Raw genomic sequence first — 144,179 nt, 5'->3', positions numbered from 1 at the left:
TTGGATGTCCTAATGTAATTCTTGCCTAATGCAAGAGGTGGCATATTACACCATTCCCCTGAAGAATATGACAAATATTGACCTAACGTTCTCTGAAATACAAAAACAACAGGAATAAGGAAGGGTGGAAACTTGGTGTGCATCAAAGGAATAGTTACGTGTCCTACGCGGGGGGGATCCCAACCTTGGTTCCTCCTAGGAGACTTCATTGCTTTCCTAATTACATCAGTTTGCCTTCTTCCTTTTTATCATTCCAGACTGCCATATAAAGTGGAAAATATTGGACAGAAAATTAGGAGATATCTGAGAAGATTCCACCAACCAAAACTGAATGATAGATTGAACGATCATACAAATTGGAAGTCATCCATCTTTCTTACATTGGAAGGTTTGTAGTTGTGGTAAATAATTAAAAGCCATGCAGTCTATTGGTTAAGCCAAACTAGAAGGTCGAGTAATGGAAACTGCTCAGACTGTTTCCCATCCGCAATCTTTACTACAAAAGCAGAAGTAGATTCTGATCTCTCCTGTCCAAATTAGGCAATAGAACTCAATGATGGCTTAGAAGTTTCTAGGAAAACAAGTCCAATATAAATTCCATTATGTGGGCCACACCCTTTTTTCCATTTGGATACCAGATGCCAAAAAAAATCATGTTCTGGTGTCTCCTTGATCCAGGAGATACAGATGGATAGACCTTTATATGTTATGTCAGTATGGGAGATTCCTTCAAGAGAACTTCCACTAGATGTTCAATGCCCAACACTAAGCAGAGCATGAATGCCCCCATCTCCTGCATGAGGCTTGACCAATAATCATCACTGGTGCTTGGTGAGACAGATACTGACGTCAGTAGTCACAGCCTTGGCCCTGTGCAGACACAGGCTGGCTTAGCTCTGGGAATATCATGTCTCCTTGACAGAAACAGTTCATGGATTTATGGACAGTAGCTGGCTGTATGCACTCACAGAAGCAGCCATTCATGAATGTGTGAGATCTCGGAGCCTGGCCAAAGACTAATAGAGAAAGTCCCCTGTATTAAGCAGGTCAGATTCCCAACTGGTGGTAAATGGCCGAGCGCCCTCTGGACTGCCAGAGTGTTTGCTCCATTTGCTTGGCTTCTTCTTTCCTCCCCCTCATCAAAGTGGAGGGGAAGAAGAATATAAAACCTCTCACTGTACAGGATGATACGTGGAGTTGAAAGATCCCAACCTAGAGAATAGCAAGCTTGCATAGAGAAGGGTCAAGGCATGTTGAGGTTCTTTTTCCTTGGTCTTTTTGTTTTGGTCCTCTGGGCTCCCACTTACTGGGCTGTCAGACACAAGCCCAAACATCCAGTCGAGGATCTGAGTTCTTCGTTGTCTCCTGATCTAAAGGTGTCAGCCCATCCAGTGAAAAGCAGCCCATCCAGTGAAAAGCAGCTGACGGAGAATGAGCTAACCCTGGGAAAGGATGTAGAGGAAGGTGAGTCATGGAAAAGGTTGGGCTGGATGGTAGGATCTTTATAAGGGAGTGGCTTCAGGCAAAAAAAAAAAAGTTGTGTAAAAAATAATGGGGAGGTGAGATAGGTGGCCATGAAACTACCTTAGTGTACCACATCAAACCACCATTTCTAGATAAAAATAACTTTGAAAGCTACTCTGTTTACTACTCTGTCCATCCTTCCCACTCCTCCCCTTTACTATTCTGCTTGTGACAATCCACACTATTCTTTGCCTACTCATCTGTTAAATCTAACAATTAAGACAGTTATATGGTATCAAATGGGAGCGTGATTCCAACTTGTAATGTAGAGTTAGTTCTACATGTTACAGCCGGAGGCTTCACAGTATTCCCATGACTTTAATTAAAATGTTCATATTTTCTAGTTTAACTTTAATGGCAGGTGAAAATTAGTGAAAAACTGCCTGCTAATTGCCCTGTGAATAGCATGAATAGCATTATTAGGCTGACATTTTAAACATTTATTTATTTATTAAACACATTTATATTGCTAACCAACTCACACACAGTGACTCCATTTACGATGGTGTAAAATACATAAAACAATATGGCAATTACTCCCGAGCAAATGTATATAGACTCACACTGTTACTTTCTATTAGTCACATAGGTTTTATTTCTCTAATTATTAGGGTTTTTTCATTGTATTTTTTCTAAGTAACAAGGTACGGCTTTGTTATACAAAATGAAATGCAAGAAAATTGGTAACCACAAGGAAAAAGAAACTGATGTTGAAGCAATTAAGGAAAGCTATTCATGGTAAAACACACCATCAGTTAAGTCCCCAGCCCTGGGCAAAGAAAGTAGAAAATATTTTTAAAGAACTTAATTGTTGGCAAGAAATTTTGCTGAGTTTTGCTTGTTACTAAATAATATGCAAAGTTATTCGTCAGTTCAGCGTGCAGGGCACCGTTGGTTCATAGCTCTATATTATGTGGTATATGAGTGTTTCTATTTTAATTTTACATCCAGTAAATTATAGGCAAACAATCAGCATTAAGCAACATCTGAGCACAGAATCAAAGAATAGTACAATTCCGGATTTGCTAATCTGATTTTTTTTGTTCGTTTTAGAAAAAAATTCTGGCCTTCTTTCTACATCCCCTTTCAATCAGTGCCTGGCTTGGGTTGTTTCTGGATCACTTCCATCATGTCCAGGACTAATTTAGTAAATAAAGTCCAGAAACTTCTTGGGATCGAGGTTCCTGGAAAGGTTACGATCTTTGGCCATCAAGTCCAACCTCCGCTCAATTCAGGAATCAAATTCAAAACTTCCCAGGCAAACGGCTTTCTAGTTTCTACTTGATTCTATTCAACAAAGAGGATAATTGTGTATAATAGATTCTATTGTCAACTTCGATAAAAGTCCAGGAGTAAGTTACAAGACTTCAATCCAAAGTATATTTTTTTCTAGAGCATCCATCCGCTTCTAGATCATCCATTCCCGTAGCCCTAACTGGGTAGTGGAAGATCATAAAAGGCTCTTCTGGATATTCTTTACAATGGCCATGTTCTTCCAAATAAGGACTCTTCAAGTTTATAGGCAGATTCCTTGTGGAAAAAGGAATTATGGGTTGGATGGCATTTTTGAAAGATTCGGGGTTTTTTTTCATTCAGAGAATTGAAGAATAACAAGTTTCTCTAGCAATCAGCATCACTGTCTCTCCACTCTGAAAAGCAGCACAGCCCCTGATCCAACTCCCAATTTTTGTATCCATTTTTATTGATGTCAAAACAGTTATTTCCTCTTTATTCATCCATTACATGAGACCAAAACATGTTTTGATTGGTTTCGATTTGATATGTCTGAATCAAAGCAATTGTGTCTTTTAAACCATTATTAACTGTTACTTTATTTTATTCATTTGATTTCTATAGCTGCCCACCTCAACAAGTGATTCTGGGTGGCATACATCATAAAATATAAAAACAATTACTATATTAAAACAGTACAAAATAAATATACTGTATGTGATGCCAAGTAAAGCTATTATAAGGCTGTTAAAACAGCCAGGAAACGGGGTCCTTAACATACTCAGGGCCCCAAGCCAAGGCATACAAGTCTTCGTGGCCTTACAAAATGCCAACAGGGTTGGGATTATTCTGATATCTGAAGGGTGAATAATCCAGAGGGCAGTGGCTATGGCAGAGGAGGCCTGGTTCCCACCAGCCGACATTCCTTGACTGACCCTGCATCATGTCCAACCTCACTGAAATGGACAAGTTGAAACAATTGGAAGAAGAGTTTCCCTTAGGTAACCTGGCCTCAAGCCATTCATGCTTTAGAGGTGATAACCAGCTGACTGTGAATTGAATTGTACCTAGAAACACACTGTCAACCACCACAATTCATGAAGTAGTGGAGTTACACATACCCAACACTCTTGATTACCTGCGCAGACACAATTCTCCATCAGTTGAAGTTTCCCAATGCTCTTCAAGATCAGACCCATGTAGATCACATTACAGTTATCCAGACAAGAAATCACAAGGGGAAGAAGGATTGTGAGCAAAGTTATGGCTTAGTGTGACACATGAACCCAGTGTCAATGTCATATGGACAAGATTCACATGTTGGGATTCCCACCACCACAAACAAACAATGAACAAATCATGTTTTACCAGATTATATTTTATTGCAATACTTGAATTAGCATAGATATATCATCCTGAGGGCAAGAGGTTAGACTTCTCTCTCAGCAAACTGAATGTATGTGTAGCATCCAGTGGCTAACAGCATGACAAACTTGTTTTGCTTTCCCCACAGAAATGGAAAAGGAAAAAGTGTTTTCAAGACCAGCCATGTTTTTAAAAGTAAAATCGGCTTCCTGCTTCTACCAGTAATTTTTTTTAGGGGAAAAAAAACTGTTCCTCTCCGTATAGGGATGGTGGGACTTGTAGTCCAACACACACTGAAGGGTGTTGAGGAAGGCATTATAAAAAACAACAGGACTTTATAAAACTGAGTGCAGAGGGTATATTGAAAGAAAAAGAAAGAAAAAACCCTTAAATAAATAACTTTTTCTTGCTTCTTTTTCTAGAGCTCTCCAAATCTGTTGCCACTAAAGTGAAACTTCCTGATGGAGGAAAGGAGCAGCCTCAGAGAAGAAGGAAGTTTTCCATCCTGAAGAACAGGGCCTTGAAGAGAAAGGTACCAATTCACCTCCGTCAAGATGATCAAACATGGAAAAAAGGAAATAGAGCTAAGAAGGTAAAGGAGTCTGTCAGATTTGGGAAGAAAGTGCTGGGTATTAAGAAAACAGAGAGCAAGAGCTTGCATGGGATACCAGAAACTACTGGCCTGGAGACCAACAGCAGCCTCACCCAAGCAAGAAACAGATATGAGCCAGAAGGTATGAGTGAAATACAAGTTTTTAAGGGGTGTGGGGGAATCAGCCTCTCAGTTAATCTGCAGAACTTCTATTTTCAGCTTGACCTTTTAAATATAAGATACAAGTAGGCTTATTAGAGGAATAAATCCAACAAAATTTAGTGGGATTCACTTCTGAGTAGTTATTGCTAAAGATGATCCCCCATGATGCCCCCATTATCTATAAAGGGGTTCATTTATTATTCAGGGCCATGAATTTAGAGAGCCAGTTTGAGCCACCAGGCTAGAAACTAGGAGACCATGGGTTCTAGTCCTTTTTTAGACACAAAGCTAGCTGGGTGACTTTGGGCCAGTAACTCTCTCAGCTCTAAGGAAACAGGCAAATCACTTCTGAAATCTTGCCAAGGAAACTGCAGGGACTCATCCAGGCAGTTAGTTGCCAGGAGTCTCACACGCGCGCGCGCGCACACACACACACACACACACACACACACACACTCACATCCTGACATATGATTCCTTATGTTCTCACACATTTGGAACATCAAAAGATTGCATTTTGTGGTCACCCACTCTCTGAATGCCTCTTAATGTTTACAATTAAGACGCTGCCGGATTTCTAATCTGCTTTAATTATTGTACTTGAATAAAAAATCAAAGACTGTTGGTTCTTTGGGATCAATCAGTTAGAAAAGGGGAAATGATTTCATATATCTAGCGTTGCCAGTTGCCTGGCCAGTGGGCAGCTATGTAAATGAAACAAACTAACAAATAAATTAATGAGAGAGACTTGTTTGTACATGAATCAGAAATAAATTCAACATAGAACAATCACAGCAATGTGATGGGTGATTCTTACTGTCTACTTTCTAATGAGAATTTTGCAAGTATGTTTTCTATGAAGAAAAAAAACCACCCAGCCAGCAGATTCTTTTCGTTGGAAGAGCAATTTCCTTGTGGCTGATAATAAATTGGCAAAGATCCAACACATTTATTTATTTATATATCTGTTTTTCTCCAAGGAATTTAAGGAGGCATACATAGCTTGCCTCCTGCCATTCTTTTTCCATTCTTTTTCCCCTGTGGGGTTAACTAGCTCAATTGGGTGGGGCATGGAACCTAATTTTCCCTCCGTAGCCCCTCTGAGTCCACCAGGTCAGTGTTATTAACATCAGCAACTTTAAGAGGCATGAATTTCATCTCCCAGAATGTTCCCACAACGGTGGCTGGAAAATTCTGGGGATTGAAATCCACACATCTTAAATGTGCTGAGATTGAGAAACGCTGCTCTAAGTGCTCATGGCCAATTATTCATCCTTAAACATGACTTGATTTTAATAGATGGCTCAGCCCTGCATCTTCCAGAAATAATCACTTGTGTGAATAACCCTTGTTTAGAATTCATATCAATTAGCCTGTACCATTTTGGTAATGGTTAAAACAGCCCAATTAAGTCCAAGCCCTTTGGACAACAAGCTGGAAATAATCTCTGCAGATCACAGAAATTTAACAATGCATGAAGCAGATCTAAGACTTCAGGGGCCATTTTGTGTGGCTGAGTGGAAGAGTGAACTCCGGAAGTTCATCTGAGTAGGTTTCACTGGAATTCTTCAAGAGCTATGCTGGGGTCCTAGAGGAGAATATCTGTTTAATTACACTCTATGTCCAGGTTGAATAAGGGTGACAGTACTTAATTAGCTCTGAGGTCAGGTCATTCATTAAGTGCTACGCTCTATGTCAGCCAGGAAGGGGTTCCAGCTATTAGGTTCCAAAATATTGCAATCTGTCTCTGCCTTTCAACGTGCCTTTCCTTTTCTGCAGGTTTGATTTTGAATCATGCCACAACAGCACCAGTTCAGGGGGACATTGCCACCCAGAAGAAAAAGGCAAGAAAAGGAAATGCCTGCAAATATAAGACTGTGGCTCAGATGAAAAAGGGACAAGCTCTAGACCCTAGGCATAGAAATGAAAGTTGGACATCCTCTTTTTCTGTCCACAAATGTGTCATTCAGACAAAAGAAAGAAGCGGTCCTGGATTTCTCCACAGAAATGCCAGCTGGGTATCGTTGCAAAAGCAGAACTGCACCACACCAAGAAATACCGGTAGGTCGCCAACAGGAAAAGCCCAAGGCACTTTCAAGGAAAATGACAACCGCACAGTGACCTGGAAGGAACGTGGCCTTCGCGCTAGGAACAGCACTCATGCACCCAGGGAGAAAGAGGTTAGGCTTCTCCACAAGCATGCCAGCCCATCCCCAAAAAGGAAGTTGCAGGGAATGCCCTCTGCAAATATCACTGTGAGGCTTCCTGGAGAAAAGCAGGGAAACTTCCAGAAGGTTGTCAAAAAGAGGACTGGCGTTCAAGTAGAGCTGGCAAAAGGACCGGTTACTCTGCATTGCCAAGCTGAAGGCAGAAAGGACTCCACAACTTCCTTACGAAATGCTAGTCAGTCCCTTCTGCAGAAAAAGCTCACTTCATCTCTTAGGGAGGCCAGTGAAGCATCACCAGGGCAAAGACTCAGCAGCAAGGCAAGGGATGCCAGCTCGGCAGCAGAAGACAAGGCCCAGAGCCCTTGCCACAGGAATGCAAGCAGGTCATCGCCCAGCCAGGAGCCAGGGTCTCCCCATAGAAATGTCAGCCGGGCCCTGATCAGAATTGAACACGGCCTTCAAAGCAAGAATACAGGCCAGGCTCAGTTGGGGAATATCACCCAATCAAAAACGAGGAGAGGACAAAGTTTACCTCATTCAAATATCTCCCAAGGAAGGGTAGGCTCACCAAATCAGCAGCCTGCAACGCCCAAAGAAAGGAAGAAGTCTATCATGCCTTCCCTGCCTCCCACTTGCTTGCTGTCTGAACACACCATCTCCTGTGGGAATGTCCAATTGAAATATGTGCCCAAACTGACTTATTCTGCTCTGAAAACCCTCTACCTGGCAGGTGAATCACTGAATCATCCGTGCATCTAATTTCAAATGTTGGGTTTTTTCCCCCCAAGTGCTCTGCTGGATGGAGTCACATATTTAAGCCTGGTTGTGCTAAATTATAAAGTTTGATGCAAAGTGGGTTCAGCATATTGTGGGTACCTAGCCGCTGTGTTTTAGGAAGCCATTAGGCCATCATTTCAGATATATTTTGTTACCTAATCAGGATGCCATTGTGGCGAGAATCACAGAGTGATGTAATAGGCTAAAAGAGCCTAAGGGTGAAATTCCATTGGAATGCCCCAAAAGTTAGTCTCAAACAATAAAATTCTACACATGATTGTAAAGAAAAAGAAAACAATCCTGAATAAAACAATTTTCTCCTCAGGAGATGTTGGCAGGAAATCAATTTTCTTACTATTATGATTTTTTGGGGGAGGAGGGGGAAATGTCACAATTGATTGAACTTGTGAGAAAATGGAGTTTAAGGAATGGGCCAGGCCAAGCATCAGGCAGTTGGTATCAGGCACAACCTGTTCCCAGGTGCAGTGCTGTGGTTGGCAGATGTTTTTCCTGCTGGCTGGTGACAGGTAAGGCAGCAAAGCAGGAAGATCCAACCAATCACTTTGCCAGTCATGCACTGCATGAATCTAATCTGGGTAGAAGCCGAAAAGAGATCAGCTGTAGAGGCAACTCATTTAGTGCCAGTAGAGGTCAAGGATGAGTGAATAGCGCCTTCTGCTCGGCTGTAGGAAGAAGCTGAAGGTTGTTCTTGTGAGTTGCTGCATATGAGTTTTGATGGTTAAATTAAACCAACCCTCTCCTGTGAAACTCCTACAGAGTCACCCTCCTTTGGAATCAAATACTGCCTGACTGTGTAACATGTAGTTCAAGAACTCAGTCTCTAATTAAGACAGTAATCTTTCACATTTCCCTCTTTCCCCCCCAGAGAATGAAATCAACAATATCCCAGCTGGAGTTTTCTTGGGATTACCTAATCTGGAATGGTTGGATCTCAGCAAGAACAAGCTGAAATCAACCGGCCTACACCCAGAGGCCTTCAAGGTAATTGGAAAGGAAGGGCTATTTGAAATGGAAGGGCAAAATGCCAGGGAGGATTGAATTTAAGGATTCTTGTACCAGGCATGGAAAACCCATATGAAGAAATGCTGTGGGGAAAGTGAAGCAGAAGCTATAGTCAATAGGAAGGTAACAGTTGTAGATTAATAAAATTTGGTAATTTTGCCAGACTATTTCTCTCTGCTATCCTGTTTCTCTCTCATTCTCCACTATCTCATATCTCTCTGTCTCACTTGCTATCTCTTCAATCTGTGTGAAATTAGCTCTGCATGAAATGAGGCTGAAGCAGAGGTGGGATTCTACCAGTTCGCACCTATTCGCTAGAACCGGTTGTTAACATTCTAAGCAGTTCAGAGAACCGGTTGTTAAAAGAAATTACTGGCCTAATCCTGTAAGGAAGGCAGGAAGGAAACATTCTGGTGTTGCTTACAGAAACTGTCTCTCTGTTAACCTTTATTACATTCTTGGCAGGACTAGACTTCCTGTCTCTGGAACTTCTCTGGAGTTTTTTTTCCCCTCCTTTGCTGGTACTTTGCTGCTTGTGTGGAGTGACCATTCAAACTTACAATGGCACCGAAAAAAGTGACTTACGACCATTTTTCACACTTACGACTGTTGCAGCATTCCCCACAGTCATGAGAGGCCAGGCGAGGAGATGCGTGCCTCATTGTGAGTGATATTGAGTTGGCCACGCCCTGCCAGTCACATGACCATCAAGCCACGCCCAACAACTAAGCCATGCCCACAGAACCGGTTGTTAAAAATTTTGAATCCCACCCCTGGGCTGAAGGCGCAGGCAATGCAGCAGTTAGACCAGAGATTTATTTATATATTCAATTTATATGGCTACCCATCTCAAACATGTAACTCTGCATGGCTAACAGAGAATCAAAACAAGACAAACATGGAAAAACAATAAATAACAAATATAGGAGCTGACAGAAAACCAAGAACATAGTCAACATAACCAAGCGATGGACTCAGCCACATACCTTGGGTCCTGGACTCAGCAACAAAACCAGGTTTTTAGGGTGTGTTACATTACAAAAGGCCAATAGGGTTGGGGCAAGTCTAATCTCTGGGGCAGTGATATTCCAGAGGGCAAGTACCACAACAAAAAAGGCTCTTATCTGGGGATGCACCAAGTGACACTCCCTAACAATCTGGATCTGGAAGATGCCTTTCCTACTGGATCTCATGAGAGGTGAATACAACAGGTAGATAGAGGAAAGATGTCCCACAAGTAATCCGGTTCCATAGCCCAGTTTTCCTGCTCCATGTTTATATTCAGAGCACGTCCACTGTTGCTGAATTTTATCTTGCCTATTTGCAACATAGCAATATTTGAATGTTTATTAGTGACTTCTCGGCTGCTATCGTTATTGATTCTCTTTCTTCCTACTACAGAACCTCACCAAACTGAAGCGTCTAAATCTGGATGGGAACCACTTCACTTCAATCCCCGCCTTGCCAAGTTCATTATATGAGCTTAAAATGAATGACAATAATTTAGCAGGACTTCAGAGACAGAGCTTCAGGGGTATGAGACCTCTCACAAACTGCCTTTTCCTAGGATAGCAAAAACAGCAAAAAGTCTTGGAACATGGGACAAACTCTGCATGTCACCAGGGGCTTTCATTTCAAAATACTAGAACTTTTGTTAGCCAGAGGGGTTAGTGTGTACAAGTCCACTTCTCTGAGAGATTTGTGTAATGCTGCCATGTCCTACCTAGACATAATAATTCATTCTTTTCTCCAGAAGAATGCACTGCACTAAAAAGGGGGGGTTTACAATGGTGTTTCATACATTTTGCTAAAAGTATGTCCCTTAAAATTGCTCAGTTCCTTCACCCCCAGATTATAAAAAGGAGTGCTGGGACACATAAGATGCCATGGAACATGTACCCACTTTTAAACCATGTTGATGATTGATTTAATTAACGCAAGACATTAATTCATACACCATCATTTAAAGCCATAAGTGCAGCAGTGTAAGTAGCGTAACCATAAGTACTAGTGTAAGTAAGCCACATTAAGGTAATTAGATTATGAATTGGCTTCATGCGGGGATTCAGCCAGCATCTAGCTGCAAACTCTGGTTGTTGTTGATTTTGAGTTTTGAAGTATAAAGAAATAGAGAAGCAGTGATCCATCCTTGCATCCATCTATCTATTCTCTAGATGTAGTTGAACTACAACTGCTGGAAGTCCTAGTTACATAAGAGATGTGGTAGGGGACAAATGACAACATAGGTATGACAGTATCACTACACAGTTGCTACAAATTGCACCAGGCATTGGGAACAAGCAAATAATAGTGACCTTCATAATTTTTTTTGTAGATGCTGCTATCTGATGATAGGTTGTATAGTTCAATGCATCTGGAGGGTAGGACGTTAGGGAAAATCACTGTTCTGCAGTTTTACACATTACACAACACATGTGCTACCAAGATGTAGACAGTAGAACAATTATATAATAGGACTTGCCATTATTATACATGAACTCATTTTGCTAACAGCATCCATGTGTCTAAATACCTGAAACCGCTGAACAGTTAAATAGACAAAAGCACTGAAAAGAATGCCATTGACTTGGGCAGGCACGCAAAAGGTATTTCCTCAACTGAAAATTGAAAGCCAGAATAAGGACATATCTTGTATATATATATTTATTTATGACATTTCTTTGTTATTGTGTTCCACATCTTGCCTTTCCTGCAGGATTTTAGTGTATTCACAGGGATCCTCCTCACACCTCACATTATCTTCACAATTCTCAAGCTGGGAGATACAGTGTGTTAGGCTCAGAGACAATGACTTGAAGTTGGGTCCTTGTGGCCTTAGTCCAATGCCTTAATCACAACATCACATTGTCTGTCTTTTTAATATAGCAGACACATTACAGTTTACTCTTTCACCCAAGCAGTGTTAAGTAGAGGTTTCCAGTCAATCCAGAATTAAGACAGTATTTGTTGTTCTACTTTTTTTCTCTCTTATGACCTCCCATGTTGAAGTGCAGCTTGCTTTCCGAGAAGTTTGTTACCAGTTGATAAATAGTATGTAAACAGGAAGCTGACACACACATTGGACCTTCTGTAAGCAAATTCTGTTATGTTTGCACTTAACAGAGGCCCCTTGTTTCTATCTTCTCTCTGAGGATAAAATATGGTCTAATAGTTCCTATTTCATATTTCCTTCTGGAAATGGGGCTTATGTACATAACAAGATTGCCATTTGTATGGCTTAGATTCCCCCCTCCCACATTTCTTGCTTAAAACTGCCAGGTCCTTTGTTACAAAATTGGAATTACCAAGACCAGGAATGTTAGCTTTTCCTTTTTAACCTTCTTTTAAAAGGTTTTCCAGTGGTAGATTAAGTAACAGTTGAGTAGTTTTTCCCCTCTCTTGGCCAAATTTTTGTAGGTTACCTAGAAGATGATGTACACAAAAGCAGGGCTCATGAAGAGCTATTGACCATCAAGTCCCAGCCTTGGATTAGTTCAGGAAACTTAAAATTAAAGTATCACTAATAAATGGCTTCTAGTTGCCACTTAAACACATCAGGTGGAGGAGTATTTATACATTATGTCTGAGCATTTTGTCCCAGTGCTGAATTGTTATTGTTTTCCTTTCGAAATCTGCCTCCCTACAACTTAAATCTATTATCCCATGTCTGGAAAGATAGAGAATAAGACTTGATCTTCTTCAGTTTGAAGTCTTCTAAGGCATTTACAGACCTATCATCTCCTCTCTCAGTCCTTCTAAATTAAGGGAAAAGATGCCAATTCTTTTGTAAAATCTACTTCAAGTTGAGTGTCTCAAGAGTATTTTCTTCAAAAGGCTACTGGACTATGTTTTTTCCTTGAGGAACAAGATTTTCACTTCTCATCCAAAGAGCTTCATCAGTTGGAACTGATGAAGCTTCTTGGATGAGAAGCGAAATGTCTTCTTCCTGGATGACTGAGAAACTCCATAGACCTTCAAGTTGAGTGCATCTCTTTGAGACTTCATGAGCACATCCAATCCATTTTCTTGGCAGCAATACTGAAGTGATTTGTTACAGCCTGCTTCCAACAAGCTGTAGGTTAAATTGAAAGGTGCTTTTTGCACTTTCCAATTTAACCTACAGCTCAAAACTTTTTGGGCTGTTTCTTACACTTAATTTGGTCTGACTCCACTAAGCTTTTCAAAATCAGCCCAAGCTGCCTAGTAATGGTAAATGTTACCATTTTAGCTGGACCGACTTTTTATAATCAGTGTATAGCGATGCAGTGCTTGAATTACAATGCCTTTACCTTTTGTGTAAGCCTTCTTAGTTATTCATTTCAGGAGGCTGCGGGAGCATGGACATTGATTTGGCTTAATGTGGAGGTAGGGAATCAGCAATGTGTTCTATACCACGTTGTATTTATCACTGCCATTCTAGCACTGAGTCAACTTGAGCCGCATTTTGTAAAATATATATTACAACTTGTTTTCCGCCTGCTCTGTGCATTTTCAAAAAAAAGTGGTTCTATCTCTGTCCCCTTTTTCCACAGGCCTCTTCAAGCTACTCACCTTGGAGCTAGAAGGAAACCAGCTGCATGATGGCAATGTCCCCCCGACTGCTTTCAGGGCGCTGAGCAGGCTTAGTTACCTGAGATTAGACCGGAACCATTTTCGGAATATCCCATCAGGTTTGCCTGCATCTCTGCAGGTGAGCAGAATACTTTTAGTTTTGATCAGAATGTAACTCCTGACTCTGACCTCCCCAAGCTGGAATGCTTCTAGACAGGGGTGGGATTCAAAATTTTTAACAACCAGATCTGTGGGTGTGGCTTAGGTGGTGGGCATGGCTTGGTAGTCATGTGACTAGGTGAACATGGCTTGGTGGTCATGTTATCGGCTGGGTGTGGCCAACTCAATATCACTCACATCGAGGCATGCATCTCCTCACCCGGCCTCTCATGACTGGGGATGCTGCAACAGTCGTAAGTGTGAAAAATGGTCATAAGTCACTTTTTTCAGTGCCATTGTAACTTTGAATGGTCACTCTACACAAGCAAAGTACCGACAAAGGAGGGGAAAAAACTCCAGAGACGTTCCAGAGACAGGAAGTCTAGTCCTGCCAAGAATGTAATAAAGGTTAACGGAGAGGCAGTTTCTGTAAGCAACACCAGAATGTTTCCTTCCTGCCTTCCTTACAGGATTAGGCCAGTAATTTATTCTAACAACCGGTTCTGTGAACTGCTTAGAATGTTAACAACCGGTTCTAGCGAATAGGTGCGAACTGGTAGAATCCCACCCCTGCTTCCAGATAGGCAGAACTGTGATCTCCATTGTGCAAATTGGAGGTGATGGGAGTTGTAGCCCAACAGCTTTAATTGGTGTACTTTCAACTCTTGGTTTGGAAAATATTGACCACCTAGCCCAGGCTAATAGCAGAGTCTGGAAGATCAGTGGTTCATCATATTGGCTCTGAAAAGCTGCAGGTGATTGTTCAGGAAATTTTTGGTAATTATTAAGGCTGTCCTTCTCACTGGGAAATTGCCAGGGCACAACTTCCTACTCGTCTGTTTGAAAAACTACCCAAATCTGATTTAAAGAAAGTGATAAGCAGAGAGGTGACTTTGTGTTACCATCTGTGTTCCTATCTATATATCACTTTGATCTCCCTTTAGAAATGGATCGATGGTTAGCCTCATATAACCTGTCTCCCTCTGTGGTTGATAGCTTGCAAGGTGGGGAGGTGCTCTCTATGGATTCAACCTCAACAACATATCCATGTCAGCTAATGAGACAGAGCAGAATGAGAAGCAGGATAGGAGAGGCAGAGGGAAGGTGGTGGCCGAGATGCTTCTGGTTGTGTCTGGACCAGGGGTCTCCAACTTTGACAACTTTAAGACTTGTGGACTTCAACTCCCAGAATTCCTCAGCCAGCTGGCTGAGGATTTCTGGGGGTTGAAGTCCACAAGTCTTAAAGTTGCCAAGGTTGGAGACTCCTGGTCTGGACCATCTCATCTACTTCCAGGAGCTGCATCTAGATTCCAATCGCATTGAGGAGGTGACTGAGGGTGTCCTCAACAAAACCCCGAATATCACTGTGCTGGTTCTGAGCAACAATAAGCTGGAAGAGGATCGTATTGCTCCCCGTGCCTGGATTGACCTGCTGTGAGTAACACAGTATTTCCATCCCTAGGAAACAGATAAAACTTACTTACCTTTCGGCTAGGATTGCTAGTCATCCCCACTTGCAAATGTGATGATAACCAGAAATTCAAGACTGCCTGTTCTTTTTCTTTGAACCTCGATGCACTAGTAGGCGAAAGTAACTACTATGAATTTCTGACTGTTCTACAGCTATTAAAGACCTAGGTGTCCTGCCAGGAAAAGAACAGCTAATACAAACCCTTCTTGTGTTAACAATTGTCAAAATGTTAAGGAGGGGGATGACAAAAGCAGTGTTACATTGCTCCTTTTCTATACGTGTTGTGACACTGCACGCACGTATACAAGTGGCAGAGCTTCTGTGGCGCAGATTTCATCATTTTGACAAAAGCTTATCTGGATTCTGCAGAGGTAGAACAAAAACCATGGGGCTTGCCAGCAATCCCCTTCTTGTTTGTGCAAAGATAGTGAGAGGAGTTCATTACTCCAAGAGTAAGAACACTCCAGGATAGAACCCAAACTGAGTGATATTGTTGGTACTCTATTCTGGGTCAACTGGAGGAAACGTGGCTTGGCTCCTAAAGCTTGATGAAAGGCACAAACATCTCCACTTTGGAAGATAGGTAGAAGTAGAGATGTTTGTGTATTGGATGGCAGGATGGCTTCTGAAGGATGAAGCGGTGATGGAAATGGTAGAAGTCTGCAAATGCCCCAGTTTAAACTCCCTGCCTTTTTTTCCAACAGAGAATCACAGAAAAAAGCCCTGCATTTTCTGATTTGACAAGTAGAATGAAAAATTACACCAGATTTAATAACATAATGTAACATGAAACCTAGCATAACATAACTTTGCACCATAACACATTACAACAAGAGCACTCCCATCGTGTTATGCTACGTTACGTCATCTTACATTATGTTATGTTTAAACTAAGATCAAAGAGGCGAGCCCTGTTACCATATAGGTAGGTAATTACCCTTCTTGCTTGTTACACTGAGTAAAATGGGGGGGGGTTCTTTGACTTGATAGCTCTGTACAATTAAGTCTGACCTTAGACAGCAATGTTTTTTGCGGCACATATGTTTTAATTTAATTTTAATTTAAAATTTAATTTAATATGTAATAATTTTAATTTAATATGTCTAAATTTGAGTGGCATACAGTACTCAAAATTTGAAATAAAACATTCCATAGAATACAGAAATAATGTCTGGCAAACACACACATTCCTCATTATGCAAACTAGGCACCCCAGAGAGATCTGCCACCCACCGTGGTCAAAGCCTGGGAAAAGAGGACTTCTCTAAATAAGACAGTGGTGGGATTCATTTTTTTTTTTACTACTAGTTCTGTGGGTGTGGCTTGGTGGGCATGGCAGGGGAGGGATACTGTAAAATCTCCATTCCCACCCCACTCCAGGGGGAAAGTTACTGCAAAATCCTGTTTCCTCCCCACCCCACTAACCTGCTTTCTAGCTCCATTCTCCTGTGCAGGGCAACAAAAGAAGACCCAGCCAATGATCAGCTGGGACTCAGGAGGCAGAGAATAGATGGGGGCGGGGCCAGTCAGAGGTGGGATTTGCCGGTTCTCCGAACTACTCAAAATTCCACTACTGGTTCTCCAGAACTGGTCAGAACCTGCTGAATACCACCTCTAAAATAAGTTTAGGGCAGGCCATATGAGTCTCTGGAGGGATATCATTCTACAATGTAGAAGGCCTGCTTTATGGATCCCATCAATTGCTTAGTTGATAGGCCCCAGAGCATGCAGAATCTGCCAGATCATATAGGATGGCCAGCAGCTGTGGAAGACAGAGAGGCTCTGAAGAAACCAGACCTTCTGCCATGAAGGGCTATATAGGTGATGACCAACATCTTAAATTTCTCCCTGAGGCCTACCAGGAGCCAGTGCAGTTCTTTGACAGAGATGTTGTTACATGGGCATACTGAGGCATAACTACCCTTGCTCCCTATTCTGGACCAGCTGCAGTTTCTGAGAGGTCTTCAGGGCAATCCCATGTAAAACATCACAACAATCCAAAAGTGAGTTGATTAAAACATGTTGTTCTACAAAAACAAATTAAAACTCATATTGTAGCACACATCACCGAGATTTGTGTGTTTTGGCAATGCTTGGGGGTGTGCGTGTGTTCTCTGATACAGTTTTTGTGCTAGCAGCTTCTCTTAGCTCATTTGACCACATGGTCCTCCTGTCAGAAAGCATAATTAAAGCTATTTCCCTCTGCCTGGTTTCACTCTTCCTTGATTTGGTAAAGCATCATCACCACATTGCCAGATTTGATTGCCTGCATGATGATGTCACATCATCAGCCCAGTGCAGGCCAGGATTGCTAATGGAAGAAAGCTTACTTTTGTAAATAAATAAATATATATATTATTGATTTCCCTTACACAGAAAGCTGTACACTGCATATTGCAACCCAGCTGCAGATCAGCTACAAAGAGACAATAAACAGCATTCAAGAAAAGCAAGTTTATTTAGCTTAGCGGTTTACATAAATACCCCTATCCACTTTTTAAAAACCACTAAAATGTTTGTAGACATCAAATCAGCATAGCCCTGCTTTGTCTCAACTGAGTGTAGAACTGTTCCTTGGCTAGGATTCTATTGATAGTTCATTTTAAAGTAGCAAAAAGTCCATTGTTGTGATGCAGCAGTCTGCCTTTAGAAAGGATGGTATGTTGCAATGGCTGTGGAAAAGACCTTTTGCAATGCATCTCCATAAACTCTAGAAATGCCTTTACCAGATGTGGCTCCGAATCCACTTGGGAAGCTGACTGACCCCCCCATTGATTAGTGAAAGGAAACGTTGGGAGTTTTCCATAGCCTCAGGTCCTGGCCAGGATGCAGGGACAGAGTTTGGTTTCTGTTCCTTCCTTTTTATTTTGCCCTTTTGAGGATGAGTAAAATGTCATACATACAGGATAGAAGAAAAAGCAATCCCATCCCTAAGACAGATGTAAAATGATCTTGCTCTCTGCATCTAACAGCACCAATGTCCCTTCAGTCTTGCTTCTGGTTGCGCAGATCCATCTTGAGCTCTTCTTCTCGGTCTTAGAGAGGGACTAAATATGTGGGTATGGTTTTAAACATCCCCAGTGAAAATTGATAACTGCGGTCTGCAATCCCAATGGAGACGTGTTTGTTTCACTTCCAGGAAACTGGAGGCACTAGATTTGTCTCACAACCACTTAGTACACGTGCCCTCATTTCTGCCTCGACGTTTGAAACGGCTGACTTTGCATCACAACCGCATTGAACGTATCCCTGGCTACGTATTCGCCCATATGAAGCCTGGCCTGGAATTCCTGCATCTCTCCCACAATGCCCTGCGGGATGATGGCGTCCATGCCGTCTCCTTCTTAGGGCTCTACCATTCGCTTGCTGAACTGCTCTTGGACAACAATCAATTCCAGGCCATCCCCCGTGGCATCGTCAACTTAAAGGGCTTGCAGGTTCTACGGCTGAGCCACAACCGCATCCGGTAAAGGGATTCTGTTCTGCTCTTGGTTGCCGTTGAGGAAGGGTAATTGGAATACTGACGGAAGAGCATGGGTCTTGCATGTCTATCCTTCTGGTAGAAGGAGCTCTCTGTCAGAGGCAGTTGGGTTTGATCCCATGTTCCGGGACCATATGCCCCAATACTCATTATTAGTCAAGGGCTTAGGTCCCAAGCTCTCTTCAATCATAATGCACATGTTGCTTGGCTGAGGGAGGTCGAGACCCTTAAAGCAGTGCTTCTTAAATTGGAGGTTAATTAAACCAGGGCTAATTACAAGAATCTTAAGCAAGGGAATAAGTAATTTGGGCATATTCTGGGGGGTATGTCATTGTTTGTAATCTGGTTTGGGGCTGGAGCTGCCAAGATGTTTCTGTAAAACAAGAATCCTTTTGTGGGAGAAATCATATTATTGGAGATGGGGAAAAGAGGCAGCTGAGAGAAACAGTGGAAGAATTATTGCCCTAGAGAGAAAAATAAACAGCAAGTGCTCATCTCAATATTAGATGCCCTCAAAAGATTGTATCCATTCTTATCTTGCACAAGGAAGGGCATCAGCTATGTTTGCAAGCATGTTTGGCCAACTGTTTCCCTGAATGCAAAAAGAAATAGGTGGGGAAAAATGAAAATGAAAAAGTGAAGGAGGCTATGCAACTCTCCACTGGCCATCCGTGTTTTATGCTTTTTCCCATATTCTGAAATGCTGAGGAATCCCAGGTTGACCCTTACCAAGGTCACTTTTCTGTAGGAAAGAATGCTGGTGATTGGTCATTTCTGCTTCATATCGATTTATTTATGAATGCATCCAGTACGGAAGTACTATATAAGTTACTTTTCAAGCAGCATCAGTCTCCTCAAAATCTTAAGTGGTACTGAAGCAGTTCCAAACCTGTATTATACCTACAAGGCATAAACAAAACAGCTCTTGTTAAATTCTTCCAAAGTTTATTGCTGCAGCAAACTCAATTTAGAGGCAGGAAATGTGCTCATACTTTCTTACTTAGCAAGAGGTCCCAAGGAAAAGAGACGAAGTTATTATGCTGGACTTCCTAATTCTTTGTTTCAATATAATCTTACTTGCCTCTCTGTTGGTAACTGGGTGGCCACAGTGGAAATAAAAGTTTGAACATTCTTACTTTGGCCTAATCCAGGAAGGGGAGCCTTATACAGTAAAACTCTCAAAAGTAGCATCTTATGAAAGGGTAGATTCCCAGCAGCTGTCCCTTGTTTTAAGATGAGTCAGGAAGTGTCAGCCAGTCCAGTCTCACTAACTTGTGATTTAAGGGGCCTTAGCTAATTCAATCCTCCAATTTTTGAAAGGGCTTTAATCTTGTTCCACATTAAAGGACTACGGAGATAAGTTACAGAAAGCACTGCAAAACTCTCAACGAGTCCTTTTTATATACTTTATGTGTTCTTATTCTTTCTTTCTGGTAGGCATGTGCCCCTGAACTCTGTCTGTGACACAAGAGTGTCAGAAGATTCGAACATTGTGTCTGTGCACTTGGAGAACAATTTGATTGATCGCCGCCGAGTCCCTCCCACAGCTTTCTCCTGTATCAAAGCCTATCACAGTGTGATACTGAGACCACAACAGAATGAAGATGATTACTAAGCTAGTAGGGAATTAGACCAACTGCATTGAAATAGCCGCAAATTTAGTTTGAGAAGAACAGGCCCTACCCTGAAGATGGGTGATGACTAGAGAAGAACAGTCTCTCCTGTTCAGGATTATTATGTTATTAAAATAATAAGAGGAGATGCATCTACCTATATCTCCTCTTCTCTACAGTCAATTTTACATGCCTCCTACCCCCTGCATTCTATTTTTTTTTTTTTTTAGATCCAAGTTACAGGCAGCTTTTTCTTGTGGCTACTGGGCATGTAGATTTTTTTTTTAAAGAAATACATATTTGCAAACATATATAAAAAACCAGACAAGCATCCAGGCATTGCAGATCTTTTTCTTTATGTTTATAATGAAACAGACACACTTCAGTAATAAAATAATAAACAATAATAAAGGACACCAGGAAAATAACATGTGAGATCCGCAAAAGGGATGGATAGACAAAAAGTTATCTATTATAAAATTAATTGATAATAATCACATTAAAATGTGGAGATAAGATGTTAATAAAACAATCTATAATTGATAGATGTACCCTTTAATGCTGATTTCTTAGAGAATGCAATTTGCCACTTTTTGAAATACCTTTGATCCAAAGAAAAATGTATTTACAGTTTAACAAGAATCAATTTGACAGGTAAAGATAAGAAATTGAATTGATTTCTTGTTATAGCAATTGCTTATGTGTCCTGAGACTTATGGAAGAGAAACCTAAAATGGGAATAATTGTCCAAGATGGTTTAATTGTTTTCCCACGTTACTTTTAAAACAATATATATAGCTAAAATTATTACCATTCCTAATAGCTATTTGATCACACTACTCTCCAGCACAGTCTAAAAAAGGTTTAGCTTAACATTAGACCAGCAATTTAACAGACTTTGGTTTAGCAATCTTCAGATGAATTTATCAAAATGTGTTGGAACCAGAGAGCTGCTGCTGTTGGCACTGCCTAGTGCCCAATACGCTGCTCACTCTGCCATCTCTTAGTTGGCATTGATAACTCCTCTGGTCCATGGAACAGCTAAATTGTGCACTCATTCTGGCTCTGGTGCTTCTAGGTACTGATCCTCACTCACCATGTGGCCTCTTGGCTCTAGTTCATTTTTGGCATGCTTTCTTGCCACATGTGTGATCACCCATTGTCTCTTGCTCTCCAGCTGCAACTCAAATTCCCCCCTTTCTTCTTTTTTTATAAACACATGTCCTTTGGGGGCCCCCCAATTAACATTTAATTGACATTTGGTTTCAGTGGACATCTCTCACCCCACCCCATTAGTCCATTACATCAAGGGCTTAGTATAATGTAATTTGAATGGGAGTAATATAATCTGTGAATTGCTTTTTATGGCCAATTCTTGATGAATCATCAAAACAGATTAGAAGATTTCATGCTCTAAGGAGTTCCAAGCTGATTCATCAAGTTCAGTTCCCAAATCTTCTTTTCGTACTTTTTGCAGACTTTCAAGGCAGCCTGTCATATTTGATATAAGATTTCTGCATGACGCCAAATGTTCCCTTTCATTCGACATGGTGGCTATAGGCCACTCACACCAAGTCTATTTTGCTGACTGCATTCCAATAGCAGTTTTAACAAGAATTTGTTTTGATTTGTCATTTGTATTCTGCTGAATTTTTTTAAAGGATTAAATATCTGTTGTTTATTCATTTTCACTTCACCCCAAACTTTTTTGTCAGAAACTCTAGATGTTATCCACTCAAATCTCTATATATACATATAAATCCTGATGTGCCAGGTGATTTAATTCACTTTTTAGTTTCTCTATGCAAAAACATTTTATAATTAAATGCTTGATGTCTACTTTACTAGCCTAGTAATATAGGTGTTTAATTGAAATAACATGTACAAGTGTTGTCTATGGAGATTCTCAGTCATCCAAGTCATAGTTGTTCCAAACATGCTTTTTCAAGAAGCAACTTGACTTTCTGGTTTTTCTTTGAAGACGTTTTGCTTCTCATCCAAGAAGCTTCTTCAGCTCTGAAGAAAAACCAAAAAGACCAGCTGCCTCTTGAAAAAGCACTTTTGGGATGTACAACTGTTGTACATCTGTTCAAATAGATTGGCCATTGCAACTAAATGCCTTTCAAAGTTATTGGACAATTTTGCTCATCCACAGATAACAGGATGCAAATCATTATCATAACATCCTCAGTTTGCAAATCTTAAATTAATTTGAAATTCTGTTTGGGAAAAGCTGAGATAGATCATATTAGACGCTATCAAATGTTATATGAGAGTGAACGAAGTATGTATGTGTGTGTGTGTGTGTGTGCACGCGCATGTGTGCGTGTGTATTCAAATTTCCAGGTATGACTTCTTTTGAAAGATCAAAGCTTCTTGGAAGTCAATTGTTTAGTTCAATTTAATTTCTCATGTTAGCAACATTCCCACAAGGCATTTTTGCTCAAAACAGCAATCATTCTGAATAATTGTTCATGTCATATTATGTTCATCCACAGTGTAATTGATGCTACATTTTTTCTGTATTTCTTCACTGAAATGGCAAACTGTTCCTCTAGTTTTCTCTCTCTCATTCTCTCTCTCTCTCTCTCTTCCCCTCCCTCCCTCCCTCCCCCCCCCTCTCTCTCTGTTTCAACTTGTAAAATGAAAAACACCCCAATAAAAGTTTAGCTAAAATAAATGCCTAACTGGGTTTATTTTATCTAGGTATTTTACAGGTAGTTGTATGCCACCCTAAAACCAGTTTGGTGGGGTGTTTAAGGCATCAAGCTAGAATCCAGGAGACTGAGAGTTCTAGTTCTGCCTTAGGCACAAAGCCGGCTGGGTGGACTTTGTGCCAGTCCCTCTCAGCCTCAGCTTTAGGAAGCAGTCAATGGCAAACTACTTCTTGGCAAAGACCTTGCCAAGAAAGCTGCAATTGACCAAGCTGTTGCCAGGGTCAAAAACCAACTCCAAGGCAGAATGTCAATAATTTAAAAAACCATCTTAGTTACTGGCTAAGGGTTTCTACACACTGCATTTTTTTATTCTTACAGGTAGTCCTTGACAGTTGAGCCCAAAATTTCTGCTGCTAACCGAGACAGTTTTGCTCCATTCTCCGACCTTTCTTGCTGAGCTTGTTAAGGCAACCACTGCAATGATTAAGTTAGTGACACAGCTGTTAAGTCAATCTGGCTTTCCCATTGACGTGGCTTGTCAGAATCACATGACTCCAGGACACCGGAACTCATAAATATGAGCCATTTTCCAAAGGTCTGAATTTTAATCACATGACCGTGGAAATGGTTGCAATGGTTGCAAGTGGGGACAAACAGTCATAAGTCACTTTTTTCAGCGCCATTGTTTAGCAGGGTCACTTAACAGATGTTTGTATGCAGAGGACTACTCTGTTTTTGCATATTGCAAGGGCTGTTTCAAGGGTGGCTGCTCATTGACAGTTTCTGCTTCTCCTGCCATTCTCTTGCAAGAGTTACAGAGGTGGGGGCTGACTTGTTATCCTGACCTCCTGCTTTCAACCATACCTCTCTCCATCCTTGTAGCATCCCAACCAGGCTTAAGGTATGGTCACTGGTTTAGGAGGAGCATCACATACACTTGTTAAGAAATAACTCAAGGAATGGGTTGCAGGGACAGAGAAGATAACAAGTAGCTAAACCAGCCAGGCCAAGCACTTGCTTTTACACACACACACACACACACACGCACACACACCAGTGGTGGGATTCAATTTTTTTTGCTACCGGTTCTGTGGGTGTGGCTTGGCTTGGTGGGTGTGGCAGGGAAAGAATACTGTAAAATCCCCATTCTCTCCCCACCCCCACTAACCTGCTTTCCAGCTCCATTCTCCTGTGCAAGGCAACAAAAGAAGATCCAACCAATCAGCTGGGACTCTGGAGGCAGAGAATAGATGAGGGTGGGGGCCAGTCAGGAGTGGTATTCCGAACTACTCAAAATTTCCGCAACCGGTTCTCCAGAACTGGTCAGAACCTGAATATCACCTCTGATACACAGACACACACACACACACACACCCCGCCCCTTCTACCAGAACAGCTCATTATTATTCCTCCCAGAAAGGGATGATTGGTTGGAGAGGAAACGAAGGCAGAGAAACGCACTAGCCACTTTCCTCATTTTGCGTTAGAACTTTCGGGGCAGCAGCATCGCCCAGCATGATCAGCGAGGTGGGCTTAGCAGACGGCAGTGCAACCTATTGCCAGCCTTCTTTTCTTCTGACTGGGGGGCCCTCTGGCTGTGTCTTTTTTCTTTCCTTTTCTTCTTGAGTTCTGGGTTTCCAAAAAAACATTTCTCAATGCTTCCATTTTTATCCCTCACACAAAGAAACACATCTAAAACGTCACTTTATAAGGATTGTTGTTTTTGAGCTTAACCATTTGATTACTTGGCAATCTTACCAACGGTGGAACTAATACGTGAGACCAACATCTGGTTCTTTTACACAAAGGAATAACCTTCATTGGTTTTGAATGACCCCCCCTCCCCCAAATAGCTTAAAATGTGTATTTCCTCTCTGAAAGATTGCAACCAGAATTCCTAGAGCTGAAAATCTAATCCAATCTAATCTCTTGACTAGATTTGGGTTCCTCCCTCCCTCGTTACAGAAAATAATAATTCTTATAGCCATAAAGATTTCTACTATCTAAAAAACACAAGGGAAACCAATCATGTATTTCATCTCACATGACAAGAGGTGGGTACTCTTTGTCCTGGGGCTACGTGTGTCTCCCAGATCCCTTGGATTTATGTTGCAGACATTTAACAGTATATTTTCCCATCATGGAAATCTGGGAAGGTTGCAGTCTAAGCCCCATAGCATAACCCAAACAAACCCCAAAGTTCACAATTTCCTTCCTCAAACCTGACCTTGCACCGCAATACGACTTCCCCACTTTCAGCCCCCCCCCCAGCAGACGTATCAAGCTCGCGGCATCACGTGACGTATCACGACTTTCCCCCCTTCGCTAAACTGGGCGTGGGCGTGGCCAGCACGTGACGCATCCGGTCTGTGGGCCACAAGTTTGACAGCCCTGCCCTAAAATATTAAGTATATCCCCTCACCCTCAACATGTTGCCCCACTACTGCAATATGGAGCACAAGATGTGTGGGTGACTTTAGATGGAAGGAGAGCAAACCTAGTTCCACAGGGTTGAAAGGCGTCTGCATTGATTTGTACAGCCAAGCAAGAAATCCTTATACAAGGTCTCCTGCTTAAGCAGGGGGTTGGACTAGAAGACCTCTAAGGTCCCTTCCAACTCTTGTTATTTTGCTGTTCTCAGGAAGCAGGCAAAGGACATGTTTTAGGCTATTTCAGCTTTTTTTCTGCTGGTGAGTAGGATTGTCTGCTTTGTGACGTAGCCTCCAAAGCTGGTTCCAATTTACACAGCTCAGGGTTAGGTCAATCCAGCACAAGGACTGGAGAGAATAGCAAAACCCCAGCCAAGGCCAACATTTACTGCTGGCCCCCTGACCTTCCCAAAACAGGAAGTGCCTTTGTTATGATCCAGATCAGAAGAAGATTGCAGCAACAAGCTGGGCTTGATGGAGCCCTCTGGGGAACGCGCGATGGGGAAGGGATACAACATAGGCAGCTTGGAGAATGTATCACATTAAGAGAGTGAATAAGGGATGAAGGAAAAAGACAATCCATTTCCATCACTCCCAGTAGTGACTCATTGGATGAATGCAAGCACTTTTTTCACACTGACATATTCTTGCATGATGTGGAAAACGAGAGAGAGGAAGGGAGGAGGGGGGAGGGAGGGAGAGAGCGAGCTTTACATTCTCTCCATACCCTTGTAGATAAGTAGACATGTTTCAAAGAGCTGATAAAATGAACATTATTTTTTAAATCCAAATACTTTTAAAAACATCTAATACAGTGGTATCTAACCTTTTTGGGCTCCTGTGCCAATAATTGTGTGCGCGTTGGCATGCCAGCACCCAGAAGGCAATGAGTGCCCCCACACACCCTGTGCATGCACACGCAATCCCGCCACCGCCCCCCCTTACCTGCACTGCACCTCACAGCTGATTTTCAGCTGGTTTGAGGCCTTTTGTGGCCTCCCAGAGGCTTGAAAAAAGCCTCTGCAGGCTGAATAGGCCCATTTAGTCACTTCCGGTATTACAGGAAGTGATGAAATGGGCCTATTCGGCCTTTTTTCAAGCCTCTGGGAGGCCAAAAAAAGCCTCAAACCAGCCGAAAATCAGCTGTGAGGCACACGCATGTGCAATGAGGTAAGTTTGCCTGTGGCTCACGTGCTGGCACCAATGGTTCTGCGTGCCACCTGTGGCACGCGTGCCATAGGTTCACCATCACAGATCTAATACGTTGCTGTGATCAGGTAGGGAAGGAACAATAAATTTAGATGTTTCTCAAAGGAGACTTAACACAGTCTTAGGGGAGAGACACAATCCTGGTCTTTAGAATTCCATATGGTCTCCAACAATGGAAGTAAGTATGTTCTGAAGACTTAATTTATAGGAGACAATACCAATGAGGTCTTAGCCTTCAGACCTATTCATGAGTTTCCTGGGTTAATCTGGTTGATTAATTTTGGGATATGGAGAGGGGAAACTATGTATGTATGATATACATTATATATCTGACCTGTGGGACACAATTCACTGCCTGGTTCCCTTCCACAAACCCTCTTGAAGGAATAAGGGCTGACAGCTAAGAGACTGAATACAACCTTGAAATGCAGAAGAGTTCGGTATCTTAATTTTAAAAGAGCTCAGACAAGAGTGTTGGGTAAGACTACTATCAATCGGCTATCAGTGACAACTGTGGGCAATTTCAGGACTATTATTTAAGAAAATGATAACCAAAGCTGTACACCATACATAAGAAACATATTTACACAATATATTGAACCCAATCATTGAATTAGTCCATTTTTTCCTGAGCTAGTTCAGTAGTTAAAAGCCACAAACTGTCCAAGAACCTTAAACTAACTGAATGGCTGGACCGCAATGAATACAAAATAATTGTGAACTGTTCTCTTTCATTTCTGTTGGACTTACACAGGAGATAGCAGGTTGTTTGGGGTGTCATTAATCTGAGGGGCATATTGTTGAGCCTTTCCTCTTCAGCCAGATCAGCTGAGGTCAAAACAATTCTGACAAATATCTTAGTTAATAGAGGCTGAAGTTTCTTCCTCATGGCTGAGCTAAAGTGCTATTCACCAGTCCTTGAACCAGCATAAAACTGTACATTAGTATAAAATTTGTTGCCCCCATGGATATAATCCCTAGCTTGCTGCAGGCATAATGCCAGCAGTTGGTCTGTCCTTCTTTACAGTTCTCCATAATGTAGGATGGGGCTATGGAGCAAACAAATTGTGGCAGATTGGCAGTTCAGCCAACTGTGAAAACCTACTTTGTTGGGGGGGGCGTGTTTTGTATGGATATGTTCAAAAAGAGCCCAACTTGAGCTAATACCATTTGATAGTTGAATTCCTTTTAGGCATGAGATTCTGGAAAAGCGCTGTTCAGAAAAAGCACTAAGTCTATGTTCAAAAGCAGCCTAAACAATAGTTGACAAGCATGGGGAAAGTTTTACTATGAACTAACAGAAAGTTAGCTATCCTTCTCCTCCTTCACTTTGTAAATGCCCCTGTTTCTTCCAGTGGTCAGTTGCTCTTTAGTTTGACCCAGAGATTGGCTTGGAGACCCAATGGACACGGGTGAATTGCTGAAGAGCTCAGTTTGAGCCTCTCTTCTAGCAAAACAGATCTGAAAGACACCAACCTAAAGAGGGCCAGGGTTGATTCAGTGACCATTTGATTGCAGGACTGACCAAATGGTCAATGAAACATGTGGCAAATGTCTATGACTTCTGGCTTATTTAAAGAAAAAGTGTATTTATTTGAAAGATCTGTATAGCTGTCCATTTAATGCAGCAGCATCCTGGATAGGTCACAAGCAACAATACAATTATAGAAACAGTTTTTTAAAAATCCATAAAAGCAATCAAAGCAAAACCCATCAACTCCTGGCTTTATGACTTTAACAGAAAAACAGGGTTGTGGAAGGGACCTCGGTGATCTTCTAGTCTAACCCCTTACTCATGCAAGGTACCCTATACATTTCAGACAAATGTTTGTCCAATCTCTTCTTAAAATCCTCCTGTGAAGGAGCAGCCATAACTTTTGAAGGCAAGCAGTTCCAGTTAATTGATCTCACTGTTAGGAAATTCCTCCTTAGTTCTAGGTTGCTTCTCTCCTTGATTAAGTTTCCATCCATTGTTTATTGCTTGCTTTCTGGTGCTCTGGAAAATAGTTTGATCCCTTCTTTTCAGTCCCTCAAATATTTGAAACACTGCTATCATGTCACCCCTAGTCCTTCTTTTCACTAGACTAGACAAACCCAATTTAAGCTGTGTCAGGCATGGTCTGCTGAGTTGAAGGGTTAGGCTTAGAATAAATAGCAAATATAGACATTATAAGCAAACATCAGTCATTATGACAGGTGACCAGAAATAACAGATAACAGATAATCAGAGTTGGAAGGGACCTTATAGGTCATCTAGTCCAACCCCCCGCTCAAGCGGGAGACCCTACACCATTTCTGACAAATGGCAGTCCAATCTGTTCTTGAAAGTCTCAAGTGATGGCGCTCCCACAACCAAGCTGTTCCATTGGTTGATTGTTCTCACTGTCAGAAAGTTTCTCCTTATTTCCAGGTTGTTCATAGAATTTATATTTGACAGGAATCCAGGGTACTGCAGCAGGATGACCCCTAATACTTCTCAAAGGGTCTCTCAGATAAAGGTGTGGTGATCAGGTAGCAGCATCTTTGCCCACATCCCAAGTAAACAGCAGCTATCGAGTTTCACTAAAGAACTTGAGGCTGATCTTCTTGCTCTCTTGTTTCTGTACAGGCTACTTACTATTCTTGTGGGGGTGGGGGGAGGTACATACATCCTCCTCCTGGACCTAGGTAGAATCCACCAGAAAAGTAATCTTTGCCCATACTTTTCTGCTGTGTGTCAGTAATAGTTGTTGCGACAGGTAGTGTTGTCTGGTGTTTTTTGTTTTTTGTTTACTACCCATCAGAGGTGGCATTCAGCAGGTTCTGACCAGTTCTAGAGAACCAGTAGCGGAAGTTTTGAATAGTTCAGAGAACCGGCAAATACCACCTCTGACTGGCTCCGCCCCCATCTATTCTCTGCCTTCCGAGTTCCAGCTGATTGGCTGTCTTCTTTTGTTGCCCTGCACAGGAGAACAGAGCTGGAAAGCAGGTTAGTGGGGTGGGGAAGGAATGGGGATTTTGCAGTAACCTTCCCCCTGGAGTGGGGTGGGAATGGAGATTTTACAGTATCTTTCCTCTGCCATGCTCACCAAGCCATGCCCACAGAACCGGTAGTAAAAAAAAAAAAATTGAATCGCACCACTGCTACCCATCATTTCATTGAATGCAAATCCAACCTCTCCAGCTGTGTACTATAGCAGGAAAACTTCCATCTCTCTGGTCACTGGGTGTTGCTCTTCACAGTCATTTTATGTTCACTGGTGGAACAATGGAAAACCAGAAATACAGAAGTAGACGTCTCTGTGTTTATGTTTATAAGTTCAGTGATGGAACAATGTTGCCTTTATCTTCTTTTCCTCCAAATGACACAAAAATTGAGAAGAGATCTGTCACTTTCCCCTCCTGATCCACATCCGTGGAAAATAGTATTCAAACTGCAATATTTTTAAACCAGTACTGACGGGGTAAAGTTGTAGAGCCAACAGTCTGGCTCAAGTGAAGGAAGGGCTGAAATCTGGAAAGTTGTATTTTAATTTAGCTTCATTGCATCAGCTTTCTGGGCAAGGGAATGGCAGGGTAGAACAGCCCTTTAAACTCTCTTTTGGATAAGAATGGGAGTTGATCCCAGTCCATCAAGTGGAGCTGCTTTTCCATCCCTGTAATAGTCTTATCACATGCATCCAATTAACTCAATCCCACAGAATCCTTTGGGAAGAAGCCTGGCCTTATCTGCACAGCCACAACTCTTCTCTGTGCACTTCCACCCTTGTTGGGCATGAAGCTAGATTGCAGTAGGACTGTGGAAAATGACACTTATGCTACTTGATTTATATTTCACAGGTTTTTTTTTGCCCAGAAACAGAAAGAAGCATATATAGTGCCCCTTCCCTTCATCCTTTCTCTGCCACCACAACCCTGTGAAATAGATTGTGCTGAGAGAATAGCTAATAACAGCGTCTATGGCTAATGTTTGGACTAGAACCTGGGACTCAGCAGTGGTTGGAAAACAACTTAACCACTATACCATGCTGCTTTTGATGTGCAGTATACTTTAGCTCATGCTGGCAGGGGGATTCTGGGAGTTGAGGTTCAAGGTTTCAAAAAGGTTTGAAAAACACTGGTTAAACTGCATGCATTGTTGTTGTGTTAGGAAATTGTGTTGCATCTGCCCTAGATACAATTTGTGCCATTCAAGAGTGGTTTTGAGAAAACAGTCTATACAGATCTGGAAAGGAAAATGGAAAACGGAAAAAGGCAGTGCATACTGACACTCTCATCATAGGCTATTAGTATGATTTTATGTGCCTGGATGGGAGGTAGGATTGGTTTTTATCTTGTCCTGATAGGTGAACCACTCATTATAGCTTAGTGTTAAGTGTTAACCAAGTTATCAAGGCTTGTTTGAAATGATTTAAATATATACCTTTAATCTTATGTGTGAATGCAGCCAATGAATGGACAAGCCATATAATCATTACAATTTGAGCTTGACTGGAGACAGGCTTCCTCCACCACATCTTTCTTTTCTGAACCTGTGTTCAGTGAGTGTTTTTCCAAACTATATATTGCTTGAGAACTGGTACACCTACCTTTTTTCAGTTAATTTAAAGTTTTACTATTTTTCCCAGGTAGTTCAAAGTGATTCTGAACCTGAGAAAGAAAAGAAATAAGGTATACATTTGAAAACAAGAACAAATATATCAAAAATAGCCCTACAGAAATAGCCTAGGGGAGATTTTGATGCTCCAGTTAGCTTTTCTGTAGATCTGGTTTTAATGAGAATGCAAAATTACAATGAAAAGGTTGTATGTTGGACTATTCTATTTGGGTTCTAAAATTCCAGGAGACCTTTAACTCTTTGCTGCCATCCAGTAGTTCCCTGGATTGCTGCAAGTTTATTTGTAGGCCCAGTTTATTGGCTGGTATACATTATGTAAACATAGCAATTGTGTTTTGTTAACAAGTTTAACCAAAGCATACAAGTTGGGCTGAGAGTGCACCTTCTTATATTTGCCTAAGATGCAGGTGAATCTTTTCCCCCAAAATATCTGCTCCTTTCCTTTTCCAAGCATTTATCCCACAAGATAATTGCAATTTTTTTAAAAAGAAAGAGTGAGTGAATGGGTGGAAAAAAATAAATCAGTTATTAAGAGTTTCCTCCTGGATTAACTTCTGAGAGTTTTAAAATTATTATTATTCGTCATTCATTTGGCTTATATTACCTTGTCTGTCTCATTTCTCCAGGACCTTAACTTCCTCCTGTGTCTTGTGCGTTTACATAGTATGCACAAGACACAATGCTGTATGCACAAGACCCAATTCATCTATTTAGTGTGTGGTGCACGTCACCTTTTTCCAGTTCATTTAGTTCTTCAGGAGAGTGCTGGAGCAACAGGGAGAAGTTTACTCTGCCACTTGCAGCCTTTCCGTTTCTGTCAGGCATCTCTCTGGCGACCTGGAATGGAAGGGATGAACAGGCACAGCAAGAATGCAAAAAACATCTGATTTACTGAAGAAAAACTCAGAAGCCATCATCAAAGAATTCCACTCACGGCAGTCTAGTAAATATAAGTTCTACTTATCCTTAAAACAATGTTCAATTCTTGTACCTTTTCCCCATCTGTAGAGTAGAAAGGGTTAAAAGAGACCCCATTACTGTGGAGGATAAAGAGCCATTGGTTCATCTGCTAGCCAACCTAACCAGGAGCCATCTAGTGAAAATGTTCATGCTTAAAATGGAAAGGAGGCCAGGAGCTCCTGAGGTGAGGATTTAAACTGGGAGTTGACAGACAGAAAATAATTGTGCAGGGCTAGAAAAGAGATAACAACTATGCTGAGTTCCCCCCAAAAATGGGGCTTTTCCATTGTGTACAACAAACGAAAGAACATATATGTGGCAGAATGTGAATGGTAGAATGATCTGATCCTAGGCCCCATTGCCGCTTTTCCCAATCCAGTATTATCCAGATTCATTGGATTGCAATTCTTAGGAGGTTCACTAGACATTCAGGGATTTAGAATCCAACGGATCTGAAGATCTTAGTTGGGAACTTGGGTTACTAAAACAAAGGCATACAGCTAAGTGCAAAAATGCCTTGTTGGCTGGCAAATGCTCCTGCTTCCACTGCCTGCTACTTTCCAGTTAAGACCAGAACTCCAGTGACATGTCACACTTATCTAAAAGGGAACATATTTGAAAGCCAAGAATCTGTTGCGGGAGGAGGGGAAAACTCAACTCATTGCAGCTGTAAGCAAAGGAGCATATTACCCAACGTTGCCCAAGGAATGCTTCTGTTCCTTATCAGGAAAGAGGGACTGTTATGCAACCGTATCCTTTTAGAATATTTTAATATTTTAGAAGAATAACATTTGATCTGAGTTTCCAAAATATTTCCTTGGGACAAGTCAGGATAAAACAGATGTTGTGTCTTAAGGTGGAGCTTTCACGCACGTACAAAAGTCCACACGTGTAGCTGCAATTTTCTCCAACCTCCAAATGTAGTAGATTTTATCTCCCATATAGTCTTAGCCAGCTAAGTGGAGATCATGGAACCCAAAAGAAGTTTGAAAAGGCGAGGAAGGCTAAGTAGTAATATTTGTGCAAGGCTTTCACCAGGGGTGGGATTCAACCGGTGTTACTACCAGTTTGGAGATTATGTTTTGCGTGCACGTGTAAAAAAACCTTAAGCTGTGCCGCCCGGACAGCGCGCAGGTGCGCAGCATTTGAAAAGCCTTTTCCCCCCTGCTTTTTCAACCTCAGCTGTGCTGCGCAAAGTAGCTGAGGTTGAAAAAGCAGGAAATAAAGGACAGGTAAGAGCCCAGGTGAGTGGGTGGGCCAAACAGCAGCAAACACATAACCGGTTCGGTGTCTGCTGCTCTTCAGAGTTACTGGTTCTTTAGAACCAGGCAGAACTGGTAGCATCTCACCTCTGGCTTTCACAAAACCAAACTTCCCCTTTTAGACTGGAGAAATGGTTAAAATTCTGATTCCCACCCCAGTTTTCTAGAATGTTGGCAACTATCAATGATAAAATTATTGTTGTGTTAAAGCAGGGTTGTCAAACTCTTGGCCCGGATGTGTCACGCACTGGCCATGCCCGGTTTAGCGAAGCGGGGAAAAGGTCACGATATGTCACATTGTTAAGTTTGGGTAATGAGAGGCTGAACCAGAGCATGAGTGCAACAATACTTTATTAGAATAATAAAGGACTGAACGTGCTAGCCAAGCCTGGAACTGGCTCGCAGCGATCAGCAACTGGTTGGACCCCGCAGCCTGCTTTTATAGCTGGCTGCTGGGGAGAACCAACCAATGAGCGAGGGGCAGCCGCCCCCACAACGCGAACGGACCTGAGTGGGAACTCCTTAGAGTTCCAGGGACATAACACCCCTTCCCCCCAGATGCGAACACGCATAGTCTTTGAGGTAGGCAGGAGGTTTATGCTGGCGCCCAGAACAGCGCAACTCGGGTGGGTTGTCTGTCAGTTCCGAGTCTGAAGGGGAAGGCAGGATCGGTGGGGAGTCACGAACGCGCCCCTCGGTTCGGGTTGGTTCGGGACTCGTAGGGCTGGTCACTGGGGACGTGCTTCCGTCGACTGGTTCGGACTGGTCAGCCATCTGGACATCGCTGTCCGTGTTCGGATTCCCTGGATCGGTTGCTGGTGTAATCAGGTCACCGGAGTTGGTGCTGATGTGGGGTTGATGCTGTGGCCATGCCCCGGTCTGTGATTCTGGGTCACTGCTGACGAGGGTGCTGTGACGCCTTCGCAGCTGGTCTAGGTGTCTTCTCCAGACTCGACCATCCTCCAGTCTAACCCGATATGACCTGGGTCCGGTGATAGCCACAATCTCGCCCGGGATCCACAGTGGGTCTCCAGCGAGGTTCCTCGCGAATACGGGTTCCTGTAAGACAAAATGCCTAACCCCCGATGTGGAAGCGAGGGGAGAGTCAGGGCAGTAATGTGGGTGAAGCCTGTCTAATACAGTCCGCAGGCGTCTGCCCATCAGGAGCTCAGCTGGGGACTTATTAGTGACTGTGCACGGAGTTGAGTGCTGGCTCATCAGGAAACGGGAGAGTTTATGGTGCCAGTCATCCTTGCTGAACCTAGCCAGAGCTTCTTTAGTGGTCCTAACGGCTCTTTCAGCCAATCCGTTACTGGCAGGATGAAATGGTGCCGTGAAGATGTGGCGGATGCCTAGGTTGGCAGCGAAACGACTGAACTCGGCTGATGCGAATTGGGGGCCATTGTCGGAAACAATGGAGTCAGGAAGCCCGTGTGTTACAAACAGGCGAGTTAATACCTTGGTAATTGCTAGGGTGGTGGTTGTGGATAGTTGTGCCACGTCAATCCACTTAGAATAGGAGTCCACGACCACTAGGAACATTTTTCCGTGCAATGGGCCGGCTAGGTCGATGTGAATTCTGGACCACGGAGCGCTGGTGCTTTCCCACTTAGTAGGGGTGGCAATTGGAGGAGCTGGACGGGATTCTTGGCAGGGATTGCAGGAGCTTACCCATCTGATGATGTCCTCGTCGAGGCCTGGCCACCATACGTAGCTGCGTGCTAATGCCTTCATTCTGACGATGCCAGGGTGCCCCTCGTGCAACGCCTCCAGAACTCGGGTACGCAGTGAGGTCGGGATGACCACTCGAGTGCCCCACAGCAAACAGCCCTGCAAACTGGATAATTCCTGCAGGCGGGTCTTGAAAGGTGTAAATTTGTTTTCAACATCACCGCCCGGCCACCCCCTCCTCACCCAGTCCAGTACCTGGGCGATCGTTGTGTCAGTCTTGGATTTGGCCGCAATGTCAAGGGCAGTGATGGGGAGGTCCAATTGGGTGACCTCAAAGATAGCGTGGACCGGAGCAGGGTCTTCAGCTGGAGCCGGCAGGGGGCAGCGGCTGAGGGCGTCTGCGTGGGACAATATTTTACCTGGGCGGTGTATGAGTCTATACGAGTATGCCGCTAGGAAAAGGGTCCATCTCGTCATTCTAGGAGAGAGGACTTGAGGGGTCTGTTTGTCCCCAGCTAGTAGACCCAGGAGAGGCTTATGATCCGTGACCAGCTCAAAAAAGTGGCCAAAGAGAAATTCGTGAAATTTCTTCACTGCTGCGATGGCTGCTAGGGCTTCCTTATCGATCTGGCTATAATTGCGCTCTGTTGCAGAGAGTGTCCTGGAGAAAAAAGCGATGGGAGCCTCGGAGCCATTGGGGAGCCTGTGGCTTAACACTGCCCCAATTCCAAAAGGGGATGCGTCTGCTGCTAGCACTAATGGAAGGTTGGGGTCGAACTGGATAAGGACCGCCTCTGATGTGAGTAGTGATTTGACGGCGCGGAAGGCGGAGTCTTCTTTGTGACCCCAGTGCCAAGGCGATTTTTTATCCAACAGTCTGTGCAGGGGTTCTGCCACTGATGCTTTATGGGGCAGGAAAGACGTGTAAAAGTTCAATAGCCCCAAGAAGGCCTGCAGCTCAGTTTTGGAGGTTGGAGTGGGTGCCTCGTGAATTGCCTTAACCTTGGACTCCAGGGGGTGAATGCCAGAGGCGTCAATTTTATAACCCAGAAAGTCCACCTGTCTAGTGGCAATGGCACATTTTTCTTTTTTTAATTTGAGGCCATGCTGTCTGAACCTCTCTAACACAGCTCGAACTCTCTGGAAGAGTTGGGGTCTGTCCCTGGCCGAGACTAAGATGTCGTCGAAGTAGGGTACTACACCAGGGAGGCCTTGCAAAATCCGCTCCATGAGGGATTGAAAAATGCCTGGGGCAACACTTACGCCAAATTGGAGACGCTTGCACCGGAAAGCACCCCTGTGTGTGACAATGGTCTGGAGTTCCGCTGTTTGGTTGAACTGTTGATACGCTTGAGACATATCCAATTTGGCAAAGATGCTGCCAGGTTCAAAAGTGTGTAATAAATGCTGAATGACGGGCACTGGGTAAGCGCTAACTTGTAAAAATTTATTAATTGTGGTCTTGTAGTCCGAGCAAATTCTCAGGCTACCGTCTTTTTTGAGGGGTGTGACAATGGGCGTCTCCCATTTGGCGAAATCTGTTGGCTCAATGACCCCTTGTTTTAGTAATTTATCCAATTCCGCATCTAATTTAGGCCGAATAGCGAATGGGACTCTACGCGGTTTTAGCCTGATTGGGACTGCTTGGGGGTCGACTGAGAATGAGATAGGGGTACCGTTATAACACCCCAGTTCATCGCTGAATACATCTGAGTAGTCAGCGAATAAGGAGTCAGTGTCAGAGGTTGAGACAGCATGGACTCCTGTTAGCCCTAGGCCGAGATGGGGAAACCAATCAAGCCCCAAGAGTGTGGGGAGGCTGCCGTTAACTACCACTAGAGGTAGGTGGCCTTTGAAAGTTTTAAAATTGACAAGGAACTTGCCTCTGCCGATTACAGGAATGTCCTTCCCCTGGTAGTCCTTCAGGCTAAACTGGCACTTCTGGAGCCGGCTTCTTGATAGACTGGGCTGTAGCCTCTTGAGGGTGCTCCACGAGATAATTGAGAGCGCTGACCCCGTGTCAACCTCCATGCGACAAGGTTTACCTTCTAACAAAACGGAGAGAGAGATTTTACTAACGGTATGGCAAGTGTGCTTGGTATGGTGGTGAGTGCGACAGTTCAATACTTGCCTCTGGGGTCCAGAATGTGAGAAGAGAGGATGCCTTTGTGCCGAGTTGCGAGAGGCTTGGCAGACTTTAGCGATGTGCCCCTTTTTGTGGCAGATGTTGCAGGTGGCTCCTTTGAATTTGCAGGTGGCCCTCGGGTGAGATCCACCACAGGATAGGCACAGGGTGATGTGCTTGGGTGGACTGATGCTTTCCTGCTTGGCTCCTACCTGTGGTTGTCTTGCGTTGGCGAGGCGGTGGATGTCGGTTGTCTCACTGGAGTCTTCTTCTATGACTACCTCTTCGGAGTGGACTGGTACTGCCCTTAGCTTGGAAGTAGGACCTTGGATTTCGGTGGCTGAGTGTGCTGCCAGTTCTGCTGCCAGGGCCTCCTCGACGGCTTGTGCGAGGTTGAGGTCCTTCTTAGCGAGTAGGCGCCTTTGAAGGTGAAGATCCTTGACTCCGCAGACTAGCTGATCCAGGAGCATGTCCTCCAGATAGGTTCCAAACCCGCAATGGAGTGCTGCGGTCCTGAGGGCGGCCATGTACTGGTTGATGGACTCTTTGTCTGATTGCTTCCTCATACGGAAGGTGAATCGCCTGGCAATCTGTGAGGGTCTGGGAGAATAGTGGTTAGTAAGGATTTCTAACAGTTCTGACCATGGAACGTTTTTTAACTCACGTGGAGCCACGAGTGCTGTGGCAGTGTCAAAGACGATGGCTCCACAGTAGATCAGGAAATACGATTTCTCCCGGTGCTCCCCTGCATCAGCCAGCCCAATTGCGTCGATGTAATGGTTAAAACGGTTCTTGTATGACTCCCACTTTTCCTCATCCGGTTTGAACGCTGGGAAGACTGGGTTGGAATTCATAGTGATGAATTCAGGCTGTATAATCTGTAGGAAAAAAATCTCTCTGGGGCAGCAGCAGGAAGGTTTCTTGTGCCTGTGGCAGGCAAGTGACTTTCAGCTCAGGAGAGGCTTTTCGCAGCTCTCTCTCTCTCTCTGGGCAAACACGAGGTTAGGCTGCCGGCCGTTGGCAGCGTTTTGAAATTCGCGCCTGCGTGGGCGTCAGTGACTTTGAATTACAGCACCGCGCTGTACTTTTAAGGCAGAAATTCAAATGACAGCCGTTTGAATTTCGCGCCTAAAGAAACGAGCGGCTGCGGCTCGCAGCGCTTCACTTTCCCTGTAGCTGGGCTAACAAGCGGCTACAGACGCTTCTCACTTTCGTTGCTTGCTGACTGCTTTCTCTGGCTGCGGATCAGCGTTCGCTCTTGTTGCTTGCTGACCGCTCTCTCTGGCTGCGGATCAGCGTTTGCCTTATCGCCCACCGATCGTTCTCTCTGGCTACGGATCGGCGGCTAGTGCTTCAGCGGTTGCATTGTGCTTCTGGTAGCCATCCCATCCTCGTCGCCAGTGTTAAGTTTGGGTAATGAGAGGCTGAACCAGAGCATGAGTGCAACAATACTTTATTAGAATAATAAAGGACTGAACGTGCTAGCCAAGCCTGGAACTGGCTCGCAGCGATCAGCAACTGGTTGGACCTCGCAGCCTGCTTTTATAGCTGGCTGCTGGGGAGAACCAACCAATGAGCGAGGGGCAGCCGCCCCCGCAACGCGAACGGACCTGAGTGGGAACTCCTTAGAGTTCCAGGGACATAACACACATGACACCGCGAGTTTGACACTCCTGTGTTAAAGCATTTTATATTGGATAATTTCCTATCTCTTTCAGTCGTCTTTCCCTCCATTTTGCCTATGAGATTCCCAGAAGGTCACTGTGGAAAACTGAAGTAGTGGAGTAGATGGGTTTTTAGGCTGATTTAATCAAGTTTACTTTTAATTCTCTATGCATAGGATATCATGCTTTATTCCCTATAGGAGTCAAAATACTATGAAGCCCTGTAATAAAGGGGACACAGAGACTAGAACTGTATAATGCTATCTGCATATTTTGCTGTGTCTTCTTTCTTCCTGGCCATTGAGCATTATTTCATGAGTGAATTAGGCTTCTTATGAACCTTTTCCCTCAAAAGTGAGTGTATGAAACTCAACTTCCTGTTCTGGTTCCAAGCGAGGGGATGACAATCTTCTCTTTCAGAGATTGTTGACCCACAGCTCTCCTTCCCTTCCTCCTAGGACAAGAAGACTTCAATTCCTCCCCTTCAGCATCGTTTGGGTAACATAAATCATACAGTCATGCCCCAGCTGTTTTCTGCCTCACAACAGCCAACAACAACCCACATACAGTATGTGTGTTCAGGTTCATAGAGCACACTAAGCCTTCTTTGCTTTAACTAGGACCAACTGGATAGTTTCCTGAATCATGGTAAGCCATAAATGATGAATCTTTCCAAATTGGTTGCTCAAATGGATGGATTTCAATTCCTCAAAATCCTCCACTAGCATAGCCATTGCAGAAAGGCAGGAATTGACACTCATATATCCGAAGAGTGCTGAGAATGGAGAAGGCTGTCAAAAACCATGGATTGTAATCCACAATTGCTTATGTTCATTCCCTGGGCTAAGACCAAACTATATAAACCATGGTCTGTCTTAGAACAATGTGTGAACTCAAATGTTGAGTTACAGAGTAATATGTGAATTCTGCTGTTGTGTGAAAGGCATCGAAATGATACATGACTGGAGCAATCAACCTCCTGAGGAAGGAGGGATCTATTTGATGGAACCACCCCAAGCATCTAATAGATCTGCTTGGATTCAAGAAGGTGCTTGAGGAGGTGTTGGTGCACAGTGTTGTCAAAGCTTTCAGACTTACATCAGCCTTATGAAGTAGAGACTGGAAATACAACCAGATGAGCTAATTTTACTTTATTGTAAAGCTACATTAGCAGAATTTGGCGAGTCTGAAAGTGCATCTCTTACCCCACCCATCTCCTTTACAGTCCAAGAAACTAAGAAAACTCTCTTCTGAACCTCTTCCTCCACCCATTTCCTACTGTGGGCTGAACTGCCTTTTATTTTACAGTTCCTCGGTTGCATCTCTTTACCCTGTCTCCCAAAGTTATTTCTGTATACAACATCTCAATACTTAAGGGGACAGGAGAAGTTATCAGATGCTATTTTGACACCTGGCGATTGTGAGAGCCTGGATATGGAAGAACAGACTCAGCCCTTCCTAGATAGAGTGGCTATGGATCCGGAAGCCATTTGAAGTCCATGACATTCCATCGTTGGTTCTGTACAGGATTAAATCCTGCTGAACTGGTTTATATTGTTATGTCTCTTGGGACTCTTGAGATGAGAAGGGCCTTTTTCACCTGTGTGATATCACAATGACAAGCACTGAGCTGGTAGGGTTCCAAATACAATGCAAGATGCCCACTATCATTTTTTAAAGCCCTTTAGTACTGCCTACTTCTAGCAGTATCTGTCATCTAAAAAGATCTGGAAGGGAGGGTTCCCTTGGATCATTTCTCCAAAGGCATGATACCAGTACCAATGGACCAAGAAGACAGGCCTTTCCAGTTGCTACTATCCTTTCTTTTTGAACAGCCGTCCTGCCAAGATCAAATCAGCACCCATCCATATAATAAGGTTTAGGAATTCCATCAAAACCTGGGTGTTCCAGAAAATCTTTAGAATTGGTATGACTGGTTTTTCACCACAGTAAGATGGGGATTTTTAATATGACACGAAGTGAGAAATTATTACTGTTCCCATATTTACAGTTTTAAGCCTTTTACTGTAAATTAGGAACACAACCTGTAGAGTTGTAATTGCAGGAATGTTCCAATCTCGGATGCCAAACCTCAGATAAAGAATGTTTCCAAGCAAATACAACTCAGGCAAACAAAGTCACTAATCTATGGATAAAGGAGGATTAGAGAGGGGAAGTAAACATATGTTAGACTTTAACTAGAGATAATTAATTGTATGGATTACTGTACCAAACAGTAACGAAAGTTAAGCAGTAACCAAAGTTAACCAATGATGGAGGATAACTAAAAATGTATATAAATGCAAGACTATACTCCAATAAAGATCATCATGATTCAGTTGATCATGATCAAACAACTCGACTGCCTCGTCATTACAACAACCCATTTAAGAGACGTCCAAGATGGAAGTAGCTCATTAAATCTCCCTGCCTAAAGAAATTAATACATGCAGGAAGGGACATGTAGATCTGTGTACCAGGGGAGAATGGTTGTGTAAGTGTCCTGAGCACCTTTATCTGTGCTGTCAATCCACATCACCTGAAAACCTTTGGGACAAGAGGGGATTGGCAAAAGAGTGAATCAATATTCAATGGGGAATAGGATCTCCTTTGTAAAGACCCTTGATACTTTTAAAAAAATTGTCCAGGCAGGTTTCTCGTACAATAATGGATCCTGTTTAGTTTTCCTGCCAGAGGGCAGAACCAGAAATTACAAGAAAGCCACAGCTGTTGATCTATGTCCTCTTCCCTCTTGGGAGGAGGGATATTTTGAATGGAAAATCTCAGGCGGAGGCAAAAGACAATTGCATCTGCAATTTCTTCACTCTTTGCTGCTGCTACAGCTGATGGAGGGGGGAGTTACATTTAATTTTGTTTTTGAAAAGGCTAAAGAATTGTTGCATGCATGTTGTAAAATGTAATTTGCCTTGGAAACTCATAATTCAATTATATTTTATTGGTCTTTTAGTTTTTTATGTTTAGAGTTTTGGACTGGGAAGGGAAAATAACTATGCAAACTCCTAAAAGCTTTCCTTCTCAACAGCTGGAGGTACTGGCCACATATTTTCAGATATATTTGTCTCTGTAAGAACTCTGAAAGCAGCCACTTTAGGGCTGGGGGAAGCAAGAGTTTACAGTTTTTATAGTGTGCCTTTATTGGAATGTACACACACACTTCTATTCAGTTATCAAATGAACTTCCAACCATGAAAAATGAGAGAAAATAGGACCTGTCTGAGGTGGATACAATGGAAGGACCCAAAATATTGTTTTTTTTTCAGTGGGTTAAAAATCAGAGTGAAACTGCAGTCTACTTGTGTACCTGAATGATAACATTTGATGAAGCTGAAGGGATATCTTATCTTTTGAATTTCAGAAAGTTACATTATTCTAAAAAGCAGCTTCTGACCTGGTTATTCTACACATTGGCTGGGTTTGCACAAATACACTAGGTTAGACTAAAACAAAGTTGGAAAACTTGTGGTTCATCACTTTGTGGGAATCAAGCCATCATGTTATGGCACTGTGGTTTGTTTTAGGGCTACAAAACAAATAAAATAAAATAGAGGCCACTCCATTCAGCATACTGCTGTCAGGGATACCCACAGAGAGTGAGCTTAAAAAAAAGACAAGATGGCTGCTGTGACAGTGCGACCAATGTTTCCCCTTTTTCCCATGCATAATGTGCTTTAATTATGGAATCACGGATACCAGAGTGACATTTCTGACCCTACTTGTGGACATTCTTTTTTTTTATATATACATAAATTTTTATTGGTTTCTAAAACAAACATAAACAAACAAAACATGAAAACATCAAATCTTCCATATACGTACATACAGTGTGCCGGTTGGTTTACAACTTGTTTTGTGCTTCCATTTCATAGTCTTCAATTATAATTACATTGTATATCATTATTAATCAATCATTTGACTATACTTTTATTCATTCATGTTTTCCAAAATGATCATATTTTACTTAATTTGTTTTATGACAATTCAGATTATCATCCCAGATCTATCCTAGAATCATTTTGTAGATATAATAAGAAAAGAACACATCTTTATATATTTATTATTTTCTAAAAGTCTACATATTTCATTACTATATTTTATTGTCTAACCATTGATAGAATAGATCCCAAATTTTATAAAATTGTTTATCATCTTGTTCTCTAATTTCAAATGTCAATCTACTCATTTCAGCACATTCCAATATTTTCTTAATAATTTCCTCCTGTGGTGGTATTTTCTCATTTTTCCAGTTTTTAGCAAATACAATCCTAGCTGTTGTTAATACATTTACAATCAGGTATTTCAAGTCTTTACTATATATTTCAGGTAAAATTCCCAATAAAAATATCTCTGTTTTCAAGTCTATATGTTTTTTTGTCATTTTTTCCAACCACGTGTGGATTTTAGTCCAGTATTTTTTAGCATCCACACAAGTCCACCACATAAGGTAATATGAGGTGTCTGATGACATTTCCAACATTTTTCGGATTTATTCTTGAACATTCTTGCTATTCTTGTTGGGGAAATGCCACCTGTAAAACATCTTATACAAATTTTCTTTATATGCTGTTGACATTGTCATTTTATAATTTTGAGACCACAATTTTTGCCATTTCTCTAAATCAATCCCATATCCAAAATTCTTCCCCCAAGCAATCATAGTTTCTTTAACTTGTTCTTCTTCTAGTTTAATTTCTAATAAATATTCATACAATTTTTTAATCACCTTTTCATCAGTACCTGTCAAAATCTTATCTAAATCAGTCAATTTATCATAGAAACCTTCTGTTTTAGAATATTTATCATACCTTGAATGTATTTGTGCATATGAAAACCAATTCATCTTTATACCTTGTTCCTCTAGTTTTTGTATAGATTTAAGTTCACCCTTTTCATTCAATATTTCACCATTTCTAACTGTTTGTTCCTTTTTGTATAGTATAGGATAAGAAAATGCTTCAATAGTCGATAGCCAGACTGGAATTTTCAAATAACATTGTCTTTTAATCTTCTCCCAATTTAACCACAGAGACCCCCGTATATAATGTCTTCTAAAGTACTCCTGTGTTTTAGTTCCTTTATACCATAAAAAAGCATGCCACCCCAACAACAGGTCATGTCCTTCTAATGTCAACAATCTAGTATTTCTTAATGTTATCCATTCCTTAACCCACATCAGATTTGTAGCTTGGTAATACAACTCCCAATTAGGCAAACCAAATCCTCCTCTTATTCTAGCATCTTGCAAAAGTTTTAACTTTATTCTCGCTTTCTTACCTTGCCATATATATTTCAACACAATTTTATTTAAATCTTTGAAGTAGTCTTTTCCAAGCCTAATTGGAATTGTTTGAAACAAATATAAAATTCTGGGTAATATATTCATCTTGATTGTTGATATTCTCCCTATTAATGACAGTTGTAAATTTTCCCATTTCGCCAAATCTAGCGCTATCTGCTGTTTAAGTTTGATATAATTATTCTCTTTTAGTGTACTGCATCTTGCTGTCAAGTATATCCCCAAGTACTTGATCTTATTCGTGACCTGAATTTTCAATAGGTCTGCCAATTCTTCCTTTTCTCTTGATAGCATATTCTTTGTCAAGATCTTTGTCTTATCTTTATTTATTTTCAAACCAGCCACCTTTCCAAATGTCTCTATCTTTTCTATCAATTTTGATGCTGTTTCTAGTGGGTCTTCTAAGATAAAAACCAGATCATCTGCAAATGCTTGCAACTTAAATTCTTCCTTTTTAATTTTCATCCCTTTTATATTCTTTTCATCTCTAATATTTCTGTTCAGCACTTCCAAAGTTAACACAAACAACAAAGGTGATAGTGGACACCTTTGTCTTGTTCCTTTTCTTATATCGATAGATTCTGTCAGTTCTCCCTCTATCATTACCTTTGCCGTCTGCTTATGATATATAGCTTCTATTGCTTGAATAAATTTTCTAGCAAAGCCCATCTGTTCCAGCAGTAATAACATGGATCGCCAATTCACATTATCAAATGCCTTCTGTGCATCTAGAAATATCAAAGCCATTTGTTTTTCAGGATGTGCCTCGTAGTATTCCCAAGTGTCCAAGATTACTCTCATATTGTCTTTGATTTGTCTCTTTGGCAGAAATTCATTTTGGTCAGGATGGATAAAATTATTTAAATATTTTTTAAGTCTTTCTGCCAATATTGAAGAAAAGATTTTATAATTTGCGTTTCGTAGGGAGAATAGGTCTATAATTCTTGATTTGTAATGGATCGGTCTCCTCTTTTGGAGCAAGTGTGATATAAGCTTCTGACCATGATTTAGGTATCCTCTTCTTTAACATAACTTCATTCATAACTTCTAGCAGTGGAAAATTCAATGATTCTTGTAATGTTTTGTAAAATTCTGCCGGAAGTCCATCTGGGCCTGGTGCCTTTCCATTATTTTGTTTCTTAAGTGCTTCAGTTAACTCCATCATCGTTATATTGCTTTCTAACATTGTTTCAATCTCTTTAGGTATCTGGGGTAAATTAGTATTCTGTAAATACTGTTTAACTCTTTCCTCATCAATATTCTCTTGTGTGTATAGTTTCCCATAATAATCTCGAATAATTTCCTTCTTCTCTTTACTACCATAGCAAACTTGGCCTTGGTCATCTATTAATTGCAATATTTTCCTTGATTCTTTCTCCTTTCTCAATTTATATGCTAACCATCTACCTGGTTTATTTACATCTTCAAAATAGTTCTGTTTGGCACCTCTAATTTTTTGTACTAATTCTTCTTTTTCTATTAGACCCATTTTATGTTTGGTTATATCCATTTTTAGCTTAATGTCCTTTCTCTGTGGCATTTTCTGTAACTCTTTTTCGAGTCCTTTATACTCATCTTCTAATGCCTTAGAGGCTAATCTTTTCATGGTATTTCTTTTCCTTGTATAGTCTATTATCAAGCCTCTGGCATACGCCTTCATTGTATCCCATACATTCTGGATTGATGTATCTTCTTTTTTGTTTTCTCCAAAGAAAAAGGCCAATTCTTTCTCCATCCACTGTGTGAAGCCTTTTCCCTTTAAAATAGTATTATTTAATGTCCATCTAGATCTTCTTCTTTGTCCTTTCCATTTAATTGTCATTGGATTGTGATCTGCCCAAGTACTTGTTTCAATATTTATTTCTTGAATATTAGTTAATAATCCTGTTGACATCCATATCATATCTTGAAGCTAGTGATAGTGTGAATTGCAGTCCAGATCTGTTGGGCTATACTTTATAATGTAAACAAAGTGTTTTCAAAGTTTTACATACTGCTTGAACTTGGTCATTAAATATGCAACTATTTAAAGCACTGCTATGTATCACCATTTCTTACTGAGAATTTTTAAAAAAAATGTTTCTCCAGGTGAGTACATAGATTCTGTAGTTCTTCTAAATATGAGAAATCTTGCTTCTGAACAAATATCCCCACAGTTAGGGGATATCCCCTCTCATAGACCTACGCATGTGAAATAATGAGATCAATTTAATCTGGATGATATTCTATCAGCAAGATTTTAACCGTCCCTTTTCTTTCACTTAAATTTCACATAGAACTCTTGTTCTGTGGATGGCAGATACAATGCAAGAGCATCAGGGAATACATGCAGAGTGTTCAGTATTGCTGAGTAAATTTAACAATCTTCTACCTGGAAAGGAAAAGAACAACGAGGCAAACTTCAATGCCATCGTTAAGGTTTTTTTTTTTAAGTGGATGTAATTAACTCAGTACTTTTCATGTCAAATGGTTGTTATTTGTCCCAGATACAAAAACAGTTCAGTCATAGAAGTAAGGACATTTAAGTAGGAAAGAAAACTGATCCTAAGACAAAATTGCAAAAGCTGTTGTTGTTTTTTCTTGTTCAATGTGAGTAGGCCACAAGGCTCCTACCCACCTTGTGTGCAAAATTGGACTCCTTGCCTTGAGTCTGCTCTAGGTAATGTGAGAGATGGAGAAAAGTGGGAAGGGGGGAGGATTGGAAAGATAAATATTCTAATTAATTCAGACTTCCACCCAAAAGCACAGTGCTATGAGAGCACGATGCCAAAGATCATTCAATCATTCATTGGCTACTCCACCGGCCAAGACCTCCAAATGAAACATGAAAGATATTGCTGGACTTGTCACTTATGGAGTCCTATGTTCCCTGAGCCTGTGCACTTTTATGCATCCTCTAGAGCAGGGGTCTCCAACCTTGGCAACTTTAAGACTCGTGGACTTCAACTCCCAGAGTTCCTCAGCCAATGTTTCTGTCCTTTTATGACTTGTGTACTATGCTGGCTCAGGAATTCTGGGAGTTGAAGTTCATAAGTCATAAAGGGGCCATAGTTCCCCACCTCTGCTCTAGAGAGAAAACTGTATAGTGTGTGTCACAAAGATATAAACCACAAGCTCATCAGTCTCCCTTGGATAGCTTGATAAGCTAGGAAATGTGAGGAGCTTGATTAGAAATAATGATGGGATATAAACAAGACTTTTACTAAAAGCTACAGTTTGCTGAAATACGGTTAGGCGGCTTCATATACCCCATTTTACCATAAACTGGAGTTTATAAACCACAATTTCTGAGTCAAGTAATGTTTCCACCAAAACCTATCATATTGCAAGATGGGTTAGAATAAGAGTTCTCAAACCAAGACTTAGGAGTCCTGAGGAGGCCATGATAACTCAAGACAGAGCTCACTTTTATTTTTTTAAAAAGCAGGCTTCTACAGGCAAAGGGAGAGGCCTGTGAAAATCTGCATTCGTTTTGGTCCTCATTTTACCCAACAAAGCCTCACTGGGCAGTTGTAGTAGTGGTTAGAGACACTTTGCAATACAGAAATTAAATTTTACACTTATTTCCTGCTCAACCTTCACACCAATTAAATTGTTCAATGATTCCTAGCTGGGGTGGAGGTTGCCATATAAATTCCTCTATCATTATAGGAGGTCATCTGTTACTCTCCAGAGTTGGAAAATCACTGGCTCAGGGTATTGTGTTGTCCCAGTCTTTGTGAAAGGGTTACATTATTATTTCTTACACAATTAATCAGCCCTTCTTGATCCACTGCACTTCAGATGCATCAGTTCTGGCTGGGAAGCTGCAGTCTAGAGATATATGAATGATAGCAGGTTGGGGAAAACAGGAATAAGTTGTTCATGGCAGCCATCTAAGGAAGAACAGAAGATTTTCTAGAGAAGGAAATAGACCTACCTGGAGAGCAATGATCTCTCAATTCACTAAGGTGGCTTGCAGGAACCAAGCTTGTCTGGATCTTTCTGGTCTCAGGTTGCCTCTCAAAGCAGCCTTAGCTTTGCAGCTTGCATGTTAGCACCCTGGGGGGGATGGCGGTGGAGAGGAAGTCAGCTAATGCCATTTCAAAAGCATGTGAGAACTGCAGCTGTGAAAACAGTGATGCTGCATGCAAGCTGGCCTGGGAGAAGAGGTGCTGGAAGGCAGGCCTCGGACCCTTTCAGAGACCTGGGGCCTCTGCCTAGTCATATTCCCCAGAAGACCAAAACTCAGAGTGTTCCCAGGTTTTGTCTTGCACCCTCCTGGCCTATTTGCAGGAGTGGCACTGCCCCCTCTCCCCTTCCTGTTGTTCTACAGAAGGCTGAGAGTGTAGCATGCCATTATTGCTGGTTTCTCCTACCTTGGAGGGAGAGCGTCATACGTTATGACCCAACCCCATCAGCCTCTGCTGCTAGAAAAGGCAAGCGGTGGTTAAGAAGTTAGCCTAAGAGCAGGGAGTCCCAGATTCTGGTCAAGACACAAATGCCAGCTTGGTGGTTTTGGTCAGTGACTGTCTCTCTCAGCCTAGCCACACTAAAGGGTTGTTATCAGGACAAATGGGAAGAAGCAGGGCCTTGAGCTCCTTTAATTTATGGGATCTAGATAAATAAATCAATAGATAAGGCCAGGAAGGGAAGCTGAGTGTGATACATTCACCCTGGCCAGGTTGACCTCAGAAGCAGCCCATGCAAAGGGAACAGCCATTGTCTGGACTGTAGCAAATGAGGTGGGACTCATGAAAGATGGTGCCTTACATAATTTGAAATAACCTAACCCATTAATAAACACTGCCTAGATCCCCATTTTGAGGGAGAAATATGAAATATAAATAAAACGCATCTAGACACTACATTACATATGGAATAAGAGGCCAAGGCAAAATATCCAGGTAAAGGAAATGTCTAAGACAACCTTTTGGTGTAGAGAAGTCCTTGCCTGTAATCCAAAGACACCTAATCTGCAATCTTGCTTATGTCATCTCATCTGCCATTTGGCTGACATTTTATTCCGTTTCATTTTACTTTTTAAAATCCCACCTTCCTTTACAAAATGAGCTTAAAGCAACCTAGAAAGCAGATTTTGAACAAGAGCAAAGCACTTGGGGAATCCAGGGTGAGCATGAGCAAACTATGGGCACATAGCCTGTTTCATGGTTAAGGACAGAGCTTTTTTCTACAGCTGATCCCCAGGACAATCCCTGGCAGTAAACTTGCTCTCCCTGCCATCGATCCTTACCCCGTCTAGGCCATCTCTGTTTCATGCTAAAGTCACCAGCTTTCCCTCCAACATACTGCTGTCATATCTGGGCTGCAAAGATTCAGATGACCATTTGCTGACATAAAGAGGCAGAGGTTTTCTATCTCTTGGTTGGCACCTAGCTTAGATATGGTAGCCTTGCCCTTCAAGATGAAGAGATTTAATATACCTTGAGGCTGTCCTTGGACAGTGACAAAATATTCAGAAGTGGGGGAGTGTGAGAGAGTAAAATACAAGTTCAGCCAAGGAGCTGTGTCACTTATGGGCTTAAGACAGGGGTCCCCAAACTTGGCAACTTTAAGACTTGTGGATTTCCACAAGTCTTAAAGTTGCCAAGTTTGGAGACCTGTGGCTTAAGGCATGAGATTAAATCAATGTCACCAGGTGTCATGAATGAGTGCCAGTGGGTACCCTGGAAGGAACTATTTTCTCATGTCTCATAAACCAGGATCATTAATCAAGTCACGTTTCATTGGGTAGCAACAACAAATAAAGATCCTTAATTTGAACATTACAGTATGTTTTCTGTCTCTGTTTAATTTAGTTACTCCAATTGGACAAGAGAAACCAAGGAAGTTGTTGAGCCAAAATTCATTAGTATCCTGGTCCTGCCTGGCTATGGCCACTACTACCTCTTCTGGTGAGGTTATAAAATCGGAAACAAGACCAGGGTCCCAAATAGTGTAGATGCAGAAAGTAAATGCAAACCTACATCCCCAAGCTTCAGATATTCTCCTCATAGAGACTAAGTTCAGCTGAACCTCTTCACCATTTAGCAACATCACAGGCACCTATGAAGGCTTCCAACACTGTTGCTCCTGGCTGTTTTATGAGCAAGAAGGGATCTGTTTACATCCCTCACAGAGACCCTGGCAGCTGAACGAAGCGATGGAATCTAGAGACAGTGGAAAATAATGCAATATTATTCCTGAGGGAATAGGAAAGTGTGTAATAGCACTAAGTCCCCTTTAAGTAGCAGCCAACGACAAATAGAGGTAGGGAAATGATTCCAAATGATGTCACAGCACACCTTTTCTTTTCAGCTATATTTTACCCAGTCTGCAGTTCCCAGTTTTTTTTCTGGCGCCCAATGGTTTTGATTAAGTCTGTTCTTCATGCTAAGGCTTGTCTGGATTTGCTTAGCCTGCTTGATTGTTTATTTATTTACTCATTTATTTTGCTGCAATCACAAGACTCGGCAGTATACCACATAATTCAATTCAAAACCATACAAAACAACCAGAGTAAAATGATAAAAGGTCCATGGAGCATCAATAAATAGGAAGCACAATGATAATTTATATTCATAGTAAAACAACTGGAGCAATATACAAAAAACAATTATGTAATGACACCATCACATTAAACTGGAAGAGCTCTGTCTTTAATTTCCTTTCTTCTGGAAGGCAGGAATTTTGGGGGCAACACTCACCTCTAAGAGAAATCATGGGGACCATGTTGGAGAAATCCCTATTCCTGTTGTCCTGGAAGTGAGGGACTGCTAGCCATTCTTCCCAGGATGTGCATGTCAGACAGGCTTGTTCAGACTGTAATAGATGAGCTAACAGGCTCTTTGATGCCAAGCCAGAAAGAGATTTACAAGGGATCCATCCCTATGTTAGATGAATTTCTTGGTCTGATTCAAGTTGAGTGTTCCAAAGAACACAGGACAATTTTTTGAAGCCGAAGTGAAAGCAAAACCGTCACAGGAATTGAAAGTGGCCATGAGTTATAGTTTAAAAGCAGTTACTTTTACAGAGGAGTCTTTCTATTATTCTTACAAAGCTCAGGAACTTGGTTGGGATTACTGGAAAGCATACCAGGTCTGGTAGAAAGGAAATGCTGCTTGGCTCATTGTGTGGTTTTGCAATCTTTTACCTTTTGTGAATCAAGTTGGTGACCTTGGGGTGAAAGGTTTGCACAATGAAATCTATTATTTCTCATTTATCATGAGGAATTTGTAATACCTAGAGTGGATTTTCTTAATATTAAGTTAATTTCGCCAATTTCATCCATGTGAAACCATGCTTTGCCAGTTTCACCCTAGGTATCAAAAGTCCTTTGTTTTATTGTCCTAGAGTTCATTGGAAGGTCAGGTCAGAAACAGACTTTAGATGACAGAGGAAGTGTGGTTTTTTCTACACCTGTGACTTATATCACTTGTGTTTGAACCCAGGCATTTGTTCTTAGTGCAATATGTAAATCCCAACCAATATTGGCCACTGGTGAAACAAATAATGGTTTAGCAAAGCTGGCCAATATGCGTACACATGGAAGAAGAGAGTCTATCCTAGAATCATTGAACTATATTGTCTCAATTGCTATTTAAACAGATCAAACAGATAGTCAGAGTTGGAAGGGACCTTGTAGGTCATCTAGTCCAACCCCCCACCCAAGCGGGAGACCCTACACCATTTCTGACAAATGGCTGTCCAATCTCTTCTTGAAAGTCTCAAGTGATGGTGCTCCCACAACCAAGCTGTTCCATTGGTTGATTGTTCTCACTGTCAGAAAGTTTCTCCTTATTTCCAGGTTAAATCTCTCCTTGTTCAGTTTCCATCCATTATTCCTTGTCTGGCCTTCAGGTGCTTTGGAAAATAGCTTGACCCCCTCCTCTCTGTGGCAGCCCCTCAAATATTGGAAGACAGCTATCATGTCTCCCCTGGTCCTTCTCTTTACTAGACCAGCCAAGCCCAGTTCCTGCAACTGTTTGTTGTATGTTTTAGTCTCTAGTCCTGAAATCATCCTGGTTGCTCTTCTCTGTACTTTTTCTAGAGTCTCAACATCTTTTTTATAATGTGGTGAACAAAACTGGATGCAGTACTCTGCACATGGTCTTACTAAGGCTTTATAGAGTGGTATTAGTACCTCACTTGATCTTGATTGTATCCCTCTGGTAACACAATTTAGGATTGCATTAGCTTTTTTGGCTGCTGCTGCACACTGCTGGCTCATATTTAGCTTATCGAGCAAATCTAAGTTTTAACAGATCTGGGAACATTCAATTCATTGAAAAGTAGGAATTCTAACAACAGCACTTTTTTTTCTTGAAAGATAGGAAGGATGCACATCCACTGACCACACAGGCAAATGAAGATACATGTGTGACGATGTCATCAGGTAGATGCCATTGCTTGCATGGTCTTTATCCAAGCAAGCAAGTGGCATGAAAACCAATACAGGTAGTCCTCAACTTATGACCACAATCAAGGCCAAAATTTATAAGCTAGAAATGTGTTAAGTGAGTTTTGTCCCATTTTTTGACTTTTCTTGCCACATTTGTTAAGTGAATCACTGCAGTTCTTAAATTAGTAACCTGGTTGTTAAGTGAATCTGGTCTTCCTGTTGACTTTGCTTGTCAAAAGGTCGCAAAAGCAGATCACATGACCCTAGGGACACTGCAACCATCATAAATGTGAGTCAATTGTCAAGCATCCAAATGTAAACCACATGACCATGGGGGGATGCTGCAATAGTTATGTGTAAAAACGGTCATGTCACTTTTTTCAGTGCTATTGTAACTTTGAATGGTTACTAAACAAACTGTGGTAAGTTGAGGACTACTAATCATTTTGGCATTGCTCCAGCTTGCTCTAAGTGCTTTTGATCAGTTCGGAAAAGACAAAGAGATTAATCCCTGTCAAATAGACTTTGGCAACTTCTTTGAATCAAGTTCTAGTCTAGATGAGTATATAGACCCCGTAATATTATTTTCCAGAAAACAGCGTGGAGGTGACTTGCCATTGCCATCTTTGGGTCCATTTCTTTCAGTTTTTCGATGTATGCTGTATATAGTTCATAGATTTCCTAGTGGTCTCCTATCTTAGTTTTAACCAAATCCAGCTGTATTTAGCTCCTTGAGATCAGTCAGTGTTAACTAGGTGTTATTTCTTGCTATGAGAAAACCTCTCTTTTTATCTTTGTGTGTGTGTGTGTGATGTGTCTGTACACGGGTGTTAATGTGTATAATTAAATTGATAATAATATGGAAGGTTTATAAATAAAGTTTACTAGCATGGCATGCTGTAAATGTGATCCAGCAGTCAGAGTGGAGGGGAAATTTTGTTTAAATCCCGATCATCTTGCACATCAAACGATGGACTCTATTCCCAAAATAATATTAAAGCATGCATTTGGCAACTCAAGTATTCAAAAACATACTTTGCAATCCAAATTAGCTGCCATCTTATATAACAGTACTAGCTAAGCATATTTAATGTTTTAGAATTATAATGATTTGTTTTCAAAGCTAACAGGAGGGAAACGGGGAGGGAGAGGCAGAAATGCAAACCTTGGGACAAAAACTAAAAAAAAAAAGTTTTCCAATATATTAATGATTCAGACTTTTTAGGGAGGCATTTTTTTCCCTTAATATTGAGTAAAATATTATAAACAGAATATAAATCAGAAGACTTGCTAATGGGAAATTCTGGAAGTATTGTCCCAAGACATCTGGCGGTTATAAAATTGGGGATGACTGTTGAGGCACCTATTTGGTATCTAAGTTCAACCCAATGTATAAAGTAAGCAGTGAGGATTGTCGACTGGCTATTGAGATTCTGCTCATAGTCAGGATAGCAGTGGGCTGGATGGGCAGTTAAGCTGACCTGGTATAAGTTAGTTGCATTTCCTTTATTTATTGTTGCAATCATGATCTTAGAAGAGGCTCCTCTGCATTGAGAATAATGATTGACTTAATGCAGAACTGAAAAAAATTCAAGAAACCATTCCCATCAAAAGTAGAGTGGAAAGAAATAAGACCAGAGCACTATATCATTCAGACATGCTGCAAGTAGCATCCTCTGGAAGGCATAAATTCTTGGGCTCACCAGAGACTCTAATCTCTGGATTAAATTATTACTCTTCTCTTGTGGCATTTGGTATGGAAACAATGACTTCATGATTTCACCATATGGCATTATTCTGGGGGAGAACTCCAGGTCTCCATTAGCAGAATGGACAAGTGGGCCCCCAACCGTGTTGGGCAGGCTTACCACATTGCCATCTGAAGAGCATTTCCAATAGACCTATTAAAGCTGAAGTCTAAAATTAGCTAATTGCAATAGTTGTGCTTTTGCCCCGAGGGCTGAAATTCAATGGGAGCCATCAATATCCATTCAAAGCTTTGAAATCTAACTTTTGATTGCTCAAATTATCATATCGAATTTAAAAATACTGATTTTCTAATGCTCAGAGTAAACAATCCCTTCCTATTCAGTTCAGCTCTCCTCTAACTTATTTTTCCCCAAGGTCCTTGGAGCCTCCTGTGTTGCTGTTTGGTACAGTTAAAACAAGGGCCACCCAATCACTATATCCCCTCCCACCAGATCAGCCATCACTTTAAGTCTGGAGAGGTATAGAGGCTCAGAGTCAACAGTGGAAATATCCCAGCCTGGTGATGAAATGAATGCACATCTGGATTTGATTACTGGAAAAGCTGGCTGGGGGCAGCCAGAATGCCAGTCTCCCTTTAATTCCTTCTACAGCTATTGTCCTCTTCCAAGCTGAAGATCTTGATGATAAAATCTCCATCTTATGGGTCCGCTACTTTTTCTTGTGCAAAGTATTCTTAAGGTTTGTGGGATCTCTATATCTTAATCCCAGGACTTTCCCAAGAAACTACATTTTGGAGATAGAAGAAAGATTCCCGAGTCCCTTGTTCTTCTTAGCCAAAATACTTTATGCTCTTCATTTCCTGAACTGGTGAATCCCCTTATAAAAGGGGTCCAATCTGGTTCTGGCTCTCCCTTTTTTGGGGTATTGATGAAAATGGAAGAACCAGGCTAGTATGTGGACTAGTCCCATGCTTGTATGACCTGCATAACCTGGTCATTTTATTTATTAATCAAATTCAGGTCACCCATCTTATATTGATGCAATTATGGGTGGCTTAAGAATGATAAAAACATCATATATAAAAAAAGTTAAAATAAGCAAGGATTAAATAGAAAGTAAAACCAAGAAGATAAGTGGCAAGGAGTGGGATCTTCTCTCTGCCCCATCAGGCACTCTGAGCATAGAACATCCCCATTGGGCCACAGGCCAGCCAGCTGAACACAGTTTTAAATCCTTCGGAAGGCCAAAGGGGTGGGGATGGATCTCACCAGTAGCAGAATATTCCAAAGGGTAGTGTAGGAGATGACCAGGCTGAACCTGAGAGAAAGGTCAAATGTGTCATCAGTCTCAAGTCCCTTTGAGCCCACCAGAGATCTAAGTCCAGCCCCCCTTGAATTCCATTGACTCTTAACTACCACCAATTGGCTTTGATCATTAGTAGGTCAGATTCTTGTAGAGAACTTAAGTTTGCAATAAGCCTGTATATTCATTTGGACTGCCTGGACCCCTGATTTCTTGCGTTTGATAGGTAGAAGCCACAGTAGAAAAGTCTTGGATCCTACCAGCTGAAATTTGGTGACAGTTGGGGTTTGTAGCAAGCCTTGTGGAGTGGGTAGAATAGGACAATCCCATTAATAAGCAATTTCTGAAGGGGATTAGCCTAGATTTGCCCATCATTCCAAAATGTAGTACAGTGTTTCTCAATTTTGGCAGCTTTGAGATGTGTGGACATCAATTCCCAGAATTCCACAGCTACCATGCTGGCTGTGGCATTGTGGGAGTTGAAGTCCACAAGGTTGAGAAACATTGACCTAGTCTTAAAGTTGCCAAGGTTGGACACCCCTGATCTAGAAGGTCATTTAAAGGCCTAGCAACATCAATCCCACAAAGCAAGCTGCAAGTCCATGGAGTTTACTTTCCATATCCCTTGCTCCTCTGTTCCCAGCACCCACTAAACCACCTTTTGTTACCAAGCTTCAGAAACAGATTCTTCCTTCCCATTTTGGCTACATGTGGAGTATGTTCTGTAGATATTACTAGCCAAAATAATGTAAATTTAAGTCAGTAATCACCTAACTATAAGCCAAGTAGCTTTGAAAAATGGTTAGTTATTTTGCTAGAATAGGGAAGAGAAACAATTTCTGTTATCAGCTGAAATCCAGTTCAGGGCTAAAACTAAGGCCTGGAAAATGTGAAAAAGATGCCTTAATTCATCCGCATGGCAATTTCCTACTAATCAAGAATAGTTTCCGGACTCTACCAGTATTTTTTTCCAGGCACAGTATAAATGGAGTACATGGCTAAATCTACTAAAACTATATTCCATCTATATGCCCACCTATAAGCCCATCAAATGCATGCAAATATAAGTAGATCAATAGGTTCCACTTTGAAGGGGAAGTAACAGCATTCTGTGTGTCTTTAGTATATAGCCATGTTGATCACATGATTACGGAAAATGTCTTTGGACAACATTGGTTGGCCAAGAAAATAGAGATGAGTATTTTGTCCTAGAGTCAGTCACAGCTGGACAGGGAAACCTTTACTAAAATCATAATATGAATGAATGTGTGATTATGCTGATCTGTGGATCCTTGTATGTGGCTGTATTCTAAAACACAAATGAACATTTTTATCAGAGTTACTATATTAATATTAACAGTGACCATTGCACTTTTGATGTACTATGGGGAATAGAGTTCAGTTCCAAGGGGGTGGTTTTTAATCTCAAATTCTATGCAAGAGAGACATAATTAAAGTGTCATGGCCCTGTAGGAATCTGATTCCAAGGGGGAGGCCAAGCAGCTGACGGGAGTGGGAATGTGGCTCTGTTGGCTGTGGAAGAAACTGGGGAAGGGCAAAGTCGGGCTGGCCAGAGCAGGGGAGAGGTAGAGCAAGGGAGAGGGAATTTGGAGGAAGACCCAGGCCCACCCCCTCTTCACCCCAGGGTACACAGAGAGGAACGGAGAAGGGAGCAACATCAATTGCATGGCTTACGGGGGAGGAAAGGGCCCTGATTCCCTTCAATAGCTGCAGCTGGGAACACAGTGTTTAAAAAGGGAAGCTAAGCACAACAGAGTTGTTGGAAGCAAATTGTGAGTTATCTGTTATTATTGAGGCTTATCTGGGTTCCTGGTATCTTCCCAACTGTGTGTGTTTTGTTGGCCTTTCAAGTCTGCAATTCCTTATCCTGCCCTGTCAAGTTAATTACTGCAGTGTGGTTTGTGTGGATTTTTATTTAAAGTTTGTATGTACTTTGTTTTCGGACTGAATTTCCTCTACTTAAAGACTGTTCTTGGGAGAGTTTTTCCTCCAGCCAAAGGTAACCTGGACCTTGGGGGAAAAGTTGGAGGTATTAAAGGGACTCTTCTTGCTTATTTGACTGTGTTGCCTTTGTGCCACACCCCGGGTCATCAGATAAGAGGAGTGTGTGAGACTCAGATGGCAGGGGGACAGGTAATGCAGGTAGATCTCTCTGCAGTAGAAGGAGTGGATGGTATGCTAATTAACGTGTGAGGATGCTAAATGACATAGGACGAGCATAAGGAAGCCATTCATGGCATCTACATTCTGTAGCGCAGTCCTCTAGTTCAGGGGTCTCCAACCTTGGCAACTTTAAGCCTGGAAGACCTCACCTCCCAGAATTCCCTAGCCAGCTGGATGGGGAGTTCTGGGAGTTGAAGTCCGCCAGGCTTAAAGTTGCCAAGGTGAAAGATCCCTGCTCTAGTTGAAGGGCGGGGATGCCAGGGCTGATTTATAGTTCAACTACTATAAGGAGTGTAGTCAAACATCTTGAAGCACTCCATCAATGGTTCTGGGCCATAGCCAAGAGTAATTTATAAATCAAGGACCATCACAGCCTTTCCACTATGATGAAATAATCTGTAGTTGTTATTTCTACCTTTACATTTTTGCAAATAAACATAGCTATATTTCTTCTAGTGTCTTTCTTTTTTGATGACAGATGTTTTCTTTTTTGTGTATGTGGAGGTATATAAGAGGTCGCCAGATTTAGGAGATGAGGCTGTAGGAAAATAAGAATCAGAAACAAGCCATTACGTCTTCCTAGCTTTTTTTCTTCTTTAATTATAGATTCCTATGGCAAGTCTCATTAAGTCTTCAGAATAAATTAGAATATGGCACCAAGGGATTGAAAGAAGGGGAATTTTGATGCCCATCCATCCCAGCATGTCTTCAACATATCCAAGCCAAAATAACTCTTTGGATAGCAATGGGGTTATAGACATAATAGAATGACAACTTAAGATTTAACATTGTTGGCATATTATTAAACAATGCATCTGACAGTATCACTTTTGTTGTTGTTTTTCAAGTCTCCTTCAAAGTTTATATTAAAAGAATCCATCTAGCCAAAGGAAATTGCAATAAGTAGTCCAATCAAAATGCATGACCTTTTCCTCTTCTGTCTCTTGAAATTTAATAGAAAATCCTCATCTTTGATGCTGCATAACAAAAGCACATTTTTCAACATATTATTTTTCTGCTGTATAAACCTCCCTGCAATATAATCACAAAAAACAGAAGTCTACCGCTTGCTTTGTATATTGTCAGACTCAGCAAATTGATTGACCATTTTGTGGTTGTTAAAATTAGGGTAGGTATCCACATGCGTTTTTTTGTAGCAAACTGAAGATTTGTAGTAATCAGGGGGTCGCCTGTTGATAGTCTAGGTTTTAGCTTTGTTATTTAATGCTTCCAGCAAGCAGTCTGTTTTGCTTCAACTACTTCTGAATGAATTGATCGTTTTTTTTCTTTTTTAAGCATTTTTAACAACTTTCTCCTGCATCCAATTCAAGGGTGTTAATCTTTCTTTGGTCAGTTTTTGGTCACAACGGTATATTAGAACTGTAAAAAACATGGGATGACTTTGTTGTCGGTGAGATATCTTCACGCAAAATATTTTATGTTTTTTTCACAGTTTTTCCTCTGAAGAACCAGATGTCTTTTATTTCAAGCTTACAGTCATTGCCCCTGTGAATTTTCGAGCCAAGGTAGATACATCCTATTACTTGTTCCAATTCTTTTCTGCCTATTTGCATTTATAATTGCCTATTGACATTATCCATCTTAGAAGAAAAGTGGATTTGTGCACTCTTCTTTCCCCTTCAGCAAGAGATCCTGACATGGATTTGACTTGACTTGACTCCAGAATCTATTTATAGACTGTAATTCACACACGAACTTCATGAAATTTGGGTTTTTTCCAACGTAAGTTTTAAAATATTAGATTTTGTCTGATCTGCTATAATAAACATAGACTTTCTTAAACAGAAACTCCTATCATTTATTCTGGATAATGACACTTACCATATTGATTGATTTTCTAATTGTATTGATTTGATTTTCATAGTAGTTAAAACTGATATGAGATCATCTTTAGTACTTAGCTAATCTTACTTTGGATATCCTTAGGTTTTGTGCATCTTATAAATCTCTTTTTTATTTCTTTTCTCTCTCTCTCTCTTTTCTTGGTCATGTTTTAAAATATCTGTTCTGTTAAAAAAAATTAAATTCAAAATAATTTATATTGTGAGAAATAAAAAAGCCTCCCAATTACTTCCAGCTATTTAAATAGGGCCATCAGCATATCTGAGGCTGTTGTTATTTCTTCCAGCAATTTTAATTTTAATTCCAATTTCTACTTCTTCCTTTATAGGAACAGCATATGTTATATGAGTAAAGCAACAATAAACAACCTTGTTTCATTACTTTCCCGTTTAGTTACCTCATGTTCTAATTGTTTCTTGATGATCATACAAATTCTTCAGTAAATTCAGTGACTGGATAGCTATGTTTTAAGGGCTATCCATAGTTTGTTTTATTCTACACAGTGGAAAGCCTTAGTACAAAAAATAAAGCAGAAATAGATATAAAGCAGAAATAGATATTGCCTTTACCCTTACTCATCAAATAGTAGCAATATCATCTCAAGGTGGATCATTATAATATTGATTGGGTTGTCTTTAATTCAAACTGAGATAATCTCATGATTTTTTTAAGCTGTATATCAATAATGATGACTGCTCCATTTGTTTTATGATTTTCTTGTATACAGTACAAAATCTTTCTTTGGCTTCTCAGAAGCTGGATAGCCATATGTCAGGCCCCAAACTAAGAATGATATGTGGCAGTTCTTTCAAGCTCAGTCTTTATCTTTCACACCTGTGACAAAATCCTGCCAGAATGAAGTCTACTACTACACCTAAAATATACTGTACTTTGTAAACTATTAGGGAGAGACTGTTTTCACCCTCTATCTCTCACATATGATACCTGGGCTGAGTTGTCTCTTACTTATCTGCAATGCACTGCCTCCCTCATGGGGATATCCAAGTCCTCACTATATTCCATCACATTGTACCAAATCTCCAGGTGATCTCAAATATGATAATTAATGGTTTCCCCATCACTTGGTTCCTTTGGTCTCCTAGGAAGTAATTCCTCTGTTTTGGAATACTTGAATTCATTTAAATTAGCTCTGTATTCTTTTATCCTCTCTTTCTCTAGTCTGAGCTTCACCACTCTGCTACTAGTGATAGAGCAAAAGCAAACTAGGACTTTGTGGGATCCTTAGTGCACTCTAAGCTTGGTTGCTTTCTTGCAGACATTTCACTACCAAACTAGGTAACATCCTCAGTCCTAGTAGGGAGTGGAGTTTACTCTCATTTTATATGCTTAGTGGTTTGCCCCATCAGATTTGGTGGAAGTGGCCTTGGTGGTTCTTTGATTGGGCTGTTATTTCCTGTTAGCTTGTTTGTCTGAGTGGTGGCTCCTTGATTGGGGTAACGTTTGCTTCTTGATTGGTGGTCTAATGTTAATTTTGGTGTTAATCTCTGCTCATCTAGGTATTGAGTGCTGGTAAGGAGGTGTTTTGGTCTTTTTGTTTCCTTTTTGGCTTTTTTATTGTCTCTTTTAAATGGTATGCAGATATTGTTTATATCTATGTGCCTGTTAATGGCCAGTTTGTCTGAGTGCCCAGCTTCTAGGAATCTTCTAATTTTTTGGACTTGACTTGATATAGGATGCTTGCAATTTCCCAGCTGAAACTATGGCTAAGTCTGTCCATGTATTGTGAAATTAAGGAATATTTATCATGTCTTTTGACTGCTAATTGTTGTTCATGGATACTTTGTGCTTCTGTCTGTTTGTTCTACGTAGTGACTGTTGCGGTCCTTATGCTGTATATTGTACATGACTCCTATTTTTTCTTCTGGAGCTGCTGGGTCTTTTGGTTTACTTAGGATATTTTGATGGACTTTAGTTGGTTTGTGTGCTATGATGATGATATGTGGTTATAATAGTCTGTTGATGGTTTTTGAGCTGTTTTTGATGTTTGCCAGTGTTGTCATTTTCACAGTTTGTGTTGTTTGTGCTATATTGGATTGAGCAGTTAGACATTTTTTATAAAGCTGCATGGATATCCAATTTTTTGGAAGATATTGTATAGATGATTTGTTACCTTTTTCTGATGTTCAAGGTTGCTGCAGTATGTTTGTGCTTGGTGACTTCCCTTATGGGAGGTTGAATTGTTAATTTGATAGTAGGGTACTTGGTTGGTGTGGGTAGTTTTATGATAGACTTGTGTTTCAAATCTGCCAATCACTGTCTCTGCTAATAAGGATATCCAAGAAGGATAGTGTGTTGTTTTCTTCTTCTTTAGTGAATTTTATTCCTTTGAAGATGTTATTGTGGTTTTGTGTCTGTTCTTTAGTTAATTCTTTTTTATTATGATAAAAGTATCATCTACATACCAGATCCATACTTTGGGTTGTATCATGCAAGGAAGTGTTATAGATTCCAGGCATTGCATTATGGTCTCTGCTTCTAGTTCTGAAAGCTAGGGCATTGTTTCTTTCTCAGATAAGACAGACATAAAACATGAATTAAAACCTTCTGCTTTCTCACCATCATTCATGACTAATTTATCTTTTTCTTCCAAGAACAGATCTTATAATTTCTTTGCTTTTTCTTTTGTTTCTGTCCCTCAAAGCCTTTGTTGATATTTTTGGTTCACAAAGTTCAACTTATCCTGAGTTTTAGCCTGATACAATCTAAAGTTTCTAAGGATTGTCTTGTATTCTTCTTTAAATATCCTCCTCTCATTCCATTATCTCTGTTTGATCTTCTTCTTTCAGCATTTTAGAAATGCACCTGCACCTGGTCTGTTTTGATATCTCCTATTTTTCCTTCTAATAAGAATTATTTGTGCCTTCAGTATCTAGTTTCATCCTTCCTGAAGATTTTATCTTTCAGGATTTCAATCTGCTGGATTTACTTTTCACTGGAATCCATAAAAATCAGTTGTGAAACCAAGTATATAAATTTGACTCTTCCCTGATCCACCTCTCTTTGATATCAAGAACTCCCAGTAGCCATCTCCAACTTACGCTGATGTCCTGATTGGGAATGTTTATTTCATTCAGAGCCCTGAGGTACAGTGGTTTCTAAGCAATGCAGTACTGCAGGCTAATTCTGTCGACTGCCATACGTTTGATCCTGACCGGCTCAAGGTTGACTCAGCCTTTCATCCTTCTGAGGTCGGTAAAACGAGGACCCAGATTGTTGGGAGCAATATGCTGACTCTGTAAACTGCTCAGAGAGTGCTGTAAAGCACTATGGAACGGTATGTAAGTCTATTGCTACTTTTTGGCAGTATTTTGAAGTGGGTTGCCATATTCTTCTCTAGTAAATAATATGTAGTGTTTGCTATTTAGTATTGGAGTACTTATGGCTCACCAAATGTTGCTGAACTACAACTCCCACAGATTTTAGTCAACAATACAAATGATAGGGCATACCAGAATTTGTAGTTTCATAACGTCTGGAAGATGATTGTTTCTTCAACTTTTTTTCTGAGCTCTAACTCTTGCACTTGAAAATGACACACAGATATTTTAAAAGTTAATCCTCACTTTAGTTTCATCAACATATTTAAAATCATTTGTGATTCAAGCACTGTGGTTTCGTGAGTCATATATAAAATCTGTCTCAATATTCCAATCACCATATACATGTACTGGGGGAAAAAATGATGGGGACTTGATAGCTATTTGCATTTCACAATGAATTATTCATAGGAAGCCTGAGTCAAGTTGAATGAGTTTCTTAATAGAATCATGGAGATGGGAAGGTAGTATGCTGAAGTTGGCTACAATTTCCAATCCCATTCTTATTTATGTAAAAATTCAGAATGGAGTTTAATCCACAAATTGAAAATGGGACTTTTAAAGAAAAGTAATATTTTCTTCGAAAGGGAGAGCAACATAATCATGGTGAAATAACTCTGGGACAGTCCAATGATTAATTTTAATTTAGTTCTATGTTCAGTTTACTGATTAAGCTCAGAACCTTTGTTACAAAAGGAAAGCTGGGCATTTCCCAACCTTTCCAGCATTTCTGGGGATGTATGACCTCACCCCTGCTCTAAATTCAAGGGTTTTGTGAGCAAAGACTGTGCAAACTGTACTAAGATCAGGCTCAGTTTCACTTAAGGATGTTCCCCTGTGTTCTCCATAAACTCTGTTTTTACTCTGCGTTTCAGATATCCTGGCAGAACTGCCAGCAAATATAACAAAAATGAACTGTCTAAAAGTTTAGCAAATATTACTTTTTTTTTTCAAGTTAGGAACATGATTGTTAAGTGAATCTGGCTTCCTCCATTGACTTTGCTTGTCAAAAGGTTGGAAAAAAGTAAGCAGATGACCTTGGGATGCTGCAAAGGTCGTAAGCGTGAAAAATGGTCACAACTCACTTTTTTCAGTGCCATTGTAACTTTGAACAGTCATTACATGAACTGTTGTAAGTCGAGGACTACCTGGATTGGGGAAAATACTTGGTTGCAAGATTATTAGTATGCTATACTTTCACCACGGACAGAGGATTCCAATGCAACAGAGAAAAGGTGGTGAAAACCTTGCCCCCATAGCAATAACTCAGGTGTTGCTGATGCAGTTTTTCTTTTGCAGCCCATCATATGAAGCTATATGTACTGAGGGAAGGACTCCTAGCCATTGATGAGATTCCCCTTTATACAGAGTGGGACTGAGAGGTTATTTCTTATTCTAGGATTGGGAGAAGTTCAGGAGGGAGGCAGGACACCAATTGGTTAACAAGTTTTGCATTCTCTTGTTGGTCAGTTGGAGAGTTAGTGGTGATTGGCTCATTGATTTCCTTGCCTAGTCACTGCATTTCAAGATGAGCTGAAATGAAGACAGTCATAGGTCATCCTTAGTATTTTATAAGGGATTGGGAAGTAGGAATGTGGTTGATGTCAGTTAGTCCAAAATTTTCCATAGAATGGTGCTTTCCAGCAGTGGTGGGATTCAAAGATTTTTACCGGTTCAGTGGGCGTGGCTTTGTGGGCGCACTTTGCATTCGTGCACACACTTTGCACAGATGCAGAGGCGTTTGCGCAGGCGCAGAGGCCTTCCAACTCACCTCTTGCAAGCCTACACTCTCCCTGTCGCTTCAGCAGCTGCTGTATGGCACTCTTCTGTGCTGCGCAAAGCAGCTGCGCTTCAAAAGCAGGGAACAAATGTGAGTATGGGAGCCCAGGCAGGCAGATGGGCCCAACAGCAGAGTGGTGGAGATAACTGGTTTGGTCTCCACTGCTCATTGGCACTACTGGCTCGGCAGAACTGAGCCAAACCAGTAAAATACCCCCACTGCTTTCCAGGTATGCTGGGACTACACAACATTGCCCACACATCTGCCGGTACAATATTGCAGAAAATTGCAGTGGCCTGATCCTGGTGGTGCAGTGGTTAGAATGCAATAGTGCAGGCTAACTCTGCATATTGTCAGCAGTTCGATTCTGAACTCAGCTTTCCATCCTTCCAAGGTTGATAAAATGAGGGCTCAGATTGTTGAGGGCAATATGCTAATTCTGTAAACTGCTTAGAGAGGGCTGTAAAGTACTGTGAAGTGGTATGTAAGTCTAAGAAGTGATATTGCTATTAATAAATATATACAGTGCAACATGAATTCACAGCTGCCATTTTTTTAAGCTGGTATTGACTTTCATTCTCATCACATTATGCCCCTGAACACAGGATATTATAATAGTTTGACATGGTATCTGTGCAATTTCAAGTAGTTTCCAAGTAATTTACAGATGAAAAATTTACCAATGTCCAGATTTGCTGTCCAATTTGCTTTCTGGTATGGTGTCCAGGATGTCTATAACCGCTTAGACCACCACTGTTGGTTTATACTAATTTATTTATTATAGCTGGTTGCCAAATGTTTAAACTGGATTTGACATTTTTATCCACCTATGGAGTCTCTCCCAAGAATGTGGATAGACAGAAGTTGTTTGCTGGTATTAAAGATACGACTTCAGCAACAGAGTGGTCAATGTCTGGAATACTCTACCTGACTCTGTGGTTTCTTCCCCAAACCCCAAAAACTTTAACCTTAGACTGTCTACTGTTGACCTCACCCCTTTCCTCAGAGGTCTGCAGGGGGCGTGCATAAGTGCACCAACGTGCCTACCATCCCTGTCCTATTGTTTCTTTTTTTCTTATTCATATCCATTTCATGTATTCACAGCTATGTTTATACTTATACCTGTTATCTTATAATCTCTTGACAAAATAAAATAAATAAATAAAATAAAATTATTGTGAGATGTAAGCTTGCTATTGATGGGTGGTGATTTTGTCAATACTGATGGTGTTCAAGTGATGCTCCAGTTGTTTTGGGATTATATCCAAAGTGTATATTATTATTCATATTATTATTATTACCAGTATAGAATTTCTAGCGGCGGTGTGTTGAAAATATCTAAACAGCTGCCACAAAGAAGAGGAGGTCACCTATTCTCTAAAGCACCTGAAGGCAGAAGCAATGGACGGAAGCTAATCAAGGAGAGAAGCAACGTAGAACTAAGGAGAAATTTCCTGACACTTAGAAGAATTAATCCGTGGAACGATTTGCCTCCAGAAGTTGTAAATGCTCCAACACTGGAGGTTTTTAAGAAAAGATTGGATAACCATTTGCCTGAAATGGTATAGGATTTCCAGCCTGAGCAAGGGTTGGACTGGAAGACCTTGCAAGGTTCCTTCCAAGGTTGTTATGTATGAGATGAGATTTTTTTCAGGCTTGGTTTCATAGAATTAGCGCCTTCTCCTTCTGTTGCATCTGGGCTCCTCTTTCCCGTAGAAGTCTGTGTTAGTCTGCTAGAATACAACACATATCTGTGGATTAAATAAAATAGATAAATAAATCCAAAGGAATCTGCTGAAGCTAATTACCAAGAAGGAAAAGGGGCAGGGGTGGAGGAGGGAATGGTTATGCACTCCTGGAATGCAAAGAATGTTGTGCTATTGCTGAGATCAACTTGGAGCAAAACCACATGTGAGGGCTACTTAGGGTGGCTGCCCATCAAGAAATCTCAAACTGATTTCCTAGTCCCTAGCCACCACGCTCAGTTCTAGAATTGAGTCTCAGCATCCTTACAAGTAAACAGCAGACGTCTTCTTCCCAAACCAACCCAAAAGCTGCTTTAGCATTGCTAAGACTTTCAGAGATAATGACAATTGGAAGGAGCTGAGAGATTCTTGCTCAAACACAACGTCTGAGAAAAAGGGAGATTTTGTAATACAAGGGTTGTTGCCATTGCCACATTTGGCTCCCTTACAGAACCCAAATGCCATGAGTGATCTACTGAAAACTTGCCATGGATTTACCAGGAAAGTTTAGTGAGAAACAGGGTATGAAGGAGGGGAAATTCTAAGTTACTCTGTATGGGAGTTAAGATTCTCAAGGGACTCCAGAAAAAGCCCCCTCAGAGACAAAAAAATGCACCAAAAATGTGTCTGCTTACATCAATGTCCCATCCAGGGTACATTCCTCCAGTTGCTGTCATGACCCAGCTGGGACCAGCTCCTGCATGGACAAGAGAAACACGGATATGCAAGAACCATGAAATGTGCATTTGACTGGAGACACAGCTTTAATCCAAAAAGAGGGAAAAAGGGGATGTGCTAACAGTGAAAAGGTTTAGGCAGCTTATGGTTTAAAATACCCTAGCCAATACATCTGAATACATTCTTCTCAGACACCTTTAGCAGAATACACAAACTGTGGCTACTAAGCTTCCTCCTCCTCTCACAATTATTAGACTCCCCCTATGAGTCTCAGATTTTGATCGCACTTGATGAAAAGTACTGAACTTCACACCAATGGAATAAAAACAACCGTTTCATAGCTGCAGTAGCCACAGTAGAGCTAGTGCTCAACTTACAACCACAACTGGGACCAATTTGTAAAGCCAATTACTGTAGTTGTTAAGTGAACCATGTAGTTGTTAAGTGAACCATCTATTTGCTAAGTGAATCTGGCTGCCTCCGTTGACTTTGCTTGTTGGAAGCTGGCTAGGAAGGTTGCAAATCGCACTCACATGACGCCAGGATGTGGCAAACTATCCTAAATATATACTGGTTGTCAAGTGCCCAAATATTGATCACGTGACCGTGAGGATGCTACAGTGGCCATACGTGTGAGGACTGGTCATAAGCAGGGGTGGGATTCAAATATTTTAACAACTGGTTCTGTGGGTGTGGCTTAGTTGGTGGGCATGGCCTAGTGGTCATGTGACTGGGTGGACGTGGCTTGGTAGACATGTTATTGGCTGGGTGTGGCCAGCTCAGTATCATTCACATCGAGGCACGCATCTCTTCACCTGGTCACTCCACACAAGCAAACTACCAGCAAAGGAGGGAGAAAAAACTCCAGAGAAGTTCCTGAGACAGGAAGTCTAGTCCTGCCAAGAATGTAATAAGGGTTAATGGAGAGGCAGTTTCTGTAAGCAACACCAGAATGTTTCCTTTCTGCCTTCCTTACAGGATTAGACCAGTAATTTCGCCTAACAGCCGGTTCTCTGAACTGCTTAGAATGTTAACAACCGGTTCTAGTGAATAGGTGAAAACTGGTAGAATCCCACCCCTGGTCATAAGTCACTTTTTTCAGTGCCCTCGTAACGTTGCTAAACAAATGGCTTTAAGTCGAGACTGCAGGGGTTGCAGGTTGTTAGGCTGAGCAGTGAGCAGGAAAAGGTCTAAGGACCTGCTTAAACTCTTCAGGTTTAGTAAGTACAGGTAGTCCTTGAGTTATGACCACAATTAAGCCCAAAATATATGTTGCTAAGTGGAACTTTTGTTAAGCAAGTTTGCCCCACTTTTACAACTTTCTTTGCCACAGTCATTAAGTGAATCATTGCATTTGTTAAGTTAGCAACATGGTTGTTATAAGTGAAGATGGATTCCCCATTGTCAGATGGTCCCAGAAGCAGTTCACATGATCCCAGGACACTGCAGTTGCCAAGCATCTGACTTTTGATCATGTAACCATGGGGATGCTGCAGCATTCTTAAGTGTGAACAACGGTCATAACTCATAAGTCACTTTTTCCAGAGCCCTTGTAACTTTGAACGGTCACTAAATGAACTGTTGTAAGTTGAGGACTACCTGTAAATGCATCCTTTTCTCAAGTTTACTGCAGGTGGACTATCTCCAGAAGAATGACATTGTCAAGGCCTAGAAGCTATAGGACCAGGGTAGGAATGTCTAAGAAAACCTCTTTAAGCAGAGTCTGGCTCTTACCCACCCAGATAAAAATAGGAAGTGAGAGTCCAGTCTGGGTCAGGCATAAAGATAATCATACAACATTCCAACCTAAAAATATATTTAACCATGTATTCAGTGGTGGGATTCGCATTTTTTTTTTACTACAGGTTCTGTGGGTGTGGCTTGCTGGGCATGGCTTGGTGGGCGTGGCAAGGGAAGGATATACTGCAAAATCTCCACTCCCATTCCACTCCAGGGGAAGGATGCTGTAAAATCATCATACCAACTAGGCACCTCAGAAAGATCTGCAACCCACCGCGGTCAAAGCCTGGGAAAAGAGCCGGGTCTAATGGATTTCTCTAAATAAGACAGTGGTGGGATTCAATTTTTTTTTTACTATCAGTTCTGTGGGCATGGCTTGGTGGGCATGGCAGGGGAAGGATCCTGTAAAATCTCCATTCCCACTCCATTCCCAGGGAGAAGGTTACTACAAAATCCTGTTCCCTCCCCACCCCACTAACCTGCTTTCCAGTTCCCTTCTCCTGCGCAGGGCAACCAAAGAAGACTCAGCCGATCAGCTGGGACTCGGGAGGCAGAGAATAGATGGGGGAGGGGCCAGTCAGAGGTGGTATTTGCCAGTTCTCTGAACTACTCAAAATGTCCACTACCGGTTCTCCAGAACTGGTCAGAATCTGCTGAATATCACCTCTGCATGTATTGTATTATGTATTGTTACTACTGGTAAGTATAGTATTATGGATGGTTGTTTCATTGCAGTCAGCACTTTACCCTGTCAGCTTATACTCCAAAAAGGCAACAACATCTGGAAATTGGAATTTGTAACATAAGAACAAATCTTGTGTAAAAAGTCTGGGGGGGGGGGGCAAGACAACTTCACTAACTCCAGACAACATTATTAACTGTAATCATCAGTCTGCTTAGAAACTGATGTCCAACATACCTGAAAGACGTAAGGTTAAAGAAGGATAATCTAAACCAGGGGTGTCAAACTCACGTCATGACGTGAACAAAATTATTTCCTGGGATCTGCTATGTCCAATTCACAATTCTGATGGACATTTTCCAACAGCTGTGCATGTCCTTTGGAGGTGCCCCAATTCCTACTTTTGTTTACCCCAGTGTGCCTTTTGGATCCAGGTCATCTACAGACCCAGCTTATTAGAGAAATTGGTTCAATTTACTGTCAAAGCAAGTAATATACAGTACATCTCTGGATAAACTATGCTTCAGTAGTTGGGGACACATTTAGATAAGGTTATCAGACCTGGGCTACAACAATCAGGACAACCATTAGATGGCAGCATGGAATAAAGAGTTTTGTGTATTCTTCTGCTGCCCCCTTTTGGTCATGGGATTTTTACAGCACTGTTCTGGGAAACCTCATTAAGCCATTCAGAGTTTATGATTAGTATGCATGGGTCTGTATGTTCCCAGTCAGTGCCAGCTATTTTGATACTGAGGTGGCTTGCTCACAAAAAGAAGAATGATAATAAATTAAATGACTGTAATTTATTAAGTGACTGTGTTTGGCATGCAGGATTTTGGCATCTGCAGCCCTTTGTTATGCAATGTTATGGATTTATCTTTGCAAAAATCTAGCCAACCAGCTGTTCCAATTCATCTTTAAGGGACAAAATCTTTATAATATTCTCTAATGTTGCTTATAGGCAGAATGATGTACATGCCAATCAATATTGGTTTGCTTAGTTCTGATCTAATATGTTGGCTAAACTCAGACATTGTGGCACACAAAAGATGGTTTATAGCTTAAGGCAGGGGTCCCCAAACTTGGCAACTTTAAGACTTGTGGACTTCAACTCCCAGAATTCTCCAGCCAGCAGGAGTTGAAGTCCACAAGCCTTAAAGTTGCCAAGTTTGGAGACCTCTGGCTTAAGGTGTTCTTTGAAGCCAGCCAATTATGATTTATCCAAGAAAGCATGGATAAACAAGCCATTGCTCAATGTAATATGGATACCCAGTCATATTCCCCTCCCCCACATATTGCCTGGGGTAAAATGCAGCATCAATTGCACAAATAGAATGACTGACTGCTTGCTCTCCTTTAACAGCATTCAAATTATATCAGCATAGGGGATTTGTAATAGTGAGAAGAGAAGCTGCTTCTCCTGTTTATTGTGTCGGGTGGAAATGAGCTGAAATCAGTGTTTCCAAAAGATACCAGGCTAGGAAAGGATAGTAAAGAATAAAATAGGCCTGAATGTTTTACTTATTTATTTGTCAACTTTCTGCTCTCAATCACTCATGCCCTAGCCTAGTGAACACCCAAATGAACTATTGCAATGTGCTCTATAGGGAGCTGCCTTTGAAGAGTATCCAGAAGCTTCAGTTGATACAAAATGCAGTGGCACAGGCAGTTATTGTGTGCTTCAAGATCTGTACACATTACATCTCTGCTAGACAAGCTGCATTGGTGGTCAGTTTACTTCCAGGTTCAATGCAAAATGCCTTTAAAGCCTTACACGGCATGTGACTGGGATGTTTGAGGGACTGTCTCACCCCAGTTACATGCATCAGGCTTGGCAGGAAAGGCCTGTTATCGGTCCCATTGGCTAGAGAATGTTGTTGTGTGGAACCTTGGAAGAAAGCCTTTTCCGCTGTAGCCCCTTCCCCAAGGAACATCATTCTACTCAGAGCCCCCACTCAGGCTAACCTGGAACCATGAGATGGGCAGCAAATAAATTTAATAGCAATAAATAATAACCATCCCCCCCAAAATAAGGTTGAATCCAAGCCTATTGGTCATCAGCGAGCTTTGTCAGCTAGCTTGGGAATCCCATAGTAAAGTGGAGCCTGTTAGATGGTTATGTGGATTAATGGAATACACTCGCTATATGTTTTCCTTCTGCCTTGTTTTTATTTGTTTTTGTCTTGTTTTAATTTTATTTTAATTTCAATTGGTTGTGTAGGAAGTTGGCAACCACCCCTCTCCTAGAAAAGTGAGATATCCTAGGAAATATTAAAAAGGCAGAATATTTCCCCTAAAAAGAGTAGAAACTCAGAAGCAGAAACTCACCTCAGAAGTAGAAGCTCACCCCCACTTTTGTATTATGGGTGGGCCATAATACTGTACATAACAAAGTTCTCCACGTAAAACTATAGCAATTGCCCAAAGCCCTTTCAGTGCATCATCATCCAGCAAGGCTCAACTAAGCCTGGAACTCAGGACAGCCTACAGAGTTGCCCCTGCATGGCCCCATGGGAGTCTGACAACCAATCAGAATACAAGTTCCAATTCAAATCCCAACAAAGGTTATAAAACTCAGGCACTCTCAGCATATCAGCTTTTTTTCTTAATCTCTCCCTTCACCTTGAAGCATGTGATCATCCTTCCTTTTCACTCTGGAGCTCCAGGCCATGTGGTCCTGTCCACCATTAAACCTTCCAAACAGCCTCCATGTTTCTTCTGTGTCTTTTTCCCCACTTGGAACCGAACCCAGAAGGATATTTCTTCCAACAATTGTTTCAAGAGTTTTGTGTGTTTTTATTGCTATGGTGTACACCTCCCAGAATCACTATGTGAGCTGAGAGACTATACAAACGTGATTAAATACTTGACGGGTGAATTTTGCCATTTTGTTCACCCATAAGATATAATCCAGCAAGAATTGCTGCTAGTAAATCTCACTGAAACCAACAAGAGAACAAGTGTTACAACATATCTTTAGGCTAAGGATGGAGCAGGAAAATGGAAAAAAAGCATCCCGTTCATGATCTAACCACTTGCAATGATCCTTTCACACAGCCACTTCCTACTGTCTTGGAAGGGAAACTGTAAAACAACTGATTTCTGTAACAATTTTGTGCATCCAGGTGTGGCAGTCTGTTTCCATCCTCTGCTTGTTTCTGACAAAAAGGTTGCCCATTGTTGGGATTAGAAACAACAATACGTTTTTTTTTTCCGAGCTGGTATTTTCCCAACTCCCATAATTCTCAGTTGATTTAACTATAGATTTGGGGATTTGTAGTCCATCATAAATGAAATTGTAGAAAGCTAGATAAACAGATGCATAATTCAGCAGAGTTCTTATGTTTCTGTCTGCCTCCTGGGGAGAGGAGGAAAAAGGGCCCTCTGGATATTATTAATTACTATTCCTCTCATCCATGTCCAACAGCTATTAGTTGCTCTGGCCTGCTAGAAGCTGCACTCCAGTAAATTACTATATCTCACCCTAAGCCTTTCCATCTTTATTCTATATAAAGCATGCTGTATAATCAACGATCCGTCTCTTCCCCACCCCCTCCCCTTGTACTATATTTTTTATTTCTCATCCTTTCATATTCCAGGACTTCCCCTCGCCCCCTTTATTATTTATCTTCTTCCACTTATTGTTTCTTCAAAGCACAGAGCCATATTCTTTACCAACAAGATGGCTTCCTTTCTTCTATGTTTATCACAAGCCAGGCTCTCCCAGTCAGGGAAGACAAATATTTTGCATGGCCTTAAACCAACACAAAAGCCATCCTTTCTGGCGCCATCAAGTCAGAGAGGTTTTTTGTTTTGTGTTGTCCCCCTCCCCTCTCCACCAATTTTTTTTTGGGACCAGTTTTGTCTCCTTGCTGTCCTCCCAACCCACTAACTCTTGTGACTACTTTGAAAAGAACAAGCAAAAAAAAAAAAGTCTGTCATTTTAGAGTAGAGGAGAGAAGTGGCTGAAAACTTCCATCCTTGAGGTTGAGCGGTTTTTTCTCTCTCTTTTAATTTTTTTCCCATTTTTGGCAGGTGGTTGATGGAAACCACATGATGGTTCAGCCCCTGAAGTCATTTGTGTGTGTGTTTGTGTGTGTGTGCATGCATGTGCAAGCATGTGTGTGAGCTCTATACCTCATTGAAACCAGCTTGCCTACAAGGAAGTCAACCCCTCTCAATCCCCTCTAGTACAGTACAGCCTCCTCCAGTCCTGCGAAGGGCTTGACACACTCAGCTCCAGTCTGCTGGCAAAAGAGCGGGAGGGAAATCATACAAAAAACAAGCGGAGGAACAGAAAAAAGACGGTCTTTAACAAGGCAGCCAAGGAGAAGGCACTTGGGTGGAGAAGAAAGATTTACTTCAGGTGTGATTCTGAGGACCAAACTCTGATCTGAAGGTACTTTTTCCTTTTTTTTTCCTTTTCCTTTTTCCTCTCTCAACTCATTTTCCAAAGTTTGTGTGGTGTTTTTTTTTGTTTTTTTGTTTCTCTCTCTTGGAAAGTCTTTGGGACAAATGGATTAAATGCAGTGGACCACACAGGAATTTCAGCCATGGAACCAGCAGAAACTGGGAATTTGGATTTTTTTAGATCCCTTGCTCTCACCCTCAACTTAAGCCACGGTCTTCTGTTACTCGAACCCCATTAGAACTTCCTCCTTCCTATTTTTTTAAAAAAATCCACTCTGTTCCATTTACTGTCCCATCACTCTGTCTTGTCCACCCCTCTAACTATTAGAAATCACTCGCCTTACGCTCTCAGGAATCAATTGTAAGAGTCCTGCATATCTACTTCTCACCCACCCTTTTTCCAGCCGCATACATTTCATGTGTACATAAGGGGTGGAATTATTCTCTCCAGTTGTCATTCCCTACATTTTGCTCCCTCTCCCTGTAAACTGATGAGAATCCCACTGTTAATAGCTTGCTCCTAAGCTCCTTTATTCTCAGGTTTCCTTTCATCTACTTGGCAGCTGCCTAACCTTGTAAGACTTATTTGGTGGTTTCATTCTCGCTCCCTGGAAGAGCTTTTACAAATGCGTTGTAGCTGGAAAAGAACTACGATAGGTGTGTAACTCAAGGAACCTAGGCTGATCTCAGCAGCCAGCCACACTTTATTCAGGCTCCCTCAGGGTGCGTCCCCGATTTTTTTTGAAGGATGGCTCAAACCCTACTAAGAAGGGAATTTGGGACTGTCATCTCAAACACTGTGTTTGGTCTGCACTTACGTGTGGCTGAGTAGGAGAAAAGGATGCCTCTGAAGTCCCAAGGTCTAATCCATTGGGGAATTCAGCCTTGAGGAAGTGAGGAGAAATGGCACATATTGTGGGATGGAAGTTGTGCGCGTTCATCTGTGGGTTTTTTTTTTTGTCTTAGACCCCAAAATTTGTAGGAGCGGAGATCCTTGAATGTGGATCTTTCTCATTGCTAAGTATAGATTTACAGAGTACATGTATGGACTGGCTGGGGTGATGACCCTCAACAATTCCCATAATCAACCGAGCTTGGAAGTATGGAATTGTAGCTGGAGCTGTATTTGTGCTTATCTTGCTAATATATCAAAGGGGTCCATGCCCCCAAACTCCTTGTATGCAAAGAGAGAAGTGAACTGAATGTACCAGGCTATTGCTAAAAACTTTGGAAAACCCCTCTCTTTTATTCCTTTCGCTTATGGTGTTTTCCCATCTCAAGGGTAGATGTGATCTCTTCTTCTCAACGCCCGCAAACGAGTCTGGCAAAATTAAAACAAAGGGTGAATTTTGGGGGGGCGGGGGGCAATGCCGCTCCAAAAGGTCTCTCTGAGTTCCCATGAAAAGTCGCTCCGATCTGCTCGTTGACTCTAGTGCCCTCTAGCTCCACTTGCAACTGTGCAAGATGGGCCATCAGAGGAGTGCCTTTTAGTCCAGGTAGAGTCAGAATCTCTCCCTCCAATATCCCAGGAGCAGTTAGAGGACTCAGAAAAAAACTCCCCCCACCCACCCCCGAAGGGCAGAAACTGCCTTTCCCTGACGTCTGGATTTTGTCTTCACTTAGCCAATCAGCACCAGATCTTTCTGGCTGTTGGGGAACACAGAGACAGATCTTTATGGTTAAATTGATTTGCTGCCGATCTCGCCAAGGGGCGAACGTTGAGACCCCCCATCTCTTGCTAAGGGGATACAGAGAAGCCCTGTATTCTCATCTGTAGTTTCTCAATTCAGCATAGCATTTTTTTTAAAAAAAAAATCTTTCTTACATCCAAGCTGTCTAGGATTTGTCCAGTGTGAGTCGAAACATGAGCAGAGCAGGCTGGAAGAGTTTTTTTCATTCATAGCCAGCATAAATGTTTGCAAACCGGGACTGCAAAGCCAGCAGCGTCTCTAGGAGCTTCCTATTCCCACCCTTGGAAGCAATTAGACAAGGAGGCCCCCCCGGGGGGGGGGGATAGGAAACCCACAATGTCTGCCAATTTAAGCAAAGCCTCCCCAATCCTTTTTAGCGGATCAAGCACCAGGGAGGCGGGGAAAACGGTAACTTCTAGATGTTAGAAAGAGAGAACGAGAGGGAGAAAATTAAGGCGGACGGAGCTGATCCCAGTTAACACAGGAGAGGCATCCAGCTAAAATGGGAGATACAGGGAAGAGTTGGTGGCTTTCACGAAGAAGGCAGGAGGGGAGTGGCAGAAGCATTCAGGCCAAAGGTCTCCAAACTTGTCCACTTGAAGACTTGTGGACTTCAACTCCAAGAATTAGCATAGCTGGCTGGAGAATTCTGGGAGTTGAAGTCCACAAGTCTTCAAGTGGACAAGTTTGGAGACCTCTGGCTTAGGCCAACAGAAGTGCAAAGTGCACACAGCTCCTCGCTCCTGTCTCCATTTTTGGGAGAGCAGATCCAGCCGGTTTGTGGAGGAAAGGCTGCCTGGGAGAAAAAAACAACAACGATAGGCTTGCTTGCCAAGTCTGAATCCTTGTGCGCCAACTCGGCCTTTCTTGGCTGTGCAATTTCCTTGGCAGCCCCGCTGCTTGCTGAGCTGGCAGGCATGACCCACTGCCTGCCATTAGCATCCTCAAGCTGGCTCTACACAGCCACAGATGTCAAAGCCACACAGGCTCCTCTGACCCACAGCACGTGGCATTCCGCACTCCCACCCCCCGTAGGCGTCTTATTTTTAATTTGATTGTTCCAGAGCTGTGTTGGTCAGTCAATCCTATACTTTGGTTTTTTTCAATCGCCACCCTTTCCCCTTCTCCCCAAATCCACATTGTCATGCCTGAAATCAGGGCACCTGGATGGGTTCCAGAATTTCCTGCTCTAAGTTGGCAGCCAGAGTCTTGAATGGTCCTGACACTTGAATTCTGTCCCCATCTTTCCTGTCTCCTTACATCAAAGGTCTTCAAACTTGGCAAGTTTAAGACTTGTGGACTTCAACTCCCAGAATTCCTGAGCTAACCTGACTAGATGAGGAATTCTGGGAGTTGAAGTCCATAAGTCTTAAACTTGCCAAGTTTGAAGACCCCTGTCTTACATCATAGGGAAGAAACCAATTTGTCAGGCTTTATATACATAATGTCTCAGTCCCATGTTCTTTCCCAGGTTTTTTTTTTTTTAAATGCATACAATATATCTATGGTGTTGTGTTTTGTTTGGATCCCTTATTTAAAACATCTCTGCAATCTGCCAAAATATCCTTACTGGTTCAGAGGATTGTTTCTGTGGGAATAAATTTGAGAGGCAGGAGTGCTGTGTAAGTCGCCTTGATCTCCTGACCTCATAGGGAAGTGGGTTATAATAAACCTAATGGAGAAAGGAGTAAGTAAATGTTGCTTTGGTGCAATGACTAAGAATGAGGGAGGTGACACTGGAACCAAAGTGTCCCAGCTTTGAAGCTTTAAATTGCAATCAATTTGGAATTAAAATTTGTCTTTCTCCCTGAGTGACTCTCAGCCTCATCCCAGCATTATGACTTGTAGTAACAAAGGCAGGCTTTATGAACAGCACAGGGATGATGGCTACCACTATGAGATATTGCAAATCACTAGGGAGGAAAAGGCTAGGGACACTCAATCTACAAATTGAGTGCTTTAATTATACACTCTCCCTTGCAGTAGGCTGACATTGTTGATCTAGACTTGTCAACTCAAAGAAAGCCCTGTTAAATATAAGTATAGGTATAAGTATGCCTAGAATTTCAGACTGAACATCCTACAGAAGAAGAAAATATATTGAATATAAGTAGTATTTGTTCAGAATGGAGGAAGTCATTAAAAAAGCAAGAAATGCAGCAATGGTGACTAATTTCTTTATCCAATATCAGTACAGTCTAATTATGCACATCATTCTCACGATATGTCAACATTTCAAGCTGATTTATTTATCATACACATATATATTCCATCTTTCCTCCAACAGCTTCTGGGGAGGTGTTATTCCTTCTGTCTTCATAACAATCTATGAGTTGTTTAGGCTTAGGGATTGATTCAAATATGCACACAATTCACATGAAACATTGGATAAGCATCATTTCTTGATGAGCAATACAACTGATTATGGACTAACGACACATCCTAACAAGGAGTAATCCAAGTAACAAGTAAACAACTCAAGGAATGTTGCCAGCTGTAAGATTCCCCCCCCCACTCAAATAGCAAAAGAAATATAGTTTGAAAAAACAGGAATCTTTTTGATTATTAGTCCATTTGGCCTATCATTATTTACCATAATTCCTACAGTTGCTACAAGGCCTCCTATTTGAACATGTTTAATTGAAGATACCATAAATTGGAAAGCAAATTCTGCCAAATGCCACCATTAAGCTACCACCTGTTCCTGCATGCACACACACACACACACACACACACACACACACACAAACACCCCCACAAACACAAAATTGTCTTTTGAAACTCAGAGATACTTTTTCTATGGTGTCACCTGGAAATGGTTCCCCCACAAGGGAGTCATGAAATTCTTTGTCCTAATTGTACTTAATCATGATGCAAACATAATAAGAACTGCAAATACCGGTAGTACTTAATCAAGATGAAAAGTATCTTGTTTTTGTTGCGTCTCCATGACCTTGTCCTTATTTTGTTCCCCACCTTTAATATAAGATTGTATTGAGACATCCTGAGCTATACCTGGTTTAACAGATCCTTCCTCCCCTTTATATACAGGTAGCTCTAGTCTAGACTTACAACGGTTCATTTAGTGAACTGTTCAAAGTGACAATGGCATGAAAAAGGTGAGCTATTATGACCATTTCCCACACTTATGACTGTTGTGGCATCTTCATGGTCAATGTGAACAAAACTCAGATGCTTGGCAACTGACTTATATTTATGATGGTGGAAGTGTCCTGGGCTCATGTGATCACCATTTGCAGCCTGTTGACAAGCAAAGTCAATGGGGAAGCCAGATGTTGGGCTCAATTGCAGTCATAAGTCAAGGACTACCTGTATTCTGACACGATCTTAAGGGCAGCTTCAAGATGTATTAAATGCAGAAGGAGGCTTTCTCACTCACACCTTGGAGGGAGGGAAATCAGGGGACTGCAGTGATTCTGAAATAGGCACAGCAGAGGCAAGTGGAAACACTAAATGCTGGTATAATTTTTTCTGGTATAATTTCTTGCCGACTCCAATATGGATGCAGAAGGTTGTAGCATAGCAGCAAAGTAAGGTCTACAGGAAGCCTCATGCAGGAGATGTACAACAACAGAACTGCATTTATTTTTAAATAGTTCCATTCATCTAGCCCCAGAAACTTAGCCTCCCTTTTTCAACATGTTTCCCCCCACCTCCCACCCACCCAAAATTACTGCAATTTGGAATATTCAGGTGTCTCTGCCAGCTAGTGCTGGCACGCTTATGTTGCCCCTTGTCTTCCAACTGGCACTATTGTTAAAAATAAAGTTCAGACCCTAAATGAGTATTTTATACGGACAAGAAAGCCAAATTATTTGAAAGCCAGGATTGGCAAGCTCCAGTTTTGATACATTATGTTGGAAATGGGTGGAGAGAGGTTTGCTGAGCTGCAGTGCAGATGCGAGTAGGAACCAAAACTCTTCTTCTCTATTCATGAAAAGCAGAATCTGGCTCTGGCACAGTGGCAGCCGCAGAGGGAATGCCTGTAATTGACAGCTTCATGTAGAGCACTGCATGATGTTTGGGGAAAGCTTCAAGATCAGGGCCAAGATGTGAACATGTTCAAGGCTGGTCCAAGATCATTGGTTGCAGGAAATCCACCCCTACACGCTCTAATTAACAATCATGGAGAGCACATTCCACTCCCAAAGGCTGCTGGGAAAGTCTCATTGAAATAAATAACGATCGCAAAATAACTCTGCAATGGAGCAGCAAGAGTGCAAGGGAGAACTTCCAATTAGCCCAGGAGTCTGTGCCTTGCCTAAGGTTGAATTGAAAGTCACTGGGTCCAGGGGTTCTCCACTTTGAATAATCTTTCGACCCAGAACAGAGCAATGTTTCCTCCTGATCTCAAATCTGCCAAAGACAAAAAGATGGAATAGCTAGTCCTTGACTTTTGATGGGTAATACTCAAAGTCCTCCATTACAATTCTCCCGAAGGAGCTTCCAGTTACAAGTAGACCTCAGGTAATGACTGCCTTGGCCATTCAAAGTTATAATGGCACTGAAAAAGTAACTTTGTGACTGGGTCATTGAACTTACATTGCACGAATATGTGTTTGAGGTTTGGGTGTTTGCAATCAGCAAACATTTATGACCCATGCAGTATCGTGTGAATACATGATTGCTATTTGCATGCTTCGTAGCCAGTTTCTGACAAGCAGAGTTGGTGAAGAAATCAGCAATAAAACCGCAAGTCACGGTCACATGATGTCTTGTTCAACAACTGGGTTGCTTAGCAATGGAGTTGTTTGTCCAAGTTGTGGTAGTTAAGCAAGGACTACTTGTGTGAACCTTTCTACATCTTACTAATCAAAAATATGATGTGCCTAATCCATGTTTCCATCCATAGAAGATCGTTTTTGTCAGAATTAAAAAGGCCAACAAAGCAGTGGGAAAACACACAAAGGCAGAGGATGAACTAGTCTACGCACACATCTGTGTATGCACATTCTCACTTGAGAGTAGTATTCCAAGAAATAGGACAAACACACAATAAAACCCTTGTTTGGAAAGCTCCTACGTTTACATTTCTTTATATCGCATTCCTTATAACATTCCTCCCTATTACTGTCAAAGTGTGTTAAAAGTTAAACAAACAAGAAAGAAAAGAGAATTTGGCATTGCCAGTTCTCAAGGCTGATGAGAAAGTTCAAATCTTATTAGTTCTTGCTTTGACATTCGCAGCATGGGGCTGGTTGCTGGAATAGCTCTGTTTTCCCTTTCTAGGCCCTTTCTCCTGCGATTCCCTGCTCCCCTCCCCACTTGAGTCGGAATAGAATCATGCCATTTTAACATCGGCTGTTTGCATCACCAATTCCTACCCCACATCTGCAGCAATTCCAGCTGCATGCACACTCTTTCCAGACCTTCAGGCTTTGCAAGTCACCAGCAAGCAAGCACCAAACGGGGGGCTGCAGCCTGACTAGGGTGGGCCCGATATTCTTGAATTGCAAACCTCTGCTTTGGCTTTTGCAGGTTGTCTGCTCCTCTTCTGACATCCTATCTGGGCATTGCACACTTTATGACAAGGGTCTTCAAACTTGGCAAGTTTAAAACTTGTGGACTTCAACTCCCAGAATTCCTGAGCTAACATGACTGGAGGAGGAATTCTGGGAGTCGAAGTCCACAAGTCTTAAAACTGTCAAGTTTGAAGATCCTCTGCTTTATGATATGAAATGAAGAAACTTAACAGGAAATCACGCCTCAGTCATAAAAATGTGTCTACAATTATTATTTTTTTGTTCTACGGTATTACTTTTTATTGAAGATATTTTTTTACAGAGTAAAAATAATAGAAATTTAAAGAACAAAAAAGTAAACTGATAAGTAAATAAGCAAGAAATAAAAGAGAAAAAGTAGAAAAGAAAGAAGAGAAAAAGAGCTATAAAAAGCAGCTTCTGATCTTCTTTACAGCAGTTACAGTAGATGCATTTATATTTTATCCTCTCTATAGTTATAGTGCGGCTTTCTTTTTTTCCTTATTCTACCCTTGCTATTTCTCAAACCCATAAATCACAAATTCTTTTTTAAAAAAAATAGTTTTAGCAAAAAATACATAAATGGTTTTCAGTCAGAAAATATGTCTATAATTTTTTAAAATTAACTGAGCAAGATCAAACAGATTGCAATTTGGATAGGTAGGGAATGAAAAAGCGGAACTGTCAGTTCAGGGGGCTGGTGATGAGATGGAAGAAGGATATCTGTACTGCCTAAGGCACTTCTGGTCACACCTACATCTTGGTAACTTTGTCTTTGTGATCATGGGTGGTGAAGAGCTATAACTTCTGTATACCTAGCGGCTGTGATGGGGCTATGATGGGGCCGTGTCAGATTCAGGGCTATTATTTAAATTAGATAACAAGCAGTTCCTGAGCAGGTAAAAGGTGAGTAGCAGGAGGTGGGACCAATAGTATCACTGCATTCAAGAGATGACTTCTTGAAATGGTGGGGAAGATCCCTCCTCCCAATCTATTATCTGGAGAGAAAAAAAAGAGAGATGATATGCTGCAAAATTAACAACTGAACCAAACTTTCCTACCTCACTCTCCTGCTTCTTGGGGCCAAACTACGTATTGTACTGCCATTCTGACATGTGAAATCACAAGATAAGATTGCTGGGGGTCAGGACTGGGGACTAGACAAGGCCAGGGTTATGTGTGTAAGGGGTATCCTTAGCATTGTAAGGGCATTAATGTTGGCACACCATAAACTTCAAAGTGGGGGAAGGTCTTAGTGAATGGGCAGAGGTCTTGAGTCTCACAAATGATCAAAGCATTTTCCTTTTTTTCAGCTAAATTATAATAGAAAAGTTGGGTGGGGGAGATAGAGCCCAGCGAGCTGCTGTGGTACTTGCACAATTAACCATTGCATGAACGGTGCTTTAAACAGAAACTTGCAGGGATGGGGTCCTTGAGTCTGGAATGGTGGGACAAGAAGAGGAGGTCTTTGCCACTAACTGTGAAGAAACAAATCATTAACAAACATGCTCCTCCTTTTCCACATTTTCTCCGGTTTTTAATTTAGTTTCTCCTTTAGAAAAAGCAAATAAATCATCATAAGTCAATCAAGGTTGTGAGGTTATCATTTCTCTTCTGAAAAATGCTTCTTGGGGTGACAATCCTAAAGGAACTTTAGAAGTCTATAGAGATGTCATTCAGGTCATGGTTGTCCCAAAGACGTTTTTTCCAAGTCAGCCTTGCTTTTCATCTATTCCAAGCTTCCAGGATGGCATGCCCAACAAAATGATTTTGAAAATCAACATTACCTTTAATCACTCACCTCCAACAACATCTCTTCTTCCAAACAGTTAGGCTTCCAATTGATAATGGATCAGCTGTTTGTCTTTTTTTTTTTCTGAGAGGAAGGCTGCATGTGAAGACTTACCCATTTTATTTCCAGTATAGTCAATCTGAACCAGAGGCAGTATTCAGCAGATTCTGAGCAGTTCTGGAGAACTGGTAGCAGAAATTTTGAGTAGTTTGGAGAACCGGCAAATCCCACCTCTGACTGGCCCCGCCCCCATCTATTCTCCACCTCCTGAGTCCCAGCTGATTGGAGAACTGGAAAATACCGCCTCTGACTGGCCCCGCCCCATCTATTTTCCACCTCCTGAGTCCCAGCTGACTGGAGAACGGGAAAATACCACCTCTGACTGGCCCCGCCCCCTCTATTCTCCACCTCTGACTGGCCCTGCCCCCTCTATTCTCCACCTCCTGAGTCCCAGCTGATTGGAGAACCGGCAAATACCACCTCTGACTGGCCCCGCCCCATCTATTCTCCACCTCCTGAGTCCCAGCTGATTGACTGGGTCTTCTTTTGTTGCCCTGCACAGGAGAACAGAGATGGAAAGCAGGTTAGTGGGCTGGGGAGGGAATGGGAATTTTGCAGTAACCTTCCCCCTGGAGTGGAGAGAGAATGGAGATTTTACAGCATCCTTCCCCTGCTACACCTACCAAGCAATGCCCACCAAGCAACGCCCACAGAATCAGTAGTAAAATTTTTTGAATCCCACCACTGATCTGAACCCCACAGGACAACTTAAAAGGATGCCAGATGCTCAATATGTTGCCCACCACTAATGTGATCTTTGACATCTATGGTGATTCTAAGCTGTACTAGTCCCACCACCATCATCCATGCCTGTTAGGAAAGCATCAGCTACTGGAGTCATTGAGAGGTTTCCCTCCAGTGCAAATAAGGAGCTGTGGGTCTCAAATCCAGACTGACATTGCAAAGACTCTTTCAAATTTGGGAGCTTCCATACTTGCAACACAGGTAGTCCTTGACTTACAACAGTTCACTTAATGACCATTCGACATTACACCGGCACTGAAAAAAAAAACCATTTGACCATTTTTCACACTCATGACCGTTGCAGCATCCCCATGGACACGTTATTTACATTAAAATGCTTGACAACCGAATCACATTTATGACAGCTGCAGTGTCCTGGGGTCATGTGTTCCACTTTTGCAATCTTCTGACAAGCAAAGTCAATGGGGAAACCAGATTCACTTAACATCCTTGTTACTAATTCAACAACTGCAGTGATTCGCTTGAAAACTGTGGCAAGAAAAGTAATACTGGACAAAACTCACTTAACAAATTTATCACTTAGCAACATAATATTTATACAAGCTAGGCGGATATGACCTTGCGGATGACCCTCACTCTGTCAAGGATCTTGGAGTTCTCATATCGAATGACCTAAGCACCAGCGGTCACTGCAACAGCATTGCCAAAAAGGCATTAAGAGTTGTAAATTTAATTTTACGAAGCTTCTCCTCTGGTAATACTGATTTGCAAACTAGGGCATTCAAAACCTTTGCTAGACCAATACTTGAATTCAGCTCTGCTGTCTGGAATCTGCACAGACATAAACACAATTGAGCGAGTCCAGAAATATTTCACGAGAAGAGTACTACATTCCTCTGTTCGCAACAGAATACCCTACACCACCAGACTTGAGATTCTAGGCTTAGACAACCTTGAACTACGCCAACTAAGATTGGACTTAAGCATAGTACATAAAATCATATGTTACAATGTCTTACCAGTTAATGAATATTTCACATATTTTAACCACAACAACACAAGAGCACATAACAGATATAAACTAAATGTAAACCACTCCAAACTCGATTGCAGGAAGTACGATTTCAGCAACAGAGCGGTCAATGTCTGGAACTCACTACCTGATTCTGTTGTCACCTGCTCTAACCCCCACTCCTTTACCCTCAAACTAACTTCTATTGACCTCACCCCATTCCTAAGAGGTCTGTAAGGGGCGTGCACAATCATGACTACCGCCCTTGTCCTATTGTCCCCAATTATTAGTTCCTATTTCTTGTATTTAATTTATGTTTATTCTTGTTTCTGTTGTATTGTAAGCTTTTGACAAATAAATAAAATAAATAAATAAAACATAAATGTTGGGCCTCCATTGTGATCATGAGTTGAGGACTACCTGTATACACAGGGGCAACTATGGGGGAGGAACTTTAAAAAGTCAAGATGGAGTCTTTGATCATGTGATCAAGAAAGAGGTGTGACTTAAAAAGGGGTAGGTCTTTAATCATATGTTTGCATCTGCCATTTTGACTTTTTTGAGACCGTCTCCCACAGATGCTGCTTCATGTGTATTTAAGCACCATTTGCATAGTTGCTAGTTAACTGACTTCCCATCTATTTTGACTCTGAACAAAAAGGAAGACCCGAAGGAAAAGCAAACTTGAAAAAGGGAGAGGTATATTTGTAAATGTGTAAGGTTGGGGTCATACCAGTTCAAGAGACAGCACTGCCAAGTCTGGTTTCAATATGATAGAAAGGGGAAATTATTAAATGCACATGGGAGAAAGTTTTTAAGTATATTTCATACATTTTAATAAGGTTTAAATGAAATGAATTCCATGTTACTTTTTTTTTTGTCCTGGCCACATCTACATTTTTGAACTATGGCCAGGATGCCATTCAAAACCCATATGTGGATTCTGCTCACAAAAAAAACCACACCCTCCCACTTAGGGTAAATGGAGACATCCATCTTTATTTGGATGTGGAAGCAGGAGGGGATTCCAGGAGGTCTTTGGAATATTTTATCATAGAGCAGTGTTATCCAACCTCAGCCACTTTAAGACGGGTGGACTTCTAGTCCCAGAATTCCCCATTCAGCAATGCTAGGGAATTCTGGGAACTGAAGCCCACACGTTTTAAATTTGGGGAGGTTGAGCAACCGTCAGAGAATGCACCGTGGCAATGAGTGCGCTATCGGAAGACCTAAAATATCAATTTAGGGATAGATTGTCTCGGAGAAAATCTATCAATGTGATCACTAGGAGTAAAATATGATTTGATGGCACAATTAATCAGTCACCATGAAGAATGACAGCTACAGGAAGTACTATTTTTTTCCCCTGAATCTGCCAAGTAATGATAGCTAGTATGGTAAAGACTCTGGATGGACCTTAATCTCTTCTGAAACCCGCCCTACTCTTATAAAGAAGGAAACATGGTTTAATCAGGACTGGGATTTTGAATTATGGGAGGAGTGTGTCATATCACACATTCAGACCAAGCTTAATGAAGTCGTAGGAGAGAAGCCAAGTAAATACATGTGGAAACATCGGTGCTTTCTTTTACCTGAGTTTACTTTTCTCTATATTTAGAAATCCATATCCCTTTAGCATTAGCATAGTCTTTAGCATTTAGCATACCTCCAATGCAGGTTTTCCGATTTCTCTCAAAGCTGTTCCGTTTGGAAGGAGAGTGAAAAGAAAAAAAGTTTTCCTTTTAATATCCATTCGCTGCTTACTCAGTCTGGGAACAATGTATCTTTAATAAGTATTAAATATCAGGATACTTTCACTGTTGCTTTGTCCCGGTCAGCAAAAATCACTTTCACTTCTTCACAGCTCCTCCAGCACTTTCTTTTTCTGGCTGAGCTCTTCTATGTGGCGGCCATTACAGATCGCCGCTCAGCTGCCTTCGGAGAGGGAGATTTAGCCGGCTAGGGAAGAGAGATGCGATGTCTCTCGTCCCTGCCAGAGCCCCCCAGTCTTCACCACCTTCTGCAAAGATGGCTTAGCCCCGAAGCCAAATGGCTTGGGGCACTCAGGCAATGAACACAGGCAGGGACCGCGCACAGTCGCGGATTCCTGACTGCACCGAAGCGCTGCAAACTGGAAGTCACCTGAGCTTACTTTTCTCCAGAGCAGGGTCTCCACTCCAACCTTGGCAACTTTAAACCTGGTGGACTTCAACTCCCAGGGAGTTGAAGTCCGCCAGGCTTAAAGTTGCCAAGGTTGGAGAGCCTTGCTTGAGAGTGGTGCAGTCAACCAGAACAGCTTTCTCCCAGTGTGGTATTCTTTAGATAGATTGGGAGTACAATTTCCCCAATTCCCTATCAATTACTCAAGATGGTTGAGGATTCTGGGAATTGCAGCCCCAATATTTGGGGGTCCCAGGTTGAGTGCAGCAGACCTATTAAATATATTTAAACACTGCACCTGGAAAGATTGCAATGAACTGGGTTTCTGTTCTAAGCCCAGTTTTTAATTCTTGGAATTACCCCAGAAATATAGGAATACCGTTTCTTCAGTCTCTTGGTTCTTGCAGAGTGTGATTAGGTTTGAAAAAGAATGCTCTGTCCATTATGAAATGAATTTGTCTTAATCCCTGGGCTTTATGAGCACGAGTAGTTGAGTGGCCTCCATAGACTCCCACTGTTTTCATCAGAATGACAAAAGCACCATCAGAGCCTTCTGCGTCAAGCTGACACCGGTCATACAGTAAATGTAGCAAATAGGTGAAGCTTAAAGTTATAATGCCTCAATTGCTATGACCCACCTTTCCCATCCTACAGACAACACTGCTCTCTACTATTTTAGGAGCAGCACAGGTATAAGGTAGTTTAATTAGGACACTGGGATATAGGTTTTAATACTTCGCCAAGCCACGAAAGTTACTAGTCGTTCTAATCTCTCACAGAACCACTTTGGGGATAAATGTGTGGGTATATCTATAACAGGAGTGTCAAACTTGTGTCGTCACGGCGGCATCACATGATGTATCGGAACTTTTTTCCCCTTCGCCAAAGTGACGTGGCCAATGCGTGACACATCCAGCCCGTAGGCTGGGAGTTTGACAGCCCTGATCTATACTATAGATATCCTCTGAGCTTTCTTGGAAGAAAGATAATGGCAGTGAAGTACATTTCACAGCTGATTTTTGGGGGGAAATGAAAACTGTTCTTTGAACTGTTCATTTAAATGCTGATCAAAGATCATCTGAGAAACAATGGCTTTCAGATGATGAAAATTAGAGGGAAAAGTGTGGTACTACTCACAAAAGGTTGGCCTGCCCCAACTGGGTGTCCTTCTGCTGTATTGGATTACAACTACCATCCTACCTTCTACATCAAGGATCTTCAAACTTGACAGCTTTAAGACTTGTGGACTTCAACTCCCAGAATTCCTGAGCTAAAATGACTGAGGTAGGAATTCTGGGAGTTGAAGTCCACAAATTTTAAAGCTGTCAAGTTTGAAGGCCTCTGTTCTACATGGATGTGCTACAGTTTAAAACTTGGTAATCTGGTAGCCTGGATGAATTTGGGACTGTGGGAATTGCAGCTTTGATCATACTGAGTTAGGGCTCATGGGAATTACATGAAGTAAAGTGGCCGGGAATTGTGGGTGTTGAAGTCTGCAAGCCTTAAAGTTGGGCACCTCTGCTCTGCATTATCTAGGGATATCAGTTTGCCAGCGCCTTCTATGACCCATCCTATCAGCAGGGCACCAGTTTGAAGAAGGCCAACACAAAGACTGAGTCCCAGATTTTTGAGACAATTAAGGAGCTACAGAGCATTAGAGGCTGCTGTGAAGTTCCACATTGGTCTTTTTAGAACTTAATTTGTTGTGTTGATTTGAAAACTATCTTTTTTATACAGAATAAGATGAGTAACAAAATCCTATTCCCCCAGCACTGAATATAATAAAAATCATATCAAAGGACCACCAAACATGTCTCATCCACCATCTGCCAGCAAAACTTTGGGTTCCAAAACGCTACTTGTATTTTTTTCCTAAAAGTGCTTGAACTTGGACTCTGGCCAGACTCTGAATATTAATCATCTTGTACAAACTGTGCATATTTGCAAATGCTTTCTAATATTGCATTAATTAAAGCCCTGCTCCCCTTCTTTTCAGTGAGGTTTGAGAAGGAAACCTTCCAACACATCATGCTTCATGTTACTGAGGGGCTGGGGTCAGGCTTGGCTGGGGTTCGGGTTCGGGTTTTATGCAATGGTGACCAAACTGGGTTGGTCCTGCAGCACCTCCTCTTCTTCCGTCTCCAGCATGTCCACGCATCACATCATAGGCCCAAGCTTCATTGGCTTGTCCTAGGCCTGGTGTGTACAGGTAGTCCTTAACTTATAACAGTTCATTTAGTGACCATTCTAAGTTACAAAGGCCCTGAAAAAAACCGACTTCTGTCCATTCTTCACATTTATGACTGTTGTAGCATCTCAATGGTGATTTGATCAAAACTCAGATGCTTGGCAATTGACTGATATTTATGAGGTTGTGATGTTCCAAGGTCACATCAGAGGTGATATTCAGCAGGTTCTGACCAGTTCTGGAGAACCAGTAGCGGAAATTTTGAATAGTTTGGAGAACCGGCAAATACCATCTCTGACTAGCCCTGCCCTCATCTAGTCTCTGACTCCCAGGTCCCACCTGATTGGCTGAGTCTTCTTTTGTTGCCCTGTACAGGAGAACAGAGCTGGAAAGCAGGTTAGTGGGGTGGGGAGGGAATGGGTATTTTATAGTATCCTTCCCCTGCCACACCCACCAAGCCACACTATGCCCACCAAGCCATGCCCACAGAATTTGTTTTAATCCCACCACAAGGTCACACGATCAACTTTCATAACCTTCTGACAAGCGAAATCAATGGGGAAGCCATATTCATGTAACAACTGTGTTACTAACTGAACAGCTGCAACAATTCACTTACTGCACAACTCTGGCAAGAAATGTTGTAGGAAGAGGGCAAAATTCATTTAACAACCTGTCTCACTTAGCAACACAAATTTTGGGTTCAATTGTGGTCATAATCTGAGGACTACCTGTACAGCCAGGGAGAGCTGCTAAGGGAGAGAGAGAGAAAAAAAAACTTTCACCAGCCTGGCGTCAGCTCCAAAACTGGAATAGAAAACTGGGTGTGACTCCACCTATAATCGCAACCATTTGGGACCTGGGATACAAAGGCTGCTATTGTGGGCTTTGGAGTGAGTTGTGGGTTTGGAAGGGACATGGGAGATGCTCGCTGCTTGTAATTGTTGGCTGCAGCCTGGGTGGAAAGCAGCTTTTACTGGAAGTAGCTCTTCCAGAAAGGCAATCATTCATATTTTGGGCTAAAGACAATCTGCTCAATAGAGTCGCCACCTTTCTCCCTGGCTGTGTTCCTGTGCCATCAGCAGTGGTCTGACAAGGAAAAATAAATAAATCACTGGAAGCCATCTCCAACATGAAGATTAAAGGAGAGGAAAAAACTTCAGGAGTTATTTTCTCCCTGGCAGGCTGCTGTTAAAAACATAACAGTGCAGATCAGAGGTGGTATTCAGCAGATTCTGACCAGTTCTGGAGAACCGGTAGCGGAAATTTTGAGTAGTTCAGAAAACCAGCAAATCCCACCTCTGACTGGAGATTTTACAGTATCCTTCCCCTGCCACGCCCACCAAGCCACACCCACAGAACCGGTAGTAAAAAAAATTGAATCCCACCACTGATGCAGATATAGGGAACAGATAAAAAGAAGGAAGGAAATCTGAAGTGTGTAACAGGTAATATTTTATTGAGGCCAATATGTTTGGAACAGAATAAACCCTTAAAATCACTATTAAACATAACTAGTTTAACTGGATGGTCAATCTGCATGATCACACGATATTATCCTAATGTTCTGATATCAAGCTCACTCGTGTGATATGCGTGATGTTCCCCATTCTATTCTTCTCTTTTTGTTTTTTCTTTTATATTCAATTCCTCCTTTTTATAAAGGTTTCTGCTGAATATGCTTTCCCTACACAATTAAATTACACACATTCTTATCCAAGACATAAATCATTCAGTCTTATTGGTGGGAATGTATTTAAAAACTTTGGAGCTGTTTAACATAATTTTATTTTATCTCTTCCTTCCCATTCTGGCAGACTAGAAATCTGTGATTGCTTTTAATCTCCAATACTATTTTTCCTCTGTGATCTACACCAGTTGTGCAGCTTTCAATAATAAGAACATCTTTATTTTTAAGCCTACACATTTGTATCAGTTGCATGTGTCTATGGGTGTAAAGCTGCCATGTTAAAAAAGCAAAAGAACAAAAGATATGCACACCCCAACATGACTAGGCAGCATGATTGGAATACAGAATAAACTAAAATTATGGTCTGAACTGGAGGTTTGCAAAGCACAAAACATCCTGCTTGGAATATGTGCTCACATGCAAATAACATGTCAATTATAACACTAAGGATGTGTGTGTGGCTCTAGGTTGAATAGCAAAAGCAATGGAAAAATATACCATATTATTAATTAATTAGCATTCATTAACATCCCCCCCCCCAAAAAAAAATGATTGCAATTTGAAAAAAATAAAGCCAACACCTTGGTATCAGAAACAGAAAGTGTTCCAATGTAGATTTTGTCCTGGTCTGTTCCCGCTTCGCACAAAATAATGTCCTTGTAGGTATATAAAAGAGTGCAAGGCATATGTTCTTTTGGTATGTCAATCACCTCGATAAATTACCCTAAGCGTAGTTAAAGGCAATGGAAAAAGAACTAACTATTGAAACCGGTCATCTCACTCAGCTGTTTCATTCTGCTTCACGCTTAAGCTGTTGGCTGTTATCTCTGTGGTTTGGTTGTGCTTTGAGTTGCTCCAGGAAAAGAAAAAAAAAAACATGTCCAGAAAAACATGGCATTAGCCTTTCAATGACCACTGGGGAGAAAGCTAAAATCATCTGGTTACTCATCCCGTGAAATTCGGTCACTCCGTGCCAGCAGTGTTGCGTCTGCTTTAGTTGTAAAACTACCTATTGTCATTTTAATTTTTGTACTCTTTCTGACCTTCTGTACTATTTTTGTCCCCTTACTGTCTAAGCCAAAGGCATTGGCAAGTACAGAGAAGCTGCCAAAGTCTCAGGTGATCTCTTTGCTAGCTACATTTCCAGGACTTAGTCAGATGTTTGGTGTCTTTGAATTATAATACAGTACAGTAAGCTAAGGTTAAAACTAACCAGGTTTACGGTCTTCAGCAAACTCAGGCCAGTCATCAGCCAATGACACTGCAGAGCTGGTGGCCTTAAAGGGGGTGGGGAATAGAGTATAATTCACTAATGGAAAAAATACCCTTTGAGATCCAAGCTTTGATTTTTAAAAAATGTGTTTAATAACTAAAATAGTTAATAATTAATAAAATAGAACATTGGTTTAATTCTCTCAGTACTTTCTATGAAGCTTTTGGATAACACACCTCCCATTTCACAATCTTCTGGGGAAATTGCTTTTAATATTTGGATACTTGTTTAGTATTTAATATTTTTCTTTTTAATTGCCCTCTTCCCAAATGTTATTTTGATGCATACTTTCAGTAGATCATATTGATAACTTTAGAAGAGGGGGCAGATTCTAAAGGGAGTCTGTTCACCACAATTTAGAGTCCATGCCTGAATTTTTCGTCTGAAGTTGCTTCACTTTCTGTTAGCATTGTACAAAGTGCAATGGACTGCATTACATTTTTATGCGTTGTACAATTATTTTATTTCAATGGATCAGGATTCAGACAGGGCTCCTGTTCAAATCCTAGTGCCACAAGTGCCATAAAGAGACATAGGACAAATGGGGGGTGGGGGGGAGAAAACAGGGTCCACCCTGTGCAAGGAAGATATATTGAGTATATTTCTATGTGGAAATGTAGATGATGGCTACAATTAGAGGGGCTGAGGTTTTTTCTTCCTGGAATTAAATAGTTGCTTGGTAGGTGCACAAAAATTGTTTTCACATCTGCCATCTGGGGTGAGGATCCCTTCCCCTTAAAAGAAAGCCAGGGGACCAAATGGTTTTACCAGACACAAATGCCAACTCAAAAGCATCTCAATGTCAGGGACAGAATGAGAGAGAGAGATGGAGAGAGAGAGAGAGAGAGAGAGAGAGATTCCATTGGAATATCCCCAAAGTAACAGGGAGCCAAGGTCACAATCAACAACCAAATGTCATTTACTTATTTGTTGTCCATTTCATAGTTCAAGGAGACTCTGAGAAGGTTATAGGAAGTTATGTTTATCTTGGCTAGTTCATCTTTGCTTAAGATGATGCTTAGTACTACAATTCCCAGAAATCCCAGCCATCAAGGCCAACCAGAGGAATACCAAGTTGGCAGCAGCTAGGGCAGTGTTTTTCAAAGTCCATACATTTTAAAGCTGCCAACTTTGAAAAAACATTGAACTAGGGGGAAACAATTTCATTTAGTCTCCCATGATTCTTATGAAGAATAATGGTTTGGAGAAGAATGTATAGAGTCATTCAAGACGTGGATAGGGAAGCTGGTTAACTTAGGTCAATAAACTCAATATTCTGCTAGGCAATATATTTTATTCTTCAAATTCCTCTGGTTGGGTTACACTGCCTTAGCTCTGGGCTAGGGATATTTATTTAAAACAAACATTGGCAACCGTGTGGCCTGCCAACATAGCTTTTATATTTGCAGTGGAGACCAACCATTAGCCGAAGTAAAATTTCAAGCCATCTAATGAGGGAATGTCATTAGCCCAGTCCTCCAACTGCTAGTCTGCTATCCCAGGTGAGGCATAGAGTGAATATTGCCTAGAATGTATATTATGAATCTATAAAAATCAATATTGGCTTTCAGCTCCAGCCTGGATGGGGAAAAGGAGAAGGTGAAGCTTTTTAAGCCCTCTGATGGAGAGGAATGCATCTGGGCAGAGGACTGAACTCACATATCTGCAAAGAAATTCCTAAAATTTGATCTAAGCAAAAGGAAATTAAGAAACCAGAGCTATACAAGTGAAGGATTGTGTTGACAGAGTGAGATTATGAACTCAACTCCTTTCCTGGTTTAGAATGCAGTGGATTGCGGTGGTTGGTAAGGTTAAATACTGTTCTCGGGGATTTTGCTCATGAGCATTTGAACTAAGGACAATCAACTTGAAGAAGTGGAATCTAGAAGCTTCCCTTGGTGAATTCTGCCTCAAAATAAGCTTGAGTTAGAGAAAGATTTTAAAGCCAATTTTTTTTTTTGTTCAAATGATGGTCAGCTTTGCTGTCTTCCTGTTCTGCTGGCTAAAAACTGATTTCATTTGGGTTGTGGGGTCCTTCAGAAAGGGGGAGTTTACTTCCCTCCCACACCCTTCTTCAGCTACATTCTTAGAGCTGAAGTGGTGAATGGAAGCGGGGACAGTTATGAGTAGAACTTACTTTTAAGAGGCAAGCAAGTGAGGGAAGTTTTCTCTCCTTCTGTCCTTCATGGACAAACAAGTTTTGTTTCCCTGGGGGAATGGAGGAGAGATGCAGTCAACTAATAGGTTTCCAAAAGGGGTCGAGCTATTTTCTAAAGCACCCAAAGGCCAGACAAGGAATAATGGATGGAAACTGAACAAGGAGAGATTCAACCTGGAAATAAGGAGAAACTTTCTGACAGTGAGAACAATCAACCAATGGAACAGCTTTCCCTCAGAAGTGGTGGGAGCATCATCACTTGAGACCTTCAAGAAGAGATTGGACTGCCACCTGTCAGAAATGGTGTAGGGTTTCCTGCTTGGGAAGGGGGGTTGGACAAGATGACCTACAAGGACCCTTCCAACTCTGATTATCTGTTATTATCTCTTTATCTGTTATTTTTATATAGCAAGTGGAAATGCAAAATAGCCATAGAGTTTCAATCATTTTTACTGCTGACTGAAAAATCGGAGCACTTGAGAGTTGCAGGTATCCATGGATGCTTCGAATACACATAATGTGCTGTGTCAAATTGGTCCCTAGGTGAGTCAGAAAACCCCAGAATAGGGGTCCATCTGTAGAAGAGACACATGTGCCATGTCAACATCCCTCTCCTACCAAGTTTATACTTCCTTCATTTAGATCTTTATCTTTCTCCTCTTTCCCCTAATAAATTCTGGCTGTGAGGACTGAAATTATAGAGCAGGCAGCCTGTCTACCTTTTCCTCTTCACATGAATGAACAATCTATTGCCAACCAAGGAAATGAAAAAGTCAATATTTTTTGACAGATCGTGTTGGGTGTCTTTCAGCTAGATGCCTGCAACTTTCATTAGTTAGTTTAGAGGTTCACTATAGTTGCTGCTTACTTTCTCTCCTCCTTTTTTTCTTTCTTTAATAAAAGGGATCAGGTAAATAGTCCCTTGAGGTTTTGTCCCTGATGACTACTGCATGTAAATATGGCCACAAAGTTCTTGGCCACAAAGAACTTTGACTCATCTGAATCCCCTCTCTCATCATTATTTTTTGAGGCATGAATGGAAAAAGAGAAACTGAAACTGGCACAATGTGCTTAGGACCAAGAGGAAAAGTGATTCTAAAATTTGACTTTGCTTTTATCAAAAGAGGCCTGTTTCCTAGCTCTTGAAAAGATCCCTGAAAACAAATTAAAACCAGTATTCCATACATAGGACAAATCCTTACTTTCCCCATTATTTTGGGGGAATTCATTATGAAGCCTTCCTTTTAGAGGACCAGGAAATGATGTGCTAAATACCAAATGTCCCACTTACAGTCAGCATTTCCTTTTGGGTTGTAAGAAATGTTTTGAAATATTCCATTCAAGACAATGGAAGACATTCAAAAGAAGTAATAGAAATCTCAGGAGGATATAAACTTTCCTCAAAGGAAATTTGCTTAAGCGTACAATAATATTTTCTCAGGCAGAGGTGATACTAACATTGTACTCTGAGAGAGAACAATCAAAACTGAAACCATCAGATGCTGAACTGGACTGAAGGAAGAGCTGCTTCCTTTAAGGCAGGGGTGTCCAACTTTGGCAACTTTAAGATCAACGCCCAGAAGACGCCCAGCCAGCAATGCTTGGACACCCCTGCATTAGGGTGTTCAGCAAAACATCTTTTGCCTCTCTAAAGCTTAATCCTCATATTCTGAAGAGCCCAGAGTGGAACCATTCTCAGAAATGAGTTGTCAGAACTGGCTGTAGACATTCAGTTCCTTGCTAAAGAAATTTTGTTGCATTGAGAAGAGTAACGGGTGACACTCATCTCTGCTACAACCAATGTTTTCAACAGACTTGGGACTCCTTTTAAAGACCAGTTTCTGCCTTCATCTCTCCCAAATCCTGACTCCTGAAATAGCCTTCTCCTGCCTCCTGTCTGGTAGGGCCAGGCATGAATTTGCTTAGGCAGAAAAAAGGGTTGGATAATCTCCTATGTTTTCACAGAGACAAATTTGAGCCAGAAATTAAGAAGGAACAATTGGGCTTTTATTTCTAGAATGTTATTTCTATCATGTTTCAACATTCAGTTGTAAGGGGTGGGTGGGAAATAGAAGCAAATTGGAAACAGTACATTATCCTGGAAATAATTTCTTAATTGTGTACATTCGTACAATTCTAATCCCTGTCTAGAAGTTAAGAATATAGTTTTGATTCCAAATATTTTTATATTGGGTACTAACAATTTTGTCAGACTGCCTCCAACCTGTTGAAACTCTTGTGAATAATAAATTAGTGAAATTCATTATCCCAAAATGCCAGTCTCTCAAGGAAAGTAAGTCAACAAACAGATAAAGCAGTAATTCCAGGGATGGCCTTTATGTCCACCATTGAACCCAGAATTTCCATTGCCAAACGAAACAGTTGTTAAGTGAGTTTTGCCCTGTTTTACGACCTTTCTTGCCACGGTTGTTTAGTGAATGACTGACTTTGCTTGTTAGAAGGTCTCAAAAAGTGATCACATGACTCCAGGACAGAGAAACCATCATAGATACATGCCAGTTGTCAAGCATCCAAAAGTTGATCTCATGATTATGGGGATGCTGCAACAGTTGTAAGGGTTAAAAAAATGTCATAACTCACTCTGTTCAGCGCCACTGTAATTCCAAATGGTCGCTAAACCAACGGTTGAAAGTCAAGCATGATCTGCAATAGGGTTGAAGAACGGAATCTTGAAAGTCTGTCCAACTGTTTCTGTCTAATTCTTATACCAAACAAAACCAAAGCAGGATTATTCTGAGTATCTTTCTCACCCTTCCCCTTTTCTCTGGACCAAGTAATCTTTCCTCAAAGTCCCACTTCAGTGACCTATTCTTTTCTTCCATATGTTCAAAGTCAAGTCTACCTTCTTTTGCAAAGGCATAACGGTGGATAATTTCTTGAGTGGCTTGGAAAGGAATAAATTAAAGGAGTGTAGGCCTCTCTATATTAGTCAATGTTTCCTCTACATTGGGGTCAGTATCAGTGGTGGGATTCGATTTTTTTTTTACTACCGGTTCTGTGGGTGTGGCAGGGGGAGGATACTGTAAAATCTGCAGTCAGAGGTGGTATTTGCCGGTTCTCCAAACTACTCAAAATTTCCGCTACTAATTCTCCAGAACTGGTCAGAACCTGCTGAATACCACCTCTGGTCAGCATACTTTCAAACATCACTTGCTGTGGGAGACTGATGGGAAAGGCCTTATATCTCTATCTCACCAGAGATGCCTGTTTGGCCATGTAAGAAACAAAATGCAGAACTAAGAGGCAAAAGGGCTATTCCCAAAGTCTTCTTATTGTAATCTTGGGGTAGAAAATAAACTGGTTTTACTGAATGGGGATGTATATCTTGTTGAAAGAGACTGGAGCATCTCTTAGGTATATTCTTCTTCATCATGTTCCAATGACATTTTCCTTTCGTGGCTCCCCAGCACTAATAATTATTTGAGGGGACATTTTGGGGGGGGGGGAACAGGGCAAAGCAGGGGAGAATTCCCTTTCCAGCAGCACCATCATCCTGATCGGTGATCTCAACGTCCTCCCATGTGCTGCTATTTATAGTAACACAGCAGGAACAGCCTAAGTCCAAGTGACAGGTTTAACATCATGTGCAACGCCGTCCTTTAATACAGATTTACCACCTCAGTGACAAGCCTTTGTGGTAACAAATTACATCCTTTCACCTCACTTTCAGCAACTTAAGCATTGAAACATGTCATATCCAAGTCCCAAATTGCAACTTACAAAAGCACATGAGTCGCCCGCTGCTTCTGACTCTTCCTGGTAACATGGAAATGAAAAGAAACTACCAATGTGGTATTGTTGCATCATCACCTAGAATAGCCTTCCCTCTACTTGATGCTCTCCAGATGTGACTAGGAATTCTGGAACTGCATTGTGGCAATCTGAAGGGCACCAGGTTGGAAAAAGCTATTTCTGGAGTAGCAATCAATTGAACAGGTCAGACAGTACAGCAATGCTGGTGCACTGTGGCAGCATCCCTTTTTTCTGCAATACATTAATGGAAAGTTGCAGGAGCTGTGTTAATTGGCAATAGTTGTTGTATTTTTATAGCTTGGTTGCAATTCTCTTTTTCATGTGTGAATCAGTCATAAATCTGTCAGAGAAGCATTCTGGCTTCTGATATTTTACAGACTTGAAGCATTTACCACAGCTAAACTGGAACAGTTTTAATCATAGCTAAACTTGAATTGAAATGAAGGATATTAAATGGTTTGATTCTCCCTAGTCAAGTTTTAAAAGGTTAAAAATTAACGGAAAGTAAAGAAGGGTGTTTTAATGGACCAGCTGCCAAGGGGAATTTGAAAAGACTGTTACAGCTTACTGTAGAACCAATATCCTTGGAAAGTCTTGATGAACAAGAAAAAAAGATTGTCTCTATTGAACATCTGTACCCTTAATCATTGGATTTACAGGAGTTTTACTATCCCACGCAGCTGGATATCCTCAGTGTTTGATATTCTGACCCTGTTGAAGCAATGCATATAAAGAATACTGAATGATCACACAATGTACAATGATCACACAATTAAACGTTTCAAGCTTTAGAGGCATAGTTTCCAGGAACTGCTGAAATCTGGCATGCATTTCTTAAAGTAACCATCTGTCACTGGCTGCAATTAAAGCCTAATGTGATGTTTTGAACATTTGAACATTCATAGATATGCATAAAACAAATAAAGGGAAGAAAACTGCTACTGCAGAAGACAGAAGGAATTTAACAGTAGAGCAGAAGTGGCTTAGAAAATATTGAGCCGTTTGCTCAATATTTCCATCCTTCTCAGGGTTGCACTTTCTGTCCATATATATTTGGTTGATGGTATAGTACTGTAGTTATTTCTCACCATTCAATACTTATTCCATCATCTAGAAAAACCAGCTTTCTACATATCCAGAATATTGGATTTCAGTCAATCTTAACTTGCCGTCACTCCTTTGTCTAACACCAAATTAGGGTTTGTGTATGCGAGGGGGGAGTTTAAGAATTAAAGGTAATGCTTACCTACTGCATTCCTTGGAAATGCTCCTGGTTTCCTCCAAGAAGGAGGACTTGATCTTCACACAGAGCATTTCTAAGCAGGATACAGGATATGTCCAACATTATTGCTCAAACCATTGCAGGGATGTGGGTGGGTGGCATTCCAAGGACAGCTTCTTTTGTTCCTGTCCAGCCTCTCCCATCCATCTTTTTTTTTTTTCACCAGAGAATATTTCATCTCCACTGCATTATCAGCCTTTCTTGAATGGTTGCAGAGATATGGGTGTTTTTATGCAAATGATATTTTTATGGTTTCCTCAAATAGTATGCAATTTATTCAGCTTCCTCTAGACCGTGGAAGAGTCTGGGAGATGGAGATGGGGGAATTGAGGTGAAGGGAATCTAATTCGGCCATGCAGCTTGTGTGACTTCATTATATCTTTATTTCATACCCTCAATGATTTATTGACACACAGAGTATTCCTAATTTTTTTTCATTTATTCTCAGCATTAGCCAATATTACCCGCTGCCCTCATGATGCTGCTTACTTGCACCTCACTCCTAGTTATCTTGCCTTATGCCACAGGCTGCCTTAAACACACAGGAGGTAAAGACAGTCCAACCAATGATCAGTGGGGTCTTTTTTTGCAGCAGTTCTTTCTCTCATTACTGTGAACTCTGCTGCAACTATTGAGAAAATGTTCGAAGGTGTTTGCTGGGCAATTTATTTGCTGAGTGGTCAGATATTTAAAGGAGGTGCTGAGATGGTTATTTGGACTCTGTTGCATTGTAAAAGCTTATGCTGAGACTGAGGGGTGGGGGAAAAGAGGAGTAAGCCAAAAATATTTTTTTAAAAAATGAGGGAACCTCCCATTTATTGACTTATCTAATAAACAGACTTTTTGTCTTGCAAATATTTTTGGGAAAAGAGGTTCAGAGGTTTCAGAGAGATCCTGCCTTAATGAAGGCACCAACGATGTGTGTCTGTAAAGTTCCCTCCTCAGCACCTCATAATTCTGTATAAAGTAAAAGTTCCCCCTCTCTAGTTGTATCCAACTCTAGGAGGCAGTGCTCATTTCTGTTTCCTAACCAAGGGAGCCTGCATTGTCTGGAGACCCTTTCCATGGTCATGTGACCAGCATGACTATATACACTGAAGTGCATGGAGCTCTGTTTCTTCCCCAACAAAGTGGTACCTATTTATCTACTTGCAGTTGCATGCTGTCAGACTGCTAGGTTGGTAGGATCTGGGGCAGGAATGGGAGCTTACTCCGCCCCCATGGTGCTTGGGTCTTGAATTACCAACTTTCTGGTTGACAAACCCAGTATCTTAACCACTAGGTCACTGAACCTCATAATCCCCAATTCTTTATTCTGACCACTAATTCTTGAGATGCCTACAACTCAAAAGGAAAGCCTGTGTGACTCTTGCTTTTGTGATTGTACTGTCAGGTTAAGGGTCTTGGAATATGTTTCTCCAAGCATTCTCCATTTTTCTTCTTTGGTCAGAGGAAAAGAAAGGGGGAATTTTTTTTTACTTGTAGTACCAATAGCAAGGCAGGTCCCATCTTTAGATGGAGCAAAGCATCTACTATCTCTAATAAATGATTTGCTCTACTATCCAAAGCAACCGATTCATTCTGCTTAACAAAAAGAAAGCTGCCAGCAAAGCCTTGAGCTTTGATGCTTCTATCTGGGTCTTCTCAAAATGAAGCATCAGTAGCTCTTTGTCCCCTCATAGTCTTGCTCTGAGAAGTTACCTAAGCAAGTATAAAGCCAACAGGCTTGGAAGTCACTGCAAACAATGAGAAATGCTGTGTGTGGATGGATGGAGAGTAGGATTGTTTTTGTGGATGCAGTGGCAATTCAGGAAGGGTAAAAGTGGGAAATCGGCAGCAGCCAATCCAACACAAGAGAGTCTTGATTGAAAACATAACCATTTTGGTTTCAGATTTCATCCATGTCCCTAAATAGAACATTTGAATCACCCACAAAATTGCCTCAGGTCAGAAGTGTCTGTTGCTAGCCATGATGACATCAAAGTAAAAAAATAATGCATTAAAATGCCACAATGCAAACCTTACCCTTTTGTATTTGCATCATTTATTCTATTTTATTTTTATTTTATTTTATTTATTTTATTTTATTTTATTTTATTTTATTTTATTTTATTTTATTTTATTTTATTTTATTTTATTTTATTATTTTATTTTATTTTATTATTTTATTTATTTTATTATTTTATTTTATTTTATTATTTTATTTATTTTATTATTTTATTTTATTATTTTATTTTATTTATTTTGATTTGTCAATCGCTTACAAGATAATAGGTATAAGTATATACATAGTTATGAATACATGAAATGGGTACATATAAGAAAAATAAAAATAAGGACATAAGTACATAAGAAGAAATTGCACAACGCATGTTTTGTCACTTCTTACCTCCTCCCCCTGCATCTATACTTCAACTGTAGCATTTACCTGAGCTTTACTTATGTTCTTTTATTTCTCTCTTTCTTCGTCCTCGTTTGGCCTACACTACACTGGAATTCCCCATCTTATCCTCTCTAGCTCCACCTACATAGATGAAAGCTCTTGAAATCAAAGATTCCGACTTTAGCCTTCCCCATGTTTGGTTTCTTCTAGAAGCGTTGGGCATTCACTCCCATAATGACCAACCAATATGTTCAGCTTCAGGCTGGAGAGAGCTGCCCTGCTGGCCTGGTGAAAGGGCCCTGGCCTGAACACACTCAAACCATAACCTGACATCTGCTCTCAAGAGCCCCACTTCCTTACAGACAAAAGAGAGGTGTGGACCTCTACAAGAAAGGGAGACAGACAGTGCCTCTGGGAAGTCATGTCTCATTGTAGTTTTCCACTTCTAAAGACCTGGGCACAAGCAGGGAGTGGGGAGTGGAGAAAGAGGAAAGGCCAGTATGGATTATTTTGCCTGTCTTTCCTGCCCATGGCTTGCTTTTCAGTCCAAAGCAGCCCCCAAGGCAGCTCTGGGGAGCAAGGGATCTGTCTGTTTCTGAACACCACAGGCCTACAGGCAGGCTAAAATAACGGCCAAATTACAGCCTTTCCTTTATGCAATTACAGGACATCTGCTTACTGCAAAAACCCAGGGAAAGCTACCATATTTTCCCCCAAGTATTTATAAACAGTTATAAACATGCTGATTTGCTTGCAATCTGAAATAGTAGCACAGATAAATTGGGGCGGGGGGGGGGGAGAGGAGGGACCGGCCTCTCATTTAGCTGACTGCGGGTACGTTTTCGATCCGAGATTCACCCACATCTCAACCTTTGCACAGTCTCCTATAGCAAACAAATAAGCTCATAAGTATTAAGAAACGTGAATGCATGGGATATTTTGATTCTGTTCAGGGAATGAGCAGTGGAGGGATTGGCCCCTCTTCACTGCCTTAACTAGGGATTGTATGCAAGAACTGATTGCACTGCCAATCATCTTTCCTCTGGGTCAGAAGAGGAGTTGGCAGTTAACTAAGTGGACTGTTAAGCAAAATGTACACTGTTTAAAATAAAAATAGCTTCTAGTTCTCATGGCTGTGAAATGTAGGGCTCTCAGATCTCAAAGGTGAAAACATGGATGACCAACGGTGGGCAGCAAAACATTTGAGTTTTCTCACCTAGCATATTGTGATGGTGCAACATATTCTAGTATGGCAGAAAACTTGTCATCAACACCCTAACTCATTTTAAAATTAATTTCTTAGCACTATTTTTGAAAGTGATTGGCTTCTGCCTTTATCCCAGTACTGAGGGAGAATAACTAGCTGAGAAACACTCAGATGACTTCATACCTAAAAATCTCCATCTTCCACCAGTTTCTAGCCCTAAACCTCGAATCACCACATCAAACCCAGTTGTTGTTGTTTTCTTTCTTTCTTTGTTTGGAGGGTTGTTGGTGTTGTTTTAACAATAGTACTTTGGAGCTGAATGTCGCAGCTATGCAATGTAGGTACTTTTTTGTGATGTCATTATTATAATTACAAATTTACATTTACATTTTATTTTGCTTTGGTTCACTATCATCCTTCACCTGAATCTGACTGCAAAATTTTCCAGCAAGCTTTGTCTGGAAAAACTGGAGGATTTATTGAATGTAAATACAGGAATGAAAATGCAGGTTTGTACATTCCTAACTAAAGCTAAAGCTTTGTAGGTTAAGAGCCCCGTGTGGTTGGTAAAAATGGCATATCTGTGGTGCAAAGGGCAAATTGGATATAACGTGGATTTAAAAAAAACATTTATTTTAAATTCCATCTGCTTTTCTGTAGTCATCTACCTTTCCCTGTTTTATTCAGTCTTAAAATCATAAACTTTGGGAAAGAGGATTTACGTATTTCTTCAAACTGGCAGAAGGGTGCGGGCTGCATAAAAACCTGGGATGGCAGGCAGGGAGCTGCAGCTTGTGTACCCCTGCTGTACACTCTTTCCCTCATCCTAACAATGCAAAAATGACATACGGTCAGTGTAAGCATTTGCAGCTGGCAGCTCAGTCTCCTGACATGTCAGAAATAAAAAAAATACGAAGAAAAGATGGAACATCCTATGCTAAAAATAAGCAGGAAATATGTTCCCTTCTCTTTTCTTTCATATTGCTCTTTGATCGCTCACTTTTTGTGAAATATCCAAGGAACGTTATGTCATTGTAACCCCCTTTTTTTCCCCTCCCGAATTCCCTTTTTTGTGGAAATTTAGGGAAGAGGGATGGCTGGTAATACAAGGCAATGGCAAGAGCAGTTCTTTTGGTGAAATGGACATACTATACCAGTTGTCATGTCTTTAATTAAAGAGTCCTTGTTTCAGGATTCAGAGTTTTATTGCCATACACAAAAAGCAATCTTTAAAAAAAAAAAAAAAATACCACGAGACTTTTATTCTGAATAGCGCTTGGCTGTAAGTAAATTTTCTTAAGAAAATCATTTTAGAAGAATTGACATTTGCTTTCAGCTAAACACAGAACATCCAGCCCATAGTAATGCTGAAGGACTCTGATATGAAAATGTTATGTCTCACCTGTGCCCACGAGGTGAGAATCCAAGTTTCCAAAGGAATATAAACAAGCAGACAAGACCAGTAACGACAGGGTTAAATTCCTTTGGCCGGAGAAGTCCTTGGCAGTCTCCCACAAGCTGCCTGCCAAGTCCGATAATAAAGCAAGAACATAAATCACAGGCAAACGCCACACACAGAATTTGTCGAAGCTTCTATCCCAAATTAACAAATTGTCCTGAACGGGAATCCAGAGCTAACATGCCAACTTTTATTCCCTGAGGGGCGTGTCAGTCTCTCATCTCAGTCCCTGATTTGTCCTTTCCTTCTACGTTGCATCTCATGCCTATGCCTGCATCTTTGCCTCGCATCAAACCAATATTCCTCAGTTTGATCCTCAGCCAGAGGCTCCGCTACTCTCTCCTGATTATCTGCCGACACCTGAGGCACAACCAGGGAGGAAGGTCCTGGGGAGGAAGGCAATTCCAAATCCTCCAGCAAAGCAGGCTCAAACCTCAGAGCCAAATCCTCCTCTTCCTTGTGGCTCAAGTCTGTGTCCTCCAGCAAAGCAGGCTCAAACCTCAAGGCCAAATCCTCCTCTTCCTCATTGCTCAAGTCTGTGTCTTCTAACAGAGCAGGCTCAAACCTCCAAGTCACACCATGAAAATAACTACAGTTAGGATAATGTGGAGGAGAATTTGGATTTTAAAATTATAATTGCAGTTGCAACTCTTACACTTTGTAGAATCAGAGAACTGTGGACTGGGAAGGTAATATAAGAATCTCACCAAGTCCTCTGCAAGAAAAAACAGTTAAACCATCCACAAGAAGTGGGTGATATCCTATCTCCCCTCAATTTTGTTTTTTCATTTCCAGGCTGAACAATCCAAGGTCTTGCCACTTCTCTTTGTAGTCCTTATATTAATTTGGTTGGTGTCTTCCAAACTCTTTCTAACCCATCAATACCATATCTTTTTGGAAATTTGAGTGGGTAAACAAGTAATCCAGATGTGCTTTCACCAGTGCAGAGCAGAGGGGAATAAAGACTTCACATGTCATTCAGGCAGCTCTTGTACGATGCAGCCCAGAATTGATTTAACTATTATAGCAATTGTATCACAATACTTGCCTATATTTAGCTTGTTGTCAATGACCATACCTTAATCCCTTTCCAATCTAGTGCTTTTCAAGCCATCAATTCTATATCTTCTATATGTTCCCTATATATATATTCCTCTCTCTCAGGTGTAATGCTTCATATTTCTTCCTGTTGAAGGGTATCTTAGTCCAGTTTTCCAATCTATTCAGATTAGATTACAATCCCATTCTGTTATCATGGTCATTGTTCAGGCCGTCCTGCGCATTTGATTACCTTTTATTTGACCAGGTTATTAATAAAAAGGTTGAATGATATTGACCCTAAGAGAGCTTCCTGTGAGCTCATTGATTACTGTTTTCCAGTTTGGTATACTTGTTAGGGGATGAGGCTAGAAAGCAAGAGGCCATGAAGCCAGCTGGGTGATTTTTGGACAGTCATCCCCCCTCCCCCTTTACCCCCCTTTTTTTAGTCCTGGGAAGCAAGGAAGGGCAAACCACTTCTTGATATCTTGCCAAGAAAACTGAAAGGCAGTGACCAGAAGGGAAAACTGGCTTAAAGGCACACACATACACACATGCACAAAATTTTGATGGCGATATTCTGAGGAGATGGTCCTTCACCTACTGCTCTATGCTCATTCCATTCTGAAATGTTTTTTTTCAAAGACACATTTAAAGGTTGATTTTTAAATTTTTATTTATGTATTTTACTTTTGTTCCATTTGTACACCTCCTGACTCCCAAAGAATCCGCACTGTAAATGCAGCTTCTTCTTCTTCACTCTTGCTAGATGATATAATGAAGATGTCTAATCTATGCATCCTTTCCTCAGGGATGCCCCCCCAAATGTTTGGCGCTACAATTCCCATAATTTCCAGGAAGCACAGCTGCAGTTGATGAGAATTTGTTTGTTTGCTTGATCATATTTCTAGAGTTGCCTAACCTCTCAGGTCCTGGGAGGTGGGGAATTCTATTTTCAAGGCTCACTTAGAAAATGACAATGCAAACTTAGGCCATGCAAACTTCAGGAGGGAAGGGGACTAGTATTCCAGAAGATAGATGTCATGCTAAAGAAAACATGCTTAGGTGAGTTGCTCCAAAGATGCGACCTGCAGCATGCCCACTCTGATGAATCTTATCAGGGAGGTGGGCAAAAAATATATATGAGAAAGTCAATTTTTTGGCAACTAGACCATATGCCATGGATAGGCCATCACCAATACTTCAAACTGAACCTGAAGATCACTGGATGCAATACAGATGTTACCATGGCAGGCACCAAACAGGGACAGCTGCCTCTGCAGTTATAGACATGTTCTAAAAGCAAGGCAGGAAAGATATGATAGAGAAAAGCAGGTTTCATCATGAAGATTAGAAGAGTTAGAAGGATGAATGACAGTTGTTCTAAGGAGGATTAAAAGGAGGAATAACTGGCTGCACTGAAAATCTGTGGGCTATTCCTTTTGAATTCTGTACTGACTAGAGATGGAGAGCCCCAGCAGGATAGCTGGGAGGACCACCAAGGCAGATAATGGAGATGTTGCAGGCCAGATGTGAGGTTAACTCAGATCTGAAGGATGAAGCAGCCACTGTGGAGAGGATAAAACTGCTTAATGGTTGCTTCGGCATGAGAAGAGAAATGAGGCAGAGGTTGACTGCTGTCTAGATGGTAAGTTACCTCATGTAACAGAAAGAGGGGAACAAATTTAACCCAGTCGACTGCCCTGCCAGAAACTACTTTAGTTCAGTTGCACAAACAAAAGTAAGGCAGCCTTTCATTAAAAGACAGTGCCTACAACTGCAAAGCAGAAGTTGAAAACCAGAGCATGAAGCAACGTGAGGCTCCAAATGTAAAGAGGACCAACTAGCAGTGTGGAGGAATTGCGGGCCAGGAACTAAGAGGCACTCTTTGTTCCCATCTCCCCAAAACGAGGATAAGTGAATACCCCAAATTAATTAGAAAAAGTTGGGTTTGAAAGATGGAGGATCTGGGTGATGGCCAGAGAACATATTGCCTTTGGTTGAAGTATGGTGTGGTTAATAATTGAAATAAGCAAGCCCAGAGGGCTTTAGTAACAAAGAGGTTTCCCCAGCTCAGCCTGGTTTCCTTTTCACCCATTTCCTTTGCAAACAAGAAAAAGCAAAATCTTCCACCAGGACTTTCAAACAATCTTTCTTGGCAGACCGAATTGGCACCTTCAGAGATGCAGTGTTACAGCTGTTTGCAGGCCCTGGACTGAATGAAGCTAAGCTATATGTTGCCAAGTCAACCCAGCTTTGGGGGATAGGCCATTGACAAGGATCCAATTCGTTACTCCAGCAATTCTGGGCTGAGTTTTGAAAGATATTTATTGCACAATCAACACTGGAGAGACTCTCCAGTCTCTCCCACATTTTCTGATGTTCCTGACTCATCACCCATCCCTCCTGGTTCATAAGGGCTTGGGTTTTGTCTCTTCTTCATATAATGAAATAATTAACTGTACAAAAAGTCTCAACTAGGAATCAAATCTGGATTCCATTATGGAGTCACTAGGTTGCCACATCTGTGTCAGTGTTGCATTAATTAAAGTTCCTATTTAAACTAAACTAAATTAAATTAATAGAGTGTTACCGTAAATAACAAATAAATAAAAAATAAAGTTACAGTAATTTGCAACCTCCCTTACCCTGGAGCTGCCCAGAAGTGTTGGCTGTCAGGACTCTGTCATCCTACTAGATTGGCTTGATGACACTCAGTTCAAATTTGTTTCTTGGCACCTAGCACCAGTGGGCAAGAATTGAAAATTATATCCTCTTAAAACTTCCTGGAGAAAAAGTGGATCCATTGAGTTTCCTTCCTTCCTTCCTTCCTTCCTTCCTTCCTTCCTTCCTTCCTTCCTTCCTTCCTTCCTTCCTTCCTTCCTTCCTTCCTTCCTTCCTTCCTTCCTTCCTTCCCCTCTTCCCTCCCGTTCCCTTTGCTATATCCATGGCAGCTAGATTTTTGTTGCACCACAGTCTCATGCAAAAGGACAAAAAGGGACATTTCCATTTACCACATGGCCATCTGGGGATGAGAAGAATGGGCGGGCAGGCAGCAAGTCCAGATCTCACAGAGAGCGGGAAATGAAGGGAAAGTGGATAGCTGTGGGGTGGAGCAATCAGTGAAACAGGTAATATGGAGAGTTGTAGAATGGGCTTAAGCAAGGTTTGTCCCACCTTTATAATGTCACTGAAGAGGAACAAGAAAAACCCAAAGATTGTAAATGTATTAACAGCAGCTAGGATTGTATTTGCTAAAAATGGGAAAAATGAGAAAATACCATTGCAGGAAGAAATTATTAAGAAAATATTGGAATGTGCTGAGATGAGTAGATTGACATTTGAAATTAGAGAGCAAGAGGATAAACAATTCTATAAAATTTGGGACCTTTTCTATCAATGGTTGGATGATAAAATACAATAATAGAATATTTAGAATGTTAGATAATAAGGGATATCTTTGTTTTTTCTTTTTCTTTTGTTATTTGACATCATATTTATAAAGTGTTTTTAGGATAGATTTGGTATGATTATATGATTTGTTATAGAATAAACTACCTAAATTATAGTTATCTCATAAAGTATGAATGAATAAAATCATAGTCAAATGATTTTTTAATAGTGATACGAGGATATATAAGTTTGGATTGATAATACGAGTTATTATGTAATATAACTGTAATTGAGACTACAAAATGAATGCACAAAACTGATGAACCAACCGACACACTGCTTGTATATATGTATGGAAGAGAGCTTATGTTTTTATGTTTTGTTTGTTTTGTTTGTTTTTTAAAAAAAACCAATAAAATTGTTTTCAAAAAAAACACAAAAAACCAAAGATTAGCTATGGCCCTCTTACCAGAGCATCGGGCTGTGGTAGGTGCCCAACGATACCATGCTTAAGAGTTATTGTCAGTAACAACAAAACTCTGATTCGGAGAATCTTGAGAATCTCAGCTCCAAGCGCACTCTGATCTCTGCCCATCTTTTCCATATCTTAGCCTGGGACCTCCCACTATGGAATACTTCCTTCTTCTGATTCCCCTGCTGGGTCTGGTAAGCAGCGAACTGCCATTTGTACAAAGAGGATTCTGGGACTTCTCCATGGACGACCCCTCAGTCCAAGAAGAGGAAGAGGCTTCTGGGATCTTCCCTACTTCGAGTGGAGCTGAGGCAGAAGACATTCCTTTCTACCCAGGCCTCTGTCCCTTTGGCTGTCATTGTCACCTAAGGGTGGTCCAATGCTCCGATCTAGGTGAGTTTCTTTCCTTGGGGTGGGTGGGGAGGAGATTACAGCAATTGGGCAGGACTGTGTGACCTAGCATTCATTCTGGAGATCCTAGTGCTATGAACAGAGGTAAACATCTATTGTTGGAAAATTTAACCATAGGAAACAAAAGAGTTTAAAATATTGTTCCAAAAATATTAGAACATTGAATAATAGAGTTGGAAGGGACCTTGGAGGTCTTCTAGTCCAACCCCCTGCACAAGCAAGAGATTTATACCATTCCAGCCAAATGGCTGTCAAGTGTGAGGAATCAAGAAATCCAGGCAGTTCAAATGAATATAATGGTTTATTGCAAGTTTACAACAACCTGAGCTACTAAAAAATCTGAGCTACTAAGAGACAAAGCAAATTGGCTGTAGATAAGAGTCAATGGAATTCAAGGTGGGCTGGACTTAGTTTTCCTGTTGGTATGAAGATACTCGAGAATGATGACACATTTGACCCTTCCCTTGGGCTCAGCCTGGTTATCTCCTACACCAATCTTTTCTTAAAAACCTGATGGAGCACTGGCAACTTCCAGAGGTAAGCCATTCCACTGGTTAATTGTTCAGTCAGGAAATTTCTCCTTAGTTCTAGATATGTTTTTAGCAGATGGATGGATGGATGGATGGATGGAAGGAGGGAGGGAGGGAGGAAGGAAGGAAGGAAGGAAGGAAGGAAGGAAGGAAGGAAGGAAGGAAGGAAGGAAGGAAGGAAGGAAGGAAGGAAGGAAGATAAGAGCAACCATCTGGAATATTTAGATCTCTCCAACTGGCAAAGTATTAACAAATACAGGGAAGTGACATATTGCTGAAGTCTGCAGTCAGTGCCTCTCATGAACCTTGCTAGAGCTTCCCACAACAGCTATCTTTCTGGCTCCCTTTTCCTTGCCCCTATTGTGTCTGTCAGACAGGCTTCTGAGAACAAACAAAGACTTCTCTAGCACACTCTAGATACAGCTGAGGAAGAGAAGAGGAAACTGGCTATGTGGTTTATCTATTGTGCTAAGCCTCCTTGTAAAATTATAGCTGATTGGGTTCACATCAAAGTAGAACGTCATTAGCTAGTTTGCATCTTTTTTAACTAGATGAACTATATGAACAAAACAAGCCATGCTAATCTATAAGATGTTTACAAATTGTGGTCAGAGCATATCTTTATTAGGAATCAACATTTTCTAGACTGCAATGTAGGAGATGCTACAAGACACCCTTGTTACTTATTTCACAGCTATTATTATTATTATTATTATTATTATTATTATTATTATTATTATTAGCAGCAGCAGCAGCAGCAGCAGCATTAGTATTATTCGCATTAGCATTATTAGCATTATTATTAGCATTATTATTAGCATTAGCATTATTAGCATTATTATTAGCATTATTATTATTAGCATTTGTGATAAATAATGTTTTGAATATATGAGATGTATGGCTTATATGTACAAAGAGAGATAAAGTTCTTTTCCAGGGCTTTCTTCAAATTCTTCACAATCAGTAAACAAAATAAATGGTGCATCTACACAAATAAAATCACTCTCAGACTAAAAAAAAAGCACTACAATAAAATCAGAACTGAGTTGGAAGTTTTACTCAAACACTACATTTAGAAATAATTTGTTGCCTTGAAATTAAAATAAAATAAAAGATTAACCAGATAAGGCCTAGTTAACTGGTTGCCTCTGGCAACGGCCTAAAAGTAAAAATTATTCTTTCCAAGTAAGATTTGCTGAAATGAAAGGGACAATGTTACAAGAATTCTGAAGTATTTTAGAACCAATATATCTTTGGATTTGCTAGGGTGGAGACTTTGGGTCTCTGTTGATCATGAGGAGCCTTGCAGCTGATTGTTTTTATTATAGGCTCCAGAACTGTCTTTACAATCTGGAAACTATTTCTTCTATTTAAACTTTAAAGACCATGTACCTAAGATTAATTTATTAATATAATTGTAAATGGAAGAAGGGGGCATTTGAGCTTAACATCTTTGCACTTGCATTTCGCATTCAAAGATATTTCTATGAAATACATGGCAGTTCAGTAAAGTTTCAAATTATTTGTCCCACTTATTTCATTTCACAGTGAGTTGGTTTTCAGGTAACTTCTAGGGCAGGGGTGTCAAATTTCATTGAGGGCCACACCAGGGTTGTGTTTGAGCTGGGGGGGCAGGGGACGGCGTTGCTGGGTGTGGGTGTGGTCAGGAGCATGGCCAGGGTGGGTGTGGCCAGCCCGCTGTCACTTGTGTTGGGGGGGCATCACTGGTAGCTAAGTACCAAGGCAGGGCCTCAGATCCTCCCTCCCTCTCATTATAATCTCCTTCCTTCCTTCCTTCTTTTTCTTTCCCTTTCTACTTCCTTCCCTTCTTTCCTTATTTTTCCTTCCTTGCTCTCTTCCCATCTTTCCTTATTTTTCTTTCCTCTTTCCCTTTCTCCTTTCCTGTCCCTTCGTGCATGCTCAAATGCAAAAGAGGAAACATTTTTCCTTGTGTTTCATTTTAGTTTGTTTTGATAGCCCTCTGCGGGCCCCATTTTCAGCCAGCCTGCAGCCCTCTGCCAACGAAAACGGGGCCCTGGGGGGAACCACATACGGCCCTCCCGAGCTGTTTTCACTGGCAGTCGTACCGCAGGCCGGTCCTTTGCTGTTTCTAGGGGGGCCCTGCAGGCCAGATCTAAGCCACCCACAGGCCAGATTTGGCCCGTGGGCCTTGAGTTTGACACCCCGTCCTAGGGAATCCAGACCTTGGCTTGACAAAATAAAAAGTTTGAGATGAAGGTGGGTGGGTGACGGTTACAGCTGTCCTGACGCTCTTTACTTTCCCCTTGTGTTTCTCAACTGGATGTTTCGCAGATGTAAAAAGTGCAGGATTGCATATATCATAGCTCAGAGTTGAGACAAGGGCACCATCCTGAGGATAGTAGGTAAAACTAGGATTGCCAGCCCATTCCAGTGCTTGCTATTGAAATAATAGTAAAACAGAGACTGTCTTTTTTTAAAAAAAAAACTTTATTCAATTTTTTAAATTAAAGAGATAGAAACTAACAAAAATGAATAATTAAGACAGAAAGTCCTGCAAGACTGATTGTGCTGATACTCCTTTGCCTTCTCATACTAAATCATATTATATGATTTATTATTCATATAATAACCCAGGGAGGATCTGCCTGAGCCGCTTCCTAATGTTATCTCATTGTTCTGGACTTACAAAAGGTTTCAGCCCCTTTCCAGGATTAGAACAATGTGCATGTATGTATCTCTGTACATACATGCCTATGTATCTCCATTAGCAATGATAGGCAATTTTCAGGGTTACACGACTTTCAGTTTCATTTTTAACTAAAATGAACTTAAAAAAAAAAAACCAACAAAACCTGGAGACTTAGTTAAAGTATATGCGCTTGAAAGCAAAGAATTTGGAGAGCAGAAATTTGTTTTCGTGAGCAGAACTTAACCAAGCGGTCAGTTTTTCAGCTCAATTCAGTTCTGTCTCATAATTCCAACCAAGTGATTTTGTTGCTGCTGGGGTCAAACAGTGAGGACACAGATATCCTTATGGAAGCTCCCCCAGAGATTTACCAAGAAATTCAGATTCACTCTGTCTGTGCTCTTCAGATTGTACAAAAGGGCACAGTGATCCCAAAGCATTTACAGGTACTCCTCAATTTATAGCCATAATTGAACCTGGAATTACAGTCATGCAGTGAGTATCATTAAAGCAATCATTAAATGGGTCACTATGTGACTGTGACTGAATTTTCAACCTTTTGGCGGCGATGGTCTTTCAGTGAATGCCTTGATGGTTAAATGAACCCATTGCCAGGGACTGGAAGGAAATGCCAGAAACAGGCAAAAAAAAAAAAACACAAAAAAATTTGCAGTAATGCAACTGTGGGATGCTGCCATAAATCCAAGCTAGTTGTCAAGTGTCCAGAATGTGATCATGTGACCACCGAGTGTGTGGACATCGGAATTCCAGAAGTGCAATGCAAACCGCTCTAAAAACGTCTATCATAACTTTGAATAGTTGCTAAGTGAGGACTACCTATATAATCTAATAGAAATTACAGAGGAAGGTGTCTGAGGGGCATACCAGGGATGGCCAAGTCACCAGACTCTGAATGTGAAGCAATTTTCCCTGTCCCTAGGTTGAGATGTAGCCAGAATTACCCATGAAAATTACTTAAAGAAGATTCCCAGACAACAAATATGAGGGAACATCTTTATTTCAATATTCATCTTTCAGTGACTTTTGCCTGTAATGCACAGCTCTATCTGAATACATTATTTTTATATGGTTCGAACTTCTGCACAAAAAGAAGAGGGTGCCAAGGAATGAAATTCTGATTGCCAGGTTATTTGTGTATTTGTGACACTCACAAAGACTTCAGAGAAGAAAAAATTCTCTTTTGAAAAAAACCTCTATTTTGTTTCTGATTTTTTTTGAAGTAGTCATTTATGGTAGTTTAGTCCTTCTTCATTGGGCAAGCTCACTAATGGCGGTCAAGGTAAACTACAATTCACTATTGACAATTGCAACAGGATTTCTTCATGGTGTTGTGAGTTAGGCCATCTTAATTACCGTAAATGACTAGTTAAGGCTTAGAGAATAAATCAGAGACAGACAAGCAGACACAGAGCAGGCAGACGTTCAACAGATGCGGTTTTTGCAAGAATTCAATGTTCATTCCAGACAAGGCCTTCCTAACGCAATTGATAAAGAAAACACAGGATCTGTACCACAAACTTTTAATGTAGCAGCAACAATCCTGCAAATATTTTTCAGGCATGTGCAGAGGCCGTATTTATCCCTCCTTCCTCTTGAATAAAGCCTGCTTTTGGCACATTAATCATGCATGAGCCACATCAGATTTACCAAGCGTGACTTAGCATTGTGTGACTGTAAACTGGGTAAATAGATGAATGGGGCAGAGTCACAGGGAATCCACGTGAGGATATTGTGATTGTAATAGCAACCCATTATACAGCATGGTTTATTGTCATCTGGAACTCAGATCAGGATAAGACTGCAGTGCCAGGGCTCAGACCTGTATTTTACTGAGCTAATGAAGGAGTAACCTCAGCTGCCAATATTGTTCCACTCATGTAAAAGGAGGAATTCCTTGGAAAGCTGACATCTTTTTGTTTTAGACATTAATCAGATCCCAGGCACAGCTTGTCAATCCAGATTGTAAGATTTTTGGGGGGGTGAGGAGGAGGAGGAGGAGGAGGAAGGACAGCCGAGTATGGAACAGCTCATAGTATACTGTACATGTGGAACTCTAGCTGATAATGTAGGTTGGGAAGATACCTAATGAATGAATGAATGAATTCTTTATTGGCCAAGTGTGATTAGACAAACAAGGAATCTGTCTTGGTGCATATGCTCTCAGTGTACATAAAGGAAAAGATACATTTGTCAAGAATCGTAAGCCACCACACTTAATGATAGTCATAGGGTACAAATAAGCAATCAAACATACAAGGAAATCAAAGGACGCTCCTGTATGGATTCATTTCCCATCTCCAACTGCTGCAAAAACATTTCAATGCTGGCCATGAAAACATCTTCATTCCTGCTCAAAATGTCGAGATCAGAGCTCTCACCAGCTGAGCAACGCAGGAGAGCCAGAACTGGCATTCTGCCAGCGGCCCATTTTCTGAGCACAATAGCTCCTGAAGCAACACACATTTTTTTGCTCTGTTCCAGACAGAAAGAGGACAATACAAATTGCTGAAGGCATTTCTGTTTTATCTACACCAGTTCTGGCTGGTGGCGGCCAATGTCCCTCCAAACTCTCAACTGGGGCTCTGCCCCCTCCTCCCTCCCATCAGTTTCTTCCATGTGATCCATTTTTGGGGCTGCAGAGAGCAAGGAAAGAACGTGGTGTTTTCTGCATGCAAAGCATTCGCCTTCTGCCCTTGAGCTATACACCATCCTTAAATATACAGTTCCCCCGTAGTATGATATGAAGCAGCTTCTCAAGACAATTCAGGGGAGCCCAGCTCTTGAAAGTCACATCACTGTTCTTGAGGAAACAGCAAATCTTGCAAAGGCAGCTGATGGCTTCCTATGGTTCAGTGGCTTAGATACAATAGCATCAGCCAGCTATAACTGAGCGACAATACTTGACGGATCATATGCATTCTGCATCTTGATGCAGAGCTAACTGTAAGGCAGTGTGATACTCTCTAGATGATCGAGCTATCCCATCTTTGTGCTCTCTTTCCTGTGGACATTTGCAACCATCAGGTTGTGTATGTGATGCTGCAGTGCTGGACAGTCCTCAAGTCATCGGCGCACAGGTGTGTGGAAAACCCACACACTGCTGCTTTGTGTCATACATTGTGAGTTGGCAAGAAAACAATGACATGCAAAAGGAGCAAAGAAACGGAAAACTATGCTGGACTACAAGTGCTGCTCTTTTTCAGTTCTCCTGGCCATGCGTGATGCTCTCTACCTCACCTACTTAGGAAGTGGAGAAATCAGTGGAATACTTATTGCTAATATATTTATAGGGTTTGCAATTTTTTTTAAAAAAAAAATCACTAACAAATTGTAAAACAAGAAGTTGAATATTTTATCTCATTGCATGGGTAGATAGTCTTATCAATGTAGGCTGTGACTAATGTATGAGGCTGAGTAGCCAAGTGCAAAAGAAGCCAGGGCTCCAGAGCCTTAATTTGAGTAGGTGCTAAATACATTTTCTTCTATGTGATTCACAGTACAGGGCTCTGTCCAATTTGGCTTTCCAGCCTTGTCTAGCTGGTCCTGTTTCAGCCTGGCCAGGTGTTGTGCCCTACATATCCCAACATCTGTCTGTGTAGCCAATCCTGACTTTCTGATCCATCTGTTTCTGTTTTTTTCCAGGTCTCAAGCAAGTGCCTAAGGAAATCTCACCAGACACCACATTACTAGATCTGCAAAACAACCATATTACGGAGCTGCGCAAAGATGACTTTAAAGGGCTCTTTCGCCTCTATGTATGTACTGCCAAAGACCCCTCCCCAATTCTGATGGATATAAGTGCACCTAGCTGGGTCTACTCTGAATATACAATAGCTTCACTCAGGTGAAGCATTAAAATCTATTTGTTCTGCCAGGACTGGATCCTGGAACACTGAACTTCTGTATATGAATGGCCTTCAATATTTGCAACTTCCACTTCTTTCAAACACCTGGGATTAAAACACAGGAACTCTGGAATTTTGCTTACTGGAAATCTTGAGCCACTGGCTGTATTCTTTATCATGATACTCTGCTAAAAGATTTCTGCAAGTCTCACTCCATTCCTTAAATTGTATTTTTAAGTGCAAGCAATTGCATGTATCTTATCTATAATATTGCTTCTTTCTTTATCTGTTACCTTCTGCAAGCGTATTTGGGAAGTGTGCAGATATCTTATTTGTACCAATAGGAGTCTGGTATCTAATTTATCTGCAAGACTTCCTCACAAATTCCTCTAGCTGCAAAAATTAGTCGCTGGGATAATTATGGATTCCACTTTCTTACATCTATGCCAGCACATGCTTAAATGCTGCTCACATGTCATCTCTTTCTATGACTCTACCCACAGGCCTTGGTACTGGTGAATAATAAGATCTCCAAGATTCATCCAAAGGCTTTTAGCCCTCTGATTAAGCTGCAGAAACTCTACATCTCTAAGAACAACTTGGTGGAGATTCCTCCTAACCTGCCCAACTCCTTGGTGGAACTCCGGATCCATGAGAACAAAATCAAGAAGATCCCAAAGGCTGTGTTCAACGGGCTCCACAACATGAATTGCATTGGTGAGGCATCAAACTTTTCTTTCCCAAAGGCATTCTTTGTATTTGCTCCTTTTCTTTAGAGACGTAAGACACAGACCCCGATGAATGGTTCTTTAGAATGCAGAAAACTGCACCCAATATTGTGTGGCATGTTGGTTGGTCCTTTAAACAAAATATGTCTAATATCAAGCAAGACTAGATCAAAAAGCCACTGCAACTCTGTGTTCCCAATGTTACCCAATATTTTGGAAATGCAAATATACATTAACAATTTATTCAGTAGTTAGTAAGTCAATCTATATTCTGACTTTATTTGCCTTCCTGGCATATATAACCATCTTCACCTGCATAAGTACATAGTATGCATAGAGTGATATGAACAGTACAGTAGATGGGAGGTTGGGAGAGAGGGAGAGAGACAGAGACAGGGAGAGAGAGAACACAGAATAAATATTAATAAATCAGAGTGAATTGGCTAAATTTGCATAGAGGTCCTTTTCCATTGTTCATGGGAACATATGAGCAAATTAAAAAAATCAATAACAGAGGGCCCAAAAATCTATTTTTTTTCCCCACCTTAACAAAGAACTCTAAATTTGCAAGGCAGCTATTTGGAAGGAATAAATTTGGCTTCACATGAAGTTTGAGAGGGTTCATTTCTGTCTTATTTAGTTACTTAGGAACAAAGCATGAGCAAAAGAAGTAAGGGAATCTGCATATACTTTCCTTCTTAACTGTGTTCATTAAGAATGTTTAAGAATTGATTCAAGTATAATCCAACAAAAGTTGAGCATTTCCGTTAGAAAATATATTCCCAAAATTAATTTGCTGGCTTGTGAAAGGACTTATATATGCCTGGATCAGCTTTGGGAAACTTCTAAGATTTTAGAATATGTTAAGCTGAGGAGTTCTCTCCCATCCCCCAAATTTGACTCATTTAAAATACGATGCCGTAATCAACAATATTCATTATCTCTCTAAAAATCCCATCAAGATTTTTAGGGCCTTTCCCTGTGACTGAGTTTATTTGCTAACTACTCACCCTTAAGCTGGCAGAAAACTGCACCACCAGTAAATGTATGTTCCCACCTCCATTGCTAATCCCTATCCTGCATTGACTGCATCAACTCAAAATCTGCTCCAAAGGATGTGGCCCTAAATACACACCTGCAGTTTCATCAAACCCTTCAGCACTCTTGTCAACAGGTAGGGAAGACATCTGTCAATCTCAGCACAGCAGCAGGAACAAGTTAGGTGTGACATCAGGGGTCTCTTAGGCATTGAGAGGTCTACTTTGTCTACCCTTGCTTCAGGTGTATGAGTTACTTCACCTGATTTGGGGCCCTGGAATCTGATGCTTGTGGAGAATTACAGGATTTTTTAAAAAACAACAACAACAAATAAGAGTCACAAAGGGAAGTGAGTCACTTAGCATTTCCTGGGAGAGTGTACCACCATTGCAGCCTTGCATGAATCCAGCAAGACTATAACAATAGAGTTCTTAGAAGAGGGCTGTCAAACTCCTGGCCTATGGGCCGCATGCATCACCTGCTAGCCATGCCCATACCTGGTGTAGCGAAGAGGGGAAAAGTCCTGATATGTCACGTGACACCACTGTGACAATGTGAGTTTGACACCCCTGTCTTAAAACAATACTAGATGAACGTTATATCCCTATAGGGCAAATCTGCCGAACTACCTACGCAGCCATGGTCTCTACATTCTCTACGAGCATCAGACTCCAGGGCCCCAAATCAGGTGAAGCTAGTGTCAGCTCTGAACTGATCATAGCTGAGGCCATCTTGGAGGCTTCAGGGTTGCCACACACTAGAGCAGGGGTGTCCAACCTTGGCAACTTTAAGACTTGTGGACTTCAACTCTCAGAATTCCTCAGCCAGCTGAGGAATTCTGAGAGTTGAAGTCCACAAGTCTTAAAGTTGCCAAGGTTGGACACCCCTGCACTAGAGGGATGGGGGAAATAGTTAGATGGGGTTTGTAGCCAAAAACAGTAGAACTTTCTTGTGGGAACTCAAGGACATTCACACAGGTGGCTGGCCAGAGGAGTGAAGTAACCAGCCAGCTCCTGGATTGGACAGCGTGACCAGTGACTTGGGGGCAGGGAGAGGATACTTTTAATTAGGTGAAAGCCACGGGAACTTTTAGAGTTGGCTTTCACTAGTTGTCCCAATATGATAAACTCAATCAAACTATTCTTTGAGGAATTTGCCTGCCTTGGAGTTCTAATTTATATGGGTGCATTACTTGGAACTCTGACATCTAGCTAGATATCTGACACAGCACAGCTGGTGTAGTACCTTTATATACTGGGATGAAGAGACCTTAAACAGTTGAAATAGGAAATAGGCACCAATTCTTATCAATATCAATGCCTTAATTCCAGTATTTCTCCCTTTCCCCTTGTTTCTACGGAGATTCTCAGTCATCCAGGTCATGGTTATCCCAAAGATGCTTTTCAAAAGGCAATTGGATTTTCTTGATTTTTTTTTTTGCTTGAAAACATTTTGCTTCTCATCCATGAAGCTTCTTCAGAATGATTTTGAAACATTTTTGCTTTGTGCTTCTCAGTTTTTGAAGCTTTTGACATAATTGACATTTCTGTCCTGGGAATCTCTAATTCCCAATGTAACTCCCACATCATATTTGCTTTCAAAAGTAATATGGTCTCCCCTGTAGATCAGGATCAACCATAGTTAACAGGAAGGACATGTCCCTGTAGTTTTCTTTGCAGTGATAAATGAAACAACTCTGTCCTGTTCTTTTGGGAACACATTAGCCACATGGTGGCAGAAAAAGGAGACGGGGGACTTGAAGAGAGGGGGAAATCCAATATGAACCAGAAGTACCCAACTGTGCTCATTCTCACTACTAGTGACCTGACTTTGACTCCAGTGTTAAGAGTGGTGAATTGCAATGGATGATATACAACATGAGCCTGTATTGGACAGAATCAGAATAACAAGGGAAACACTACTTTGAAATCAATTCTGCTAAGGACAGTTTAAGACTTCCCGGTCTTAAAATTATCCTTAGTGGAATTGATGGGCCAGGGTGCAAAATGATGGCAATATCAGCGGGACAAGAGGGGAAATGCCATTTATCAAATAATAATAATAATAATTGTATCATAGTTAAATGCATCTGAGGACCCTGCCTTTATTACAGCTGCAAGACCACTTGGAGAAAAATGCCCAAATTGCTTCACCGATAAATTTGTTTAAAAATGCAAATGATTCAGATTGATTCAAAGCGTAGAATCAAATATACATATCTTATTCTGTTAACATCACCATTGCATTTAATGAAGATTTAATTGCTTTTCCATAAGCTTTGAGGGTGGAACTGTGTGTTTCAGGCAAGCAAAGTACAATTTGCTTCTTCCAAGAGGAAAAAAAATGGGTTCAAGAAAGGGTAATTTGGAGCTGAGTTGGAAGATGGTGGGAGGAAATGGGCCTTAAGTAATCCATAATCAAACAAAAACAGATTGTACTTTTGGCTCCTAAGGTTTGATCACGATGTGCACTACCTGTCTCATCATGCTTGTAACCCTTTGCATTCTTTCTTCTCGTACTTGGCTGTCTTAGAGAGAGAAGAAGAATGACCCATCAATAAATTATTTTAAGATATGTCATAAGTTGTGGAAGAGGGCTTGATTGAATCTGGATCTGATAAAGCTAAACACCGTTGTTCTAATATGAAACTATTTATTTTTGCAGAGATGGGTGGGAACCCTCTGGAGAACAGTGGATTTGAACCCGGTGCCTTTGATGGCCTAAAATTGAACTACCTCAGGATCTCAGAAGCAAAGCTCACTGGTGTACCCAAAGGTGATATCTTTTCCATAGTCTCTCTTCTTCTCCATATCTACCTCTTAATAAAATTCAGGGTTATGGCTTCTCTGAGCTTTTAATCTTAGAGGTAGTGTGGAACTACCTTTTGCCTTTTCAAAGAATACTGAGAGGTACCAGCTGAATTCAGAAACACAACAGTGATTCAGGAAGGAGACCCTATTTTAAAAAATAAAGACACAGAGTTCTTTATTTTCCCCTATTCTTCCCCTGCCCAGAATTGATTCAAAAGAATGATTTCTTTGCCCAAAATCCATCTTTCCTTTTCCTGCAAGGATTTTTTTTTCTGAGTTCCCCCATTTCAGATCATGTGGGATGGGAAGTGTTTAATGTTAGACAACGGAGAAGCATAGCTCCTGGCAATTTCTAGGGAATCACACTATGACTATGATGAGGTATTGATTAGCCATCCTAAGTAGTGGAGGTGACACATTGAATGGCATAGTAGCAACGTCCTGATGAAGTTTATGGGTAATTCCATCTCCTTCCAGACTCTGCTTCTTTCCACTGGGATTATAACTTTTTAATAAATACTGAATAGAAATGGAATCCTTTTCTGTAGAGCAGTACCAATGTTGTGGCCTTAGAGCATTTCAGAATGCATTACAGGTAGCTCTTGACTTACGACTACAATTGAGCCCAAAATTTCTCTTGTTAAGTGAGACATTTGTTAAATGTATGTTACAACCTTCCTTGCCATAGTTGTTAAATGAATCAGGGCAGTTGATAAGTTAGCAACATGGTTGTTTAAATGGATCTGACATCCCCATTGATCTTGCTTGTCAAATGGTCGCAAAAAGGGACCACGTGACTCTGGGTTACTGCAACAGTCATAAGTATGAACCAGTTGCCAAGCATCTGAATCAGGGGTGGGATGCTACTGGTTTGGACTGGTTCTATACAACTGGTAGCTCCCAAGAGCAGCTGACACTGGTTCTGTGTTTGCTGCTCTTTGGCTCGCCCACGCACCCGGGATCTTACCTGTCCTTTATTTCCTGCTTTTTCAACCTCAGCTGCTTTGCATTTCTGAAAAAGCAGGAAAAAAAGAGGCTTTTCAAACACTGTGCACCCACGCACAGCGCTTGTCAGCTGTCCGGGCAGCACAACTGATGTATTTTTGCAAATGCTGTCACACGCAAAACGCACTTTCACCGAACCAGTAGTAGCACCGGTTGAATCCCACCCCTGATCTGAATTTTGATCCCATGATCACGGGGATGCTGCAAAGGTTGTAACTGTGAAAAATGCTCACGAGTCCCTTTTTTCAGTGCCGTTGTAACTTTGAACAGTCATTAAATGAACTGTTGTAAGTCAAGGGCTACTTGTATTGCTATATCCCATTTTACTTCGTTTGCAGCATCATTTTCAGTTCAAAACATTCATGGCAGGGTTCATTCAACAAAACAAGGTTATTTGGTTAATGATGATTCAATCCTGTACATGAACTCAAGCCATTGAGTTAAGCCAGGGAACTATAAAAGTTGGCTAACCATTGTTAGTGCATAGGGTAAATATAGCTCCTCTCTTTTTATTGTTGCTTTACCTGTTTTGAAGCACCGTAGAATGCTGTGGATTTTAGAAAAGCTAATATTATCCTACTCTTCTCTTCCAACCAGACCTCCCCGAAACCTTAACTGAGCTACATCTGGACCACAACAAGATCCAAGCAATTGAATTAGAGGACCTGATCCGCTACTCCAAAATCTACAGGTAGTGTCAATAGGAGAGTCATTTGTGAAGAGTTTGCCAGGACTGCACAGAAGAAATTTGGGGCAAAAGTAGGAAAGTCACTAATCTCCAGAAGTTACAGAGCAATTTCTGTCACTATTGGTGACACTATCTGCAGTTTTTATGAGTCGCAACATCTGGAGAGCCACCAATTAGGGTATGAATGAGATACAAGGCAATTGATTTCAGCCTTCGCAACATACAGGTCAGAAATGAAAATAAACTTGAGTATTTTTTTAAAAAAAGGAAATTATCCTACCTCAAGTCTGTCCACAGCTCCTCATTCTAAGCAAGGAAGCCAAAGCAGTTCCCGCTTCAAAGTTAGAGGAGAAGAAGAAGAAGAAGAAGAAGAAGAAGAAGAAGAAGAAGAAGAAGAAGAAGAAGAAGAAGAAGAAGAAGAAGAAGAAGAAGAAGAAGAAGAAGAAGAAGAAGAAGAAGAAGAAGAAGAAGAAGAAGAAGAAGAAAGGGGAGAATACAATAGTGGAAGGAAAATCTGTTTTATCAGTTGGCAAAAATATGTTGAGAAAATAGGGAACATGTTCAGAGTTAATACATAGTAAGGGCTATTTTTTTAAAAATGGAAGGAAGGTCTTTTTTTTTTACTGGTCTACCTCATGAAACTTTTGATACGACTTTTAGTTTCCCTAGAGATGCAATTCTTAGCATGATGTAACTCTGGCCTTGAACCTTTTCTGCATTTCCTTTTCCTATGACCTTGTAATTCCAAGGTTTTTGCAGGGAATCATTTCATGTTGTCCACAAAAGTTGTGATGCCATATATGGAGTTAGAAGGGCCAAGGGAGGAGGTCCATCAAGTTTTAATCTTTGTGCATATATAAGCAAAGTTGCTTTATCTCTTTCATAACTTGGTAGCTGACAGAATGATTCTACCTTGGAGGTTTCTACCTAGAAGGCCCCCCTCTATGATGAAGGCAATCTGCCCAGGTGCCAAGTATGGGACCAAAGTCAACTTCTATCCTCCTATAAAAAACACTTAATCTTTCCCCTGCTATAGTCAACAAAGTGAGGAGATCCCATGGCTTAGAGGTTAATATATATCTACCTAATATGCAAGTAGCCTGGGTTTGAATCTCAGAAGGGTATGGCTAGCTGATGAGCGTTAAATAACTTGAAACAGATCTATACTAGTTGCCCTTTATTTCTTTGTAAATTCAACACAAAAATAGTTTATCGCGAAAGCAACTGCCTGCGAAGGCTCCTGGATTGGGGCTGAAAGGTAAAACTGGAGCAATTGCCCTGATAAAAAAAAAAAAAAAAAAACTTTCTCTATCTGCCTAATTAAACCTTCTACAAATTATAGCTAAAACAGGATTTTAGATCGTCAAGAAACATGTGTTTAAAGCACGGATATCTATTAAGTAGCAAACAGTAACTGCGAAGAGAAAACAAATGTATTCCAAAAACAAAAACAGAGCATTTCACCAGCCAGTGTCCAAAAGATTCCCTCCCTTGTTCCTGGCGTGCACTCCCTAAAGTCGAGCAATAAATTCTGCTTCAGCACTTAGGAGGTACATTTCTTTAAAAAGTTTCACCAAATAAGAAAGGAGAAGAAGGGGAAGGGAGAGGAGAGGAGATCAGTTCGGTTAAAACCAAGGAGAAACCTCCCTGGGTAGGAAAGACTTCATTCCACTTCTCTGTTTCTAAACCTACAAGCTGTAACATCAATCTTCTCCTACCAGTGTCAGGGAGGTCTGGAGTGCCTCCCTCTCAGTTTCCCTTTTTTGGGTGTGTGTGTGTGTGTGTGTGTGCGTGTGTGCTTGCCAGCCACAAAAGCACTCCTTTGGAATCTTTAACTGGCTAAAATGTTAAAATGTCTGGGGGTTTAAAATATCCACCCAGCTCAGCTGTGGTCTCCCTAGCAACAAGCTCCTGAGAAATTTCTACTGCCACCCCCCCCCCCGCACCGCCCCCAGGCTGTAGGTGAAAGCATTTTCTTCCATGCTCAGTGATTAGTCGAGATGCTGTTCATGACCTTGCTCCTCCAAGTTAGAGAAGAACTGCGCCTGGATGAGGTCATCCTAAGAAATCTTCCACAGTTCAGACTAGCAGAAGGTATTCCAAGCATGAAATGGGAGGTAGAAATACGCAGCAGAGACATAGAGCCACAGCGTGCTCAGTATGGTGTATAATTAAGTGTGACCATGTGCAATTGTGCCAGCTGGTTCCTTTCTCCCCCCCTCCCCCCCGTCATGAATGACTTAAAACAGCCATCACCAAGCCGCTTAAGTTATTGAGTGGTCTCTATATCACTAACCAAAGAAACACGTCTAAAACAATCAACGGACAAGGATGGTGGCTGTGTGAATGTGATAAACAACTTGAACGCACAACCTCAAGTCACAGAATGATAAAATATTTGTTTTTCACCCTATTTTATTATAGATTTTAATTTCAAAGAATTAAACCGTTTGTAGGCAGACCGAGAAGACAGGCCCGGAAAATGAACTGGGCAAAAATCCAGTGGTCCACATTTTCAATTGTTTTCTGTTAATCAGATGGAGGAAATGACTTAATAACTAAAGTAGAATAGCTCTTGGGAATACAGACATATTACGTTGTCAAGTGAGGCTTTTGAATTTTAACCCACCCCACTCCCCCAACTCACAAATTTATATTTGGAGAGCTAATGTTATTCTAAATAATGTAACATAGATACAATAAGGTCGGTGCTTCATCTGAGAAGGATGTGGGGGGCGGAAATAGGAGGGAGTTTTTAGTATACACTCTGTATAAGCTTCACATACATATTTAACCTAGGTCTAAATATGGCCTGGCCTTTTAAAGTTGAATATATATTTTGGCCACTAGAGGGGGAAAAGAGCTATATTTGTCAGCAATTTTTTAAATGGGTGTTCTTAATGCCTTCCCATGAAGCATTTTGATCTGAAAGAAGCAAACTTGATTAGGAAAGCCTTTTATAAGAATTTGCTTTCCCTGCCTCCCAAGAGGCCATTCCTTTCATCACTTCTATTGTATAAAAATCAGACAAAGCCCAAAGGATTAAGGTCCTTGATTCAGGATTGAATCCCTCCCCTTTTGATTTTTATGCCTTGGTTTTGGGCTGATTTGCATGCAATGAAAGGAGAGGAAAGAATATTCTGAGGTGTTTTTTTTTTAATTTAATAGCAGCTCAGCATTTTGATTGCAGTGCTAGAAAAAGTATTTCATTTTTCCCTCTGGGTTGCTCACCATATTGAATCACCACCCAAAGGTGTTATTGCCCCATAAGATCAAACCCAGTGCCCGTTGGAAGCCCAAACATTTTTCTGCAGGGGGCGGTCCTAGCCTTGAATAAAACACAATTATGAGAAAAAACACAGGGGCATGATTTATCACCTGCTTTTGCCACACTGCTCCACTTTGGGGACTAGCTCCTAATATTTGTCAATATTTTGGATGCAGAAGTTCCAAGTTGAAGCCATACCCAGGAAGTTCCGCAGTCTTTCCATGCAGGAAGGGGGGGGGTGTCACTTATCTTAAAGCTGGCCTTATTTCACAAAAACTTGCACATAGAGCACTAATACCTCTGGAGCGCAGCTTTTAGACACGCAACTCTCCCAACCCCCATGTGTATTCTGAGGTGGTGGTATAGCACTGTTTTTCAGCAGCTTTAGGATGTGTGGACTTCAACCTCCAGAATTCCCAGCTTGCATTCCCAAGCCAGTACAAATATTGTGGCACAGCAAAAAAAAAGGAACCTTCTGTTGCGTTCACTTCTGCTTAAATAGGCTCCAACTAGCATCGCCATCCGGACTCTAGAAATGTGGACTTTTAGATCTTACACTCAATTAGCAGCCCAAAATCCTTCTGCATTTCCTTCTCACCTTTTCCCTACTGGTACACTTATCTAATCCTTAGCTGCAGCTGGTATGGTGCACCAAGACATCTGCTTGCTGCATGAAGGAATGAGAGAATCAGACAGAAGATGGCAGCGTAATCATACATTTGCTTTCTGCTTCATTTGGAAGTTGAAATGTCTGTACCCAAATGCCCTAGGCCCAGACTGATTGGTCTTTGTTTTCTCATTCATCACCATCTTCATCTGTCATCTGTAACATTTAAATATATTGCCTGAATTTTGATTTGGAACCTGTAATATAGACAGATACATCTTTGATGGGTAAGCTTTAAAACAAGCAACCAGAAATCTGTAATCTGTAATCATATTTTACATTCCCTTGGCCCAGAGGGAGAGCCGATAGGGTGTGGGCCTTATCAAAGGGACTTGCTCCTGTCTACAAACTTTATGCTGTTTATAAGGTGGAAATGGACTGAGTTCACACAAAACCCTAAACAAGTAGGAGCCAAAGTGGCGAAGGGGTGAAGATGCTAGGTTGGGGCTGCGAAGCCCAAGCTTCAACTCTAACTCAGTTACAGAAACTATTTGATTGATTTTGAGTTTGTCTCTTAGTATTTCCTTCCCCAAAAGTTTATTAGGGGAATAATTAGAGTGCTTTAGTGTATACAGGTAGTCCTCAACTTACAGTCATTCATTGAGTGACCATTCAAAGTTACAACGGCACTGAAACAACAGTGGCTTATGGCTAGTTTTCCTACTTACGAATGCTGCAGCCTCCCCCTGGTCAGGTGATCAAAATTCGGATGCTTGGCAACTGGCATGCATTTATGACAGTTGCACTATCCTGGGTCACCATTTGTAACTTCCCATCATCAGAATTCCATGCAAATTTTTGCAATCAAGGCAGGCCAACCGCAACCAAGATTTCATAGCTGAGGGAAGGAAAAGTTAGAAAAGTCTTTACTCTCCCGTTTTGTGGCTCTTCCCCACCTCTGCAGTTCGAGACTTCCAGTAATTTGAGAAAGAACTTTGGGGTAGGGAGAGGCAAGGAAAAACTGGCAGAGTGAATGTAAGGAAGTGAGGGCTGATCTTCTCCTGCGCTGTAAAGTACACAAGTTGGCATCACACTAAATCTCCATTTCTTTTGTATCCCCTTTCTCTCCTCATAGACTGGGCCTTGGACACAACAATATTCGCATGATTGAGAATGGCAGCCTTGCTTTCTTGCCTATCCTACGCGAGTTGCACTTGGACAACAACAAACTCTCAAGAGTCCCCCCAGGATTGCCTGACCTCAAGTTTCTGCAGGTATCTAATAAGATGCAGTTCTGTGGCGAGAAAAGTGAGGCCCTGCACTTAGGCAGGGGAAAAAAAAACAAATGCACAGGTACAAAATAGACAGTACCTGGCTCAACCCCTGTGAGAGGGATCTAGGTGTTCCACTTCAATATGAGCCAACAGGGTGCTGTAGCTGCCCAAAAAGCCAATCGCAATCCTAGGCTACATCAACACAGGGCTGGCGTCAGGATAAGGAGAAGTGATAGTGCCGCTCTATATAGTACTAGCAAGGCCATGCTTGGAATACTGCTTACAAAAAGATGCTGAGATCCTAGAAAGAGTCAGACAGATGAGCAACAAGCATGATAAGGGGTCTAGAAGCTAGCTATATGATGAATGGCTACGGTAGGAGTCCCCAAACTCGGCAACTTTAAGACTTCTGGACTTCAACTCCACAAGTTGAAGTCCACAAGTCTTAAAGTTCCAAGTTTGGAGACCTCTGGGCTAAGGGAACTAGGTATATGTAGCCTAATGAAGAGATGACATGATAGCCATCTTCCAATACTTGAAGGGTGGTCACAGGGAAGAGGGTTCAGTTTATTCTCCAAAGCACCTGAGGGAAGGACAAGAAACAATGGATGGAAGATCGTCAGAGGAAGATCCAACCTGGAACTAAAGAGAAGTTTACTGACAGTAAGAACAAGTAGCCAGTGGAATGGCTTGCCTCCTGAAGCTGTGGATGCTCCATCATTGGAAATTTTCAAGAAAAGATTAGGCAACCATTTGTTTTGGGATGGAGTAAGGACTCCTGCCTTGGGCAGGGGGTTGGACTAGAAAACTTCCCGGGTCCTTTCCAGCTCTATGATTCTATGATCTCCAAGTTTCAGGGAGGGCATGAAGTCTAGGAGATCATACATCGAGCTTCAACAATGGGCAACTGTAGAAAATTCATTGGGTTGACATGACCCCCAAACATCCAGAACTCTCTGTCTTCTTCATTCTGTTTTGAAATACCTATAGAGAACATTGCCGTCCTTTACCAATCCACAGATTGCCTTTTCAGTTCCAAACTCTTTCATGTCCTTTTCCATACTGAATCTGGCTGTGTTGCACTGCAAATCCAAAACTATGATTCTGGAACCCAGCAAACTGATTTTGCAAATTCACTGTGGTGCATTAAAAACAATATAGTTATCCGTATCCTGTAGTTTCATGAGTATCTTGTGCTATTGCAATAATCTTGGTTGTTTGTTTAGAATGTACTAGATCAGTGGCCCCCAACCTTTTTTGTGCCACGGCCCGGTACCGGCATCACAAAATGATCCGCGGCCCGGTACCGGCATCAGCACGCATGACAAGGCAAGGCGAGCCGAGCGACCGGCCAGCCAGCCATTACCCGCTTCTCCCCGCCACCTTCAACTCCTCCTTTGTACCTTTGTCAATGGGCTTCAGGACGGCTTCGGGACATTTGCTCGGCTTGCCTTGCCTTGGGTGCTGAAAGAATCCTTGCGCCTTAGTTTCGTTTGAAGCCGCCCCCCCCTTCGATGAAACTAAGGCGCGAGGATTCCTTCAGGACCCAAACGCCACTTTCCAACCGGAAAAGCTCACCTGGAAGCACTTTCTCATTGAAACAAGATGGCAGCGCCCAGCAAACCAGCGGCCTGGTAGGAAATGTTCCACGGACCGGTACCAGTCCGGGGCCCGGTGGTTGGGGACCCCTGTACTAGATAACCCATGATGCTTTCAGTTATCTTTTCAAAGATCCTTACTAGATCCTTCAGTGCCTTCAACAATGGCTGAGCTTTTAATGTACTTGAAAAGTTCTTAAAAATTCAGGAAGATATTCAGAGATGTATCTATCTTGAATGTTGAACTGTATAGTGTTGAACTGTATAGTGTTGAACTGTATAATGCAGTCAAACACCAGGAGTTCAGCACAAGAAATGTTTTATGACATTTTGTATAGTCATAACATGCTTTATGATAATGTTTATCATAAAATGTTGTACAAAATTTGCCAAATTTCAATTCCACAGGAGTCATGGGTCCCAGATTTTTGATGCATTCTGTAAGTTAGTCCATTTGAGGTTGCTTGATTCAAAAGGCTTTTGCCCTATGATGCACCATTTTGTCCAGGTAAAGGTTACAGACCTGAGAGTTTTAGATATAGTTATCCTGCTAGGAAAAATAGATATTGTACAATTTACAAAACTCAGTTAACAATACAAATAACAGCAAAGCTGGAAATTGTTATGTCCTGGGAAGGACACTGTGTTGAAATCAATAGAGCTTATTTTGGTTGCTGTAAAACCATTACATGAATTCATAATCTTTAGACACTCAACATTCCTATGGCAACCTGTGTCAATTGAATCTCCCTCCCTTTGTCCTCCCCCCAAAACCAAACCCCATCACATTTCCAACAAATTCCAATTGTTGCTAAAACAAGCTTTGTTAAATAGGTATACAAAAGGACCCAATGATTTAACTGGGATTCGGGGGTGGGGGGGGTTGTTCTTCATTTTGGCTTCCTAAAACCATTGTTGGTAAAGTAAACAATGTCTGAAACAGCTTTTCCTAGCATGGTGCATTCCAGCTGTATTTGGACTATAGCACCCATCATTCCCAACCAATATGGCTATTGGCTGCTCCAATAGGCTAGTGCTTTAGGTAATAAATAAGCTGAGCTGAGATTTTCTTTTAATTTATAAGATGGCTTACAAAAGAGTTTCTACCCCAAGAAATGAGAGATTCCATGCGGTATTTCCAGCCATCTTATTAGCTTCAAGTTATCTCAAATTCAACAATAAAACAAGATGAGTGTGATCTGAGGAAAATATACATACGTTCCTTCTTGCTTATGCTGTTTCTGTTCTTACCACATGCAGAAATGTTATTTCCCAGTTATTTCCCATCTTCTAATTATGGGGAGAGGCAAGGCTTTAAAAAGTAGACCTGTCTGTTTCCTCAAAATCTTAATCTTACCTTAATTTCTTAGGCTTTACAACAGAGGTGGTATTCAGCAGGTTCTGACCAGTTCTGGAGAACTGGTAGCAGAAATTTTGAGTAGTTTGGAGAACTGGCAAATACCAGCTCCGACTGGAGATTTTTCAGTATCCTTCCCCTGCCAAGCCCACCAAGCCAAGCCCACAGAACCGGTAGTAAAATGAATTGAATCCCACCACTGCTTCAGGGATTTCATCAGGTGTTACTCATGGGTCACCAAGTGTATCTAAATGAGAAACTTGAACACTGGATCCAGTTTTAGCATACAGATAGGTCTCTATGGAGATTCTCAGTTATCCGGGTCAATACATTCACATTCTTCAGTCAACTCAACATACACACATACTTTATACCCAAGAATACACTAACGCGCAAGGCTTGTCCACCCCAAAGATAAAACACCCCGACATAAACTGAGCAACGTGGTATATGCACTACAAATGCAGTGAGACATGTGCAGATTTGTACATTGGGGAAACAAACAACCACTTCATAAACCCATGGCACAACTTAGGAGAACAAACCCATCAGGACAAGATTCAGCAGTCCATCTGCATTTCAGAGACAAAAGGCACTCCTTTGAAGACAGCAAAGTCCACATTTTGATCAGTGAGGACCGCTGGTTTGAAAGAGGGGTCAAGTAGGCCATCTATGTCAACAGTGAACATCCTTCTCTCAACAGAGGGGAGGGATATGACATCATCTATCTCCAGTGTACAATACAGCCCTTTCAGCAGTTCCAAGAAGGCTCCACACTCATCTGCACCACTCAGGTGACCCTGAAGACACAGAGAAACCTCCAAATGGCCTCAACAACTCTCTAAAAGAATGCAAATGACCAGCTGCCCTGCAAGGAGTATAAATCCTTCCATTCCTCACTATCCAGACAGAGCTGAAGAAGCTTCTTGGATGAGAACTGAAATGTCTTCAAAGATAAACCAGAAAGTCCAGTTGCCTCTTGAAAGAAAGCACGTTTGGGATACGGATAGGTCTTTACATTGAAAAATGTTAAGATTTGAACTGATGTACAGGGAGTCCTTAAGTTACAATCATTCATTTAGCGATTGTTCCAAGTTACAATGACACTGAAAAAAAAGTTACTTATGACTGGTCCTCACACTTGTGACTGTTGCAGCATCCCCATGGTCACATGATCAAAATTTGTGTCCTTGGTAGCCATCAAGTATGTATGATGGTTTCAGTGTCCTGGAGTCATGTGATTGCCGTTTGTGACCTTCCCATCTCGCTTCCAAGTCAACAGGGGAAGCTTAATGCCTATGTGATTCATTTAACATCTGCAGTGATTCACTTAATAACCATTACAAAAAAATGTTATAAAATCAGGCACAGCTCACTTAACAACCACCTTGCTTAGCAATAGAAGTTATCACCCCAATTGTGGTCGTAAATCGAGGACTCCCTTTGTTCAAGGCAAAAATGTCTCCGTTGATGAAGGTATGCCCAGTTGAGCCTCTGCTTCTAACCAGTTCTTCTGTCTTCTTCCCCAGGTGGTGTATTTGCATTCCAACAACATTACCCATGTTGGCGTTAATGATTTCTGCCCTGTGGGCTTTGGGGTAAAGCGTGCCTCGTACCATGGAATCAGCCTTTTTGGCAACCCTGTGCCTTATTGGGAAGTCCAACCAGCTACCTTCCGCTGTGCCACTGACCGCCTGGCTATCCAGTTTGGCAACTACAAAAAATAAAAATCAAGAATAAACGAGGGCGGGAGGGTTGGGTAGAGGGACAAGGTAAACCCAATGGGGAAATGAGGGGGTGGGAGTAGGGAGGGGGATGTGAATCAGGCGAGGGTGAAATGAGGGCCATTCTGAAGAAGTGAGAGTCACCGGTATGGTCATGCTAACAAAAAAAAGTCAAGGATTATTGACTTCTATGAGCCAGCCAATGTCTGGGATAGAGCAAGGGATGGGAAGGAAGTTCATAGAACAAAGGGAAGAGACATAGATGAAGACCTTACGGTATGGTCCATTTAACTAGCCTACATTAGTCCTGCATTTGAAATCAGCTCATTATGATCTGCAAACAAGCACTTGTCTTTCTAGTTCTAACAGGTTTGATGCTACTGCTGGCTTGTCTGGGGCAGAACAGGGTGGGAGGGGTGGGAATTGAAAGGGATTCTGGGCTATAGTTTTGTTTGCATGAGGAGTCCGCTCTATCAGACCTGCTACACCGATATATTGTTGATTTGTGATTGACTTATGTGCCCCCTGAATTTAGCAGCTTGCAGTATGGATGCCGTTTTCTGACCGCAACCTTCATATATTATAGAATGTGTTGGGTGATCCAATGAATTCTGTTTCTGCATTTCTTTAACTTGCAAAATCAGCCTCTGTATATCTTTTTTTTAAAAAAACAAAAAACAAAAGAGGAAGGCACATCTATATAATGTACATCAATCTTATACCAATTAAACTATCATGACTCCTGCCAAAGTAACCTAGGAATAGATTGGTGAGCTGGCTGCAAAACCTCAACAACTCCCAAGATTCCTTGGGAAAAGGAAGTGATTAAACAGACTGAAAGTCCTACTGTGGCTTCTATATACCTAGGCCTCTAGCCACTGGCCATCTGGCTTCTAAACAGTGTGGCTGGAGAAACACCCATTATTCTACTCTTTATTACATCTTTATTGAAAAAAATAGACCTTGTAAATGATCCTACACAATGTATAAGTGGCCTGTCTTGATATCTGGAAATGCTGGTTGTTTGAGAAGATTAAGATGTGAGCAAACATAATGTGGGATTTTTGACTTGTCCAATAGCAGCAAGAACAACTAAAACATCAATAATCCCGTGCAAATTCTGTTACCAAAGCCCCTAGCTTCAGCACAAATCAAAGTATATTGTCTTTTGTTCAACTCAGGTTCCAATTACCACAGCAAATACGACATTTCAGCAAGGCTGGGCAGATGATGGAAGAAACGCCACCCCTTTGGGGGGTTCTTTCTCTTAAGCAAGAGAGGCTCAGCATGTCTCCTATGCCAATTAGCCATGCCTAAGATCGAAGAAGAAGACAATGAGAGTAACTTGTCATGGGTGCACAGAAGATCCAGAAAAGTTTTCTTAGTTCACTGTCCCCATTCTTCTCTATTCCTCCTTGTTCTGCCTTCATTTATTCTGAAAAAGTGAAGTGGAGGCTAGGTCCCTGTGGCCATGTCCCACTCAAAGTGTTTGAATATCATTAGATGTATGCTCTATCCCCGCATGGTTGCTTGGTTTTCTGAGGCGTAGAGCTAAGACGCACTTAGAAGAGGTGTTCATTGCTGTATGCAGAGAATATAATGAGGGGTCCAGCAAGGCTGTCCTACATTGGTAGGTCACCTGTCTTTTCCAATTTAGTTCTCTGTCCTACAAGAATATTTAGAAAAATCTGCTATGCAGGTAAATAATGGAGTAACTGCAGGAGATCTTTCGGTTGGTGACTCCAAGAAGCCTTTTGTCCAAAACTCTCAGAGGCTGAGGATTAATGAAGATGTTTCAATTGGGGTAGGCTGTTCAGCTCCAATCTGATTCATTGATCTGAGATTTGAATGGTTAATTTGATTGGCTTGGAACTGAATCGAGGAATTGAGTCTGCCTGATTTTCTGAATTGATAGGGGGTGGGTGTGGGGAGATTTTCACTCATGCTCAAAAGCCATTCCGTACAGGCAAATCAAGTCATCCTGACCTTTTGATCCAAATTGTCAATCTGATTTGGAAGTTAATTTGATTCAGAGGTCCAGACCTACTATTACATAACTGAACCGTCAACGTGAAGCTTTTGCACAACCCTATTACACAGTTAGGTGGGAAGTGGGCAGGAAATAGATAGCAATGGGGTTTATCAAAATAGGAAAGGATAAAAATAAAAGACATTTGGGACCCAGAAATACCTAATGGATCTAGACAAACAACAACAACAACAAGAACACCCAGCTCTGCCCAGTGCCATAGAAATCAGTCAACCAATGGAACAGCTTGCCTTCGTAAGTTATGGGTGCTTCATCACTGAAAGCTTTCAAGAAGAGACTGGACTGCCATCTGTCAGAAATGGTGTAGGGTCTGCTTGGGTGGCGGGGAGGGAAGGTTGGACTAGACCTACAAGGTCCCTTCCAACTCTGTTAATCTGTATCTGTATTTGGAAATGGAACCTGAAGGGCATGAATAATGAAACCAGAACAAGCCGGCCCCTAATATTATACTGCACTTCTATTCTTGACTCTGATGCAGGCTTGACTCTTTGGGTAGTTGTGATCCAGCAGACTGAGGATGATCAAGGAAGTAGAGATATTGAAGAAGCTATGGGTGGGTGTGGGGGGAGAGAAAACTGGGAGTTGAGATGGTAGGATAGCACTTTTCAATCACTTGAAGAATATAAAAGTTTTTTTTGTTTTTGTTTTTTAAAAAAGCGCTATTCCAGAAAAGGGAACAGTGCTTGCACTTTTTCAAGCCATTTCTATAACCTTACACTGAGTGTGACCCAAAAACAACGTTATCATTTCACAGTTGTGGAATTTTCCTTTTTTTCTTTTTTGCTCAATCCCCCGCTTTTTTCATTAGGTAGCAGATCTTCAGTCCAGACAACCCATAAGCTTCAGGTCAGCTCTCAACGATGACAATCCCAAACCTAATTCAGAACATACATCTCCCTTTCTTTAGTCTTTCATTGTGGGGGTGGTGGGATATTTTTCTCTCAATCAGAGGCTGGGAAGAAAAGAAATACATATAGGAAAACCTCCAGAGAGGTTAAGAAAAGGAGAGAGACTTGTTTACCCACAAGCTCTGGGTAAAACAACTTTCATTTCCAAGTAGACATCAGATTAAGAGCAGTGCTGGATTTAGGCAGAAGCTAAATAAGGAACAGTTTTGGGCCCCACAAAATTTCAGAATGTCAGCTTTCCAATTTTGCAAACAAGTTCATTATTAGCAATATTTTTTTAAAAATAATTTTGCCAGCATTTTGTATGTATATTAATGTATCTTAAAATTATTTTTAAAATTACATTTAATTATTATTTCCAGGATATATTGTATTATAATCTATGAGCAAAAATCAAGCCAGACAAGTGATAAATCACTAAATGGACTCATTTGGAAATGAGTAAGTACACACACACACACACACACACACACACACACACACACACCTGTTTTGGTATGGAAGTTAGCAAAACCTTTCTATAGTAGCCTTTTAACCAGGGATGTTCAGGGTCTCACCAAGTCTAAATCCTGCAATGCAAAGAGACAGAATTTATGAGAAACAGAATTACATACATGCATGAACATATCTTTTATATTTTTATTGAAAGTTTTAACAACAATAGTAAGAGCTAATGCAAACTAGAATAGAATGAAAAAGAAGAAAGGGAAAGGAAAAAATAAAAGTTAAAAGTGCTAAAATAAAGTGGAAGAAAACTAGAGAAAAAGAATACAGATATAAAGAAAGATAAAAAGACGTAGTTTTCACTCTTCTTCACAACAGTTACAGCTACAATTATATTTTAACTTCTCTCTCTCTCTAAAGTTACATCATTATTCTCTTCTTTCTGTAATCTATCCTATCACATCATCAAAACTATAAATCACAAGTTCATTTTTACACAAAAAAATCCATAACGGGTTTCCATTTGTCAATAAATGTACGCGTTTCCATCTGCATGCCTGGAGATATGGACTGTAACCCCATCAGTGAAGGACCCTATATCATTGCTAAGTTTTTTGTCCAGTTAATTTTTTTTTTTTATCAACAGACAAATCACATGTGTACCGGAGGTGGGGAACTTGGGCCCATTTATGACTTGTGGCCGGCTCAGGAATTCTGGGAGTTGAAGTCCACAAGTCATAAAAGGGACATAGTTCTCCCACCCCTGGATACAAACAACACTAAGCTGTAAAGAAATAATTTTGAGAAGAGGAAATTTCCTTTTGTTCACTTCCTGCCTCTGGTCTTTGTTATAGTTCAGAAATGCATGATGGAATAAAGGGAACCTTTATTTTTTTCCCAGCCTATTTGCTTCTTCTGCAACCTGTCGTGCCATGCAGTGCATGGCTGTTCATCACAAATGACATTGCATAGGCGATCTCTGGGACTTCATCTTTACTGCATTAATGTTAACGGAGCAGCTCTGCAGTGTCTTGAATTGCATTATCATATTTTTAGACTGACACCAGGTGGAACAAAGGCAACAGTTAACCACTCAATACAAAAATAAAATCTAGTTAAAGGAAAGGATGCAACTGTAGGGATGAGGGAAAATAAGAGCAATTGCCTAGATGTGAATTCTTGATTTGACCTGTATATTCACACATCGTACAGATTTCTCACACTCTCTTGGTGAACTTTTTAGAAAAAAAGAAACTCACGTTTCACAGTGATGTCCAGTTCCTGCAGAGTCATGTAGCTGAAATCTGTCTAGCTGTGAATTGGATAACTACGCCTTTGTCTTTCTGTCTGGTAGCAGGAAATGTCTTCCTAGTTTTGTCCTTCCTCCTATTAAAATAAAAGTAGTAGGTTTATGGGTTTTATATAAAAAAATATTGTGGAGCCCAGTACAATATTGACTTTTGTAGAAGTGTCCAATAAAGTTAGCAGTAATTGCCACCTTTAGTTGTTTTCGCTGGGGTTTGGTGAATAAAAACATCTTTTCGATTTAGAAACTCAAGCAACAATGTAATTCAATGTAAAACAGACAGGGAGACCAAAAGCAACTTTGTGCATTATTTTCTTTAGATGTCTATGTATGCTTAGGACTTTTCAAAGCGTCCATCTAAAAATATAAAGTATGTAACTGGCAAAAGAACGTAACCTGCTGTTGAATATTGTATGTGATATGGCCATCTAGTTTACGACATGCAAATGTATTTCTGACTGAAATAAAATTTTGGCATTCAGCATATTGTTCCTGTCCTTGAAATAGCTGCAAACATCTATTTTACCATATATATGCTGAAGAGAGATTTACAGCTAACTAGAGCTTCTTACTGGACGTACAAATAAGTTGTGGGGAAAAAACTGCCTCCTTCAAATCTATTTTTTTTTACATAAATGCCCATTTAAACAGCATGAATTCTTAATTCTTATCAAGGAAGCAATTATCACTGCACTATTAAGGGACAGCAGTTATATAAAATGTGAAAAAGCATAAATCAGTGCATCTTCTGATATGGTTTCGTTGATAAGGAGCTTTTATGACAATAGCTTGCTATTGGAAATGTCACGTGTCAATTGCTGCTAAAGCTTTTAAAGTTATTAAGAAATTGCGATGGCTTCAGTAGTCACAACCCTCTGCAGCAAAGCTGACTGATGCTCACAAAAACTAAAATTCCAACATACATGGAAAGCTTCAGCACACAAAAAATTCTAAGGGATTTATTTTCATTGGTTTATAGTTAATAGCAGGAGTGTTCTCAAGGGTGGTGAAAAAAATCAAAATGGCTACCTCAACCATATGATCCTAGCCCTGCCCCCTTTTCTCCTTGTGTTACTTGCAATGTCATTAAAGGGGCAGGGGGTTACAACCATTCAGTTGCAGCCACTACCTTGACACATGATATTTCCTGTGAATATCTTATTGGCAGTGGTGGAATTCAATTGTTTTTACTAGAATACTTTATTGGCCAAGTGTGATTGGACATACAAGGAAATTGTCGGTGTAAATACTCTCAGTATACATAAAGAAAGAAAAGTTCTGTGGGTGTGGCTTGGTAGGTGTGGCGGGGAAGGATACTGTAAAATCTCCAGTCAGAGGTGTTATTTGCTGGTTCTCCAAACTACTCAAAATTTCCACTACCGGTTCTCTAGAACTGGTCAGAACCTGCTGAATACCACCTCTGCTTATTGGGATCATCGGTTAGAATGTCCTGGCTGAAACTGTAGAATAGGGTAACTGCAAACTAACAAGGATCAACTGCAATAATTGCTGAAGGAAAATCTATGAGGACTCAGAAACTTGCTTTTTGTGTGCGTGTGTGCTAAACTAAGCAAAGTAGTATAGATGCAGCCATTGTGGTCTGTAAATCATAGTTGACTTGCAGTTTATGTGAACTTTCCCAACTATGAGTTCTTCACTAAATCAACTAAAACAAACCATGGTTTAGGCATTGTGCAAACCTACCCAGACACCATGAGGGAATAGTTGAGGTGATTCTTCAATCAAATTTCTGACCAAGTGATAATAGAAAACAGTTCAGAAACAGAGCTGTATTTTTTTATTTTGTTGACTCCATTTTGGCCCACAAAGGAAAACTTGAGGAGGAGTAACTGAACAAATTTGCCAAAAAAAAGAGCATTGGGGACTTTCAGTTTCATTCAGGGTCTTTGACTGAGTCCATCTTTGACTGCCTACAAATTTGGAATGTTATATATTTGCTTAGCTATGTAGCTGTCCTCAGCTGGTTAAATTTACTGTGCTTGATCTGAATTTCTGAAGCCCTATTTATTATGGTTAAGTCAACACCTTGATTTGAAAAGTAATGAGGTTCTCCATCAGCCTAAAGACTTGTCTTTTTTATATTTGTTAATATTTATTTGATTTGATTTATTTAAGAAAAATTATATGCCCGCCCAATTCACTCTCAGAGACTCCGGGCAGCTTTTGCCATTGACTTCAATACAACTTAGGCAGCCAATAATGTCTCACCCAATTTCCCTATGGCCAGGCTGTCTCCATTAAACAAGCGAAGGGGAAATCCGTTGGTCAGGACTGGGATGTGGTTAAAGGTTCTTACTGGGTCTCCTGAGGTCCTGACCTTGGGAAACAAAATCAGGAAGACATCATCATCAGGAGGCAGAACCTGAAGGTATATTAAGGAGAGAGAATGTAGATCATTAAATTGATTTTAGGACAAGGTTGTCTCCAATTCCCATGTGCTTCCAGATAGATAGTTCATCATTTGGCTCCATCAAAGGAGAGAAGCCCTAGGAGAGAGTAATGGCCAAGAATATGATTGAAATTATTGACTGGTGAGCGAAGGCTACGTCCTACTTTATGGAATAGTTTTCTGTTCAAAGGCATCCTTTACTTGAATGGATGTTGGGCCCAAATCCACTTCATCATGACACATTAAATGGGAGAGCAAAGAGTGGCAGGTGTACTGGTTAGCTAGTTACAAATTCCCTTTACATAAGGAGATGTAATTATTTCTGAATTTATTTCTGCATATATAAATTAATCTAGGCAAATGTTACATGAGGCCTGTCTCTCTGCTCCCCTCCCCCATTTTTAAAATGTTACACGAGCTGAGATTGTCAGTTGGAAAGCTGACAGTCTGGGTTCACGATCCAAACACTTTTGGTCACCACAATATAAAAAAAAATGTTGAGGCTCTGGAAGAAGGTGCAGAAAAGAGCAACAAAGATGATTAAGGCGCTGGAGGTTAAAACATATGAAGAGCAGTTGTAGGAATTGGGTATCCCTAGCCTAGTGAAGAGAAGGACTAAAAGTGACATGATAGTTGTAATATCTGAGGGGCTGCCGGAAAAATGAGGGGGTAGAACTATTTTCCAAATAACCTGAAGGCAAGACGAGAAACAATAGATGGAGACTAATCAAGGAGAGAAGCAACCTAGAACTAAGGAGAAATTTCCTAACAGTAAGCACCATCAACCAGTGGAATGGATTGCCTTCAGAAGTTTTGGATGTTCCATCACCGGAGGCTTTCAAGAAGAGACTAGGCAAAAATTTTGTCTGAAATGATACAAGGCCTCCTGCACGAGCAGGGGGTTAGACTAGATGACCTCCAAGATCCCTTCCAACTTTATTATTCTATGTTTTTCTTGCCCTCGCTCCTGACCATCTAGCGAGACTATAAATAGGTACCACTTCGGTGGGAAGGTAACAGCATCCCAAGCACCTCGGCATATAGCCATGTTGGCCAAGGGATCATGGAAGCATCTTCAGACAATGCTGGCTCTCTTGGCTAAGAAACCGTTAGTAAAAAATTTTTTGAATCCCACCACTGATTAGAACCCCCCCACCTTTTATCCTATCTGCTCCACCTCCGCACATAAGTAGAGCACAGTAGTTTTTCTAGCCTGTTGTGAGTGATAAACAAAAATAAACAAAAAGGCAATCCAGATAGTTAGTCAATTTTAACTCTAGGTTACCTTGACACCTTAGGTTTTTTTTTTTCCCTACACAACCCACCTCTGTTAGCCTAATCAGGCATGTTGGGAGTAATGATCAAGCTGTCTTTGAAATGATGAGCTAAAGTCACCTCCTCGTTCCTCTGGTGAGCTTATGAGGGAGGCACAATTGAAGCACAAACTTTTTAAAATGCAAAGTTTAGTGATTTACATGTTTTTCATTGGTTGAATTACCACTGGGCTGATTCTTCTAGTCAGTCCCAATATTTACAGTTAGGGTTTGTGTATTGCTGCTGAGCTGGCTGTAACATCAACGGGAAATTCATATCTTCTTCAGATGCTATCATGTGTAAAAATATATATAATGCATTCCCCACCCCTCTCTCCCTCCCCCTCCCTCTCCCCCTCCCTAAGATAATAAAGTCTATTAGTTGGTACTTATTTTTCTACTATATATGTTCATTTCTGAAGCCTAAATATTCTCAACTGGTGCTCATTTCTTATCTAGTTCACACAGGTAATCTAAACAGCAAAAAAAAAAAAATACTCCTCTTCCCCCTTCTTTTTCTTCTTTCACATTATCCCAAATTTTGAAATGCTAGCTAGAAATAAGCTCTTGTGTTTCCATCAGCCACTTTAAATGTAAATGATCAAGTCTCATTTGCTCATCCGCTTAAATATGTTCACAAAATGAGAAATAGGTTTCAAGCTCAGTATTGACACATTCCAACTCCTTGTCTTGAGTGAACCAGCCCATTGAGACATTCTGTTGCAAAGTTCCCTGCTGGCTCTGTCCCAACAGAAGAAACCATAAAACAAATATTTTAGCCGCCTGAAACAATAGGAACTCAGAACAAGCCCTTTGCTCCTTCGTTTTTCAGCCCAAGGGAATAGGTGAGGATAAGTGTCTATGCTGATTGCTAACTATGGTACAACCTAACTGGAAGAAAAATGAGCCAGAATGATGAATTAAAAAAAACACCAATGCTGTTGTTAAACAATATGGTTTTCTTTTTTAAAAAAGTGGGGATTTTAAAAAAACGTATATTAAAACTATGCCCTTGGTTATTTTTTCTCCAGGTTAGGTAGCAGATAGCATTCAACATGCTTCAAGTATCAATTATCAAGTATCACCCTTTTAAAATCTTACTGCATTCTTGACATGTACAAGCCCAGTAAAGTATAGTTTTTCTTTGAAAGATTTGCATGCACGAGATGATAGTGGCTGCTTAATAATTCCATGAATAACTAAATGCATAGTTAATTAATTGTATAAATATTCCTCTGCAAGTATTCCTCTGCAAGTATTTAATTTTCTCTTAATTTTATAAGTATGCTTCCACATTTTAACCTGGTCATAAATTGTGCAAATTTATTTATTCATCTGTCAAATTTATAAAGCGCACAAAATAAATGACTTTATTATGGAATTCATGAAAAAAAAACCCTGAAAGATTCATGAAAACAAAAAAGGAGGACTACAAATATAGGAATATACAGTGTAGTACAGATATTAATGCCAATTATTTTAAATAATGCAGGGTGGTTGAATAATATCAATGGTATTACTACTTAATGAATAATAATTAACAATTGTACATTTCCCATATTAAATGACAATGTAAATGAGGTTATCCTTAAACATGGACCAGCAGTTTTGGATAAATCAATAAAGCTTTCATTCAAAAATAGGAACACTTCGTGATACATTGGCCTGGCTTTTGCTTCGAGTAGAAAGGATTGAGAAAATATACAATTCTATGGGAGAACAGATACTGTGAGGTCCTTGGTGCTCTCTGAGCTTTTTTTTTTTTTGGCAGATGTTTCATTACCCAACTACCTAGGTAACATTCGAGTACTGATGTTGTTATCTAGCTGAGTAATGAAACATCTGCAAGAAAACAACCAAGCTCAGAGGAAGCCAAGGACCCCACAGTTCAATCCTGAGCTACAAATATTTTCTTGTCTTGGTAGAACCTTACTGAGACAAAGCTTTATTGGTAGACAAGAATTTTCACAAATGTTGTATTGAGAAAGTTTGCACCCCCGTCTGACTACTGTGACAGTCATCTGGCTTTTGTAGGCTCATAAGACTTCTGGCGACCCCCTGCTTTCTATTGTTGTAACTATAATTCTTAAGACTCTAGCCTGTAGTTAATGAAGGTGCTTGAGAGAGAGAGGGAAGAGCCTTAAGGAAAAAAAGACTTATGGTGCCAGAAAAAGTTCAGGAGCATCTGCATGCAATCTGGTCCTTGACTTGGCTGAGTTGCCAACTCAAACGCAAGATGTCTAGGCATATTGATTACGGTGCAGGCATTGTTGGCAAAGCCATTGTCATCTAACCCCGTAGTTCTCACAATGAAAATCCAACAAAGTATTGTTGCTTTTCAGCTCCTCATGTTCAAGAGACATCACAACTAGTATTGGCTATCTATACGACTTTCTACTCCAGTAGAAAGCCACACACAGACCTTTGTCTTATGGGTTTGAAGTGTTTCGAGCTGGCAATAATCTTTTGCCTACTCAGTCTTCTATAATATCTTTCATCTGGAAAGCCATTCTCAGTATTTGTCTCTTTTTCCTTGATTTTCAATATCTTAAACCTAGTGGTACCATTCGGTTCCAAGCATCCAAGCTGCAAGGCCACACCTGGTCATTACTGAATCCAGAATTTCTGGTGCAGACATTAAATCTTGTAAGTCTTTTTATGCACTGAACCAGGGTCATCCCATGAGTGCCCATGAAGCCAACACAGAACATCATAGAACAATATCCATTTCATTAGTTACTTTAGGCAAGGAATGGTTGTAATTTTACCACATGACCGAGGGGCCCTGCCACGTGCCATGCTAGTTATGGTTCATAACTCCTTTGCTGGAAGTACTTCTGACCTGCACTGAACTGTTTTGATGTGAATCTGTCGTTTGCAGGGGATTCTATTTATTTAGTTAATCAAATTTATATAGCTGCTCATCTCAGTCAAAGGCAACTGTGGGCTGAACAATTAGCTATCAACCCACTACCAGAAAAAGGAGACAAGACAAGAAGAACAGCTCCATCTCATTGGGTCAATGTGAATGCTGAATGCTGGAGCACTGGAATGGTTTGTTTCTTCCTCCTCTTGCACCCTCCCTTCTTCTTTCCCAATGATTGTATGGTAATAAA

General features: G+C 41.1%; 2 protein-coding genes across 2 annotated transcripts; both read left to right on the top strand.

The window, feature by feature from the left end:
* The first annotated feature begins 1,161 nt into the window (after positions 1 to 1,161).
* LOC113443410 (uncharacterized) lies at positions 1,162 to 20,213 on the top strand. The gene is made up of 9 exons (XM_087925784.1): positions 1,162 to 1,464; positions 4,545 to 4,856; positions 6,656 to 7,774; positions 8,708 to 8,823; positions 10,246 to 10,378; positions 13,377 to 13,534; positions 14,849 to 14,988; positions 18,165 to 18,491; positions 19,944 to 20,213. The coding sequence occupies exons 1-9, from the start codon at positions 1,251 to 1,253 to the stop codon at positions 20,119 to 20,121; spliced, it is 2,697 nt and encodes an 898-aa protein (XP_087781910.1). The 5' UTR covers positions 1,162 to 1,250; the 3' UTR covers positions 20,122 to 20,213.
* Positions 20,214 to 73,085: 52,872 nt separating this feature from the next.
* Positions 73,086 to 137,821, top strand: BGN (biglycan). Its single transcript, XM_026711272.2, has 8 exons — positions 73,086 to 73,811; positions 109,200 to 109,453; positions 116,333 to 116,445; positions 117,039 to 117,252; positions 120,966 to 121,076; positions 122,714 to 122,807; positions 127,815 to 127,953; positions 132,438 to 137,821. The coding sequence occupies exons 2-8, from the start codon at positions 109,216 to 109,218 to the stop codon at positions 132,633 to 132,635; spliced, it is 1,107 nt and encodes a 368-aa protein (XP_026567057.1). The 5' UTR covers positions 73,086 to 73,811; positions 109,200 to 109,215; the 3' UTR covers positions 132,636 to 137,821.
* Positions 137,822 to 144,179: the final 6,358 nt, after the last annotated feature.

Source organism: Pseudonaja textilis, chromosome 2 (genome assembly GCF_049901715.1).
Source record: "Pseudonaja textilis isolate UNSWEBS1 chromosome 2, rPseTex1.2, whole genome shotgun sequence".
NCBI classification, from domain to species: domain Eukaryota; kingdom Metazoa; phylum Chordata; class Lepidosauria; order Squamata; family Elapidae; genus Pseudonaja; species Pseudonaja textilis.
Note: the sequence above shows the minus strand (reverse complement) of the source record. Positions and strands in the feature narration are given on the sequence as shown.

Coding starts and splice junctions, on each gene's coding strand:
- LOC113443410 (XM_087925784.1), top strand. CDS start 1,251: ATGTTGAGGTTCTTTTTCCTTGGTCTTTTTGTTTTGGTCCTCTGGGCT. Junction 7,775..8,707: donor GAAAACCCTCTACCTGGCAG/GTGAATCACTGA, acceptor TTTCCCCCCCAG/AGAATGAAATCAACAATATC. Junction 10,379..13,376: donor TCAGAGACAGAGCTTCAGGG/GTATGAGACCTC, acceptor CTTTTTCCACAG/GCCTCTTCAAGCTACTCACC.
- BGN (XM_026711272.2), top strand. CDS start 109,216: ATGGAATACTTCCTTCTTCTGATTCCCCTGCTGGGTCTGGTAAGCAGC. Junction 117,253..120,965: donor CCACAACATGAATTGCATTG/GTGAGGCATCAA, acceptor TTATTTTTGCAG/AGATGGGTGGGAACCCTCTG. Junction 127,954..132,437: donor CTGACCTCAAGTTTCTGCAG/GTATCTAATAAG, acceptor CTTCTTCCCCAG/GTGGTGTATTTGCATTCCAA.